The following is a 144,179-nucleotide window of genomic DNA, read 5'->3' as shown; positions in this document are numbered from 1 at the left end:
AAGTCTCGGACGGCACACTGTGCCTCCATAAAATGAAGGTTATAACAGAAAATCTGTCGCGCTCTCTCTGTCTGTCTTTCACTCACACAGACACACCACCACCATCAACTTTGCTAAATTGCTAATGAAAAACATGATCAGGCAGCTGTGATTGAGCAGCATGTAAATCCAACTGTTTTCACGGTTGTTGTGGTCGTGATCATTTTGTGAGGCCACATCGAAAAGGCTCGGATGAGCTTTCCAAAGTTCTACAAGTTGTGCCTCCATCGCTTGTGTCCAGATCACACGCTGCACAGCCGTGCTGCTCCGTCTTTTTCATCGACGTTTACGTGTTTGCGCGCGAGCAGTGTGAGCGCCTGTGGTGACACCCTCACGAGCGATTGATGATCGGGAGCTGGTCGTGAGGTGTTAATCGCTTCTCGTTACCCCACGTATACTACACGATGCACGATGAAGGCCAAAATCGGGCCGATCACCAAATCGGTCGCACGACTCAAAAATCGGCTCAAAATGGGCCAAAAATCGCACAGTGTAAGCCCAGCATTAGAGCAGCAATGTTTGTTCGCTCAGAGAAAGAAAAAAAAGGCTGCAAAAGTACAGGGAGGAATGGGAAAAGGAAAACACCTGGCTGGAAAAGTGCACTATAAAGCGCACTGCACTGTGTGCTGGCGCACTTTTTCCATAGGCATGCTTCTAATGGTGGGCACATGAAGAACACGAGGGGCGTGAAAGCTCGGGGAACCCTTAACCAATTTCTTGTCCACCAGGCATGGCAGAAGCAGATATGGTATGTAAACACTGGTTTGTTGTTTAAACCCTCTGGTTAAGGTTAATATGGACATGTGCGGTGAATATCAGCGCTATGTGGCCAGAAGTGTGATAATATAATTTATTTTGTGTAATAAACAACTGTAAGGATAGATGATTACAACAAATACATGACTAATACATAAAAGTAATACATAGATGAATAATGATGATGAGTTAAGATGCGTAATCATGGGAACAAGCGGGTTTACAAACAGGAGCAGCTGCTTAGCATTAGAAAAGCTGAAATAATACCTCAGCTGAAGCCAATTGTACTAAATGCACTATATGTGCACTGTTACAAGAATATTTTTGTTCTATTGCTTTCTATTAATTTATATAATTTTAAGTTAAGCAGGACAGAGTTCTTTTAAAGAAAGATTTACTTATATTCTCAAAAGTTAAGCATGACAGGCTTCTGTTTAAGAAAGAGACCTGTTTTACTGTGTTAATGTTGTCATTTTGAGCTAGAAATAAATGGCTAAATGATCATTTGTTTCACATATAGTCATATCACAAAGAATATGCATCTGCTTAAATCAAGTTCAAGTCAAATGGTTAAAAAATTATTTCACACACAAAAAAAGAGCTACCACACTGGGAAGGGTGAAGACAACTGGGTTGCCCAGCCCTGGCCACGAGGTGTCCCTTATTTATTTTTCAGGGAGTTGGCAACCCTAGTCACCATCATCATCATCATCATCAATGATTTCACAAGGTACATGCTTTAGTTTCGCCATGATCCTGTGATAAAAAGAAACAATGCAAAGAAAATTCAACTATAATTCATTTTTTATCTACTCCGTTTTTTGCAAAGACTAGTCAGACAGTAAAGAAAAAAACAAACAATTTTACATTGGTAAATGTTGACACTGACTTGTCAAATAGTCCAGTACTCTGAATAATTCAGTGCTATCTACCAGGATAAATAATTAATTCTTATACTTACAAACCTGTCCGTTTTTGTGGGAGAACAAAATGTCATAATATTGAGGCTTGAATTCATTGAGATGAAATGGTAAATGGTAAATGGCCTGTATTTATATAGTGCTTTACTAGTCCCTAAGGACCCCAAAGCGCTTTACATATCCAGTCATCCACCCATTCACACACACATTCCCACACTGGTGATGGCAAGCTACATTGTAGCCACAGCCGCCCTGGGGCGCACTGACAGAGGCGAGGCTGCCGGACACTGGCGCCACCGGGCCCTCTGACCACCACCAGTAGGCAACGGGTGAAGTGTCTTGCCCAAGGACACAACGACCGAGATTGTCCAAGCCGGGGCTCGAACCGGCAACCTTCCAATTACAAGGCGAACTCCCAACTCTTGAGCCACAAGATGAAATGTAGCGAGGGCCACGTGGGCATGAGCTGATAACATACCGAGCACATGGTTTGGCTCTTTGTCTGACCCATCTGGATACGCTACATATGTCACAGTGGGGCAATGCTCCTGTAAATATGAGTATATCCTATTTTTATTTAATTACACAACGGCCAAATCGGCCAGTGTATTCTTAAGCCTTTTGTCATCGTGACCTGAGTCATGATGACGATGTTTCTTTTTTTGTTGATGATTATGAGACCGATTATTGTTATAGTGACAATGCTAAATTACACTGATCACTGCCTTTGCTGCCACAGTGTATGGCTGATAATGATAAAATATTCGGTGCTCTTAGACACAGAAAGAGAGAACGAGAGATGAAAAGATACAGGCTGAGAGGGGAGGCTGACTCACCCGAAGGTAAGGAGGTAAGGGAGATGACAAGTGGACAGCTGGTGACTGGTGTCTGGTGGCTGTCATATTAATGACTACGGAGACTCAGAGATACTGGGACGTTCCACCTGCAGTCTTCGTACAGGGGTGTTTGCAAAGCACGACTGTGCACAAGCCATTTCACTTTGGCAGGCACAGCTACAGTGTAACAGAAAGTTACAAACACAGATAATATTAAAAGGAAGCTGTGACTCGCTGTTAAAGTCCAGGGGAATTCAGCCTCGGGTCCTGTAACAGCTCCTCCTGTGAAAGGATGCTGCTGATGCAACTGTCTGCACCTCACTGCGTATTTTTTTGTATCACAGTCTCCAGTCACACTGAACTGCCAGCTATACTGAGTAATATTCAGTAACTACAGTTTTAAGTAAAGCAAAACTATAGTTAAATATAATTAATTAAGTGCATGTGTACTAAATGCATCTTGAATAAAAATTATTTTATGTTTACCAGATGAATATTTTTTCATGCTGATTTGCCTTAAAGGCTAAATGCCACATGGTGAACTTGTTGGTGCTACTTTAAAGTACAAATAAGTACAGGTAAGGTTAAGCGCCCCCCGCGACCCTGAAAAGGATAAGCGGAAGCGAATGGATGGATAAGGGTTAAAAAAGTACACCCTACTCAATTTAGTCCTTAGTCTTAAAAATGGATAAATAGATCCTCAGATGAGCAAAAACATAGAACATATTCCACGTTGTCATTACTTATTTAACAAAAACTAGGTATGCTGTTTTCCTAAATATGGTTCAGTCGCTTGCAGCTCAAAGTAATTGTTTTCAGTATGACTTGATCAGCCTGTCACACTGTTGTGGAGGAATTGTGTCCCAGTCTTCGTAACATCTGATTTCATTGAGGTTTATAGGCATCTATACATCGCTTCTCTTAAGACACAATAATATTTCAATGAGGTTGAGGTCTGGAATTTAACTGGGCCATTGCAACACTTTGTTATATTTCTTTTTCACCTTTCTCTGTTGTAGATTTGCAACAGGTCCTGTTGCACAAACCAATTTTGACCAAGTTTTAGCTGTGAGACAGATGGCTACACATTTGATTATAGAATACTTAAGCATAGAGATTTCATGACTGCAAGGCTCCCAGGCCCTCTGGCTGCAAAACAAACCCAAATCATCACCCAAAGATTTTCTCCTGGCAACACTTCCAGACAAACCGCACTCACTGTCTTACTTTTACTTGTCATGATCTTTAACATTTAATGTGCTAACTGAGGTCTACTCTGAAGTGTATCTCTTGTATGTATATATATATATATATATATATATATTAGTGCTGTCAATAGATTAAAAAAAATTAACTAACTAATCTCACAATTTTCTGTTATTAATTGCGATTAATCTCAATTACTTTATTAATAGCCTGGCTCCAATTACATTTTTTTATTCTTTATATTTTAAGTAATTATCGTTGTTCACCGAAGTCCAGTGGTCTCCGGTGAGAGCGACATTCCTTACTTGCACAAGCTTGCTGGACTGCTGAGCCCTCTGGTCCCCATACAAAGTGTGCAGTCTCGACACAATGGTTCCTCTCGAGGGCAGATTGTAACACTCATCTCCTGATGCAGCACGAATGACTTCTCTCAGTCCATCATCTTCTACTATGCTAACTGGTCGGCAGTTTTTAGCTATCCAAACAACCAAGGAATTGGTTACCTTTTCTCTCACATTTTTTGTTATTCGTCCACAAGCACCATACTCCTGAAGCGTAGACTGGCGAGGTCCCGTAGAGGTGGATTCAGTTGGGTGTTTTGCTCTCAGGTGATACGCCAGTGATGAACTGCTTCTGTGGTACTTGAATTCAGCGTTGCAAATTGTGCATCTTACTCTCGTTTTGTCCAACAAGCCATCAGGCAACTTCTTAAAGAGAAACTTTCCACCCAAAAGTCCGCCCTCGTCCATGCTTGCGTGTGTTAGCTAGTGTTAGCTAGATAGTAGCATGGTGTCACTTCTTCTTCTTCTTCTAATCATTTCTGTCAGGCCAAATGCCAGCATAGCACACTGTTGCCCCCTCCTCCAGAGGTGCTCATGAATTTAAAGGTCTTAGATTACAGGAAATTAATAAAAAAAACAAAATCAGCGTTAAATTTTTTTAATGCATTAAACATTTCGTGTTGATCTTAACAATTAACGCGATAATTTTGACAGCACTAATATATATATATATATATATATATATATATATATATATATATATATATATATATATATATCCATCTTCATCCGCTTTATCCGGGGCCGGGTCGCGGGGGCAGCAGAGAGGCCCAGACCTCCCTCTCCCCAGCCACCTCCTCCAGCTTATCCGGGGGAATACCAAGGCGTTCCCAGGCCAGCCGAGAGATATAATCTCTCCAGCGTGTCCTGGGTCTGCCCCGGGGCTTCCTCCCGGTGGGACATGCCTGGAACACCTCACCCAGGAGGCGCCCAGGGGGCATCCTTGTCAGATGCCCGAACCACCTCAGCTGGCTCCTTTCGATGTGGAGCAGCAGCTGCTCTACTCTGAGCCCCTCCCGGATGGCCGAACTTCTCACCCTATCTCTAAGGGAGAGGCCAGCCACCCTTCGGAGGAAGCTCATTTCTGCCGCTTGTATCCGCGATCTCGTTCTTTCGGTCACTACCCACAGCTCGTGGCCATAGGTGAGGGTAGGGACGTAGATCGACCAGTAAATTGAGAGCTTCGCTTTTACACTCAGCTCCCTCTTCACCACGACGGACCGGTGCAGCGTCCGCATTACTGCAGCTGCAGCCCCAATCCGTCTGTCAATCTCCGGCTCCCTTCTCCCATCACTCGCGAACAAGACCCCGAGATACTTGAACTCCTCCACTTGGGGCAGGAACTCATCCCCGACCCGGAGTGGGCACTCCACCCTTTTCCGGGTGAGAACCATGGCCTCAGATTTGGAGGTGCTGATCCTCATTCCCGCTGCTTCACACTCGGCTGCGAACCGTTCCAGTGCGAGCTGGAGGCCCTCACCCGATGAAGCCAACAGAACCACATCATCTGCAAAAATCAGAAATGAGATTCTGAGGCCACCAAAGTGAAAGCCCTCCGCCACTTGGCTGCGCCTAGAAATTCTGTCCATAAAAATTATGAACAGAACCGGAGACAAAGGGCAGCCCTGGCGGAGCCCATCACCCACCGGGAACGAGTCCGACTTATTGCCGGCAATGCGAACCAAGCTCCTGCAACGGTTGTATAGGGATCGAATGGCCCGTAGCAATGGGCCAGACACCCCATATTCCCGCAATACCTCCCACAGGACACCCCGAGGGACACGGTCGAATGCCTTCTCCAAGTCCACAAAACACATGTAGACTGGTTGGGCAAACTCCCATGCACCCTCAAGTATCCTGGAGAGGATAAAGAGCTGGTCCAGTGTTCCGCGACCAGGACGAAAACCGCATTGTTCCTCCTGTATCCGAGGTTCGACTAACGGATGAACTCTCCTTTCCAGCACCCTGGCATAGACTTTCCCAGGGAGGCTGAGGAGTGTGATCCCCCTGTAGTTGGAACACACCCTCCGGTCCCCCTTCTTAAAGATGGGGACCACCACCCCGGTCTGCCAGTCCACAGGTACTGCCCCTGATCTCCACGCAACATTGCAGAGGCGTGTCAACCAGGACAGCCCTACAACGTCCAGAGCCTTCAGGAACTCGGGGTGGACCTCATCAACACCAGGGGCTCTGCCACCAAGGAGTTGTTAAACTGCCTCAGTGACCTCGCCCCCGGAAATTGGCGGGTCATTCCCCTCATCCCCAGACTCTGCTTCCTCCTCGGAAGACGTGTCAGTGGGATTAAGGAGGTCCTCGAAGTATTCCTTCCACCGCCTGACAATTTTCTCAGTCGACGTCAGCAGCGCTCCGCCAGCACTATACACAGTGCAGGTAGAGCACCGCTTTCCCCTCCTGAGACGTCTGACGGTTTGCCAGAATCTCTTCGAGGCAGTCCGAAAGTCTTTTTCCATGGCCTCTCCGAACTCCTCCCACACCCGAGTTTTTGCTTCAGCCACTGCCCGAGCCGCATTCCGCTTGGCCTGTCGATACCTGTCGGCTGCCTCCGGAGTCCCACAGGCTAACCAAGCCTGATAGGACTCCTTCTTCAGCCTGGTGGCTCCCTTCACCTCTGGTGTCCACCATTTGGTTTGGGGATTACCACCACGGCAGGCACCAACCACCGGTAACCCTATCCCGGGCAGGGTAAACTGTTCCCTCGGTGTCCTTTTCATAAGGGTCTTATGAATCGCTCCTTGTCTGGTCCCTCACCCAGGGCCAGTTTGCCATGGGAGACCCTACCAGGGGGCAAAAGCCCCCAGACAACATAGCCCCTGGGATCCCTGGGACACACAAACCCCTCCACCACGATAAGGTACATTAAGGTACAAGGAGGGGTATATATATATATATATATATATATATATATGATTTTTTTTTTTTTTTTTTTTGGAGGGGGGGGGGGGGGGTCTCTGAGTATTGCACAGTAGCACACCTGAATGCCTTCAACCAGCTTCTGCTTTTGTTCTTTGCACAGTTGCTGATGATAACTGAAATCCCTTTTCGTAAGCCTGCATAGTCCTGTGATAACTTAGGGCTTCTCTCCACATTTTCATACTTTACTTGAGCGTCACTCTGGATCTGAGGGTGTGTAGCTGCTAGATTTGTGTTAGGATCATAGACAGTGTGTAAAATAGCATGTCTTTTGCAGGTGCTTGTAGATCTTCGATGTTGTGTCCACAGCAGTGAACTATGGATTCTGGACTGAGTAAATGTGCTTTTTATTTGCATATTCTTCTCCCCTTATGGTTGAGAAGTTATCAATAAGTGTCTCACTTGAACTAAAGTCAAGTGGTGGTTGTCTCAGTGTCCATAAAAAGGCAAGCTGAAATATTTATTGTCTATCCATTCATTTGTGCACACATTTGAAGAATATATTTAGCACTGTCAGTTGATGCCAACCATGTGCTTTGATTTTTTTTTTACAGCTCTGCAGGACTATGGTATATTCCAGGGGTCGGCAACCTGCAGCTCCGGAGCCGCTTGCGGCTCTTTAGTCCTTTTAATGCGGCGGTGGTTTGGGAAAATAAATTAGAAGTATTTAGCTGAAGTGTATTTATTTGTGTTTAGTTCTTTTTTTAACTTGTAGTTCTAAATTGGAAGATTATTGTGATTTTGAAATATAAAAATAAAATTATATCTTATTATTTTTTCATCGCTCAAAATAAGCGTCACACTCGCAGAAGCCGGTATACCCGCCGAAACGCCGTGCAATTAATCGAGACTTTCGACCACAGGTAGGCCAATTATGGATCTTCGGATCCACAGTATGTCGGCAGCTCCACTTAGCTGCTGCAGCTGAACTTAAAAACAAACACCGCTCACGCCCCACAGATGACAGCTTACAGTCCCGCGTAAAGATGAAAGCCCCAATTTGCAGACGCTGTGCGCAGAGGTTCGGGACCATAAGTCTTATTGTAAACATATCACGGCAGACCCGACGATGTTTCCATGAACACGCTTTTCAGCATCTCTTTATTGACCACTTTTCACACACGGTTGCTGTACGCACACAGCCGGCTGTAGCTTTTCAGCTCACAGTCTGACAACACAACAGCATAGATAGCACAGACTTTAAGGCGGTGAGGCATGATTGCGGGTGCCGCTCAGGTGCGTCCGACTCCCCTGCAGCGGTGCTGCAGACCACGCCCTGCCACACACATTAACCAGGTAAAATACATATTTAGGCAGAATTTTGCAAATATCTATTTTTTTTTAGCGCCATAGTGCTTTTTTCCAATTATTTTTTAAAAGTCAGGTCAAAGCTCCAAAAGCCCAAAGGCAATATAAGAGTGGCGGCTCACATCAGTTTTTGTTTGCTACTTGGATCATTTTAGTTCAGCTGGGTGCCTTTCCTTTTTTTATATTTCTTTAAGAGTTCAAAATGTGTTAATTACATAAATAAAATGTAATTTTCTCTGTAGCACTTCTTGGATTTCATAAGCAACACACTTTAGTTGCTCTGTGGATTCTTTTAAAAAGCAGTTAAAAACTTTTCTGTTCAAACAAGCCTTTTGTTGATCTACGTATTTTATATTCTTTACATTATTTACATTTGATCTTTTACATTGTGTATAATGTCTATTGATTGCATTGTTTATTTTAATATTTGTGTACAGCACTTTGTGAATGCATGTCTGTGAAAAGCGCTTAATAAGTAAACTTTACTTACTTACTTTAGTTGTTCACACAAAGCATAAAGGTAAAAAAACAAACAAAAAAAACAATATATGCAATGTTTTTTTCATTTTAGATGTCAAAAAGTATTTGCGGCTCACAGTGTTTTCTTTTGCGTGGAAACCGGGTCCAAATGGCTCTTTGGGTGTAAAAGGTTGCAGACCCCTGGTATATTCTATCCTGTCCCTTATATGTAATTTTTTTTTCCAATTTAATAATACACTTTGAATTAAACAAAAATGAAATAAATTCCATCTCTAATTCATATTCAGTCAGTAAGATGTAAGATGTCACTGGTACCACCTAGACTGAGTTTGATTATCTGTTATTCATCATGAATAACTACACACCTTCACATTGCCTTCTGCTAGCTTATTCTGCAGCTGCAGCTAAATGTTCCCTGTCTCAGTGCCTCATATCCAGCCATTTCAATACACATTTCCTGATTCACCATTTTGTCTTCCACAGAATAATATGAATATGCTAACATACGTCCACATAGCAGTGGTTTTGGAGATGATGAATTTAGCAAAATACAAAAACATGCAATCTGCCTCACAAAAGAAAGTAATTACAAGTTTAGTGGCTTGTTGCCTGCGGCCATGTTGGTTATGAGACAATCTGAAAACATACAAAGACATCCACTTCATGGTGCTACAGTTTGTCTCTCCTTATCTTTAATTGGTATGCCAGTGGCCTCGACTTTCTGAAACCCCCTACTGGAGCTTTTACAAGTCTTTCTCGTGTGTGTCCTGTATGACTCAGCCACTCTGTAAAAATGTTTTGAAGTGCCTCTTGTAGGTTCATACTCGAGCCCTGATGAATATCAGTGATGAGGTTTTATTTCTGCATATTTTCTCTTTTAACCTCTTGATGTGCAGATGACTATTACCTCAAAACGTGTAATGTGACTCTTCCAGGGTCCCTTTTGAGTGTCAAATTGTGGTCATGACTAGTACTAAAATGTTGCCCAGGTTCGTCCATATTGCTGCTTTGTGTGCAGTCTGTCTCTCCATTTTTATAGTCTAACAAACAGACATAATAAGGCTTTGCTTTACTCACAGCCTCAGTCCTCAGCTTAGAGTCCTTGATATTACTTATTTATCTTCCTTCGGGGAGAATCATGAGAGCTGGCAGCTGTATACAACAAGGACAAACATATAGAACCCTATAAAGAAGGCTCAAAATTAACTTGAGACAAATTCCATCTGATTTTATGTCAGTGTGGTCTCAAATCTAAAAATAATTTGACTTTTAAAATAAGAAATATTAAACATTTCATATCGAAAAATTCAAGACCATAAATCTTTACCCACTGAAAGCCTACCAGGAGTAAAGCTTGAAGCTCTTTTGTTAACTGAGTGTTTTCTGTCATATTTCAGGCCAAAATATCCATCAGAAGTTAGTGAGGGTGGTTTCTGCCTATGCAGCTACCCTTTGAAAAATCCGAAGTTATTCTAATGGTCAGCAAACCATGTCTTTATTGATATCTAATGAAGTATCAAATCTCATCATTAAGGATACTGGAGAGGTTGTCAAATGTTATCTATATGGGGGAAAGACAAAATTTTGTAATCACAACTTTAAGATAATATAATGCACAAAGAAATGCAAGAAGAGAATGCAAAAAAAATACCATTTGTGCTTCCTGTCCTTTATTGTTTTAAATAAGCTTGCAGACTCCTGCACCTTGTAGCACTCTATGTGGAAATTTTCACCTTTCTGCACTCCTTCCTGGCTGAAGAGCTGTAAAATATCATTACTTCTTCAGGTGAATAAATATCTATTATATTACCAAAACAATTTTAGTGGTGGAAGACTATTTAAAACATTCCTACAGGAAAAGAAAACAACATGAAGACACTAAAATAAAACTATATTATTGTAAAAAGTGTCAAAAGTAAAACTAAATAATTAATGATGATTACAAATTATTCTGCAGAGAAAAATGTTTACCATTAATGTTAAATAAATTAATATTTGTGCTGCATATCCTTTCAGGCAGAGCTCATTTTGAATGCTTTATACTTTTATACAGCATCAAGTTATATAAATCATATCACAGGCTTGTTGTACTGTCCTGTGAGGACACCATATCTCTGAAGATGGCGCCAGCAGTATGCACGGCGACACGTCCGCTAACCCTGCTAACTTTGCTTTGGCTTTGGCTAGCCTTATCCTTCTCCTTTCTATCCCAAAATGCTCTCGCTCTGCGTGTGTATAATCGCCAGTTACTCCTTGAAATCAAAGCTTCATATGACCTCGCTCTTAAACAATCGGTGGTAGGAAATGCTTATGGGCCTCCTCCACCACTCCTAGAGCCCTGTATCCCGGCCTACTTGTGTCAACACACCTTCACAACGTCCTGGAAAAAGCGTCCGAGGAAACGAGGAAAGCGGGCTGGTACACTCATCAAACTCCGAGCTGTTCTCCGCGCTTCTCGCGGAACTACTGGACCAGCAGAGTGCATCTCGAGATGGATCCTGCCTGTTGTCCCTGGAACTTCCACGTCACTTGATCCCCCGTCCTCAGCTGTTTATTTTCCTAAGCGGCCTCGGACCCGTGGATGCGGTGTGGACCACAGAAATCTTCGCACACTTAACCGAGCTGGAGCGTCCGATGCTAGGATCTACACATTCCAAATGGCCTTGCTAAATGTAAGATCATTAGCAAACAAGACGTTTGTATTAAACGACTTCATAAAGTCACAACAGTTGGACTTTCTATTTCTGACGGAAACATGGCTCCAACCCGGTGAGTCTGTAGCGTTTTCGGAACTGGTCCCTCCCAATTTCTCATTCTTCAGCCTCCCTCGGTCCTCTGGCAGGGGGGGAGGCCTAGCCACTGTGTTCAATCCTCGATTTCATTGCCATCAAATATTACAGCATGACTCATTTTCTAGTTTTGAACTCCAGCTGTTTGAGTTACACCTTAATCCTGCTGCGCCTCTGCTGTGTGCCCTTATATATCGCCCTCCCAAGTTTAATAAGGATTTTATCAAAGAGTTTTCTGATTTTATGGCTGGAATCGCTCTTAAATACGACAACTTTTTGATCCTTGGCGATTTTAATATTCATGTCTGTTGTGATTCGAAATTTTTGGTCAAGGACTTTTTAAATATTATTGATTCCTTTAACTTGACCCAGTGGGTTTCTGGTCCCACGCACGAAAAAGGTCACACACTGGACTTGGTGCTTTCCCACGGGTTGGAAGTGTGCATCACGGATATATCCGAATTACGCATTTCCGATCATCTTCCTGTGTTGTTCACTCTAACACTGCGCTGCTCGATGGACAAGTCGAACGCCCCACTGCGCAAAAAGCGAGCGCTTAATGTACTAACAGCACCTGCCTTTTCTGCTGCCTTTATGGACTCTGGAATATTGAACTCCAATTGTAAAAATGTTGAGGACCTTTCGGCTATTCTTCATTCTACTTGCACTTATATCTTGGACTCTATTGCACCATTCAGAACTGTGCGCGCTAAGAATTCATCAGAACCGTGGTTGAACGATTACACCCGCTCCCTCAGACGCGACTACAGACGCGCTGAAAGGAGATGGAAAAAGGACAGATTGTATGTTTCCTTACAGATTTTAAGGACTTGTCTCTCTGCTTATCAAGAAGCTGTAAAAACTGCAAAAACACAATTTGTCTCAAACTTAGTATCAGCAAACGGTCATAGGCCTCAGGTACTTTTTAACATTCTTAATCGCTTTTTTAGTTTATGTGATAATCCTGGAGTTACTTCTTCACCAAGTATGTGTGATGATTTTTTAGCATTTTTCAATAACAAGATCTTATCGATTAGGGCCCTTGTTTCGTTGTCTGTTGTCTCAGTTCAAAGCCCTCCACCTGTGTGTTCAGCTGTCTTAGAGCAGTTTGATCCCGTCTCCCTTAAGGACCTGACCGCGATAGTTAGTGGCCTAAGATCATCACACTGCCCCTCTGATTCTCTTCCCCCGAGTCTGCTCAAAAACACTTTTAATATTGTTGGCCCTTTTATTCTGAAATTGATTAATACGTCCCTTACTACAGGCTGCGTCCCACTATGCTTCAAACAAGCTGTAGTTCAGCCTCTTCTTAAAAAACAAAACCTGGACCCAACTGTTCTGTCTAATTACAGGCCCATCTCAAAGCTTCCTTTTCTATCTAAAGTTTTGGAGAAAGTGGTCTATCTACAGTTGCAGGCACACCTCGATTCTAATATGATCTCAGAAAATTTTCAATCTGGTTTTAAATCATTACATAGCACTGAAACAGCACTTTTAAGGATTTTTAACGATATTCTCTTAACTATGGATTCTGGCAGCCCTGCTGCCCTTTTACTGTTGGACTTGTCAGCAGCTTTTGACACGGTTGACCACGACATCCTGTTATCACGGCTAGAATCGCATGCTGGCCTAAAAGGATCTGCCCTTCAGTGGTTTCGCTCCTACTTGACAGAAAGGTTCTTTTATGTCAATATGGGCCCCCACAACTCCAAATTAGCTCCTCTTAAATACGGCGTTCCTCAAGGCTCTATTTTGGGTCCCGCCCTCTTCGCACTCTATTTGCTGCCATTGGGCTCCATCTTCTCGCGGTACAGCATTTCATTTCATTGCTTTGCGGATGATCTACAGATTTATCTACCTTTAAAATCAGGATCAGATCAACCGCAGCTCTTATTACGCTGCCTTGACGACGTTAAACAGTGGTTATCATTAAATTTTTTACAGCTAAACGAAAACAAAACTGAGGTTGTCATTTTTGGCAATTTCAATCATATCGACAGCACGTTGGGTACCCTCTCCTCGTATTGTAAAACACATGTAAAAAACCTCGGAGTTTACATTGATGGTTCTTTTAAATTGAATAAGCAGGTGAGTGCAGTAGTTCAGTCCTGTTTTTTTCAGCTAAGACAGCTAGCCAGGATAAAGCCATACCTTCCGGCTGACGTCTTCGAGCGTATCATCCACCTTTTTCTTACTTGCAGATTGGACTACTGCAATTCATTGTATTATGGCCTAGATCATGCCACCATCCATCGCCTTCAGATGGTTCAAAATGCTGCTGCTCGCCTGCTGGTACCAAACGGAGAGAGCATATAACCCCAATTTTAGCCTCTTTACACTGGCTCCCTGTCCCCTACAGGATCCAATTTAAACTCTTACTTTTTGTTTTTAAGTCACTCAACGCCCGAGCCCCCCCCCCTACTTGTCAGAGCTCCTCTCTGCCTATGCTCCAGGAAAACCCACGAGATCTAGTTCAAAACTATTGTTGTCCATTCCACAGACTAACCTCAAATCTCGTGGTGATAGATCCTTCTCTGTGGCAGGTCCCAGACTTTGGAATAGTCTCCCCTTTAATATTAGATCTGCTCAAACTCTTGAGCAATTTAAATCTTTACTAAAGACACACTTTTACGCTCTGGCTTTTAACACATTATGACCCAAGCATTTTGGATTTATCTGAATTAGTTAGTATTGTTTTAATTCTTCTATTTTATTGTTTCTATTGTTATTATTGTATTACACTGTAGTTTTTAATTTTATTGTTATTGTTAAGCACTTTGTGCAGCATCGGCTGTTGGAAATGTGCTATATAAATAAATCTGACCTTGACCTTGACCTTGACCTTGAAATAGAAAGTTGTTCATTAACTCAGAAACACAGGCCAAAATCTTGATTTTAAAAAGTCAGACATTAATTAGCAAAATAATCAGCTAAATCCCCTCCGTGAATCACCACCTTATCACGGTGGAGGGATTTATGTGTTTCAGTAATCTCAGGAGCTTTGTTGTTTGGGGCAGTTTACCTCTGGTAGGGCTCCTGAGGCAAATTGGTCCTGGGCGAGCAGTCAGAGCGTAAAAGTTGTTAGATACATTTACCAGTCAGTCTGTGTTCTTACCCTCACCTGTGGTCACAAGCTTTGGGTAGTCACCGAAAGACTGAGGTTGCAGATGCAAGTAATGAAAATTAGTTTCCTTTAAAGGGTAGCTGGGCTCTCCATTAGAGATGAGAGAAGCTTGGTCATTTAAGAGCAACTAAGAGTAGAGACACTGTTTTTCCACATCGAGAGGAGCCAGTTCTGCTGGTTTGCGCGTCTGATTTGGACACCTCACAGGAGAGGTGTTTCGGGCATGTCCTTCAGAGAGGAGACTCTGGGGCAAGCCCAGAACTTGTCAGAGAGATTATATACCTCAGGTGGCTTGGAACGACTCAGTTTCCTCCCAGAAAATGAGCTGGAAGGGCTGAGTCTGGGCTTCTGCGCTCATCTGCTGCTGCCACGGCCCAAATGAGTGGCAGAAAATGGATGGATCGATGGATCAGCTTAAGCATTGTGCCACAAAGTTAACTGTCAATTTCTTCAGAGAGATTCAAAATATTACTGAAAAATGTAAGTGGAGTGCTAGAAAAACAGACAATTAAATGTATTGTATTTATTCAACTGAGTCATTTCTCATAGTTGCTGATTTGAAAGTGCTGTTGAGCCTGCACCTGGTGAGCTTTTCTGTTTTATTAGACCAGTCAGACATGGTCAGAGCTATCATCCCTTCTCCATCATCGTCAGAGTGTTCTTTCCTAATGTGCTAAAGAAGTTCTAAACAAGTTTTCCAAACCCCACCTTCTCTACATTGCACATGTTGGACAAGGTGAAACACATCTGTCACAATGACAAATCACTGGATCTTGTCTGGTTGAGAGCTGGTTCTCTATTAATCAGAAGGTTGGTAGCTTGGCTGCTCAAGTCTGCATGTCAAAGTACACTAGGGTGATGCCTCTGATGCATTCATCAGTGCGTGTGGTCGTTAGGTAAAGCACTTAGGGACAGAATAACAGTTCTATATAAATGTGTGTAAATGAGATGTGTCGTAAATAAACATACTGAGTGCTCAATTAGAGTAGAAAAGTGCTTTATAACTATTATCCATTTGCATACTGTCACTTGAGCAGAACCCATGTATGGACTGGGTATTAGTCCTGAAACTAAATAAAGCAGAGTCTACACATGAATTTAAAAGTGGTCTAACATAATACTCTAACCCTAGTGCCCTGTATAAAAATCCACTATTTGTCACTTTCACATCCAAATGTGAAGCTTTTGCTTCTTTGCCAAGAGAAAGCCATTCTGTTTCTGTCTTTCTGTAAGAAAATATTTTTCCCATTCAACCTTATTGTATATTGCATGTCCGATTTTGCCAAATAGTTATTCAGTCAGTGTTACTAGGCAGGTAATAACAATTACCCTTTTAGATTAGTATCTTCTACCATAGAGGTAGGATTAACTTGTACAGGTTAGCTAAGAAGGTTGCTAACAGCTAAAACTAACTAAGCATTATATATAAAAATGCATCTGGTGCTGTGCAAATTGGAGTTCCTGCTTTCCATAGTATTTCAATACGAAATGGCAATTGGTGGAATTGTCAGCCAGTACTGTATACAATAAATAAAACTGAATCTAACTGAACTGAACTTACCACCAGTCATTTGTTACAAGGTCAAAATAGAGATTAGAGGACGTGGTTTAAGTTAAGGACAGTTGGCCACTCTTTCTGTCTCTCACACACACTTAAGTTTATAAAGTATGCCACAAAGTTATTGAAAATTAAACTGCATGGCTTAATTGTTCTTAATCATTACATCTGTAATATGACATCTACACACACATATACACATCACATGCAAGATAACTCCAGAAAACTGCATGGCAAGAAATTCTCTCCCTATAGAGGAGATAATCTGATTAGATTTTGGATCACCCTGATGCCTGCATTTGCATATTAATGAGAAAAATTTCCTTCAAAACTACCATACTGATGATGGCTCCATAAGACCAAAGTGGGTTAAATGAAGACAAGAGTGGAAAGATAGAAAGACAGATTTGCTCATTTATATCATTTAATTACCATAGTTTGTTTTGGTTAATAATAATAGTAATTATGTTTTCAAGCACCCATGTTTTTCTCACTCCTCAAGCAAGACAGGTAGGGAAAAAGTCAACTGCATAAACTCACACCAGCAGATGTAAACAGATGTGGAAGGCTCCCTCTAAAAGCAGATATTTTGTGTTTGTCTTTAATGGTACAAATGGTTCTTTTCTATGAAAGAAAGCATTTTACGCTGCACATTGGTAAAGGAAATAAAGCGAGGGTGACCAATTTACCAACACACTTAATTGTTTACTTAAAAGCCACATTTGGAAAATATAAGAAAACCACAAACTCAGCTGTCATTTCAGCATTCACAGAATCTTTCTGCATCTTACTCTTTTCTCCATCCCATTAGCATTGTTGGGTATGATAATATAGCAGCTAGCTTATGTAATCATAACAGACAGAGGAGTGGGTTTACAGCCTCCTAATGGCCTCATCACTGTTAATCTCTTGGATAATAATGAGATGAAATGTGGGTACATGCACAAGCTAATGCACTGCACTGAGAAGAAAATAATTAACGCACATAACTTAATACTTAGACTAGTTTGCTAACATGGACTCATGTACTCTATAGTCTATAATTTGGTTGTAGGTGTCATTTTGGTGTTAATACCCACAAAACTGCTGTGGTGGTTTCATTTTGGTATAGCTGTGTATAGAGGTTGAGCAGTTAAAAAGACAATCTGTTATACTAGCACAGCTTTAATTGTAATTTAAGTGAACTTAATTGGTTCTGCTTTTTTCTAACATTTGTAAAGGTTACAGTTACAGTAACGGAAACTCATATTAAACATGGCTAAATTTCCACTAATGGGGTCACAATATGTACAAGTAATACCTGTAAGCCAAATGCCCAAGTTTGAGATTTCTCTAAACACTCGATTTTAAGTGATTTTTGTTTCATCTCTTGTGCCTGGATGATGCCAACTGGAGGTAATTCACTGTGCTGGTGGAGCACTTCGACCCTCCTGTTAATGTTCAATCAGATTTGGAAATATTTATGCTCTACTTATGAGTACTATTCAAGATTTGGAGGATAACCAAAAAATGTTTGTGGAGTAAATTGAACTTAGTCAGTGGGGATTACAAGCAGGTGCACTTCTAATGTTGGTCCCAAACCAAGATAAATAGGAAGGGTTGCATTAAGAAGGGCAATTGGTATAAAATATTTGAATAAACAACTTTGCAGATTATCTTTTCATACTAGATGGGTGGCGGCTGGAGTTAACAATCACAGCCACAGGTATGACTGACCAGCAGGTTATTGGTGGAAACTCTGCTACTGATAACCAGAAACATTTGGCAATGATAAAGATAATTGACAGGGCTATTACATCAATATAAGACAATACTGAGAGGTCCAAACAAGGATGAGCAATGGTGATACTATGCAGTCACAAAGTAACAGCACTAGCTACGTGCTACATTATCTTCCGAATTTCCTGATAGAAGTTGTGTACTTCGGTCAGCATTTTAGCACATTATTTTCCATGCATAAACTTATTGACTAAGACATGCAGTATACTGACAAAATACAGTTTTTGACTAAAAAGATTACATCCATTGTTATGTCCTTTGCAGATAATGAAAGTAGCATTTACCAGACATGATCATGCAGTAATCATTTTTGCTGTAGGTATTTTTTTTTACTGTTTTCCAGTGTCACTCAGCTTTTTTTCCACTAGTACCTACTCAGCTTGACTCAACTTGGTTTCAGTTGTAGGTCACGTAGGTCACTTGACATTACTTGTATGCAAAAGAAACAACGCAACAATAGAAGACATTGAAGCGATGCTATACCTGCCACCTCATCAGTGGACAACACAGGGAAATGGTTTGTCTGCAGCCATTTAACTCATTCCTCGGTTTCAAAAATGGCGGTTTTAATTTTAGTAAAAGAGTCCCTCTCATGTCTCATCGAGTGATGCCACTGACTGGCCAATCAATGGCATGCAGTCTATTGACGTCACATTTTCAGAATGACTCATCCCACGTGGAACCACAGCTGAGCAGGTAAAAAAGTACCTGGTAACAGGTCCTACCAGCTAATGGAAAATGGGTACAAATGGAAACCAATTTACTTCTCTCAAAAAACTATCGGTCTTCTTCCAAAATGTGAAAATTAGTATCACTAAAAGAGTGCAGATGTGTAGCTCAGTCTTGTTCTGGTGAGACGGCTCTGTTTTGTTGTGAAGTGCGCTTGGAGTTGTTTGGTCTCTCCTATGTAGAGTCTAAGCACTCCTCAGTGCGCTCACAGCCTCTGGAATGAGAGGTGAAATGGCTTCACAAACCCAAACCATTTCAAACCCTCAAGAATTCACATGACACATATGTTCTGTTCGAGGTTTAGATTCTGACCTAAGAATGGTCTAGTAATAAAAACCGAGGAAGAGGCTGAGGTATTTATACTGGAAGCCTCAGAATTCGGACATCAGAGTTCCAGAAAAAATGAGGAAAACAGGATTTGTATTGGTCCTTACCAAAGTACAGACATTCAGATTACACAATACAAGACAATTACTTTTTTCAAACACTGCTGCATCACAGTTATGGATAGAGCCATGGTAATGCCCTGCATATGCCCAGGCTCTGTCCATGCCAAAGTGCATTTACTCCATCATAAACAAGCAACAATGGCAGTAGAGATGAAAGGTTTTATAGTTTTACTACTGTTTGCATTCAGCATTGTAATCTTGGATTGTTAACTCTGATTACTATCTGTTACACGGCACTAAGTTGGCAGTTTTAGCAACAGTTAACTTCAATGTTTAACCTAATTGAACCTATTTTAGAACTAGTATTTTAATTTACACAATTTACACAAGAGACAAAAATGTTTATGAGTATGCCAAATTTAATCATTAGCATTAATAACCATTCATTTAAAAATACCTATTAAAAAAACTATGAAAGATTTGTGGACCTGTGACTATTGCTCATGTATAGATATAGACATAAATGCATTACCAAGTCCAGCTCCTCTTAAACAATATGGTGGCTGCTTTGACACATCACTCAAAGGTATAGCAGCGACCAGTGTGCCATCTGTGTGTATATACCTTTGTAACATAAGATAGCTACAAGAAGCTCCACTTAGGGGGGTGGTGCAAAGAACACCAGCTGTTTCAGAATCTGAGAGTGTGCTGCACAGTTCTATAAAGTGCTGTTGTGTTTGTGTGCATGCACATAGTTTGATCATGCAGTTGACCCCACTTTTTCACTTGATGCCGTTTTTGTAGGAGCAACGACTGACATGTGCCATAATGCACCATAATATGCATATTTATGGTGTGTATTGTTCATGTCAGTTTGTATGCAAAGAGAAATATTGCAGTCAGTTGTACACCCCCACTGCTGGAACAATGCGCAGCCTGCATTATTTTTCATATGTTTATGTGAAACTGTTGTATCCAATTAGTGGCAGTGTGGTAATAAGATTTTTTTCTTTAACAACAACAAAATTAAATATTGTTTAAAAAAATAATTTTCAGAGGAAATAACAACAGCTGATTTTCATATTGCAGACAAAATGAGGATCCCTAAAACTGCCATAGCATGCTCACTATGTGGTGGCAGTGCATGTGCAGATGTGCCACATCTGTTAGCTCAGGAATCAGAATAGCAGACACACCACATCACGTCTGGACGCTCTCATACAATGTTTCGCTTTATGGATATCGTAGACATACAGTGCTGCATACAATACACTTACAACTGGAAGTATACACACTCACGAAATGTCTCAAACACACAACAAACTGTCTGTGGATACGAGCATGAGTGCTTTGTCTCGCTTCTGTCATTCTCCCTGACCGACACACAGGCAGAAGTACAGAACACGACATCAACTGATGCACTCTTGACACAGCTACGTGAAAATGCACATGGATAATAATGTGCACATTAACATAACTGGATGGTACACGTTCTGTCTTATGTTCTTTAAAATGCAGCATAGAAAGATGTTGATATCTGTGCCTGAGCCGCAGCACTTCTTTTGCAACAGAATGTCACAGAGATGCAGTGTGACTGAAATTAAGGCTTTAGAAAAACACTTCACATTTTTGAGTGGCATCTAGCAGCGGCATCCTCCTCAAAGAAGGCTACTTAGCTTAACATGCGGCTCATGAAGCTAAAATAGGTTAATGATACAATTTGTTACACAAGCATAGTGGTTAAAATCGGTTTCCGAGCTGCAAGTTACTCCACATGGCGGCATGTAAATGGGGCAGTGAAGAATATGGCTGCAGCGAGCTCAGCCTTGACTGCAGGGCTTCTTTGTGCACCTGTCAATCATACAGCCTGTCGATATGAGCCCCGGCGCCCATTAGCCTTGCCTTATGGTGCCAGTAACTGCAGGAATCTGCTGTATGCACTTATCTTGTGTGTTGAGTACAACACTGATATATATCTGTAGATAGAATGATAGATAGTTATGCTGTAGGCATAACACATATGCCTACAGCATGCCTACAACATGTCTACTAGCTATGTAGACATGTTTCTAAAACAGAAGGAATTTTCTTTGTTTTCCAGTTGTAGTTCACTGATTTGCCGTTCTGTTTTTAATCATATATGCATTGTTTTGCGGATTGTTTTTCTTCTGAGTGTGTCTGTGTGTTCTTCCGTGTTTGCAGTGTATTCATTTCTTTTTGGCCCTCCTTTTGCTTACTTCCAAAAGGGTTAGTTTCTTATGTGGTTTTCTGTGTTTTACTTCCCTCCTTTGTTGTTTTCCCACCCACATTAGTGTCTGTTCCTTGTGTCTCTACACTTCCTAATGTGTGTATTTAATGTGCATTCTCACTCAGTCTTTGTCAAGTTGCTGTCACTGCATCTCCCTCATGTGAATCCACATTATTTCATCTCCTCTGTCCTTTGTCTGTCTCCTTCTTCTTGCCAAAGGAACTATTATCGAGGGTGCATAAGATGTATCCTTTGCTGATGAGTTTGTTGAGTTTTTTATTATCTTCAGAATGCAAAAGAGCACACCGTTGGAATATACAAACTATGGCAGGAGGAGGCCTCTTTAAATGGCTTTTTATTCATAAGCTGGTTTATTTATTTAAGTTAATCAGACTTTGTACTGTTCCGTGATTCTGCATGTGCGAAATGTAACAGTAATAAACCGCTGTTGTGAATGTTGTCAGTTTTACATTATTATGTTTCAGATCACAAAATACAGCTATAGGTGGGCAACAAGCATAAATGTTTATGATGCAGTTTTGTCAAATGTCATGTTTACAATGATGGACCCCCTCATGCCTCTTCTCCATCTGCTCACTTCTCTGTGGGAGGGACTAAGATGCCAGGAAATGAAGGTGAGCTTTCATGGTTCTTGGATGGTTACTGTTCGACGTTGGATTCTTTTATTGAATTGTCATTGGATTTTCCTCTCTCTGTCTATAGTTAAGGCCACAAGTCCAATATTTTTAACAAAACTGCCGGTCTCTGTTGTCTACAACTTGGCTTTTCTTGAGGTAATATACCCAGTGTTGGTCAAGTTACTTGAAAAAAGTAATCAGTAACTAATTACTGATTACTTCCCCCAAAAAGTAATCCTGTTACTTTACTGATTACTTATTTTCAAAAGTAATTAATTACTTAGTTACTCCGTTACTTTTTAAAAACACGATTTACAACCTGAATAGGTGATAAAGCAATAGATTTTTCAGCCCAATTCTACTTTTTCTGCATAATCCATCATACAAAATGTAATCAAATGGAAAAGTCTCTTTTTAAAACTTGTTTTATTAGTTTTAATCTTTTAACTTTATGCATCAAGCAAAAATTTTATTAAATGCAACATTCTCTGACTGGAAGAAATTTGTTTAATATTTAAACCTATCTTCTGCACATTCCAGCACATAAATTTTTTTTTTTGTGTTTGTGTTTACACTCAGTCTTTCAAATAGATGCAAGTAAAACACAGCAGAAAATAAATAAAGTCAAAGACTAGCGGTCCTGTCGCTCTACTTTCACCTGTAAAGCAGGAGCAGGGTAGGCGGAGGTTTACCCTGGTGCAGGTGTGCCGCAGCGGTCAGTTGAAGAATCCGCGAGTTTCTCTGTGAGTTTCCCATTACGTCGTTGCGCACTCGGTACTTGCTTGGAAGTTTAGGGGGGTTTTTCGCTGTAAAAAGAAGTTTTCTTCCCACGCACAACGGACACTAATGTTTTTGTCACTTTTTATGGAATCAAACTCAAAGTAAGGTCAGTACTTCCACGCTTTAAACGCTGCACGCTCATACTCTCTCCCGCACTCGATATATGATCCACTGTTGATCTGCACACAGCTGTTGTCACGAACGTCGCACTCGCTTACGTCACTGTCATGAGACACTCTTGCAAGAAAATCACGGTTTTTGTAACGCAGTAACGCAGCGTTCCTACGGGTAAGTAACGGTAATCTAATTACCGTTTTTGCAATAGTAATCCCTTACTTTACTCGTTACTTGAAAAAAGTAATCGAATTACAGTAACGCGTTACAAGTAACGCATTACTGCCCATCTCTGAATATACCAATACGGCACAATTGTGTACATCACAGAAAAAAAAATTGTTTTAAAAAAGTCTTCAAAGCTACACAGAATTGTAACCCATTTTAACACATATGGTTAGGAAAGTTTCACAATTGCTTGCAGACATTTAGGCACACATGACTTCATAAGCAAACATGATTAGATTGGTGAATGTGAAATTGGAAATACGTTCAATACTGACATTTATTCAAGTTGTTAAGTACTTTTTTATGGGAATGGCAGGAAAGTTTAATGGACCCAAATGCAGGAATGATCTTTAAACAAGCTTTAGTTCTTTGTGGTCCAAAAATCCAAAATCCCAAACATAGCAAAGACTCCTAACACCCAGAATATGGTTGTCCTTATATGAGGTCCTTGTCAAAACTATTTCACAGACTAAACTTAAGTCTGGTGGCAACAGAGCCTTCTCTGTGGCAGGTCCCAGACTCTGGAATAGCCTTCCTCTTAATATTAGATCTGCACAAACACTCGAACATTTTAAATTATTACTAAAGACACATTTTTAAGGTCTGGCTTTAAACACACTGATAGGTTTGTAGCTTGAACCTATTCGCTGGAACGTTGAAGACAATATAATTACACAGCAAGCAAGACACGAAGTAGGCAAAGTTCTTCATGTTTCTCGTGCACGGGAGAGAACCGGACAAACGCCGTTCCTTCGCTTGACCCCAGTTGCTCTCGTCCGCTCCCCCGTAACACTGCTGTTTTATTGAGGTTACATGAATATGCATAGGTTCATTAACATACGACGTCTACATACAAACAAAGAGTACCTTGCCTGTGTGTGTGCGTGGTGGTGGTGGTGGTGGTGGTGGGGGGGGGTCAGAGTGTGACCCCATAAATGACTTCCCTAAACCTGCTGGTCTGGAAGTCCAACAGTTCATCTAAACAAAAGGCACTTAGCCTAAAACAGATATAGATACGTTTATCCTACCATAAAACAATAAAACAAGGTACGACCTCTTCCCATGCTCCCAGGCTGTAGGTGTGCAGAATGCACACCAAGCCTTTGCGGCCTGCTAAAGATCACACATCCTATCACTACACAATTGATTATACACCTCTAAGCATATATGGTTAAATATTTCTAAGCATAAATGACAATCAACAATACAAAACACAAATCTAATTAAGCATGCACTCAGTACCCTAAGAATTATTATGGTAGTTAAACACAGTGATAGTTGTATATCATATTATATCACTTCAAACAGAGGCGACCCAGTAATGCTGCACTAATGAATTAGACTAACTATTCACTTTAGCTAAAGTTATTAAGTTAGCTAAAGAGTTGGGATGCTGTGTAAGACATAAATAAAGCTAAAATACAAAGGTTTGGACACCGTTTTGCATGTTTCCCTACTGTAGGGGTCTCTGCAAGCATACAGAGGGGGTACTCTGAGAGGGTACAAGATGACAACTTTGGAATTCTACTAGAAACAGTCGATCATATTTGTTTGTCAAAGCTGAATCCAGGGCAAACAACGCTAAATTAGCGTTTTTAGCTAACAGCTACAATAAGCATAAAAGTTACCTTACGGCTATCATTTGTTAACATTGACGCTTGTTCTTATACATGTAATACATTTATTACCAACCTGAGAGTTTATCCGCTGGTCATTCGACATGACGAATGACTTCTGAAGTCTTAATTCAGCTCAAGACGCTGTAGATTCCCGTCGGTAACACTTTCGGTCCGCTAGTAAAACGTAGTTCTATTAATCTGCGCTTGAACCGGAACCGGATGTAAGTTCCAAAAAACTGAATTTTGGAACTGAAACTGAATGGTGAGAAGTGAAACTGAAATTATTTGAGAGCTGAATTTTTAAAGGATAAAATGTAGTTTCAAAGAAAATAAATTCATTTTCAAAATTTAAAATGCAATTTGAATTTAGTGATGATCATTTTCAAACCATAAATTCAATTTCAAATTAGACTAATTCAAATTCAGTTTTCAAAAGCATTTATTCAAGTTACAATTCAGATTTAATCTGAGCAATTCAAATTCAAATTTAACTTATTCAAATTCAGTTTCTGATGGCACAGATTTCTGCCCATACTCAAGTAATAAGAGAAATTATGAAGTCTAATATGTATATACAAGGTCTGAATGATGTCAGTTAGTGTGGTGTGGGCTAGGCTCATTTCCCAGTCCATTGTGATTGCATGTGGATGACGATCGATACCTCCTCTCACAGGCATAACTAACTGACTTCATCCATAGCTGAGCATGTGCATCAATCCATAGGTGGCACATAGTTGTGGTGACTGATGTATTTGGGTAAATGAATTGGAATGAGTGTTTTCAAATGGTTGAAGAAAAAAACCCTTCAGTCAAAATGCTGCCTTCATCTTTGCATTCGTCTCTGCTTAAGATGTAAAAGGAGGATGGAGCCGCGGACGCTGGGAGCTTTTTCCTTTTAACCACCATAAAAGTAAACAGCTTTGCTCTAAATAATGTTTGCCTATGTGTTCTCAGCACCATACTGTATCTTACATTCATGGATAATCCCTTTCACTTTCTCGTTCTTAAACAAAAATATATGGTTTTATTGTCTCCTTTTTACATAGTTTGACTATACTTCAGTGTTGTAGTGTTGTCACAGCTTTACGCCTCTGAAAACTATTCATATTTATTATCTTTAAATAATTTATATTAGTAATAATGAGGCATTTGCAATAAATAAGAATTAGATTAGAAAATTTCTTCCAATCCACCCTGGAAGGCTGCTCTTCATTTAGAGAGGAGGTGAACCCTTAGCTGGGCACAGATGTCAAGCCAGCTGTAGAAATACTCCTGCTCAAGACTTTTTATTCAGGCACATGCACACTCTGGTCACCTTCCTTCATGGTTTGGTGGGTATTCATTCAATCAGACCACCTTCCCTCTTCCAAACACACACACATAGTCATTCACACTGTACACATTAGCATGTCTCACCCCAGCAATTAAACCCAGCCTACTGTAACATATAGGCAAAGCTTGGTCATTAACAACTGATTAAAATATGCTTACATGAATTAATACAAGCAGTTACATATCAATGTGAGAATCAGTATTTTAAGGATAAAGCAACACTGAGGACATAATACTATGTTCAAGTGGTCTATGTTCAAAAGAGTGCCTACACAACTGAGATAATTGAGACAACAGGTTGGGTCATTAGAAATATGGTCAAATATATGAGATTAAAATTATATCTAATGGATAAAATTGTCAACTGTCATGTAGTCCAATTTTTATGCCTATTTATAATCACTGTATTCAGTTCTGTCTGAGTAGTCTCGCAAGCAGAATCTGATCAGTGAAGGATAAAGGTATGTGAGAGTTTGGTGAATCATTAAACAATATATGAAACCCTCTTCACAGCTCACATCTTGGACTTTGATGGACAGTGTCTGGTTTTTAAACCTGCTGGAATAAGACCACATATGACATTAAGTCAGGTGCAGCATGAAAAGGAGCAGCTAGGATGGAGGTTGGTTGCAAAGCAGCTTGCAGATGCACAGCAACTGTAGACAGCCCAAAGCAGTTTAATAGCATGTTTCTATACATTTATTCAAGGTGTGACAATTGGATGTGCAAAGGGGTATTAGCTTAGCTAATGTTGGCTTTGGTGAGATCAGCTGTTCTATAGGGATTGAGACTGAGTTACACTTTGTGGTTTGCCACAAGTTAACACTATGGCATTTATCCACCTATCAGTCTGACGTCATTAGCCGTTTCTGGGTCCAAACTCCTCGTCAGGTCCCAAAGTGAAACAAACACTGCAGTATCACTGAGAGTTACAAAGTGTCTAAATTCTTTAATCTTTAATAAAATGATCAGTGTGGCTGCTCTACCAGGTGAGTTTAACATCCAGGCATCCATGAGAAAGGGAATTTGTGAAATTTAACTGATTAATAAGTTCGCAGGGAGTTAGCTTGCTAGTTTCCATTTTAAGATAATATAACAATAATATAACATATTCTGACTGAGGGATTTCTGTAAAAATTAAAATGTACAGCTCTGCTATTATATAAACACATTAGCTCAGTGAAGCTGGAGGATGAACGCTAACTTGATAAAAATTAACATGAGGGTTCTCGATGGTTAGGGACAAATGCGATCGCCAGGATCCTGTAAATGGACCAAACTTCAGACAGGAGAACAAGTGAGATAATGCATCCACAATACGAGGTTAGTCAGTAAAATACTGCTGCATGCTCTGGACTGTAGTTACAGCGTAAGGTTTTAAAAACTGAGCTTTAAAACATGCTGCTGATGAATATTGGTAATAAAAACCGAGAGATCACTGACCAATGATCACTGACTTTTTTTTAAGGGCTTGTTCCGATTAAATACAATAAGACAAAAACTGAACAGCCTTAATAAATGCAGAGTAGTTTGGACCCGGAAGCAGGGTTCATACACATCACTTAAAGATAATAGATAAGGAAATTTCTCCCCAATTCTGCTCCATAAGTAGCATTAAATGCAGGCATAATGTCCAGGCTCAAAATGGTAGCAGGATCTGGCAAATCTGTCATATCAATCACACTGTAACTGCTGAAGAGCAGCATCTTCCTGAACTGACTGTGGTGAAAGTGAGGATGAATGGACAGCAATTTGACCAACTGCAGGAGAGATGACAGCTCACAGCGAGGCAGACAGTCGCTTAGCCACTGAGTCCTAACCTCTGTCTTTTTCTTTGGCTGTCTTTCTACCGCTCTCTTTCTGCTCATCTGTTTGTTCCTTGCATCACCAAATCATGACTGCTCTCCTTGTTCCCGTTTTATCACACATTTGATTCCTATACTTAAAAAATATCTCCTGAAGAGGCATCATTGATTCAGTCTACAACCCTTCGAGGCATCCCTCTCCCATTCCTTTCCTCTATTCATCAGTATCTTTTCCTCTTCCTTTTCATCCCTCCTTTCATTCCCACACTCCCTTCCACTCCCATTCTCCCTCATCCTTCTTTCCTTCCTTCTTTCCTTCCTTCATCTCCTTCTTAAAACCTCAAACTCGCAGAGAGGATGTAGTGAGGCGAGACCTCGGCGTCGATGGGAAAAAAAAGGGAGAGACCATCAGCTCGCAGACGGAGGGATGCAGAAAAGGTATAGGTTGGAAGGTAGTAGTATAGGCCTTCTAAGTCCTCCCTCACCCCTCCCCTCCCTCTGTGCATCCCATCAGCCCCCCCCCCCCCCCCCCCCTTTTCCTGTGCCAGGGTGGTATGACCTGCTGGATTACAAAACAGCCCTCCCATGTGTCTGCCTGTTCTCTGTGCCAGCCGAGAGACAAGCGATACCAAGCTCCTGGAGCACTGATGAGGGCGACAGAGAGGAGGAGAAGAAGAGCGGGAGGAAAAAAGAAGGAGATGAGTAAAGAAGAAAGTGAGTGAGAAAGTGAATAAAGAGTTTCCAAATGGAAAGTAAGAGAGTAAGAGAAAGATGAGAAGAAAGAAGAGGAACGTAGTAGAAAAAGAGGCAGGAAGTATGAAGATATAGCACGGGAAGATAAACACTATAGAAACAAAAAAGAGTGTTCAGGAAGCAGAGGAGGGAGTTTTGAGTGATAGCGAACATACTGTAGATGAAAGCTGTCGGAGGAGTGGGACGCTGAGAAGCGTCAGCATTGTCAGAGCATGTTCAGCCCTCAGGGACAGCCAGGGGTAAGTCACACACTACTCTGCTGCACATGCATGCATTCGATATCCACCGCTCTACACGCACGCACGCACACACACACACACACACTTTCACTCAGGCGTTTACACACTACAGCATCTCAGTGTATGGATATGCTCCCCTTTCGGAAAGGCCTAAAGGCTACATTTCATACCTAGTGGACACTTGACAATCTTTCAACAAAGTCTTAAATGCTGTTCCAGTCAGGTTAAACGGTTTTCCAGTCGGTAGGAACATTCTCCTAATGTGGCCAGCCCTGCAGGTTAGAAGCTTTATCGCGCGTTTAGCGATAAAGCTTCTAACCTGCTTCTAACCTACTTTTCTTTGTCTTTGTTAGGATACTGTAGCATGTTATCACATAATAGGATTGATCAAGAGCGGAGTCATCAGGGGACAATGGTGTAGAGAGAGTGAGGGGAGCTTTGGCTGCATGGAATCAATTTCATATGATGTCTGACAGGCTGTCATGGAATCATTATGCAACCCCCCGACACAAAGAGATGCTTTAAAAAGCTGTGTGTGTGTGTGTTTGGATTGTAGTTGTAGTGCACTTACACATTCCTGTAGCACACAATCAACCTGTCATTTGAGCTCAGTTTCAAAATAAGCAAGACCCAAACCAGGTTACAGAAGCCATTTAGAAATTTTTCTGGATGGGAGAGTAATCATGGGTAGAGTTTTTCATGTGAGAGAGGCTTGCCAGTTCTAAGGAGTTGTTAGGCTGATAGTTAGCAGCACTGGACATCAAATTGATTCCTATGCTAGCAGGCAATGGGTCACTAAACCCAGTGGAACTGAAGGGTAGAGTGGGTTTTATTGTCTGAATGACTCCTTGGATTGAGTTGCTTTAACCCCCTGGGGTGGAGGAATTACAGGAAAGGAGGAGGAGAGGGCTGGTGCTCTCAGTGTCGCTGGGCGCTCCGCAGCAGCAGCCATATTAGCTCAGTTACAGGCCTCGGGAGGACAGCTGGGTGGCAGAGGTCGTCATGGTGAAAGGGGATGGGGGGGGGAGGCGTCATGGTAAGTGGTTGTCATGGAGACTGTGCATGTGCTTATGATGAAGTTGAGTGGGTGGGGACCCTGTGGACGAGGCTCACCTGGTCTAGTGAGATCATTATGATTGTTTTCTACCTGGAGCAGTTTTCTTTTTTCATTATTCACAATGTAAGCATTCACATTGCTACATGGTTTAGTATCTCTGAAAGTCTTAATACTTAATGTTTATTATTTATTCACCAAGAGTAAAAGAAACAGGTGTTAACATGGCAGGACTGGAGAGACAAGGCGGGGTCAGTGGTTTTTTGTCTAAGCTCTGGAAACAAGCTTGCAGCTTGTGTTGATATTGACAGAGTATCAACGCAGCTCTGACACCGTGTGCTTCATTCATTAATCCACAGATAAATTCAGCCTTGCACATGCTCAGAGCTGCACATGCAGAGATGCATTCAGAAAGCTGTTTTAAACAAAAAAGTTTTTTTTAAAAACCCCGCAAGGTCTTTTCATCAAAATGACTGCTCTCCGGGGGTCTAAGTGTTAAACTGAGCTGAGTGTCAATTCTGGTGAAGTAAAATATCTCAAAGATGTTTAAATGATCGTGTTCGTGGGCTTGGGATCTCCTTATTTGCATTGAATGGCACAGAGAGGAGTACACAGAGCTGGGTAGCTCATTACTATGCCAAGATAGGGCAGGTACTGTACATGTGGCACCAGCCCACCCTGCCTCATCCTCCCCCACAGGTTCCGTTTATCTAAGCTGATATCACACGCGCAAAAACATATTTTTTCTCTTATCCTGTTTTCTTTTTCATACTCTATCATAGTACGATCAGTTTACACCCCCATCCCCCCATGTATCTAAAAGCTTCTTTTATGTGTTAATAATTGCCCAAAGCATTGATACTGATAGCTTATGAGTTTGTATATTTGGCCAGCTTTTATGCCATGAAGCCTCTGTGCTCTCACATGCCAGCGAGCACAAGCGAGAGATAATTTGAATATCTGAAATACACGGAGCAGTTGCTGTATGCAGCGGTGTACTGCAAAACCCCTCCACTCTTCTGTGAATCACACAAACACTTATTGGAAAACGTTTGAATATTTCTCATTAATTCCTATTGTTTCCCTGCTTTGTCGTGACAGGTGTTTGGAACCAGAGCGGAGCTCCAAGCTGGTTTAAAAACGTTGCATTTCTATTATAAAATCCAATAAAAAATTAATCCATACTAAGCATTTATATTTAAAAAAATCTGATTAGTTTTGTATGTTTTATTTGATCCGATCTGCACTAATTCATGTATATATCTATCCACTTAGCACTTTTAATTCTTATTCTTATTTTTATATTTTTATGACAGTATGTTTGCACTGAAGCACCGCAGCAATTTCCTAATGTTGTAAACCTGCTCAACATTTGGCGATAAAACCCTTTCTGATTCTGATTCTGATTCTGATTCTGAAATTCAGTCTGCTTGTCTCGCTGACTGTTTGGTCATCCTTGTGCTCTCTTGTCAAGAGGCTGTGAGGCGGCAGCCTCGGTGGCCAGGCCATCTCAGAGAATACAGCGGTGTCATCATACACGGGGAAACTTGTATTTCACTGAGACTGGCCACTGACCCTGCTGCTGTGTGTGTGTGTGTGTTTGTGTGTGTCAGTGAGATGGCCTCTGAAGGAAAAGGAGTGGGTATCCATATACTGTGCTTGAGTGAGGGACCTTGGGTGTGGCATGCACTGACTGAACGCCTTTGTGCCACTCCGATGTGTTTAATCCTCTCGAAATTTGTCTGCATCCTTTTTCTTTTCCTTTAGCTTTGTTAGTTTTATTAAAAGCATTTTCAGAGAATGACATGGAGTGGTGGAAGGGCATGTGTAATAGAACACAGTGTACTATAAAGAGTCATATCTTCCACCGGGATCGCATTGAAGCTGAGAAAATGCAGACCATCAAAGAAGCTCTCACATACTCATACATTATTTTAAAGCGCTGCTTGATTATGGTTGCAATTAAAGGCTGTAATATATTTATAATGTTTTTCAGTCTATCAAAGAAGTTCCTGACATTTAACAGTAAATACAGTAAAGTTTTCTGATGTTAATAAATACTATTCATTTAAAACATTTTTACACATTACATATAAACGCCTGCAGGTGAAATGTCTGTGTGACAAACTTTAACTCTTCATGGCTCCAAAGTCAGATCTCATTGTGTTCACATTAAATCCCAGACAGTAGACAAGTGCTTCTGCACTGCTCTCTACAGGTGAAAACACATTATGATATATATAATATATATATATATATATATATATATATATATATATGATATACTGATGAAATCTCACTGCTCACTGGATTTCACCTGCATGTGATCTTTAACAAAAAGGTAATATATGTATGTTAAGTGAAAGAGTACCTACTAGTTAGTAGAAGGACAATTACAATTATATAGATTTTTCAAATCTATCTTGGTTATAAAAAACGGACAATGGTACACATGGGTCAAGTTTCCTTGAGAACAAACTAACATTTGTATCTGTAGTAGAGCGAGCAATAATTATCATATATAAGCTGCACTAAGTGAACTTTGTGAAAATGGCAACTCCTCTACTCCACTTCATTCCCATTCACATCCTTGTCCATAGTTTTGTTTTGTTTTTGTTTCTTTACCATAAACCCAATTCCTACTAATACGTATTTGTTATTTCAAATGTATATAACAAGCTTGACCTAAAAAGAAATAGTAAGTAACGCTAAAATATACAGAAAATATGGATATGAAATGTAAGCCTTTTTAAAATAGTAAAAATGTTCATTCATTCTTAATGTTTCCATTATTTGCAGAAAATACCTGCAAGAAAAAGTAGTGAAAATTACCAACAGGTAGGTGTAAGTTCTGTACAGTTAACAGAGTAGAAGGCACATCAGACAACGCTTACTTGAGAATGCACGTGTATTCGTGCACGTTGCTGAAATCCTTTGTTCTCCAACACAGAGTCGATAACAAAGACACTTACCCACAAATCCAATTAGAGTTTTTTTTAAATGGGTGTTTCAACACATCTGTACTTGCAGACATGTTGCAAAATTGTCTAAATTTCACTTTCACTGCAGAGTTAATAATTACAAATGTGACTTCATTTGCACCCTTTTATTTTATTTAATTACACTTCATTTGAAAACTTGTTTAACAAAGCTGCTGAGGAAAGTACAAAGGCTTATCAGATAGGAAGTAAATTAATTTCATCTTATAATTAAAAAAAAGAAATCAAGCCAAAGCAAAAATACAATTTACAAACTTCAGCAGGTGTGTTCTGATTTATTTTAAATAAAAGCCATGAAAAAAAAAACCATAATGCACTTTGGTGCTGGATCAACACAGTATGGTGTGTTCATGGGAGAGCAGAGTGTCTTTTCTTGCATGTGTGTGTGTGTTTTTCTAATTAGTAAGACAGATTGTAAATGTTGCTTGGATAAAATCCTGACCCTCACAACCTGTCTTGTTTCCACAGCAGTGCTGCCTGCTACAAATGCAGCCGGTATGCAGATCAGAACAGGAAGCCAGCTCGGCTTTTTGTCACACACAACCACTTTGCTAAAAGGTAGCCGTCTGCTGTTTTTAAGATTTACGTCTATAAGATTTACACCCCATGTCTGCACATTCAAAAAATACAGACGGCTAAGTTGACGACTTGGCTGGACTCAAACGCCTCGGTCAGCAGGATATAAACCACAGTGGCTCGGCTCAGACCAGTACTATCACACCAAACTGCCATATCTTAGAACATTAATTAGCTGTCTATCTTTTTTATAAAGGCCTAGAAAATAGCTGAGCTGTGTTAGCGCTTGGACCACCATTGTTTTAGTAACCCTCATTCTCTGTGAAAACACTCCACTCTGCTTCCTGCTCCTCTCCCTTTAAAATGCCAAAGTTGGCCCAGTGGACTTTAATTCCTTAACGCTTCCTCATTAGCCCTGTGTTAAAACATCAGCAGCTTCCTATCCTTGTAACTATCCTTGTAATGGCACCATTACATCCATCAATAATGCAGTGGGGGTAAGTACAGGTAGCTTTACTGCCCCTCAGGACTAATAGAACGGACATGAGAGCAGTTTCCTCGCCCAAGTGGCCTCGCCAAACAAGGGCTTGTAAGGGTGTGTGTTTGTTTATCCTCACCCATAATGCCTTTAGTGGATAACACACAAATACGCGCTTATGTAGTCACATGTTACACAGTGTGTACGTGCGAGGAAAACACACATCCTACATTGCTGTATCACAGCAGGCTGCAAAAAGGAAATGTGCGCAATGTAGACAAAGTAACTGTGGAAATATACCACATGCTCTCACAAGCATTGTGCATCACACGCATCACATGATCACATGGTGTGTGAGTGGGAGTCTTTGTGTGCTGTAAGCATATAGAGTGGAGAAAGTGTGTGTGTGTGTGTTGGAATTCCTAGAGTAAGGGTAGGGTACAAGAAGATAGATTGTTGATGCTGCGTGTTTCTTTTTTACTAGACACTGTGAGAAAGTGTGTGTGTGTGTGTGTGTGGGAGAGTGCTACTCCTACATGTATCCATCCAGACAGAGCTACGCAGCCGTGTGGGAGGGGTTATGAGAACAATGATGGGTTCTCGTCTCTCCCTCCCTGCACACAGTGTGTATGAGCGCGTGGGAGCACATGCATGATGACTGTGTGTGTGCATGTGTGTGTGTGAGGGTGATGGACTCTCACATGTGGCTGTGGAACTGAAAGGTAAGCCATTTTTCTTTATCTTGGTGGATTCCTTCAGTCTACGGACTTTAAGAATGTTTTGAAATTAATTTTCATATTCTCTCTATACACCTGGAAGATATTTGACTCCTATCTATCACCCTAACATGTCTTAACTGTATGCTCATCTTTCTTTGTTCACGTTGCCTGCCTCTCCACTTTGAGCACTTAGATACTTAGTGTGTCTAAGCGGGATTGAACATATTAAAGAGATTATTGGCTCACAGTAACTCCATCATCCACACCTACCATTTGTCATGTGTCAGTTTCATGTGTGCGTATATTAGCTGTGGGCTGCGACAAACCCTCTGAGACAGTTTACCCTCAGTCCCAATTTCTCCAAACGGTTTACGACAGGGTTCCCCGAGGATACACCTTCCATTTTTCATTGTCTTCCCACGCTTGTCTCGCTCTGTCTGACACACATACACACACACACACACACACACACACAGAAGCACACAAATGCAGTGCATATGTGTGCATCGTACATGGTGGCAGTGGTGGCATTTCCATATCAAAGACTGTCTCCCATCAAAGGAGCTGTAATGGGCGGTAAACTTTCCATAATCATTTGTTGCGGGCTAATATTAGCTCCTGGCTGTGTAGTGGAATGACATCTGAGGCACAGACAGGAAGAGGAAGCATGGCGGGAGGTGGGAGAATTAGAAGGGAGTAGAGGGTGAAAGGTAGAGGGGTCGTGGAGATGAGGCGAGCGTGAATGAGATGAAGGAAAAGGACAGTGGAAAGAAAAGAAACAGAGCACAAAGGCGTCAGGAGGAAGAGGAAAGAGACAGGCAGTGTGGAGTAATTTCACACGCCTGGTTGCTCCCCGCAGACAGCACACCCCCCTCCACTCCAAAATCTCACACACATGCACACACACCCACATACTACATCTCTGCCCCCCACCCCCACTGGCTGGCGGGGTGGGGGTGGGGGGCAGGCATAGCGGCCCTTTGTTTGACATATAGCTGCACACAAAGACATTCAGACCTGAAATAGCAATGGAGAGTACACCCCTCCACACACACAGAGTCAGACACTCTCATCAGGACCACTTCTGATTGGCTCAAACTAAACAACGTGCTGATGCTGGAGGTTGCCTCTATAATCAAACAATGCTTCTGGTTGCATTTCTCTTTCCACACGTCTGCACTCTTCTTCTCTGACATTATAAAATGCACTAATAATGAAGCTGCTTCCAAGAGAAGCTGCAAGAGACCTTTGTCTCCCCTCAGACAAAAGAGGAGCTATTGACTCTACAGAGTACATCAGCTCGCTCTGAGACCATTCCTGTCCTGAGGTGATGCGAGTCGACTGTCACTGGCATCCTCGCAGAGACCCTACATGAATCATTACACTGACTGTACAGTTCTCAGCGATCAATGTTTTTTTTTTCGTCTTCCAGTTTTGTATTCAGAACTGAAGCCAGAGTGTCTGTTGTGGGAAGGATTTTTTTTAAAGGTTTGATGCATATTGATCGTGAGTAAGAGCAGCATTTTGCCTCCATATGGTGCCTGAACGATGGAGGGGCATTCAGTGATAACCCGGCATGAAAGTGATTGTTGCACCAGCGTGCATGTCTGATGAAATCAGCCATAGGTTGTTGCATTGTCGGGGCACGGGAGCAGAAGTGCTGTAGTAAATGAAATGTTAAAGCTTTACTTACACCTGTTAGTGCTACTGTGCCGCGCACAAGGGGGCGGCTGCATACTGCATACAGACTTTATGAAAGATTAACGCCACCATGACAGAGACGCGGCAGCCATCTTTGTTTACTACCAGCTTTTCTTTTTGTGTATTACACTGAAGAAGAAACAAAGGTTCGGTCTCGAGGGTTGTGGTGGGGCTGATTTTGTGGCAGTAAAAGAACATCCTACTTTTTTTCTGTTTTGTAGTTAAGGCTTCTTTCCATATTTCAGGGGGGATCTTTTCAATGAGATGACAAGCTTTCTGCAGGAATCTGTGCTAAATGGATTTCACACCACACTCCTCGCAACAGGGGATTTATGGCGCTGGCGGGCAAGAGAGCAGTATCTGCCACCAGAATGTCAGCACTTTCCAATCCGCCATTTGAACTGCAAAACACTGTGGGAAAACACTGTACAAGATAGTTCACGGCATCAGCCCCCCTTGGAATCCTTTAAAAAAAAAACACCAAAAAACCAAACTTGAAACATAAAACGCAGCTGGAGTTTCTCCACAATAAAACCAGAATAAAACCCACAGAGGACACGAAGTCTGTGGGTATATACAAAGTGTAAGGCATTTCTGTTTCTAAGAAGTCTTTGTGAACGTGAGGAAGCCCAACCCTGCATTTTTTTTTCAATATGGAAGTTATTACCACAGTGCTTAATCCTGCACACTGTGTGCAGCTACTTAGAGAGAGAGAGAGTTAAAGAGAGAGAGAGAGAGAGAGAAAGTGTGTGCATGAAGGGGAGGGGAGAGAGGGGGGAGAAAGAGGTGAGGCTTTAATTCCAGCTGAGGATGGCAGGTATGTTAAAACCAGATAAAACGAGACATTAATTGAGTGACAGAGTTTGCCAGTGGGTTTTATCACAGGATACGTGAGTGTGTGTGTGTGTGTGTGTGTGTGTGTGTGTGTGCAGGCTTGTGAGAAAAAGAGGATTTATGCTTGTGTGGTCTTACTGAGTCTCTCTTTTTTTGGTTTGCTGGTTTTGGGCCATTCCTAGGAGCCCGGTGTGTAGGCAGGAGGTGTGAGAGCGAGGATGGGTGAACCAGGTGCCGCTTCCTTCCTCAGCGTGTGCAGCTGTCTCAAAAGCCTCTTGATCCCAACAGAAACTTGAAATCAGAGAGCTTTGATAGGCCACTCGGAGGGGAGGCTTTAAAAGATGTGAACGTCCTTGCACGTCATTTCTCTTCAGATGCTGTGGTTTGTGTCGAAACCTTCAGATTCTCACACAGTTCGAATCACCTCCAGGAAAGAGCAAAAGTGACCCTTTTCTCATACACGGACATACGTGAGTCCCGAGTTTGTTAATCAGTGCTCAAAATGTTTTTGCCTTGTGTGAGTGCGTCTCCAGCAGCCTCCGTCTGACGCTTTTAGCGGGGCTTTGAGGACACATTTGCTTTCATTTGAGGAGCAGACCGAGGTAATTTTGACTAGACCCTGGAGCCTCTGTGCTCATCTTTTCTATTCCCATCTCTTTTTTAGGCTGCCCTGATTCCATATCCTGGTTTTTTTGTAGAGGAGGTGAGGGACTATTGTAGCACAAAGTACAGCATTCACTCCGATGGTAACAGAGATACATGTGAACATAACGCGCCCCTGAGTGCGCCATATGACGCCTCATTATATTTCACTGACTGATACAGTTCAGGCTTTAAAGGAATTAAAGGCTCGGTTTGCCTAAAATACAAACAACACTGTTAGCAAAGTCAGATAAAAGCAACATTATCTACATGGATGCATTAACCTAACCATGGATTTAAGAGTTGTTGATAATTATAAATGGTTTAAACAGCTTCTTGGTTCTTCTTCTTCTTTTTTTTTTTTTTTTACAAATACTAATATCAGTTTGTGTGATCAGTCAGATGATCTGCATATGCCTTTGAGCTGACAACGAGCAAAATGGGCCTCATTCATGCATTTGTAAGCCGAATTAATTAAAGCGCAATGTATGGAAGCCTAATAGGTGATTATGTATATGAATGTTATTTGCATAATATATCCAATATATCCATTTTGTTAATGCTGGTAATCGATTTTTGTGATTGCAGCCTATTTCCAAACATACACAAGAATAATAGCAAACAGTCACTTTTTAATGTGCTTACAAACAACGATAAACTACATTAATGACTTTTGTTATTTATTGTTATTGTTATAGTTCATTATTATTATTCACCCTGAATGAATAACTCTGTTGCATAGGATTTTGAATGACATAAACAGAATATGCATAAAACACAATAAAGATAAAAAAGAAATAAATCCCTGCATCAGTGGCATCCAGTACAACATGACATGATGTAAGCATGAAAAAGTGAATCGTATTTATCATTTAACATAAGAATTTATATTTTAGTAGCTCCATAATGTAAAGATTATCCACCATACAGTCTTTTCACTTCATAATGTGAAGCTTAAAATTTAAAATTCTATTTAGACGCTTCTTCCTTCCAAGCAACATTTTCAGATTAGTTTGTTGTTAAAAATGAAATATTAATACTTGATAAAATTGTAAATAGTTATGTAATTATTCTATAGCTTTTGCACAGTTATTGTCTTTTTCCACCTCCGTACAGTTCTGAGTAAATTCATTTGCCAAAAAATTGACAAACACATATTAAAGATGAGTTTTACACAGTATAAGTGTATATATAGTAATTACATTTTCTACTGCCATTTTAAGGAAATCATTATTGTGAGTCATTTTGAATGCAATAATCATGCTGTGGAAATTTGATATCATGACAGTCTGCAGCTGCACCCTGTCACAGAAGCAGGTAATCACCTTTCAGATACCTGTTATGAAGAAATCGTGGAAAAATTCAAATTTTTTACACAATATTTTTTATTGTAGGGTCTACCTTACATTATTAAGCACCTTGAGGCGACTGCTGTTGTGATTTTGCGCTGTATAAATAAGGTTGAATTGAATTGAATTGATGATATTTTTTACCATCTTTAATTCCATGTTGTGGTAAATATATTTTAGCCCTTTGTAATCTGCTATGACAGCACAACTTTTGTTATATTAAAAATTATAATAATAATTAATTCAAACAAAAAAAACAACCAGATGAGGTGTATTATTTTGGAACTTTTCAGTGTAATCAAAGTGATGTTTTACCGCTTTTGCAAGACTGGTTTAGAATCTAATGCATACAATAAAATCAACAGAATTGAATAAGAGTACAAAAACATATTTGCAGGGAATTTTGTGATCAAGCTGTTTAATTATTATAGACTCTTAATTAATATGAAGTTATTATATCCTGAGTGCAAAACTGAATCCATCCTTTTGGGGACTGTGTCTTGCTGACACACCCAGCACCACCAATAACTGTCTCATCTCTGAGGAAAAATATTCAGATTCCATTTAGTCTCCTCTCACACTTAAATCAATAACCATCCACTCTGTTACACCCCAACAACCTCTGCCTCCATTGGTCCAAAGACGGCAGTTGCTTTTTCTCTGAGCCAATTGATGCTGATAATCATAGGTATGGAGCTGCAGGCTGTGCGTGTGCATGATTAACGAGACTGCTATCAACACAAAACGGACCTCAGCGCCGCAGCGCTGCTTGGGACAGACATGGTCAACAGGGAGGTGCATGTATATGTACACACAGATGCAAAGCACATGCATCATATGCCTGTGTGCAGTCGCTGACCATGCTTATGTGATTTATTACAGTTAATTAATACAAAGATTCTATATGTGTGAGGAGTCCCAGTCCAGCCTGTTTAACACACACCACTGGCCCTCTATTATTATTCTTAAAGGAAAACAAATTAATTACTCTGACATTTGCTTTCCTCCCACAGGCCGGCCGTCAGCCTTTATTTGGAGAGCAGAAGCTTTTCCACACTACCTGAAATCAGCTGAGAGGTAGGAATTACTGCAAATGAGTCTGTTTACTGCCTGTTTGCTTCAGCCGTGTGAACATGAAGGTCACTTTCATTTGGCTTTGATTGCACTCAGTTGATTGCAATAAATTTATACTTCAAGTTTCTCCTTTTCAGATGTAATAGTTGCAGTGACACCTTGTAACCAAACTCTGTGTGAGAAAAGAAAAAAACAATGCTGTTCCACCCATGTCGGAATTTAATTGCACCTAATCATGGGTCCAAATTGAATAATAATATTTTTATTATATTTTATTTTTATATATATATATATATATATTTTGTATTTTAATTGAATAAAATAAATTACATTTAACAAGTATAGCTCCATAAATCAATGAAAAGCATTTGCTTTTTTGTGGTTTCCACTGGTTACTCTGGTTGGCAGTCAGGTCAAGGTCACACTCTGCATGCCTCCTCTGTATAAAACTGCCTGTTTGTTCAGTCGGGCTGGTTCCACTGCTGATTAGGAGGCCACTGTGGCTGATAGTGTGAGGTGGCAGCAGGACGACTCCTCGTCCTGGAAACTTCCATGATTCAGCTGAAATGCATCAAGGCAGCTATTTTAAAGGCGACTCTAACATTCGGAATTATCCATATTTTTCCAAAGACGATGGTACAAAGGCAGTTATTTTAATTAGAGTCTCTTATTTTTATGCTAAGGTCTTATAAATTGTGTTTTATATATATACAAAAAAGACATAGTGACACAGTAACAAAGGACCATTATTTCCTAACATGTCTATAAAAATGAGTGGGTGCTCATTTATTTTCATATATGGATAAACTGTTTTTCAATTACTCTGTGATAAGAAATGTAATTACTAACTAAATGGGTTTTTGGAGAATTTTTTTCATGAATGAATGAAGCAACATATTCATAAAGTTCATCACAGTCAGTAGGAGGTGGTTGGGGTGTATGATGGCCATACTAAGTGCTGACTAATTTATGTCCAGCAAAGCATCTTTAAAGAATAAAGATAAATAATAACCTTGTATTTTTATTATTTTTATTTTTTAAATAATATTTTCTCACATTAAAACAACTTTTTATCGCATGTTCTATTTGTAATGATTCACAGGCACACATATTATAATCTACTTGCTCCAGTGTTTTTGGAGCAAGTCGGTTTTGCCTTGCTCCAAAAGCATTAAACCAGACATCAACTGCCTTACTGCACGCTGACGTCTTTTACTTTTTAGAATTTTGATATATTCTGCTACTTTCACTTGTGGTGGAGTAGTTTATTACTTGTACCTGCTGGCAGACATAAATCCAGTTAAATTCTCTTCTGTCAACACACACTGATGTCTACAGTGACAAAATATGATGAATAGGCTCTGGTTCTTTACACAGTGTGAGCTACATAATGCAGTGTTGGTCAGTTCTAACATGTATACTACGAAAATGGTTTCTGCCAGCCGGCTGAGCTTCACGTCAAGCGCTCCTCTGGCGTAGCTGTGTGTCCGCTGTGACAGACCACTTTCATAAAGTCTGCCTGTCAGTCCATTCAGCAAATCATGCCCCACTGGAACTACTCTCCTTCCTCTAGCTCTGTTTTCTTTCTCTCTCACACACACAGATCCCTGGGGAGTTTGGCAGACATCCTACTCAGTTAACTAGAGGGATAAAGCAAACTGTCTGCACAGCTCTTGAGGAACGCCATAGCAACCTTTTCTCTCCTCCGAATAATCCCACACTTTCACTCTTATCCCTGAAAGTTCTTCCTTTGCTTGAAAAATCGACACTAAACACACAACAAACTTGCTCATAAAGACCAGGAGATAATGCTCTTGTGTCTGAGAATGTTTTAATTAGTTTTGAGTTCTGGGTTGGATTCAATCAGATAATCCTGCCTCTGCTCGTCTGCACCTGCTTCGTGGCTGTGAGTCACTGTATTCAATTTGCATTTGCACTCTTCGAAGCATGGAACAAATTACATAATTGCTTAAATGCTTGAATGTATTTTTTTTCTTTTCCTTTCTCTTTTTTGTTACACAACTGGCACATCCAGCTCCTTGCACGATTAATCATTTTCATCCCTGACTTCATTTTTCTTCCATCATTTTCACATTAGGATTAATATGACAAAAGCTGTCTCCTTCACCTGGCTCAATCAGCTAAGCTATATTTCAGCCTTATTACAGATCTTATCATTTAATGTGGCCTGGAAATGACTCCAGCCACGGTGCAGCCTAAAGGTAGTTACCTCCCATTTTAAATTGCTCTGCGGGAAGGATTATAAAAGTGACACACATTCTGGGATGCTGGGCCTTAGAGTTCACACTGGAGCTAATTAGGGAAAGCAACAATTTAATCTGTGATTCGCTACCACAGGCTCTTGCAGATGACAACTCAATTTGGTGCTCTGTACACAGAGAGGAGAGAACCAGATGTGAACATTTCTCACATGTGTGTGTGACAAGAGTGCTTGTCTTCCATTCCTTTCTATCCCTCCTAACCTTCCCTCACCCTCCCTTTCTTCACCTCTGTCTCATAGCTTCCTTCCTGTCTCTTTCTGTTCCCGTCTTTCTAATTGTGGATGCCAGCTGCTTCAGAGCCTCTGCTGCTGCTGCTGTGGTGCCACGCCTGCGAAGTGTCCAGCCCAGAGTCCCTCTCTCTTTTCTCCCCCTCTCTGCAGCTTCAACACAATAGCTCCCCCATCATGAAATTATCAGTGGCTCCATGGCCTCTCCTTGCGACACCGTGACACACCACTTTGTTGCATTGTGCCTCTTACTTGCAGGCACAGATGGCGGTATAGTTGGTGTTCTCTGTCAGAGTGCTGACACACGGTTCCTAAAAAGGAAAATAAAAACAGCAGGGAGAGGGATGAGAGTGACAGTAAACACTGGTTAGCGCTGTCCTCTTAAGGCAAAAGGTGGGAGTCCCTCAGGTAGTCCAGCTTCCTCCCACATCCCAAAGACATCCACATTAGGCTAACTGGTGATTCTAAATCAGGATGTGCAGTAAAGTTCTGTACAGCCTACAGACTTTTAAGTGGACGCTAAGACTAGAGCAGTATATAAATACAAAGTCCGGTTCCATTTCCACACCCATAAGATGCTTTAAAATTAATTTCATTAAACAGGATGCAGCAGGGTTTAGATTAAAGGTTGCTGATCCTACCAAAAAGGCACTAATATAGGTGACATGTCAAAACATTAAAGCAGCAAAGCTCAAGAAAAGATAACAACATACCAGATTTTTCCAGTTAAATAAAGCTAATACTGCCGTTTACAGTCAGCTACACCGTAAAAAAAAATCCTAAAAAAACAGTAACAGCTCAGGCGCCAAAATAATACCATAAAATAACAGAAAATAACTTGCATGAAAATATGGTTATTTTCAGTAATGACAATACAGTTTGTTGCCCTAACTTTACATGGAATTTTGCCTTTTTCAATTGCTTTTAAACATTAAATTAGGAACAATTTAATGTGATTAAACAATGAAATTACCTATAAACAAGGTCAATGAATGTGGCAATATGAATAATAATACTTAAATGTACAGAAATATACAGTTAACAGTTGGTTTAAATAATAATGGATTGCATTCATATAGCGCTTTATGAGACCCTCAAAGCGCTTTACAATTCCACTTTATAATTCCTCTCTGGCCATCACCAGTAGATAGCAGGTGAAGTGTCTTGCCCAAGGACACAACGACCTAGAGTGTCCAATCCAGGGCTTGAACCGGCAACCTTCTGATTACAAGGCGAACTGCCAACTCTTGAGCCGCGATCGCCCTAAATAATAATAATAAATATATATGTAAACATTTTAGAACACTATATTTATTTAAGTCCACAGTATGCTTATAATTTGCAGAATTTGGAACTGTTTGCATTTCATCTTATATAATTAATTCTGTTGAAGCATATATATTTCACATCTTATTATCCAGTATAATTCCATTTTTATTTTGTTTCCAGTGTTAAAATAGTAAAATATTCCAGGTCTTTTGCATTATCTTAATCTCTTTGTGCTATGCTGCATAGAAACAGCCCTGTTGCTGAGCTATTTTCCTAACTTAAACCAAAATAGTGTCCTCCTCCAGTGTAGCTCTGTAAATTACACTTGAACTGACAGAACAATCAGTATGATATCCACATCAGTTAAATTAATTTTTTTAGAGATGGTAAATGTACTGCGCAACTACAAAATTTAAAACTCAGATAAGATTGCAGGGGTGGGAGTTAAAAAGCTTGTCTTCATCCCACTCCTTTTCGAGCTAAACTTGTTTTTTTTTGTGTGTGTGTGTAATTGTACATTACAATAACTTTATTATTTGGTTGCTCGAATAAAGACATTCATTCATTCATTCATTAAAAGGCATTAATATAAATATAATGTGGTGTGCAAATTTAAAAACTAAAGATTTGACATGTTTTTGTGAGCTCTCTGGCACAAAATGGAAAAAGACATATTTGTTAGTTGGTTTTGGTTCTTTTCTTGGGATTTGTAGGCACAAAGAAAAAAAATCTCAGAGTTTTCAGAGTGCTGTGCACATGTACCTACATTTGAGCATGTGTGTTCCTGTAGCATCCTCTAAACCACAGAGACTTTGATAGCAGCCCATGCAGAGCAACAGACACAGACCAATGGCTTTCTCTAATGAGCAGACTGTTGTTGGTCTGCCGTGGGGACCCTGCTTCAGGGCTGGCACACATTGCAAGATTTTATGAACTAATTAAGCACTAAAAGTTGCCTTCTTTGACAAGAAAGTCCAGATTTTTATGCAAAGTCAAAGAAAACTACTGGGGGATGGGAAAAACATCGGAAATTTCATTCCTATGTTTCATTTGCATTTGCAGTTCAAGTTTAGACCAGATCTACGAGCACAGAAAGAGACAGTTTGCTGTTGATAGGTGTTAATGAATCTTCCTGAAGCTCTGCCACTGTCCTGATATGACCTGGCGATACTGCCACATTTACTTTGGAGAGAAAATGAAGGGTTAGGTAAGTATTAAAACCAAACAGCTGCTTAAATTTTAGCATGTATAGCTAATTCTGCTCCATAAAACAGCTTTCTTATGTTTAACTGACTGTTTTAAACAAAGCTGACAGGTGGATGCAAACACAAGTTACCCCTCTATGGGGATTCACCTCTTCTAATTCCAGTCACCGCATTAGGTTGTCACGTTTGTCGTGTGAGTGGCAGTTTTGATGGAATTATCAAGAGTGTGTGTTTATGCTTTGTGTAGTCTTTGTGATGCCTTAAGTGCAACATTCAGAGTTTAATTCTTTATGGTTTTAAATGGTCACTTTTTTCTAATTAGTTAAACATAAAGTAATGAAACCTTTCTGACCTTGAAAACTGATTCTGACTCGAGGAAAAACAAATATCAAAAAGTTCAGTTCGTGTTTTTCAGAGCATTTACATTAATGCTCTTTCCAGGTGTTTCCCACATCAATGTTAAGAGCTCCTTTGTGCTGATGATCTGCAGCACTGAAACATAGTTTAAATGAACAGAAAAGACTAGATAAGGATGCTGAAAATGAACCGCCAGGAAACAGACACATCCACTGGGAGAGGCTAAAAAACAATATAAAGTTTTGCTTAATGCCTGGGGTTTTTTTTCCCCAAGAGTCCCTGCAGATACATTTGTGAATAAAAGCTGAATTACCTTCCCCAAATTCTGGAGCATGAATGTTGTAAAATTAGCTGCGATGTCACAAAATCCTGCTTGCAGATCCACGTGTCAAGCTCGGAGTTGAGGTGAGCACAGAGGAATGTTCCCTTCTTCAGCAGATGAAGATGTGGAAACAGCCCTCTGGTGTCAAACTCTACAACATCATAGTGACAAAAACATATTTTTGGTGAGTATCAAAAGGAATTTCCTCTGAGATCAGGCTCTGTCACTACATTTTGAACATGCGGTACCAGTCACTCAGCCCGGGGATTGTTCCAAATTCCTCGATCCTATTAGATGACGCATGTCAGGAAGTCACATTTTGCATTTCCTAAGCTGTAAATGCAGCTCAATCTGTAGATCAGCTACATTTTTCTGTGACTCATGAGAAGACTGCAACTTTAACTGTGCAGCTCCTTTCAAGCAGCAGTGGAGTTCACCTCCACGTTTCCCTCCTCGCTCTGGGAATCTGGAAAGACGTTAGATTGGCAGGTCGGGCTGCTGTCAGTATCTGTCTCCGTCACCTGTCCTGCTCGGCAGCCAGCTGCTCCGCCTGTGATAAGACTGGAGTTTATTCTGAGGCTGAAAATACCGGACTCAGTCTGGCTGCGTGCCGATCGCCTAGCCTCTCTGTCTTCTCACAAACCAGATTACAGATTTCTCACTGTCATTCAGTCGGCCGTGATGAGGGTGAACGAGCTTGTTTGTAAATTCCTTTTGTGTTTTTTTTCTGGTAATTTTTTTGAATTCATAGCTGAGAAACTGTTTTGTTTCTACACTCTCATCCTGTCACTAAAGTTGAATAATGGATTTGATTCACAGTTAAATCTTAAAATAGGAAAACATCTGCTTGAGCAATGAACAGGCCTTTAATGGCGGTACGCTGGAATCAAAAGATTCTGGTTATGCTTTAAACTGACATATTTATAAAAAAGAATGCGACTTAATGAATGACTGGGTTAATGCAGAATTCCTGCTGCTCTCCTCATTTCTCACAAGTGTCAGCTACCTTCAGCTCCTCGTTCTCCTCCTCCTCCTCCTTCTGAAATGAATGATGTTAAATCAATGATGCCAATGTCAGCCACTGCCTGCATGACTGATCTGAATAAAATGGGCAAGGATCCATTAGGAAACAAAAAGCTTGCTTTTATCCAGCAGGCACTCTCTGTTTCTCCTCTCCATCTTCTGTCTTCCCCACACTCTGCTCTGCGTAATGCAGCGTAAGCACAGCTGTCTAAAAGCAGCATGAAGGATAGACGTCTCTTACAGGAGCTGAGGGAAGAAGGAAGGAGGTGGGGAAGGCTTGGACTCTACCTCTTCAAAGACTATCAGAAGTATCACTTGAAGCTCTTTTCTCAACTGAGTGGTACTGGGGTTAGTGAGGGTGCTTTCTGCCTTTGCAGCTAACCTGCAAACTGTTCTGATGGTTGTCAAACCACATCTTAACTAATACATACGAAGGTGTCACAACTCGTTATTAAAGATACACAGTTGTTGTCTCTGTTGTCTTGTGTTTACAGGGGAAAGAGTTAAGCCCAAACCTTTAATAACAACTTTGATGATAACATGAACCTACGCGGTATTTTTAATAACCAAAGCTTAGGACCTGTACAGCACTCGCTGTCTCAAGAGGGCACGCAGCATCCTACGGGACTGCACACACCCAGGACACCGGGTGTTTAAGCTGCTGCCGTCTGGCAGGAGGTTCAGGCTGCTGAGGTCCCGAACAAATAGACTCAAGGACAGCTTTTACAACAGGGCAATAGCCCTGATCAATGTAAATAGCTGACCTGACTGGATACCTCCCTGGACTTTTTAGGGGGAGGTAACAATGTTTAAAACGATAACAATAATATTTATATTTATAACAAGGTGCAATAATAATTAATGTGCAATAATAACAGTGTGCAATACACATACACTTATTCTTCTTTTTTATACTAAGTTAATATACTGTGTTGTGTTGTTTGTTACGTTGTGATGTGTCATATCGTGTCGTGTTGTGTTATATGTAGTGCCGACGTAGGACAGTTTTTCCAATTTCATTGTACTACTGTACTATGTATGACTGTGCAATGACAATAAAGAGTTATCTTATCTTATCTTTAATTGTCCTATTAGACAATGGGAAATCTTTCCCTAAATTTAAGTTCAGTCAGGACCACCCATCTGCCAAAGGCAGGTTGTTATTTCTATTCTGGGACCCCTGCCCCCATCCTTCCATGGAAAGCATAAGGCAGAGAGTGCAGCAGATAGACCCCAGCACACAACAGGACTGTCCTTAATTATTCTGATTAAGTCAGGTGCAGCAGAAAGGGAGGAGCTGGGTTGCAAAGTGGTATGCAAACACCTGCTGTAGCAGTGGACAGACTGAGGGAGCTTAAATAACACAGCCACTAGGAGATTTATTAGTAGGATGTCAGTCAGTAGTATTGCATTGTGGGCTGGCACTGAACTGCCAGCCTTGCAGAAGAGAGGCACCAAGAGGGTTTTGTCCTGTACTCAGTGCAGTCAGTGACCACCTCAGGCAGACAGCTGAGGCTTGATACAGAGAGAGATACACTGTAAAAAAAATTGTAATATAAAAGTATTTTACTGTGTATTTTACAGTTTTGTACTGTTCTTCTAGAATATCATTAAATTCACATAAATAGACTGTGATTTTACATTTCAAATGTAAATTAACGTAAAATCACTGTAAATGTAATAAAACATAATATTCTTGTTTTTTAAATGTATCAGTCTGTACATATGCATATTTAGATTGTTAAAATAGATTCACAAATGTATCATAATTTCATAAATATTTGTCCGTTATTTGAAAGATTGAACTGTTAAATTCAATGCTATGGAAAAATATATAAAATGATTTGTATAAACGTTTTTTACATCAAATAATAATAATAATTATTGCTATTTAGGGCGAGCGTGGTTCAAGAGTTGGGAGTTCGCCGGTTCGAGCTCCGGCTCGGACACTCTCGGTCGTTGTGTCCTTGGGCAAGACACTTCACCTACCACCTACTGGTGATGGCCAGAGGGGAATTATAAAGTGGAATTGTAAAGCGCTTTGAGGGTCTCATAAAGCGCTATATGAATGCAATCCATTATTATTTAAACCAACTGTTAACTGTATATTTCTGTACATTTAAGTATTATTATTCATATTGCCGCATTGTTTATTAGTAATTTCATTGTTTAATCACATTAAATTGTTCCTAATTTAATGTTTAAAAGCACTTGAAAAAGGCAAAATCCCATACAGTTTGTTGCCCTAAATCCCATGTAAAGTTAGGGCAACAAACTGTTTTGTCATTACTGAAAATAACCGTATTTTCATGGGAAAGTTATTTTCTGTTATTTTCTGGTATTATTTTGGCGCATCAGCTGCCGGAATATTACGTTTTTTTAGGATTTTTTTTTTTTTACGGTGTACGTTGCAATAGGCCTAGGCTGCTGGGGCTTCCCATGATGCACTGAGTGTTTCTTCTTCATTCACTACGTGTCTATACACGTGCAGTTAATCATTAGTTATCAGTAGTCTCTGGCTCTTTTACATAACGTGTCTTTGTCCTGTCCTTCCTCCCATCACCCCCAACAGATCGTGGCAGAAGGCAACCCGTCGTGAGCCTTGTTCTGGTGGCGGTTTCTTCCTGTTTAAGGGGAGTTTTTCCTTCCCACCATTTCCAGGGGTTCTAATTGTTTCATCACTAGAGTTATAGCTCAGATATTTAAGGTCTTAACCTGTCTTAACCAGTAAATTACCTTGGCATTGTTGTCATAAACAGACATTTTTTTAAGACTCCAGTGATTAGCAAATTTTACACCAGGTGGAGGCATAGTGTGCTGCCACAAAAGCCATGATAGAAAAGCTTAATAAATAATGTGAAGAAAAAATATTAGATATATAAAACTAAAGCTGTTTAGATATCTTTACTTTGCATATTAGATATGTAAAGTAAAGAAAACTGTTAAAGAAATGTTCCCATTCTAACCATCAAGCCCCCAGCAAAACGTAATAAGACATGAAAGTCAAAATGATTAAGAAGGTCTGAACATTTAATATTCAAGAATTAAATAAAGCAATGATAAACATATGAGAAGGGGAAAAAAACCCAAAAAAGCAAGCTTGCGCCCAGACAAACGCAGAGCAGGAGATGAAGCATAGCTAAATATGTTTTCACCTGCACAAGTGCCAAGGTAGGTCTCCCCTGCATAATTGGTCTTTCCTTCGTCGGGAGCATGCGCTGGGCTCTCCAAATCACGGACAAACAGTATCCCACATTCTTGATTTTTAGTTCACAAACACTTCTTATAATGACTAACTACTCCTGACATTTTGGAGATGTTAGCTCTTTATACAGCAAAGTTACAGTGGGATACAAATAATATCAGGCTGATCCTGCCATGATTTGTTGCCCCTGTCTAAATCACGGACAAACAGGATCCCACAGCTGTTTATGTTTTTAAACCCATTTTGCACAGAGAGGCATTTTTTGAAAAATGTATTGATAGCAATGTTGAATATTATTTACACAGGAAAAAAACAACTACACGTAAAATAATCACATCGTGACGCCTCTGCCTTTCTAAACGGAGGGACAGTAACTGCGTGTATATGTAAGCGTGTAAAACCTGAAGATAATCAGATTAACAGTAACAGTATTTTGTCTCTATCTGCCATTCTGCAATTCATCTCATGTAAAGAATAACGTGGCGCGCAGCGTGCAAACAGACACATACCTTTGACGTTGAGTGATGAACCCTGTATTCCTCGTCCACACATAAAAGGAGTTTTAAAAAATCTCAGTTTTCAGTGATTCGAAACGCCGTTTACGTGTGGACGAAACAGCTGCGTTTTCAGAAATACCCGTGTAGGTGTGGACGTAGCGTAAAAGAGTTAGTAGTTTATTTTCTTACTACCTGTAAGTTATTGCAGATTACTTGTATTTGCTTAATTGTTTACTAAATGTTTGAGGTGTGAAATAAACCGCAATGGAGCAAAACATGGTGTGTGTGGTTGGAGGATGTGTTTGTGCGTGAGTGCATGTGTGTTCTTGTAAAACAAAGGGGGGCCTTGCAAAAAAAGTTTGGGAACCACTGCATTAGAGCAAGTGACCTTTGAGAGGAACCAGAAAAGAGGCTGAGTGGCAGCTCTGTTTGCTGCTCTCTTAATGCATCTGTTGTTTCAATTCTTAGCAGATGTCAAAATATTAGAAGTTCCTAATATTACAACGAAGTATTGGTTTAACACTGGATCATTCACTACAGGGAAACCTCCACCACCCTCACTTTCTGCCTCTGTACACACACTAACAGCATTGGCACTGAAGTCTCTGCAACTGTACACACACTGATGTGTACGGACAAATACATATGAGCCTTTTCTGACAAAGTGCACTGCGATCCACTTTTTCACAAGCTCTGTGCAGTCGTATGTGTGACTCGGTCCAAATGAACTGGTGATGTAAAGGCTGCTGAGAGAGTTGGGTGGTAAAGCTTAAAATCATTCTGGACAGTCAGAGAAGGAAAGAGTTCTGGAGTCATGCACTTGGATGTTTTAAAGGAAAAGGAAAGATCCTGTGAGCTGTGGTAAAATATGAAAGGTTTTCAGACTTGCTGGAACATAAAACAAAACAGAAATCAATGGAAGCTTTTAAAAAAGTCATTGCCCAAAATCTTCAAACTGAAATGCTAGATCTAAACTGCTTTTCCTCCAATAGCGTTTTGTGACTGAACTGTGACTGAGCTTCCCCCTCTATTTCCACACGCACACACACACAGCGTTCTCCGGCTCCTAATCCCTCAGGCTAGTTTTGATTGTTACTTAAATCTTTGTGTTCCTTCCCTCTGAAAAGACAAAAAAATCCCCCCACATTTTCCACTTCTTTTCCTCCTTCCTCACTCAAGTGTTTCTATCCATTATGCGCAGTGACATTCTTTGTCTGAAGGACACTGGCGTTGAGCCAAGAGGCTTCCGCTGGGCTGGCCGAGGCGTTTAATTGAAACCTTAAAAGAACTTTCTTTTGGCACAAAAGCCCTTATGTGTGCTTTGTCACAATTAGATTGACCAGAAAGGCCAGCAGACCTGATAAAAAGGGATTAGAAAAAATGCTGGGATATTATGTTCAGTGTGACATGGCCGCTTGTGGAAGAATTAGTGCAGGCCTGACCCGTCCTGGATTAGTCAGGCAAAAGGACAAACCTGTGATTAATGGAGTGGTCAGAGGCTACACTTACAACCCAGTTTCACAACACCTCCTGCACACCTCCCATGGTATTGTAAACTGTCCCTCTCGACTGCTGTCCAGCACAGCACCTCAGAACAGCAGGGTGCAAATTCATCCTGTGAGGTCGTCCGCTGTGAGGGTGCAGAGTTTGGCCTAAAGGGGGCGACACAGTCAGGTTGCCAGGAAAATCTGTTACGTCAAACAGCCCAGTGTAGTCAGCCCCAGTCAGCAGGGCCCAAACTGGTGGAGTTAGGTGCCCCCACCCCCAGACCAAAATATGATTTATGCCAACATGGGTGGCCCAGGAAAAGATCAGATTTGACCATCCTCAATAAATCACATTGTTCTATTAGAATTACAATATGGATAAATATACAATATAGATGCAGTGCCCAGGTCTACAGTTACCACACACTGATGGTGACCTAGGCTAATATAATACATTATAATACAACAGCATGTTCTATACTTTGTTATTATTTTGCCACATTATTTTATTATGACTTTTTTTTTTACATGCATTACAGTAACAAATTATTACCTTTTAAATATATAACAATTAGAATACAAAAACAGACATTTCTGAACAGCTATAATTATCATAACAAAGTAAACTTGATATTTATTCCTAAACAGAGAAACAAATTTTCTAAACAATGAAACACATAGTATTTGTAAAATTGATATTTGTTTATTTAATGCATGTCCAACACGTAATTAAAGTAATAACCAAAACATTTTTTACAATGACGCTTTGAGCGTGAATTTAAAACTTTGGTACAGTATTTTGTAAAAGTTTATAGTACCAAGAAATGTGGAGGTTTTGATCAGGTCTTAGGTGCCGTAAAGATTTCATTTAGCTCACATCTTGTTATAAATGTTAGTCCGCTCCAGGAATAAAGGCAACCTGTCTGTTAGGACAGCCAGAGGTTTAAATGACAGTATAGGGGGAAACAATGATTTTAAGAATTCACGTTTATGTTAGCACAATAAACTGATACACTTCAGTTAATGTAGCAACAAGACAATCAGAGCACTTTTTAAACAAGAAATTCTCTCAAGTTGACAGATAAAACAAGACACACAGTTTAATTGAGTGAACACCATCATGAGGACAGATACTTCCTTCCACAGTATGAAGCCTCTGGGTCCCTGTCTGTCCCAGAAGGGTTAGATTGGGGTGAAGTGCCTACTTGGGCGAAATATTTTGGGTAACTGCCAAAGTGCCCAAGTGCCGTTTAAGATGGCAAGCATTTGGATTTTTAACAGAGCTCTGTGGGAGAGCTGACTAAAGGCATCCCATTAATAACAGAAATATAAATACTGCACATGACACATCCCAGATCTGACTAGCTGCTGCCATAAATAAGAAGAATCAAGCACACTGTTATAAAAGAGGAACAAAAGAGCCTGGCACAGCATGACAGACTCACCAAACACCCACATTTTAGTGGTCAGGAGTTCAGGTTTTTCCCTTTGATGCCCGAATGGCTGAACTTTGATTAACAGTAATATTTTTATGTTTTGGATTTTGATACCAAAGTATCAGGACACAAATTGGATGGCATTCTTCATATTTCATAGACTGACAAATTCTTTCTAACTCTATTTTGCTCCTGGCTCTTAAACGTCATGACTCTTTAGGACCTGGCCATTGCACAATTGCACAAAGCCTGTACACAATTCTGTTAACAATTCCAACATACAGACATACCAGGAAACTGATTTTCCAAACATGCCCTGTTATACTGAAGCCCTGCATGCAGATCATTTTCCTGTAAACCTACTTTACAGTGACATTACTCTGAGCTTTGGTACACAGCGGGCCGCTTCAAGGTGGATTAAGGCTTGCCGCTGTGAAACCAAAGTTATTCTCAGCTCCATCATGGCCCTAACCTCAATTCCAAAGCACTTTAAAAATAGGCAATAAATAGAGCACTGTTACATCCAAGGACCCTGCTTAGCATTTCACTTTGCAGTCACACACTTTTGGCTAAAGATGTGTTTATGTAGCTGAGTCCTGTGTGATGTTTAAGGCTGTCCTTGGGTCACAACCTGCTTATTCAACTTTAATTCTCAAACACTACATTTGCATTGAAAGCTAATCCTCCAGCATGAAATTAATGTTCCTGTTTCTGCCTCATTATCTCCAGGTTAAGTCGTGGTGTGTGCAAGCTGCCAGCATCAGATCATCGTCCTCAAAGTGTGGGGGCAAGAAGGAAAGATGTTAGGTGCCCCCCGGTGGAGACTGTTTACTGTGTGCAAAGTGCTCTCCGCTCTCCTTTCAGTGTTTGTTAGTTAATCACCATCTGCTGCTGCTGCAGTTAGTTGTATAGCAAGAGTGGAGAGGAAAGGTGAGTATTCTCAGTCAACCAGCTTCTCATGCAAATAAATGGTTTTAATGGCTCCACAGTGTGATGAACAAAAAAGCTTCAAAAATACTGGTTGACAGTTTGACTTGGTCCTGTCACTGAAGATTAGCTTCCATTAGCTACTACAGCACTGATGGGTGGGGAGGGTCAGCTGGTGTTGTGAATCAGGCCGCTGAAGTGTCACGCACGGCTTTTTCACAACACCAGGGTTCCTCCCTACTACTTCCTGCTAGGACACATCCACCACATGTCTCTGCACAATGCTGTACATTAGAATACAGCAAAACACAAAGTGTAAATGTACGAGTTACTAACAAGTTTTTAAGGAATGTCATTTCATTGTTAAACAGTAAATAACTATTAACTTGTGACTTATTACCAATAGTATCGTGTTACCTACCAGCTTTGGAACAGTTTGCTATTATCACTATCATCTACACTGTTGTGTATGTGTATATTTTCTTGCCATGTTACACACAAAACTATTTAGACTATGGATCGTAATCTACTTTACAACTTTTGGACTTTGCAAAAGTCTTGGGCCACCCTACATTTCATTGCAATTCTAACAAGCTTGAAAGTCAACCCTTGCTTTGAGCACATTTATTCTTCAACACAGCATGAACTCTCTTAGACAAGCTTTCTTGTCATTTGTTGAAGTATTCTTCAGGAATACTTTGATAACTTTAGGCTCATTGAATGACATTACAAGCTCTTCTCTGGATGCTGGCTGTCTTTTGTTCTGCACTCATTCTTTCAACATGATCCCACACTTCAGTGAACAGCAGTGTTGGGTAAGTTACTTTAAATTAGTAACTTAGTTACATTACTAGTTACTTCTATTAAAAGTAACTCAGTTACTTCAAGTTACTCGTTACTTTCAGAGTAACTAGTAGAGATGGACCGATCCGATATTACGTATCGGTATCGGTCCGATACTGACCTAAATTACTGGATCGGATATCGGAGAAAAATAAAAAATGTAATCCGATCCATTAAATATCAGGAAAGCACCTCGCAAAACTTGCAACACGCCGTAACTCACCTCAGAACGTTAGCAGTCGGAGCAGTATGCATCACGTGATAGAGCAGCTGTGGCATGCCGGACCTGTCGGTGGTCTGGATAGCATGTGGAGCTTCGCTAGCAACCTGGCATTTCATCTCCGACAAAGTTATCCCCGAGAGAAGTAAAGCAAGTGTGTAAGTCCATCTCTGAATGTTTGTAAAGCATTCCTGCGTTAAGCTTAACAAGCGACTGCCTCTCGCTCTCCGGCTGCTACTTCAATCGTGAAACTGCTTAAATGATCAGCTGATCGGCTTTTCTGTCGCGAGTCCGTCTGTCTTGTTTGCTTTTGGCCCACTTTGCACCAGAAAGAGGAAACCAGCGGCTGAACAACAGCAGAACGTTTAAGCTTGATCAGCTGTTGTTAGAATTTATTTATTTTCTTTCTTATTCTCATTTAAAATGTCTAGCTTTTAATAAATAATTATCTGACACCCAAAGTTTTAATTTGATGTAAAATGAATAGAAGTCAATTACCGTATATAGTAACTATTAAGTCTAATATACCCTAGTAAGCTATAGTACTTTTTCCTTTGGGAAGGTACCATCTGTGCAGTCTGCAATTTTGTTGAAGAAAGATGTTGAATCTATTTAATATTTCTTGAAAAATAATTGATTTCTGTGCATTTTTTTTTTCACACTGCATCAAATTAAGGTTGATTACGTCGATTAATCATCATGAGGTGGAGCGTGAGGGGTGGTTCCCTATTTTTTATTTATTTATTTTTGTTGTTGCTGGGAGTTGGAACCCTATTAGTTAGGTTGCTTAATATTTACGCTAAGTACTCTTTAAAATACCAGAATAGGGAGGATGGTGTAGGTCTAAGTTTATTAGATTGATCAGTATTGCTGAACTATGAAATATTTTTTTTGTATACAGGTATAACAGAATAGCTTTAGTGTAGTTGTTGTTTTAAACTTGAGTATGAACTTGCAGACTTGCAAAATGCAGCAAGATATTTTAAAAAACAGTTTTGTTGATTAAAAAACACTATATCGGATTCATATCGGTATCGGCAGATATCCAAATTTATGATATCGGTATCGGTATCGGACATAAAAAAGTGGTATCGTGCCATCTCTAGTAACTAGTTACTAGGGAAAGTAACTTTGATTTTACTCAGAATTCTCTTGTTAATGTGTTGCTTCCATAAATGGATACCCATCAAGATTGCCAGTCTTCTAGCTTCCTTACTTGCCACAAGTGCACTGTGCCACCTACCAATAGAAAGGAAAAAATAATGTGCACATTTCCACGAGAGAAATCCCACGCCTGATTCTATCCTAGCCTGCTTTTTACATCCAACACAAAAACTGCAGTCGTGGTGCTTTCGATTGTACTCAGAACTTGGAAATTCTGCCTTCTGAATAGGAAGATGTAGGCAACACCAGACTGAAGATGAGCTGCATACAGGGCTGGACTGGGACAAAAAAATCGTCCCGGGCATTTTGACTAGAGACCGGCCCGCTATTATAGGAAAAATCATAAAGCCTTTGAATGAAAATAAACACTGTTGTGACAGTGATGTACACTGTTCTGATGGTATATATGTATCAATCTATCAATTGTTTGTTGTAAGACTCAGATAATTATTTTTTTAAAAGTGAGACATTTTAAATGAGAATAAGAAAGTATTTCCTTGTGCCCCCCTTTCCCTTTTAATGCCCTACATGGACCCCTGGCAACACTTTGCTAGACCCGCCCCTGCACAGTTACCAGCTGTCAGCTACATAGAAAAGGATCCTGGTGTTATTTGTCTCTCAGAAACAGTCCATAACTTCCCTTCAACTCATTCATGTTAACTAAAAGGTAAACCTGTTTCTCCATCACAGCTCTGATGATTCAGTAAGGACATCTCCTAGTTTCATCTTCATGTTTCCCTCTCACCAGATAACCAAACCAATATCATGACCAGCAGCTTTACAGCTGTGGCTCCAGCAAACATCAGCTGATACTAGAAACTAGAGCAGGGCGATATGGCCAAAAATATTTATCACGATATATATTTGAAAATTTGCGATAACGATATAACCGACGATATAATTGATGCGAGACAAAATACAACTCCACAACATTACTAGCGCAAAAAGACAACCTTCCATTTATTTTCACTTAAACAAGAAGCTGGTTTTTATGTACATTAAAGCTTTATAAAAATGTAACAGTGCAAATGCAAATTCCTTGCTGAAAGTTTAACCAAAAGGCATTTCCAGTAGAAATGGGCTGACATATCCTGAGCATAACCATGTATAATATCCACTGAAGTTAAAAAGAGGTGCTTTGCAACATTAAACTGCAGTGTGCAGTACGCATTTTTCGGACCATAAGGTGCACAGGATTATAAGGCACATTAAGCGAAACAAAGCAGTCAGATAAATCAAACTTGATTAAACTCATTCTTCTTGCTTCCTCCACTTCTGTACCATTGATTCATTAATGTTGAATTCTCTGGCAGCTGCTCTATTCCCATGTTGCAGTATATTAATGACTAACCTCGTATTGTGGATGGATTATCTCAGTTGTTCTCCTGACTGAAGTTTGGTCCGTTTACAGCATCCTGCCATGCGATTGCATTTGTCTCTAACCATGAAGAACCTTAACGTTAACTTTTATAAGTGGAAAAGTGTTAGTGTTCGTCCTCCAGCTTCACTGTTTATGTTATGCTAATATAGCTGTGTCGCTAGCGATCACGTAGCACATCATTATATACCAGCTAGCCCAACTTCAGTAACCCTACAAACGTCACTGCTGTTTAGTTTCCTGTCTTCATTTATGTTGGAAGTGATAGCAGAGCTGTACGTTTGATTTTTTTCAGAAATCTCTCAGTCAGAACATGCAATATCATGCTTAGGTAACTAGCAAAACTAGCGAGCTAACTTCCGCTAGCTTCCTGCTAACTTCTAACTCCATTAAATGTAATAACTTTTGTTTTCATGGATGCCTGGAAGTTAAACTTTATAGTTACACCTGGTAAAGCAGCAATGCTGATCGTTTTATTAAAGATGAAAGAATTTAGACAGTTTTTAACGCTCAGTGATGCTGCAGTGTTGTTTGACCTGAAGTATACGGAGTTTAGGACCCAGATTACTCCCAGATTTAAGAGCATCTTAGTCCGACAAATACGACAATAACGACGGCCGCTTGCATGTTCTGCAAAAAAATGTGCTTTGTCGTGTGTCTGACAGACAAACACACCAAATAAGTTCCACATCACTGAAGTTGCACCATTTTTACAAACCAATTCTGGTTCATCTGTTTCACTCAACAATCGGCCATGTGCGTATGAAAACAAAGGCACTGCGCATGCGCGTTTTACTCCCATTCTATTGCGATATTTCATTTTCCTATCGTTGCCTAACATTATACCGGTATTACCGTGAACGGTATAATATGGCCCAGCCCTACTAGAAACTAATATTAAATAAATTCTAACAACAGCTGATCAAGCTTAAAAGTGCTGCTGTTGTTTAGCGCGACATCCGCTGGTTTCCTCTTTCTGGCGCAAAGTGGACGATAAATAAACAAGAGGGAAAAGCCGATCAGCTGATCATTGATCAGTTTCATGATTGAAGTAGAAACAGGAGAGGGAGGGTGAGAGGATGAGAGAAGAAGAGGCAGCTGTGCAGCGCAAAGACAGAATAACTCCAGCTTTGTGTCTTTTTCATTGTAGCTGAAGTCCGGGACAAACTGTTCCTTTTCACCTAAATACGTAACACGTAATAATTTCTCTGAATACGGGACGATTCCGTTTTTTACGGGCGGTTGGCAACTCTAATAATTAACCTTATGAACAAAATAAAGTTCAACATCAGTAACATAGCACCACCCAGCTGTATAGAAACTCCGTCATGCTAGCTAGCACGCAGTACGAAAAAGTCAGCACAACGAAAATAAACTCCACCTAAACTTGGTTCATATCTGACCCAGATAGACTTAAGTAAAAAAAGTAAGTAAAATTTATTTATATAGCACATTTCACAGATAAAAATCACAAAGTGCTTTACAGTAAGATCAGACATACAAGTTAAAATTAATTAAATTAGTTAAAAGCCCGTTTGTATAAAAATGTCTTCAGCTGCTTTTTAAAGGAGTCAGTATAGAGTCTAGACAGCGTAAAGACAACGGCAGAGAGTTCCACAGCCTAGGTGCCAGTGCCTGAAAAGCCCGATCCCCACGTGTTTTAAATCTAGTACGTGGGACCACCAGTAGCCTCTGACCTGAAGACCTAAGTGCTCGGGATGAAGCATGAGGTTTCAACAGGTCAGAGATATACTGGGGAGCTTCACCATGCAGAGCTCTAAAAGTTACAACTAAAATTTTAAAATGAACCCTAAAATTTACAGGCAACCAATGAAGAGAAGCCAAAACTGGAGTAATGTGTGACCTCTTGTTTGTACCAGTTAAAAGTCTTGCCGCTGCATTCTGTACAGACTGAAGGCGATCCAGAGCTGATTTGTTAAGACACGTAAAAAGACCGTTACAATAATCCAAACGAGAAGAGATAAAAGCATGAATAATCATCTCAAGTTCTGCCTTTGACACCAGTAGCCTGAGTTTAGAAATGTTTCTTAGATGATAAAAACAGTTCCGGACAAGTTGTTTAGAGTGTTTCTCAAGAGACATCGAACTGTCAAATATAACACCTAAGTTTCTGAGACTCGACTGAAATGAAGGGTCTAAAAAACTGATATGTTGCCTAATTTCTGAGAGCATGTGATCAGGTGCAATAATCAAAGTTTCTGTTTTATCTGCATTTAACTGAAGGAAATTGTCATTTAACCATTGTTTGATTTCTGACAGACAATTATTTAAACAAGACAATTTATACAACTCAGAAGCTTTGAAAGAACAGTACAACTGAATGTCATCAGCATAGATATGAAGAAAGTTATTGAGAAAGAAATGTTATTGTAACATCTGATAATGTGGCCTAGAGGGAGGATATACAGCAAAAAGAGAATAGGACCTAAAACAGATCCTTGAGGTACCCCAGAAGACAGAACTGATGTTTCCGACAGCACATGATTTATACAGACAGCAAAGGATCTCTCAGATAGATATGACATCAACCATTTTAAAACAACGCCAGTAATCCCAAACAAGTCCTTCAGCCTATTTATCATGATGCTGTGATCAACAGTATCAAAAGCAGAGCTGAGATCCAACATAACCAGAACAGTGTACTCTCCAGAGTCTGCTGCCATCAGAATGTCACTAGACACTTTAAGCAAAGCGGTTTCAGTGGAGTGCAATTTGCGGAAACCAGACTGGAAAATGTCCAGAACATTGTTCTTTTCCAAAAAGTTGTTAAGTTGTTCTGCAGCTGTTTTTTCCAAAATCTTTGACACCAATGGAAGTTTTGATATTGGCCTGTAACTGCTTGGAAGAGATGGATCCAAATTTGGTTTCTTTAATATTGGTTCAACAATAGCTTGTTTAAAATAGCTGGGAACTGAGCCAGTATAAAGAGAAGTATTAATTATTTCCAGAATACAGGGGCCAATAGAATCAAACACACTAATGAAAAATGATGGAGGAAGTACATCAAGGTGGCTTGAAGTCAGTTTCATTCGACCAAGCAGAGCACTGATGTCCTGTAAGGTAACAGGAGTAAAAGAGGACCAGGTATCAGAGGTAAGCAACGTGTCAATGTGATACTGAGAGGATGATGGAGAAATATTAGACCTGACAGCAGCGACCTTATTAACAAAATAGTTTAAAAAGTCATTACAATCAGATTTAGTATAGACTGGTACATGAGGAATATCAGGAGAGACAATGTTTTTAATTGTATCAAACAATACTCTGGTATTTTTCTTTTTTGAAGCTATTAAATTAGCAAAATATTCCATTCTGGCATTTTTTATCATGTTGTTAAGTGAGAAAATTGATTCCTTGAGATGTACCCTATGGACCTCAAGCTTGGAAGCCTTCCATAAACGTTCTAATTTGCGACAATATCTCCTAAAATTTCGAATACTTTCATTTATCCAAGGACAGAAATTTGAAGAATGGACAACATTTAGTTTCAGAGGTGCCACCGTATCTAAAATAGATTTACATTGATTGTTAAAAGACAAAATAAGTGAATCCATATCATTTTGAGCCATGCGAGGGACAAACATGGCAGAAAACCTTCTAGCAGCATCCTGGTTTATAATCCGCCTTTGGATCATCAATTTAGGAGGTGAAGGATCCACGTAAAATGACAAATTAAAGAATATACAACTATGGTCACTCACATGGACATCTTCCACACATACATCATATATATTTAAACCCAGGGAGAAAACAAGATCAAGAGTGTGGCCCTTCGTATGTGTGGGGCCAGAAACATGCTGCTTAAAGTTAAAAGACTCAGTGATAGTGATGAGCTCAGCAGCAGTGTTACAGGAAGCGTCATCAATATGAAGGTTTAAGTCTCCCAATATTACAACCTTCTCCAGTTTAATGATCGATGTCAGAAGGTCGTTAAATTCAGTTAGAAAGACCCCAGCAGGTCCAGGAGGTCGATAGATTAAAATACAATAAAAGGTTTTCAGAGAACCGACCTTCATCATCTGTGACTCAAATGAAGAGAAGAAGTCCGAAGTCACCAGTTTGCATATGAGTCTGTCCTGGTAAACAACAGCAAGTCCTCCACCACGTCCTAAAAGACGCGGAGTTCCAATGACAGAACAGCCAGACGGGCAGATTTCATTCAAGTGGACATAATCCTTATTTTGCTGCCACGTCTCAGTCAGACACATAAAACCTAGAGACTCTTTGATAAAAAGATCATTTAAAATAAATGATTTGTTCGTTATAGAGCGAACGTTAAGCAGGGCGAACCGAATTGATGACGGTTTATCTGCGGAATCTACAGCTGACTGCAGCGGTACTTGAATTAAACACCTGTGCAAACCTGTGGACCTGCCGGGCAGGGCAGCGACTCCAGAGTTGGAAAAAACCTTGATCGATGAGCAGACGTAGCTGTCACCAACAAAACGGGAAATGGGTGACGGACACAGAGTGAGCAAACTGCTTTCGAGCCATGGGGCTCGGGTCCCAGGCGGCAGCGTAACATCCCCAGCAGGAGAGGAACTGGTCGCAGACACCGAGAGTCACCCCACAGCAAAGCAGCTAGCCTCCGGTACCTTCTCCGTTTGCAAACGACAAGTGACGGCAGTGAAAAACTACACTGTCGCCTCCAACGAGCTGTAGCAGCAGCGGCAAAGCCAAACACAGGCGCCATTGCTGTGTGGGTCTCTCCTCTTGCCTCCCTTTTCCTTCATCCACCTGCTGATGTTACTGAATCTGTGGAAGCTCCGCGATAGCCACCACACGAAGTAACGAATAACGAGCCTATCTAAATCCCAGTAACGAGTAACGCGTTCATGGTTTTGGCATAATAACTAGTTACCGTGCTCGTTACCACAATACTAACGTAGTTACTGTAACGCGTTACTTAATAACGCGTTAGTCCCAACACTGGTGAACAGTAGATGGATCACCAGGTGTCAGGTGCGTCTTTGTTGGATTTGTTCCAGTTATTTAAGGGCATGACTTTCAGAATCAGTTTAACTGTTTCAGCCCTGCCACTTATGTTTTTGTGCTCTGCTTGTCCAGTTTCCTCAGATTTTTACAGGACACACCGCATCTCATGTCAAGCTTTCACCACCTCTGGAAATATTATTTTCTGTCTGTCAAATTGTATTTTATTTGGCATTTTTCATAGTTTTAAATAAAGAAACAGGGTGGGAGGTTCTAATAACAATATGTCTGCGTAAAATAGGTTCATTGCTAAGTTGTCTGTTGTGTGTAGACACAACAATGGTTTTTCACTTGTACCTTTTTAGACAAGTGTCTTAAAAACATTCAAAAAATTCAGAAATCCAAAAATTCAGAAAATGATCCAGTGCAATGTCTGAAGAAAAGCTTTGAGAGACTTTCAGAAAGCCTGGAAAACAAAGAAAGAAAGAAAAAAAATTAAAAATAAAAACCAAAAATGGAAGTCTAGCAAATTGAAAGAAAAATATCAGGAAATGAGGGGTGGCTAGAGACTTTTTGTATATATTTTTGTATCTCTTTTTTCTTCTCTAAAATGCTTGTAGGGTTGCTTCATGCAAGACTGTCAGTTTATTCTGAATGTCCTGGTGTAAGTAGTATTGCATAAGAGTGTAAAGAATAAAAGAATGATTTTGAACAAATTCATTTGTTAATTGATCTAAAGTCATTGGGAGTTTCTTTCATTTTCTTCTTTTTTCATTTACTATAATTTCAATTATACTTCAATTTCACATTTAACATTTCTTAGAATAGAGACATGCATGCTCCTCAGCATTTACTTTCATAGCAGTCTTGTATTGTCTTTTCATTTAATTTGTATTGCTACAGTACAGTCATGGCATAAAGAAAGTCAGTTTTAAGAGTTTTCATATCAAGGCACAATAAAAACTCATTTGGTCGTCTATAGACCTCAGTTAACACATTAAATGTTAAAGCTCATGACAGTGCAATTAGAAAAAACTAAACTGACTTGTTAGGAATGGTTTCCAGGATGCTTGTTCTCGCTAAAAATGAAGATCGCAATACAGCTTAGATTTGCAAAGTTACATCTGTTACATCTGCAATTAACAAGATTTCTGGAACACTAATGTTTGGACAGACAAGTGGACGTGGTTGACCATAATGCACAGTGTGGCTACAACCAACCACAACAGTTTTTTTTTTTGTGTGTGTGTGTGTGTTACTGTTCACTGGGATTGGGAACCACTGGACAGTATAAGGCAAGGGTGGGCAATTCCAGGCCCTGCAGGTTTTAGATCTCACCTTGGGTCAACACACCTGAATCACATGATTAGTTTGTTACCAGGCCTCTGGAGAACTTCAGGACATGTTGAGGACCTAATTTAGCCATTTAAATCAGCTGTGTTGGGTCAAGGACACATCTAAAGCCTGCAGGGACACCGGCCCTCGAGGCCTGGAGTTGCCCACCCCTGGTATAAGGGAAAGAAAGAAAGCGAGTGGCCTTCTTTAAGTTTCTTGAAAACATTTCACCTCTCTGTCTGCTTCTTCAGTTCTAAAACCTTTGATTTTAAAGCCCTCCATGGCCTAGCCCCATCTTATCTCTCTGAACTGCTACAGCCTTATATGCCCACCTGCTCTCTGATCAGCTGATCAGCTGTTCCTGAATGTACCCAGGACTGAGTGTAAACTTAGAGGAGATCATGCTTTTGCTGTAGCAGCTCCAAAACTGTGGAATGATCTGCCTGTAGAGATTAGAAAGGCTCTTCTCTGCCTGTTTTTAAATCGCTTCTGAAAACGCATCTCTTCACCTTGGCCTTGGCGCCTTGTGAGATGTTGGTTTTAGTTAATTATTATTTCAACTGTTTAAGTTGATTCCATGCTGTTTTATCTTGTTTTTTAATAAAGGGCTGTTTTAATTTGATATATTATGTGTTTTATTTTTTGCTGTTTTGTTTTATTCTATTGTTCTTAACTTATTTACTGTACAGCCCTTTGGTCCTGTGCTGGGTATTTTATAGCACTTTATAAAAGTTGGATTTGATTGGATTGGATCAGAAACCCAGTGTTGGTGAGTCCCAGGTATTTAATCCCTAGTAGGAGTTGTCCCTTAAGAGGGTCATTGACCCACTATTCACCATGTGCCTCACCACATGCACCAAGGTGTGAAAAAGGGTGTGGGTCATTATCAGCAGAGGCTTTGTGTGAAGAAATTGTGAGACCTTACCTCACCCTATCATATGACCCATTCAGATCACCTGACACAAGATGTGAATGGAAAGGCACCTCAATCCTGATAGCTGGTGTTATTTGTGTCACCTGTGGTTTAATGCTCTGGTGGGCCAGATATGCTGTATATGCACTAGAGATTTAAGACACAAATCCATGTGTCTAATTAATAAAGCCAATCTATTTGACTGGATATTATTGAGTCTATTTTACAGTGAACTACTGACATTAATTTTTTTTAAATTCTAAAACTATAAAGAAAAAAATAGCATAACTGTTTCTTGTGCTAGGAGAAGAACAAACACATTTTAAATGTTACATTTAAGATATAGTCTTAGTCATTAAGCAAATCTGCCGCGATCTTAGTGAACAACGCCAACTGTCAGATGCATGAAGAATTTGCATTTATCTCAACGGGACTCATGGGGAACTTCAGACAATGCCTGGACTGTCAGTCTGCACATCGACTGCTTGGAGCAGAGCATGTGTCTTTGCAGCCACTCTCAATCTAGACCAGGTGCGGGGGAACTCCAGGCCTCAAGGGCCGGTGTCCTGCAGGTTTTAGATGTGTCCTTGATCCAACACAGTTTATTTACAGTTTTTCTCAGTTCCTTTGGTGCTTTTCTCAGATCAGAAAATTCTCAAAACCATTAGTGCAACCTCCACAACATTTATTCATTTGTACACATCATAGTTGCAATTTCTCCTTCCTCTGAACAAGAAAATTCTCAAAACCATTAGTGCAACCTCCACAACATTTATTCATTTGTACACATCATAGTTGCAATTTCTCCTTCCTCTGAACAAATTGCAAATGCTCTTGTACATGTATTAGTTGCTTTCATACAATTCTCTGCCGTTTTATAACATTATCATTTTCTTATGTCATGTCAGTCAAAATGAACTCTACTTTCGGATGCTGAATAGTCGTTCCCAATAAAACTAATAGACTTCATTTCATTGCTGGAGTCATTACATACAAAATTGTTGACTTAGTTATCAAATTCTGCCCAGAAAATTTTATACCTTTTGTTATTATTTTTCCTGGAAATGTCTCCTAAATAGAACAATTTCTCTCAGGTGAACTTCAGCTTTCACTGATGAGGAGGTGTGGAAAGTATTAGTTGTAACCAATGACAAGCCACTCATGGATCAATCATGGATCAATCCCATGAACCCTCAACTGGCAAGCATATATGAACCGAGCAGGACATAGGCTGTATCCCAATTCAGGGTCTACAGCCTTAAAGTACGCAGCCTTAACGATCCTCAAGGGCCGCATACTCAAAGACCGCTAAGGCCGGAAGTGCGAGGCTTGTGAAATGGGACGGTCTAGCCTCCGTTGCGCTGCCCAGGTTGCCCAGCAACCATGATACTAACAGCTGGAAACGTGTCATACAGCTTTGTTTGACAGAAATGAAGGAGAAAATCTTTTGTTCATTTGTTTGTTTGTTTCTACATGAGCTTTGATCATTCTCTGTAAGATTAAGCTCAGCTATTGAACGGCGTATATTTTAAAGTAAAGGCTTTAAAACCAAGTTAGTAAAAACGTCACTAATGTCACATAACTTTGCCAACATGTGGCCAAAAGTAACGTTTTAATGTTCTTCGTCATTAAACATTTGCACATAAATAAGTGACATGATATTTAGTACTTACTTAAAGTTTACTCTTCGGGCGCCCCTCATCCGCCGTTTTTTTTCGGCAAAATTATCCACACCCGCCGCCGCGCTATGCATTCTGGGATATGTTGGGCCACGAAGTCTACACCGCCACAGCCTTAAAATTCAGGGAAATGAAGGACACATTTCAGGGCCGCATTTCGAGCAGCCTTTGAATTGGGACAGCCTTCGGCGCGCTGCTGTGACGTAATCGGCCTTGAAATGCGTACTTTAAGGCTGCAGACCCTGAATTGGGATACAGCCATAGTGTGTACCATTTCTACAATTCTGTGACACAGAAATGGAAGGTCAGCATCGTGGAAGAGGGTTGAGGATGCGGGGGGGACAAAACAGGGGAAGAGGGAAAAGATGCCAAATACAGGCAGATTCCTAATTAAATTAGGGCAACACTTGTTGATCATGTTGTCAATCACGGCCTGGATGAGGCTGGTCGGAGGGTGTTGGAAGAACCACTGTGAATTTAATCATTTAAACATTTCGTAGGGAGAACAGGTATGTATAGTATTGGACAGTAATCCAACATCTCGTAATATCTCATGTTTAGTGTACATTATTGTAATTTTACTGTAATCTGCACCACAACGGATTGAAAGACAACCTCGCAGAGGTAGAAGAGGGCCCTTTTTTACCCCGCAGCAAGATGAAGCCATTTGTGCAATGGTGATTGCAAACAATGCAATAAAGTTGAAAGAAATTCAAAGCGCTGTAATTAATATACTTTGATGATGCGGGTTTCAATCTGGCCAAAGGCAGAAGGCGTGGAAGAAATCGCATTGGACAGAGAGCAACCACTGATGTCCCAAGCCGGTGCGGAGGGAATGTTACAATGTGTGCAGCCATCTCAGACAATGGCATTCTCCCATATTCCCCTTCTTGGCCCATACAATACACAACATCTCCTGACTTTTTTAGACACTCTTTACAGGGACATAGTCCCTGAGAATGAGAGGGGTGGAGGCCAACTCAACAAGTATGTTGTTGTGTGGGATAATGTCAGTTTTCACTACTCACATCTGGTCAGACAGTGGTTTGCAGCACATGACAGAATGCTGGTTCAATATCTCCCTCCCTACTCCCCATTTCTTAATCCGATAGAGGAGTTTTTCTCTGCCTGGAGGTGGAAGTTTTATGACTGGCATTCACATGTGCAAATGGCCCTGCTAGCAGCCATGGATGCAGCATGTGACAACATCACAGCAGAGTCATGGAGAGGGTGGAGCATTTTCTTGAGCATTTTCAGGTAGTGTCAACAAGTTCTGACCTTCTTTTGCATTGGAATACACTGAGAGAATACTGTACACTGTCATAATGAAAACATGACAAGCCATTTGACTATCTTGTTCATAAAGATGGTGTCACGACTTCTCATTTTGATGACACTGGCAGTTTCATTGACATGAATACTTGCTTTTGAGGAATGGATTATCGATTTTGAGCAAGTGACCTGCTTTTGCAGGTTATCCACTAGGTTTTGCAGTTTGCACCAATTGTTTTGAGAAATACACTAAGTGCTGTGCAAATGTTACTAGTGATGTGAGAAACGCACCAAAGCGACTGTAAATGGCGTAATTACCTCCTCAACATGTTTTGGAGATCTCCAGAGGCCTGGTAATGAACTAATCATTTGATTAAGGAATGACATACTATAAGAGTGAATTTTTCAGGAGTGAATAAATGACTAATGGCTAAAGAAACAGTATTTGTATATGTCTCTCGTATTATTAACATTCATAAAATAACATTTTGTATTTCTCATAAAATAAATGACGTATTCGTAATATTGCATTGTCCAGCTTTTACTACATGACACACATACAAACACACTCACAGTGCTGCCCAAGTTTATGTGAACATAAACACTGGCAAAAGAGATGGAAACAGCCAAAAAACCATGAGATAATGCAAAAATAGATAGACTTGAGGTGCAGATCAGTAAATGCGCCACAAGTTTCAAAACCTTATGAAATAAAGATAAAGGCACAGTAAAAATATCAAAACACACTTTTCTATAGCTGGAACGTTTTTGAAGAGGTCATGTGATCATACCATAAAACATCACACACTAGTCCTCTTAATCTGGGACACTTCATTGAGGTATGCGATGAATAACTTGGTTCCTTCAATATAATTGTACCTAGGAGAGAGAGAAAAACTATGGTTGGCAGAGTTAAAGGTCCTGTTTTTTTGGGTTGCAAATTTCCAAGTTTCCTTAACATAAATACAATAAATTCACATACACTATTATTTGCAGCAGTAGATGGCTACATTACACCTTCTTAGAAGTCCCCAAAGCATTGTTCCACTTTTCTGCTGCCAGCAGCTTGTAAGACTTACAAAGCCCTCTGGAAACAGACCAGTATGTCTTTATATCTGCTGCTTAAGTCTCACAGCATCCACCTTATAATCGGAGAAGTCTGCTTTTAACCATCTTTTCTGATTTCTCCAGAATTTGCCCATTTACCCTTGTTGTCTTATGCTGGATTCCAACAAATCTGCCCCTAAAATTTGTCTACTTGGGTCTGCTTAATGTTTCAGTGTTAAAATAATTTCCTGTGTCCAGGTCCTGTATGGTGTCTCTATGGTAGTTAAATAATTTTTCAGTTGTGGATGGTTCTAACAGACTGCAAAGCTTTCTCCCTCAAGCTTTTCTTTTAAATATTGTGTTGAACACTCAGAAAGACTCAGTACAAGCTAATTTCTTTAAACATTCCTGTGAAATGAATAAAACTGCAGGAGTGTACAGACAGTCTAACCTGCTCATTTTCTCATTCTGAGAGTGCAGACCATCATCAAAGCCTCCGATGGGCATCATGATGATACTTTTTCCCGTCACATCTTGGAAGGTCCTGGCAATTGGGATGGTTCCACCCTCACGGATTAGATCAGGGTCCATGTTGAAAACTAAAGGTAGAGCAAAGACAGAATATTTTCTGCTAGTAAAGTGGACATGAACATTAAGTGGGAACTATTCTGGCATGTTTGAATGACTAATTGTGAAAATTGAAAGACTAACTTGTTTTCTTTACATTGTCTCACATTTTTTTTATATTCCTATAATACTAAACAATTAAGGACAGGTGAAAACATACACTGTTTCTTTGGTAACCTTTCAAAACTCCTGCAGGATATAAATGCAACAAAGCACACTACAAAGGAATGAAGCTATAATAATAATAAAAGGATACAAAAGTTAAAAGTTAGCCAATATCTTAAGGCTGTGTCAAAACCACTGAAAATGCATTTCTTGTGTTTCTACTAAACTAAGAGCTCCAGGTTTTGTATTTTACTGGTGTAAAATACTGGTGGCCTTATAGTGCTACCCCTCAGCCCATGGTATCAATTTCTAAATCCTAAGTCACCTAGGTCCTACGTTGTTGCATTCGCAAGATTTTCGAAAACATGACCTCTGACCTTGGCCTTGAGATCAAGGTCACTGGGATTTGATCTCATCGAAGATTTTTAGTACATACACCTATATCATGTCAGTTTCTAACTCCTGTCGCCTAGTTCTCTGTCATACAACAGACGCTACAATACTTTGTGTATATACTAATGCTGTCAGTGTTAGTCTCGTTAAAATGACGTTAAGGTCATAACTGCATTAATGCGGCATATGTCCGTCGGCGACTTAACGCGGCTCGCCCCGTGCGAGGGGCTGCACAGCGCTAACGGATTAACAGGCTAACTGCGCTAACACGTTGACGCCGTGCAGCCCTTGCACGGGGCGATCCGCGTTAACTCATTAACGGAGATTTGCCGTGTTAACGCAGTTATGGCGTTAACATCATTTTAACGAGATTTACGCTGACAGCACTAGTTTATACAATAACTATAACCACCAAGAATCATTTTCAAATATGATGAAAAAGCAGATGACTGCTCCTCCCTGAGACTGGTTCTGGAAGTTTCATCCTATTAAAAAGAGTTCTTCATTCCCACTGTTCCAACCCACTTCTTTGATGTCATCAGTTTTCGTTAATACTCTAGAGTCTTTGCCTTGAGGATACTGTTATGTAAGGGAAACTGAAGACTGCCATCCAAAACACCAATGTGATCATAATCATAACTAAGAAATCGTTGTTATTATTACTACTAATTCCACTAGGTTTAGGATGTACTCCTGTCAAAACAGAGTGGCCTTATGCCAACAAAAGTCATTTATAACTGCTGTGGGACAGGGAAAATCAGTATCAACACAATGTCCCAATTCTTTATCGTTTCATTAAAGTCTATTCAAATGACCGAAAAATGAAAAAAATTGCCTAGTAATGTTAACATATGAAAATGAAGATTATTTGGGTAAAAACTGTCAGTAATTGTCTGGCTTGTAAGAGCCAGTTTTGGTGAAATTTTATTTGCAGTTTATCAAACCCGAGACCCGACATTCTGATAGCAACATCACCGGTGATTAAAGTAAGGTGAACGGTCAATACCTCTCTTAATAGCAACCTTTCCAGCCTCGTAGAGTGGATGGTGAGTGTCAGCCAGCCAAGGTTTGGCTCCTATCACCATTGTGACTTTGAGCTTGTTGGGACTCTTTCTTTTGGCAAACACAGAGTGAAGGTAGTCTGTTACCTGAAGAAGAGCACATCAAGAAAACAGCAGAAGCAGTTTACAAAAAGTAAATGCAACAGAACAGAGCACGTACATACTTTTCATGTATTTTACCTGTTTCTTGACCATAGCAGGGTCCATGTCAGGAACTTGCCTAATTGAAAACTTAGCAGTAACCTTAGCAGGGATGACAGTCTTAGTCCCAGGGTCTGAAAAGGCCCCCTCAATACCGTGGATGGAGACTGTGGGGTAGCGCCACATGTGAGCCAACAAGTCCACCTTTGGGAGAGGGATATAATTCTTTATTTTCACTAATAATTTTACTTATATATTGTTAATGAAAACAACACTCATTTTAAGGAGCTTTATCCTGTAAAGATCTCACGAGATTGTAAGCGTTGATCTCCTATGACCAAGCACTTTCATGGAGAGAAGCAAATAGATGAACTATTTTTTCAGGATCATCCTAGTTCTGGTAATGTTTTACGTAAGAAATAAAGCCATATGAGAGACTTGTTTAAACAGTAGTTAAAAAGGTTCTTCACAGTAGCATTGGAAGCAAGGGTAATGACAATCTAAATTCTGGATTGTACTCACCTGCTCTTAATGATCTTCTGACACCAAGGATGCCTTACATTACCTTATTGCTGTACATGAGTTGGTTGACACCAATCTTATTCTTGTAGTTGTCCATGTCAAACTGGATATCCTGGTACATTTTCCATTCTTCATCAGAGAGGGGAGCTACAGCCTCTCTGATCCCAGGAATCAGGATCTTGCCACTGGGGCTGATCAGTGTGTCTAATGAAGTAATAATAGGATGATGCTATTGTTAATGGAACTAAACTTAGATTTTCCAAAGATAAGACTGGACTGGTTTATTGCAAATACTTATTTGATGCTTTGCTCAAGGACTTCAGTAGGGAAGATTCTTTCAACGCTGTAAGGACTAAAAAAAATCTCTATTATGATTACTGATTACTGTATATGACATTTGAAAATGTAACAAAATTCTCCCACTCCCAAATCAGCGAACACTTTTAACATTTTTCAACCAAATCTTAGATTTTATTTATATTTATATTACATTTATCTTTGACACTGACTTAGGCCTCACAGGGTTAAACACGTACTGATGAGACCCGATCCTCCTGATGCTTGAGTCCCACTGATTATTGCGCATGCCTCTTATGCCTGATCCAAGAGAATGTAGCTTACTGAATGTTTTTATTAAATTTAATGTCAGCTAGAGTTGTCAACAAGGAAGTCTTGCATTGTTGAAAACACACAGGACAAAGATGATAAATATATTGTTAGATGTGACTGGACACCAGCACTGCTTATTGTCACCTGACTTTTGTCAGTTTGACAAAACATGAATTTGCTTGTGAATGTGCTAAATACGATCTAATGAACAAAATTAATGAGTGCATGATAACTGAAATGAAATAAGAGCATTTTCTTACTATTAAAATCCCCATCTTCTTCAATTTAAAATAGCCAACTTAGAGCCAGAGGTTAAAAAATGCATGTTTGTAATTACTAAAGTAAACTTAAACTTCAAACTTCATTGAGATTTAAAGTTGCAGCAGCCCTATGACAGGCCTTGGCTGCAGTAGGCAACCAAGGCCTGTCATAGGGCTACAAAGATTTATCAAACTGTAAATAAAAAACTCTCGTTGCAATTCTTTTGCTCTGATGCTCAAGGACTGAAGTGGGCGCCTGCTCAACGCACTGAGCTAAAACGGCACCCTAAGAAGACAATCTTTCTGGAAATGTGGTCTCATTTCACATTTCTGGCTGGAATAGTGGGATTCCTTATCATAGTGAGTTCAAAATGTTTGAAAGCACCAAGGGTTAACCTTATCACCACTGGGTTCATATAAACCCTGCTGAACAAAATCAATGAAACAGCGACTTGTCAGCAACAGACAGAACGCTTGATTGGCAATCTCTGTTTATCTGAAGGTAGGAAAAAGATTTCTTGTTGCAGAGAGCTCCTCCAGTTTCCATTTGTAGTTATTGCTTCCAGGGAACTGGAAATGCAATGTTGAGAGTACTGGGTATATTTTCTGATAACAATTTAGCTTCTACAATTTCTTTAAGTCTATGTATTGATGCATGCTCAATCATTTAGGTAGGTAAATCCTAAAAAAATGGCTGATTCTGTTAATTTTCAGTGAGGGAAACTTTTTGTCACTCATCCAACTGACTTCTGCAGCTGACTGCAGGTTTCCCCAACCATATAACAGTACATTTGCATGATAACTGAAACTAGTCCACTCAATGAACAATGGGCTGTTAGATCAGTTCCTCGATTATTTAATTTAAGTCTAATTTAATAGAACAGGGCGCTTGGGCGGGGGTGGGGGTGGGGGGGGGTGGGGGGGGGGATAACTGGTATTCTGCTGATGAGCCAAGAGTACTTTTAAAACAACAGTTTCCTTTACAGTAAGTATATACCCTTACTGGCCACTTCATTAGGTAAATCTTGCTAGTTGGACCCACTTTTGCCTCCAGTTTTGCTTTAATTCTTCATGAATTTCCTGAGATTTTGGGCTGTATTGACATGATGGCATTTCACAGTGTTGTGAATCTTCCACATCCCAAAAAGGTGCTCTATTGGATTGTGATTTAGTGAATTTGGAGGCCATTTGAGTAAAATTCAGTTATTATAATGTCCATGACACCAGTATGAGATGATGTGAGCTTATGACATGGTGCATTATGCAGAAGAGTACAGAAAATCGGCATTTAAACTATGCTCCACTGGTACTAAGGGCAGTATCTACTGAAATACTGTAATGCTGATAACAGGCAGGATTAAGAATCATTTAATGTTGTTAATGCCAAATTCAGACACTTCCATCAATGTCACAGAAGAAATTAAGATTCATCAGAACTGGCAACATTTTTCCAATTTTCTTTGGTTGAAGAGTGGCACCCAGTTCTGCTGCTGTAACCCATCTGCTTCAAGGTCTGATGTGTTGGACATTCAGAGAAGTTCTTCATACATTTGACTGAATTATGCGGTTTATGAACAAAGGCTGCTTGCTTACGCGCATTCAAATATGAGACTCACCGAGAATTCCAATGAGGTCGGTCATTGGTTCAATCACAGTCCCTCCATAAACACCAGAATGCAAGTCCTGCTTCGGTCCTTCTACCTGCAAACATGGCAGCACAAATCAAAGACTGGAGGGTGACTCTTTGAATAAAGGATGGATGGATGCTTCTTAATACACCACCTCAGCAAAGAAGTAGCAGTTGCCTCTGGTGCCATAGGTGAGGGCGGGGCGTCTGCTGAGCCAGCCACAGTCTGATATGATGATGTAATCCACTTCTGAGAAGAAGGTGTCTCGCTGGGCCATGATCATGGCATCCAGGCCGTTAGAGCCCGTCTCCTCCATGCCCTCTATGACAAACTTCACATTCACTGGCAGATCCTGGTGAATGGGGGGAACAGCTCCATGATGTTTGGTAGGAAGCAAACAAACAGGCTTTCTGGGCAGAAAATTATTGTTTCCATAAAAACCTAAATTGTCTTTTTGACATTGTGAGTGATTAGCTTTGTTTGAATCAGTCTTCTCAGCGTCCACACCAACGCATTTCTCCTTCTACAGTGCACTCAGCATGTGGCTGAGGCCTTCTGATGTGTGCATATTGCGCCATATTTTTTAACATGACAACAAAGCAGCATGGATGGAACAGACTGCTCTAGTGACTCCACACAACTAGCACTGACATGGAAAGTTAGTCTGCCTTAGACTTGGCTCTGCTGTCTCACTAGCCTGAGGGTACGCACTTTGTTCCCCATATATCTGCTGAGTACTTCACTCAACTTAAAAAAGTCTGCTACAGCAATAGAAGTTATCTCTTGAATCTAGCCTGCCGAAGGCATCTCTCTCTGTTCCCACTCTTTGCATTTTAAATGTTTCCATTCAGCTGGGACATGAAAGCCTATCTAACAATATGGTGAACTCAGTCTCTTACCATACTGAGAGCCTGGTAAGCCTCTACAGCATGGATCCAGGCTAAAACTGGGGCCTTGTTGTCTGATGCTCCTCGTCCATACAGATTGCCTAAAAGTATAAAAATTACAATATCACTGTATTTATTAATGATGTACATAAAACTTTTGCATTCTATTTTTCATCCTATTTTGTAAATGTATCTACATGCATCCATGAAGCCTCATATGAAAAAAGTATCACCTTCCAATTCGTTTTGACTCTTTACATAAAACGCCAAAAGTTGATTCTGTTCATCTGGACATTGCATTTTCAGTGGGAGAAGAGTTTCGTAAGCCATCCAAGTGACTTCTTCAGTCTCAGCTCAAGGTTTCACCAAGAAACTCAACTGCTCATTGTTCACCAGGGTTGCTAGTTTCGGCCATTGTGCAAAAGTACTGTATATAAGGTTGGAGAAAGCTGCAGTCAGTTAAGACTGAAGAAGTCACTTAGATGAGTGACAAAACGTTTTTCCCACTGAAAACGCTACATCTAGATGAACAGTCCCAAAGGTGCCCTACGGGTTGATATACTCTACATAGCTTGGTTGTGATGAGTAGTTATTACCCTCCCGACTCACCTCACCAATCTGAGTCATGGTCTGAGTAACCCTCATCACTCAAGCCACTCATATGTGGACTATACTCAGACCAAGTTCTTTGCACTACTTCAACTTTGCACTCCAATGTGTGTCTTTTCTCTTGTTTTGTGTATATTCCTCTAGTTTGTATATATTTCTCTTAACTGCATATATTTATCCTGTTTGTTATTTATTCCTGCTGTCTTACTATTTGTATGTTATCCCTACACAGTTGGCATGGAGCACCCATAATTTCCTTGTACATGCTTCTCTTATGCTTTTTTGGCTGTACCATTTCATCACATGAGAATATTCTAGCTGTTTAGTGTGTAGAAAGTTGGAAATAGCTTTCTATTAAAATCTGGTATCAGAAATAGACTGGGAAAAAGTTTTTTGGTATGATCAGTGATGGGAATATCGGCATTACTTTTTTTTTTTTTCCGCCTGTCCCGTTTGGCTCTTTTGCCATCAGAATTGTTGTCTAAAGGCAAAGAAAGATGCCCAACGGATTTACTTTACCAAATTGACCATCCCAGCCTTGCCGTAATGGTCCATTTGATTCACCTTTTATTGTTTATTTTATTTTCACTTACTGAATACGGGACAGACTTGACTGGGGGAAAGAAGGGGAGAAAGAAAGAGGGAAAGAGAAACAGCTGAGAAGAGGGACGGGGGAGAAGGGCAAAAAACAAAAACCAACAGAACGGGCAGAAAAAAAGAAAAAAAAATACATATATCGATCACCTGGGTCACCTGCTGAGAAAGAAAAAAGAAAACAAGCAGAAGAGAACAAGAGTAATAGAATAAACAACATCACAATGATATATGGGAATATGACAGTAAATACTAAATATTAAACATTATTGTGCAGCACATAAGATCGACAGAACACAGTGTGCTTTGAGGTAGGAGCCAAAAAGGGTGTAGTTTGTGGGTGTGATCACCCGTGTGTACACCTGTGAGCATGGACATGCTTGTTTTTTTTAAAAGGTTCCTTCATGTAATGATCTGCTAGAGGGTGTGGGGGGGGGGGGGGGGGGGGGGCACAGCCCCGTCCTCCAGGGCATGAAGCAGGTTCTCCAGGAGATCAAAACTCCAGACATCCAGAGGCCCTCAGAACACAAGAGACCAAGGAAGACCAACAGAGGGGCAGCCGCGCCACTGTCCCAGAAAGAGCTGAGGAGAGTCCCAGATGAGGGTTCACTCAGCAGCCACGGAGCAGAAGCCAGGGGGAGTTGCAGTGACGCGCCCGTGAGCTCCGCCGGCAGCCAGCCGTGCCTGAGTGACCGAGCCCCAGGCCGAGAGGCCGGGGGCACCCCACCTCCGAAGTGGCCCGAGCGAGCCCCAGGCTCCAGGCCCCGATAAGCGGCTGCCAAGGAGTGAGCCGGTGTGTACCTGGACGCCCATCCCCGGACACAAAGAACCACCAACGCACCGACACCTGAGGGAGTCCGCCACTGGCAGGGGAAGTTCCCACCCTCATGCTCTCATATGCACTTACTCCACACTCAACCAACGTGGAGACAGACATAAAGAGACGCTGTACACACGATCACACTCCCCAAGTGTACTCTACGAACCGGGTCTAGGTACCCTTGCCCCTGGAGGGGGAACTGCACCCAGACCCAGGTGGTGTTACCCTTTTCCCTGCGGTGGGGGGAGGCAGACCGCCCCGACTCCACAGCAGCAGGGAGGCCCCACACTCCAGACCGCAGTCGGATGGCCAACTCTTCCTCCTAGCCCCCCCGCTCCAGCAGGCCGCAGAGAATGGGGGTGAGAGAAGACTCCAAACCTCCCTCCACCCGCTCATTGTAGTGTTGATGCATGTGTGTTCTAAGGTGCATTTAAAACCCAGGAGGGCATGGAGCTACCTGCCAGAGAGCAGCAGGTAAGCGCATGGTCCCTCCTGCTAGCCCTCAATGTCTACGTGTATTTAAAATTGAGAGGTGGGCAACGACGCCAGGGGTGAGGTGTACACCCTGATGGTAATTTGGATTCCGTGTATCGTGCCCACCCCCAAGATCCTATATGTATGTGTAATGAGAGTGTGAGTAATGTGAATGTCTAAGTTGTGGGATAAAATTGAGGCAGAGGCAGCCAGAAGGGGACGGGGGGGGGGGGGGGGTAGCCTCCTCTGCACCCTGGTGACATACCCCTACTCCAAGGTCCTGCATGTGTGGGTGGTTGTGGTGGAGCGGGAAGGGGGAGGCAGCTGGAGATGGGGAGGGAAGGGAGGGGCAAGTGACCCCTCCCTGGGGCCAGCTCCCCCGCTGACCCCAGTAGTAATATCGGCATTACTAACGGCGTTACTTTTTTCAGTGATGAGCAGTGTGAGAGCAGCTGATAAAGGATTCAGAAAGTTTATTCATGCGGGCCCATATGACAGAGAATATACATGTTCTTTTTGTTTTCATATTATAATTTATATTTAATTGTGTTGTAGTTTGCAGTCTTTTGTGTTGTTTCACTTTAAATTTGTAAAAGGAAAAAGCTGAAAATTTAAATAGTTAAAAGTTGAAATGTGAATAGTTGATTTTTGTATTATATGATTTATTTATTACATTTTATGTGGAGTGAATAAATAAAAGTATATTTACGGTGGCCCCTACAGACAAAGCACATACAAACTTAAAATCACGTACGAACTCTGAAGCACGTACAAACCCTGAAGCACGTACAAACTCCAAAACACGTAAAAACTCCAAAACACATAAAAACACGTACAGACTCCGAAGCACGTACAAACTCCAAAACACGTAAAAACTCAAAGCACATAAAAACTCAAAACACGTACAAAAGACAACAGAAGTGCTCCAGGATGCTGGGCGCAGTGTTGAGCTTTTGTTACGTAGTGGCTACACAAGCCAGCAAGTACCAATGACCGGATTTGGTGTGTGGTAATAACAGGTAAATGAACTTTTTTTTATTTTTTATTATTTGACTATATATGAATGCTTGTGTATAAATACACAAACAATACACATATGCTTTCATGCTTTCAATTGTGTAATTTAAGTGATCTAGGTAGCTCTGTTTTGGAAGTTCAGTTCATGCTAGAAATGTGTTTTGGAGTTTGTACGTGTTTTGTCTCTAGGGGCCACCGCATATATTTATATATAAACATATATAAATAAAACCACTTTTTTTTTACATTAGTAATTCCTTTTGTGCATAATTTTATATTATTGTTAATAATAAATTAAAGCAACAAAACAACCTGAAGAGCCGGTTCAGAGCCGAAAGAACCGGCTCTTTTTAGTGAGCCGAACCGCAAGAGCCGGTTCTCTAAAAAGAGCTGGAAATCCCATCACTAATGACCTGCAGTCTATCTGGGTCAGATATAAACCAAGTTTAGGTGGAGTTTATTTTTGTTATACTGACTTTTTCGTACTGGGTACTAGCTAGCATGATGGAGTTTCTATACAGGTGGGTGGGTGCTATGATGTTACTGATGTTGAACTTTATTTTGTTCATACGGTTAATTATTACCAACAATCCCGTAAAAAACGAAATTGTCTCGTGTTCAGAGAAAATATTATGCGCTTCGTATTGAGGTGAAAAGGAACACAGTTTGTCCCATACTTCAGCCACAATGAAAAAGACACAAAGCTGGAGATATTCTGTTTCTTTACCCTGCAGCTGCCTCTTCTTCTCTCATTCTCTCCCCCTCCCTCTCCTGTTTCTACTTCAATCGTGAAACTGATCAATGATTAGCTGATCGGCTTTTCTGTCGCAAGTCCCGTCTCTCTTGTTTGTGTATCGCCCACTTTGCGCCATAAAGAAGAAACCAGTGGAGGTCGCGTTAAACAACAGCGGCACGTTTAAGCTTGATCAGCTGTTGTTAGAATTTATTTAATATTAATTTCTAGTATCAGCTGATGTTTGCTGGAGCCACAGCTGTAAAGCTGCTGGTCATGATGTCGGTTTGGTTATCTGGTGAGAGGGAAACATGAAGATGAAACCAGGAGAGGTCCTTACTGAATCATCAGAGCTGAACAGGTGATGGATGACATGAATGAGTTGAAGGGAAGTTATGAACTGTTTCTGAGAGATAAATAACACCAGGATCCTTTTTTACGCTCACAGCTGGTAACTGTGCTGGGGTGGGTCTAGCAAAGTTTTGCCAGCGGGGCCACGTTGGACATTAACAGGAAGAGGGGGGCACAAAGAAATACTTTTCTTTCTTATTCTCATTTAAAATATCTAGCTTTTAATAAATAATTATCTGAATCTTACAACAAACGATTGATAAATTGATACATACAGTGAGGCAAAAAAGTATTTAGTCAGCCACCGATTGTGCAAGTTCCCCCACCTAAAATGATGACAGAGTAATTTGCACCAGAGGTACACTTCAACTGTGAGAGACAGAATGTGAAAAAAAAATCCATGAATCCACATGGTAGGATTTGTAAAGAATTTATTCGTAAATTAGGGTGGAAAATAAGTATTTGGTCAATAACAAAAATACAACTCAATACTTTGTAACATAACATTTGTTGGCAATAACAGAGGTCAAACGGTTACTATAGGTCTTTACCAGGTTTGCACACACAGTAGCTGGTATTTTGGCCCATTCCTCCATGCAGATCTTCTCGAGAGCAGTGATGTTTTGGGGCTGTCGCCGAGCAACACGGACTTTCAACTCCCGCCACAGATTTTCTATGGGGTTGAGGTCTGGAGACTGGCTAGGCCACTCCAGGACTTTCAAATGCTTCTTACGGAGCCACTCCTTTGTTGCCCGGGCGGTGTGTTTTGGATCATTGCCATGTTGGAAGACCCAGCCTCGTTTCATCTTCAAAGTTCTCACTGATGGAAGGAGGTTTTGGCTCAAAATCTCACGATACATGGCCCCATTCATTCTGTCCTTAACACGGATCAGTCGTCCTGTCCCCTTGGCAGAAAAACAGCCCCATAGCATGATGTTTCCACCCCCATGCTTCACAGTAGGTATGGTGTTCTTGGGATGCAACTCAGTATTCTTCTTCCTCCAAACACGACGAGTTGAGTTTATACCAAAAAGTTCTACTTTGGTTTCATCTGACCACATGACATTCTCCCAATCCTCTGCTGTATCATCCATGTGCTCTCTGGCAAACTTCAGACGGGCCTGGACATGCACTGGCTTCAGCAGCGGAACACGTCTGGCACTGCGGGATTTGATTCCCTGCCGTTGTAGTGTGTTACTGATGGTGACCTTTGTTACTTTGGTCCCAGCTCTCTGCAGGTCATTCACCAGGTCCCCCCATGTGGTTCTGGGATCTTTGCTCACCGTTCTCTTGATCATTTTGACCCCACGGGATGAGATCTTGCGTGGAGCCCCAGATCGAGGGAGATTATCAGTGGTCTTGTATGTCTTCCATTTTCTGATGATTGCTCCCACAGTTGATTTTTTCACACCAAGCTGCTTGCCTATTGTAGATTCACTCTTCCCAGTCTGGTGCAGGTCTACAATACTTTTCCTGGTGTCCTTCGAAAGCTCTTTGGTCTTGGCCATGGCGGAGTTTGGAGTCTGACTGTTTGAGGCTGTGGACAGGTGTCTTTTATACAGATGATGAGTTCAAACAGGTGGCATTCATACAGGTAACGAGTGGGGGACAGAAAAGCTTCTTACAGAAGACGTTACAGGTCTGTGAGAGCCAGAGGTTTTCCTTGTTTGAGGTGACCAAATACTTATTTTCCACCCTAATTTACGAATAAATTCTTTACAAATCCTACCATGTGAATTCATGGATTTTTTTTTCACATTCTGTCTCTCACAGCTGAAGTGTACCTCTGGTGCAAATTACTGACCTCTGTCATCATTTTAAGTGGGGGAACTTGCACAATCAGTGGCTGACTAAATACTTTTTTGCCCCACTGTATATACCATCAAGACAGTGTACATCACTGTCACAACAGCATTTGTTTTCATTCAAAGGCTTCATGATTTTTTCTATAATCAAAATGCCCGGGCCGCTGTAAGCAGCTGCGCGCGCTCCCGCGGACGGCAATCATGATCACTTTCTGGCACAACACCTGGAGTTAATGGGGATGTCACTACCTGATCCGTACTGGAAACCTGATCGGTACCACGCATGTGCGAAAGGTGTCTACTTCCGGTCATGATAAACAATATATACGCCGTGTGTTTTTTTCTGAATAGTTTCGTCACGTTTATCATCAGTACAGTGGAAATACATTTCACATAAATAATTTAGTGCTGAAACGAGAATTAAAATGTTTAAAAATGACATTTTGTTTATCTTTGTAAAACAAATGTGTTTATTGTGGATGTGATATTGTCAATGGATTTAAGCAGCATTTTGTTCATGCTTTGTCAAAGTTGTGTTGAGAGATTAATACAGTCTCTAGCTCAGGAAACTGTGGCCATGTACTGTAAATTGGACTGAAGCATATGGACATTTCTTTGCAGTTAGTGTGGTGATACCTGAAGCTCTTGTGAAGAATAAACCTTCCTGTTATGAAACCGACATCAGCTCCCTTTTTCTATTCTTTATCACAGCACCACACATTGTTGAACAGGAAACCAGTTGCCCCTCTGGTCATCATCTTAGGAAGGCAACAAGTCCAGCATTTGTACTTCACCAAAGGTTTACTGTCACGGTTCTGGGCCAGTTTGACCCAGTATTTTGAGTTGTTATGTTTTGGTGTGTTTTTGCATAATGGATTGTTTTCTTATTCTCTTGTAGTGATGATGATGATGATTATTAGAGTTCCATGTTTCTGTTTATTCGTGTTTAAGGATTTGTTGTCTCATGTATTGTTTGAGTTCCATGTGTTATATTCTGTCTGCCTCTCAGTCTGTGTCCTTGTTTAGTGGTTTCTTGTTTCCTGTTTTATTGTGAAGGTCTGTGACTCAGGTGAATGTGTTCAGTTTTACTGTGTATGCCCTTAGTGTCGCGTCGTACCCTCAGATTATGCCTGTGTGTTTTTGGTCTTTGCATTCCGTGTTCACTTCATGTTTTGTTTTCATGCCAGCAATAAAGCTGAGGTTTTGAGTTGCATTCTGTTTTCGAGTGCTGCATTTGGATCCTCATATCCACCTGCCCGCACACAGAGCCCTGACATTTACCCAGACATGTTCCTCTTTTTTAGAATCAAATGAAATTTGTGAGTTTGGATAGCATTCCTTTGTATTTTTAATTAGCTTAAAGGCTCTTACCATTGATCTCAGTCAGGTTGTATGGATCTGTTGCCCAGCCGTCTTCCAGTTTTGCTGGCTGGACATCCACGTGGCCGTAGATGCACACTGTGTGTTTGCTGGAGTCATTACCAAACTGAGCCGTCACCACTTTAGGCAACTCTAATGTCTGGCCATCAGGAAGCTGCACATACAGTCGAGATCAGCACACAATTTCTTTTCCATCAATCTATCAATCCTTCTGATTTTAAAGTGTGTTCAAAACGCTTGCAATAGTATTCAGCTGGTCTATGTCTCTCTCACATATCAATGCAATTTCTTTTATAGTCTTGCACTGTGTGTAAGACTATAAAAGGGATACTCCTCCAGGAGGCCAGAAGATCTGCTTTTCTGGAGGCATTATAGTACAGTAACAGTTCACACTGGGTGGCACCTAATTAATGGTTAATGGTGAAAAGCTAGGCCCTCTAGTATGGCCTCTTTCTCGCTCTCTCTCTCTCTCTCTCACACACACACACACACACACACACACACACAGTGTGTTTAATGAGTGTGGAAAGCGGCTTTGTTGTGGCCCAGTCAGTAATAAGAAGGCAAAGCTAGTCCTGAGCCCTCTCCTGCTTTTTTTGAAGTTTGCCAATGAGCTGACCTCTGTGAGAAATCCACCACATTTACCAGCCAATTACACTGACAATTAGATACAAAGCTCCAATATCAACAAGCACTTCTAAAGAGCAGGGAGGGGTAATATTGCAAAGATAGGTGGTTCTTTCACTGACTTCTTGTTCTCCGATATCCACCAGCTGTACAGTCCCCCCCATCAACTGGAGTTTCTGAGCCACAGTCTCCATCATACGGTGCAGCTCTGGTCTCTTTTGGACATTGCTGGAGTCGCTTTCGATTGCAACCCAGTCCCTCAGCATCTGAAACACACAACCAAGATCCAAAACATTGTCACTGGACTTGATCTAATCCACCTGCCACTGAGTTTTATGTTATTTAATACTCCTGCCCTCAACTAGTGTCCAGTTCGCAAAATGTGCACTTGATTCTAAAGACATATTTTATTTGCAACACTGACATTCAGAAATAGTCAGTTGCTATATTGCCACTTTTTGACTTTGGCCACCAACACTCATTCATAAGACATTACATATTACATTTCCCCCTGTGGAAAATCACTGCGTTCAATATGTAAAAAAACACACAAAAAGTGTGAAATACTGTTGATGATTTATTCAAGTCTCCTGCAATGTCTTGGAATAAGCTGAATGTGAGAGTTGGCTAATTTCTTCTTCAAACTTGCTTTGTGCCTCAGCGGATGTATTCGTGGATACTAATGGATAGTAAAATTTTTAAAAGTTGTGACTATTCATGATATTTGGAGATTACCTAGGGCTGCTCGATTATGGCAAAAATGATAATCACGATTTTCACTGATATTGAGATCTCGATTATTTGACGATATTTATTTAACAATAACAATGTATTGAATAATGACTTTAAAGATTGTCAAAAAATAATATAAAATAGTGTGCAAATACTGATAACAGTGCAAATGTTTGCAATATAAAAAATAAATGAAAGTTTACACACTATGTCTACTTGATCCACGTCTGACTCCGCGAACCCATAATGTTTCCACACCACTGAAGTTTTTTTTACCTCTCTTTTCAACCAACGGCAGTCACTCTCCTCTCCAAATAACTTCTGCTTAGCTTTCCGAGCTTCCCTCGGGTCCTCTTAATCAGCGGTCCCCAATCCCCGGGCCTCGGACCGGTACGTGAGTCGTTTGGTACCGGGCCGCGAGAGTTGAGGCTCAGGTGTGAAATGTATAGTTTTCAGGGTTTTTATCGGTTTTCAGCGTTATTTTGTTATCGTTTTTATCGTTTACTCGGTTTTCCTTGGTCTTTTCACGTGTGTTATGAATAAATTTTCTTTTTTTCGGTACCAGTACAAGTTTTATTTTGTTGTTGTATTCAGCTCAGTCATTTTTAATGATCGTTGAAAGCCCAGATCGTAATCGAGATTAAAATTCGATTAATTGAGCAGCCCTAACTCTACCCCATTTTTTTTCTAACTCCTGAGCCTTTATTTGATGTTTTTGTTTTAAATTTTGTCAAAATTTTGACAAAAATACATTTTAATGTCTCTTTAGTTGGAATAACTGCTTTCATATTCAAGTAGTCAGAGTATTATTATTTTTCTCAACAACAGCTGATATTGTACAGGTAAAAGTTGTGGTTGTTACTTCAGAGTCAACACCTCACCTTACTGTCTTTCCGTGTTGATGCCGAGTAAAGAAAGTGATCCAGAATCATTACAGTGTACTTTTGACCTCAGCCCCGACAATCTTCAAGGAGTCACACTTATATCACATGCAGATTCTTTTGTAGTTTGTGATTATATACAGCACGCTTAGCCTTACTTTTATTTCTTATTTGGTGTCTTATTCTAATGGCCTATCTATTGGTATTAAATTATATTCTTTCTTCTTGTCTAATAATGGTCTAGAGTGAAATATGGAACTATAAGTATGCTCTATTGAGATCAATGGGAGAATTTTGTAACAACATAGATTGCTTTCCACGATTGTTATTATTAGTTACGCTAATTATTACATTTGATTGGAGACTGTGTACATGCAGTTTGTAAGTCCTAGTCTCCACAGAAATTAAGTTAGTTGAAATAATCCATGTAGCTGCCAAATATGCAGCTACATGCATTATATATATATATATATATATATATATATATATATATATATATATATATACATACACACACATACACTAGAGGGTCAGTTCAGCCGATTGGTGGTGTTTTTGTTGTTGTTGTTGTTTTAAATAAAAATAATTACATTTTGGTTTGAAGATAATATTGATACATTTATGCATTTGCATGAACTGGGGATGGAGGCCATTTTTGGCCAAGGTCTTTAAGGTTGTCAAACTGTATGACACACTGACAGACAGAAGCCACACTGCAAGACCAACAAATGGACTGTGACAGGCACACACATACACCATTCTCCTCATAAAAACACTTAGCTGATCTAACTGAATCCCTCTCTGAGCTTACCGCTGCTAGCGGAATGAGTGTGATTGTTTTACACTTGAGTTTGCTGAGTATCTCGGCAAGCTGATTGTTATACAGTACTTTTATTTTTTACTGATTATTGCAGTATATAGGCTGCAATAATCATTTAATTTCAGTCTGTGTATTTTTGTAGATACCATACGAAATGACAATAAACCTTGACGACTTGACAGAATAATTTAATAAAACCAAAACTCATATATTTTGAATCTGTGTAGGGTTTAGGATTAGGGCTGGCACTAGGGTCATTATTGATGATGATTGAGATTTTGTTTGACTCACAAGCTCAGATATTAAAGTAAATTGTCTAAACCCAATACACCTAACGGCATAGATTACAACAGTTCTAGCATTCAGAGTTCAGTGCTGCTAGAGTAAGGAGCAGATATTTGTACCTCCACATATTCGTCCTGGTGGCTGTCAACATACTGCGCTAGCTCCGTGTACTGGAAAGCATGGGCAGCAGAAATGAGCAGCAGGATGGAAGGCAGGACTTGAGGGTTCATCTGTTACAAGAGTCAGAAACAAAATCAGCAAAACCACACACACAAAAAGATTATTACTTTATTACACTAGATGTGTGTACTCCGAAAGCTCCCACAGCCAAAACACAACAGATTAAAACTTTCCTATTTTAAATTTTTGTCACATTTTTGTTAATCTCCCCATCAGTTTAGAATATAAGCTGAATGGGAGGACTGTATCCTGAAATCATGCATGTTTTAATTTAGTTTGATATAAAATTCACCTACAAGCATTCTGAAAGTTACTGTCCGCTAACTTGTGTCTTACCTTTTCTCTGCTGGAAATGTGTAAGATAGTTTCCTCAGGCTCGCAGACTGTGGTCCTGTGCTGTTGACTTGATTTTTATACAGAGCCCCAGGGTCAAGCAGTGAAACATTTCTTGACATAAAGCCAGGACAGCTGACAAAGTGATTTTTTTTTTCTGCTGAAAAGTGCAGGAATTAAACTCTGATCTATTGATTTGACTCCAAGTATGTGTACCTGTGGGCGAAGAGTGGACCTTAGGAATGCAGGGTCAGCGGGAACAAAGGAGCATGTGAAAGTCCAGTTGTTTGTGTTTTGGAATCTCCAAGCAAACCCAGCTGTGAGGACAAAAGCAGAGCTCAGCAAAGCTTTTGTTGTTCCATATTAGCCTGGTGTCCCACTGTGGTTAACTTAATGTCAGCCATTTCTACCTGACATTATTAACCTAAGCTGGGATTGTCTGAACATATTTAATCCCGTCACCACCTCCTGTTCATTGGATAAATTGTCCTCGCTCACAACATCCTGTTTCTCTTTGTGTGCCTCAGTGTGAGACAGGAAAAGAGACTCAGGAGTTGTTACACTGAAATAAAAATGTACGGGGGGGTGTTTAAGAAAGCCAAAGACAGCTGCCAACTTCTTAGTTCTTACTTTGTTTACTTATATTCATTAATGCTCTTATGGTCTTTCTTATTTTCCACAATGAGCTGATACAGTCATGTCAAAAAGAAGTTTTTTTTAATGTAGCCCTAAACTAAGCAGACTCCTACTGCTTGCATAGGAATTAAGAGGGTATGTAGAAGCTGCTGCTATGCACTTGGTTTAACTGCTCATCGAAGAAAGTTTTGGCAGTTTGCTGATGTGGAGCACTCAGTAAACACTATACCAACAAGGAAAGACATTACCAGTGACCTTAGATTAGTAATTTTTCCCATCATTGTGGAAAAGGTCATATCGAAAAAATGTGAACTATCTAATTCTACACTGAGAAATTCAATTCACTTTTAAATTCAAGATAGATTACTCACAAGTGAAAAGGATTCAAGACAGAGAAAAACGATCAGAGAAAAAGCAAAAAACCCAGGACCTACATCTCTTAATTATATTTTATGGTTTATTCAATGGGTTACCAGGAGAAAGCCTGTTCTCTTTAAAAAGAATATGACACATTAACACAGCTTGTTGGGCTTGTTTTGCCCCCACAGGATCTGTACAGCCATTCTGTCAACCAACTCCTTTGTATACCACAGTAATGTAGAGTCAAATGTAACACCATCTGTTTCACAGACTAAAACTGTGTCATACATCAGGAAAACAACCCAAGCACATCAATAAATCTACAACAGAATGACTGAAAACGAAAAGAATCAATGTGTTACAGTAGCCCAGTCAAACCTCAACCTGACTGAAATGCTGTGTCAGGAGAGAGCCGAATTAAATGCCAGCAAACCTCAACTGATCTGAACTGAAGCAACATCATAAAGATGAGTGGGCCAAACTTCACCCACAATAATGTGAGAAACAATAAGTAAGTTAAATCAAATTTATGTTTGATCTACGATCACTAAATTGTCAATACTCTTGTCAATACTCTCTCTCCTAAGAGACATGAAAGAAGTCTCCTTGTCTGACAAATTTGGAAGGAAAAGGAAGGTTAGAGATTGGCCTATAATTACCTAAGACAGTCAAGTGATGTGTTTTTAAGTATGTTTAACTCCTGCCAGCTTGAAGATTGACTGTCTGCTTTCCGTTTGAGATCAGACAAAATTGGGTGTGCTCAGGGTGGTATGCTCTAAGCTCACTATAAAATGCATAAAGAGAACTAATAATTTTTTAAATAACCCCTCAGATATCTAAACTCAGTTATTTACATTTTGTATTAATCACAACATAGCGTAAAGCATGCATAGCTTTTTTAGTAAGTACCTGTTCTGCTATCGTGGCTTTTCATAAAACACTGAGCATGTCTAAATGTCTGTGAAGATTCTCCAGGTCATCGTAGTCTAAGGAGCTTGGAAAGAAAAGCGTCTGGACTTCTTTAAGTTGCTTGAAGATGTTTCACCTCTCATCTGAGAAGCTTCTTCAGTTCTAAGAGTCAAATGGTGGAGAGTCCCAGATTTAGGACACGCTGGTGATCCTCTACCTAATCACATGAGCCAAGGTGCGAAAGTGGGTGTGGGTCACAATCAGCCAGGGTTTCGGGTGAGCTCATTGTGAAACCTGGCCCCACCCTATCATGTGATTTCCTGAGGTCAGATGACCCAGGATGTGAGTGGGCCTTAAGGCGTCTGGGAAGGGATCTCAAAACTGGATTATAGATGGCAGACAGTTGGTGTCATAAACCACCGCCTCTGTTCAAAGATGGTCGCTCACAGTGGACATAGATGGCTTCTTTCACTCCTCTTTCAAACCATCTGTCCTCTCTGTCCAAATTGTGAACATTGGCATCCTCGAAAGAGTGACCTTTGTCCTTTAGATCCAGATGGACAGCTGAGTCTTGTCCCGTGGAGGTGGCTCTTCTATGTTGTGCCATGCGCTTGTGAAGTGGCTGTTTGGTCTCTCCGATGTAGAGGTCTGGGCATTCCTCGCTGCACTGTACAGCATACGCCACATTGTTAAGTCTGTGTTTTGGCGTTTTGTCTTTCGGGTGAACCAGTTTCTGTCTGAGCGTGTTGCTGGGTCTGAAATACACTGGGATGTCATGCTTGGAGAGAACCCTCCTGAGTTTCTCTGATACACCGGCTACATAGGGGATGACAATGTTGTTGCGTCTGTCTTTCTTATCCTCCCTCGCTGGTGTCTGATCTTCTTTTCTGTGCCTCTTTGCTGACTTTATAAACGCCCAATTAGGATAGCCGCATGTTTTAAGTGCTTCCTTTATATGTGTGTGTTCCTTCTTTTTCCCTTCAGGCTCAGAGGGAACATGTTCTGCCCGGTGGTGTAGGGTCCTAATTAAAATGGCCTGTATTTATATAGTGCTTTACTAGTCCCTAAGGACCCCAAAGCGCTTTACATATCCAGTCATCCACCCATTCACACACACATTCACACACTGGTGATGGCAAGCTACATTGTAGCCACAGCCACCCTGGGGCGCACTGACAGAGGCGAGGCTGCCGGACACTGGCGCCACCGGGCCCTCTGACCACCACCAGTAGGCAACGGGTGAAGTGTCTTGCCCAAGGACACAACGACCGAGACTGTCCGAGCCGGGGCTCGAACCGGCAACCTTCCGATTACAAGGCGAACTCCCAACTCTTGAGCCACAATCGCCCCTAATTACTCCAAGTTTGAGTTCCAGAGGGTGATGGGAGTCAAAGAGGAGGTACTGGTCCATGTGTGTGGGCTTCCGGTAAACTTCAATGTTGAGGTTGCCATTCTCTTCGATGTGCACAGCGCAGTCCAGGAAAGGCAAACAGTCATCCTTTGTGTCTTCCCTGGTGAACTTGATGTTTTTATCCACAGCGTTAATGTGCGCAGTGAAGGATTCCACTTCTTGTGTTTTGATTTTGACCCAGGTGTCGTCTACATATCTGTACCAGTGGCTGGTTACTCTTCCTTTGAAAGAGCCAAGAGCCTTCCTTTCCACTTCCTCCATGTAAAGGTTGGCTACAATAGGTGACACGGGGAGCCCATGGCGCAGCCTTGTTTTTGTCTGTAGAAACCCTTGTTGTATTTGAAATATGTAGTGGTGAGGCAGAGGGTAACAGTGTGCAAATCTGATCGGGTGTGAAGTTGGTCCTGTCCTCCAAGGAGCTGTCTTCTTGTTGTCGTTTTCTGACAGTCTCCACGGCCTCCGTGGTGGGTATGCAAGTGAAGAGGGAGACTACATCAAAGGACACCATGGTTTCATCTGGGTCCAGGGTAAGTTTCTAGACCTTGTCGATGAAGTCGGTGGAGTTCTTGATGTGATGTGGGGTGTTCCCCATAAGAGGTGCTAGGATGGTAGCAAGGTGTTTCGAGATTTTGTAAGTGGCTGAGTTTATGCCACCTACAATGGGTCTGAGTGGGACACCTTCTTTGTGGATCTTAGGAAGTCCGTAAATGCAGGGTATGGCATCCCCTGGGTAAAGGCGGTGATATGTAAGGCGGTCAATGATTTTGTCCCTTTCAAGGTCTTGAAGGCAAGCTATAACTTTCTTTTTGTAGCTGGTTGTGGGGTCTCGCTTTAAGGCTTCGTAGGTATTGTTGTCACTGAGGAGAGTAGTAATCTTTGTGTGGTAATCTGTTGTGTTTAGGACCACGGTGCACCTTCCCTTTGTCCCTCTTGTCTCCCACTGGGTGTCCTAAATCTGGGACTCTCCACCATTTGACCATTAGAACTGAAGAAGCTTCTCGGATGAGAGGTGAAACGTGTTCAAGCAACTTAAAGAAGTCCAGACGCTTTTCTTCTTTCCAAACTCCTTAGACTACGATGACCCGGATGACTGAGAACCTTCACAGACATATTTATTTATTTATAAAGTGCCTTTTAAGACACCCAAGGACACTTAACAATAGAACAAAAATACATAATAGAACAATGGCAAAAGAAGTAATATAGGTGCTCTTTTTTTGCCTGCTAAACAAGAGCACCTATATTACTACTGACAAAATGAAGAACAATGTAAAGGGTTCACGGTAAGTATGCAGATAATAAAATCGCACAGCTCTATCTCTCAGTGCGTTTCTCTATTTTCTGCCTTATTTACTTGCTTATTAGACACCAGTCTAGCGTTGTATACAGCGCTGTCGGCCGCTGTATACCGCTTTTTTTTCCTCCCCCCAAAAAATTACATCTGGCAAAGCCTAATTTCTGCTATTCAATACCAAAAGAAAATCACAATTTATGCAAAATTTTGCAAAACCTTTTAGCTATGTCTCTAATAAAACCTCTCTTACTTTGTGAAAAAAAGAAAAGTTTTTTTTCCCACTTTCTGCTATATAATTCTATTTTTTATGACTACAGTTAAAAAAAAACCAAACTAAAACAACAAAATGGACAGTCTGGGCAACGAGCTACCAGAACTTCTTGTGTAATTTTACACATTTATTTCTTACAATTTAAATTCCAAAGAGTTGTGCTTGACAGATTCTTTTCTTTGTCACAGCAGCTTTTTCTTTAACATGTAGTGTCATGTAATTAATATATCCTTAGTGCTTATTTTGTTTATTATATTGTTTTATGTACTTTAATAATGAAGGTTTGTAAAGCAAGGCCGCTTTTGACTCATAAACTAAGTGCTCAGCCAGACTGAAAAACAGGAAGTTCCTTGTACCTTGTACCTTACATGGTACAAGGAACTTGGGTGAAAGTGGTATGTTGTATTGATTGCTTTGAGTACTCCGGGAGAGCAGAAAAGCGCTATATAAGAATCATTTACCATGGTAACCCTCAATGTAAAGCACCACCAGCAGACTATTGTTGTTATTTGGTGCTATGTAAATGAAAATGAATTGGATGGCCTCTGGATAATCTTTAGTTTTCCCCATTATAATATAAAATGTGGTGGAGCTTAGGGTTGCATATTTCAACAATCTTAATTTAATTTTAATTTTAAGCACTAATAACTGGATATTTCATTGAGCTGAGCAGCAGGCCTTTTTTTCACATTTGTTTCCATTTTTCCATTCCATTGAAGTGCAGTACTCAGCTCAATAAGATTGTTTGAATTTGATTTTATTTCATTAATATCCATGTTTTATATTCTCTCTATCCCAACCTACCTCAAATTGCTGAATGGTAAATGGTAAATGGCCTGTATTTGTATAGCACTTTACTAGTCCCTAAGGACCCCAAAGCGCTTTACACATTCAGCCATTCACCCATTCACACACTGCTGAACTGACGCAAAGAATTATATCTTTAAAATTGCTATGATAATAATAATAATAATGATAATAATTTAAAAAATATTACTATTATTATTAGTAGTAGTATTGTTGTTATTCATAAAGTCAGAAATATTTCTGTTGTCAACAGTTTTACTGTATGTATTATTGTCACTAATACCGTACAGTATTACTGTCACAATTATACATAGGATGTGACCTCACATTGTAAACTAATTTCAGCAAGTAACCTGTTAATGATGAAAACACATTTTATTCATTGCCATTACACATTTACAGAATTTTCTGTTTCAGAAATCTGAACATCATAAATAAACATGTATTTTCGTTTTTAAACAACACAGACAGCAGACTCGGGGTTGTAATGATTCAGAATCTAAGCTTTTTACTTAAACGTGTTATGGCATCTGTTACACTGGGCTATTTAAAAGGGCCAGTTGCCAGTTCATCCAAACAAACAAAACTAATAATTTTCATAAGAAATTCTGGAAGGAGACTATTGCTCCATTACTGCTTAAAACTGTTAACAAAGTATGCCAATTTAGCAATTAAAAGTTATTACATACAACACTGTTTTTCTTACCCCTTAAAAAAGTGTTTTATAATATAAATGGGAAGCTATAAAATTAATACTATTGCCATAATAAATCAAAATAGCCTTTACAATTCTAATGCAACATCTTATTCTCTCTTATGGCGGCTTAATAAAAGTTGTGCGTGTGTATTATATAAACTACAAAATGGAGTAGATAATATATGTCAACACTGCAAGGTTGCAGGACATCTTACTGCAATGTTTTACTGTACAGAATCAGAAAATGCAAAAATAAAGAATAATTCTTAAGGAATAAAATAAATAATGATGTATAAGAATGTGATATTGTGCCTTTGATATCTGCTGAAGGGCGAAGTGGTTGAAAGCAAAGTGTTAGGTAGGTCTGAGTAGATCTGTTTTTTCAAGGACTTATTTCACATATATACACATATCACTTACATTTCCAGTGTTTGCTGTATTCTCACATAACTTGGTACTGAATACTATATCGGCCTGGATTTTTTGAATGTGTGCCACTTTAGCGCCACAACATTTCAAAAAGATATTGGAGATGACAGTACTTTTCAGTTTTTTTAAATTCAGAACTCTGCAAGTGTATGATTTAAAAAACAAACAAACAAGCAAATCTCTAGCCTCATGTAGTGAACCAAAAACAAACAAAACTGGTGGAAAGTTTGTTATGTTCCAAAACGCCACTGGATTTTAACAAGACTCCTAAAAAGTCAATGACGAAGACTCAATAATAAAATTAACTGTAAATACTAGACTTGATAATTTTGTTATTGAGGAAAATATTTCAGTATTGCATATTGGTGAGGGAAAAAAAAAACTATGTGAATTATTCATTATTTATTTTTCTGATGGATTAAAGTGGACAAAGGCTAATTTACACCATGGAGCCCTGCTCTCAAAAACTGATATGGATTTAACACTCCTTGTAGCTGGATTTAAGATACTTGTGCTTGTTTTAAACATGTTTAGCACCATCTTGTGATACAGAATGCTACATCACCGAGTTGGTTGGTTTGTTTGACTTCCGTTTATTTCAGCAAACTAGTAACTCAGTGGAATATGAGGAGGCTAAAACTAAAATTTCATTTAAAGGGTTCACTTTTGTGCTGCCTACTCTGTAGGGTGGCTATAGCTCAGGAGGTAGAGCATCTACTGATCGGAAGGTCGGTGGTTTGATCCCAGTCTGCATGCCAAATATGCAATGTGGCGTGTTGTATAGAGCGCTTTGAGTATTCCGGGAGAGTAGAAAAGGGTTAGGGTTAGTTTTAGTGTCCTTATTTTCACCTGAGTTGGTTGGTTCAGTGCAAGTCTGTTAACAGCAACCAACAAACCAACGAGGTGACATGTTCTGTACTGACACAAGATGGCACTAAACATTTTCTAAAAAACTTTTAAGTGTTTGTGTAGCTGGATTTATCTATATCAGTTTTTGAGAGCAGGCCTTCATGGTGTAAATTACCCTTACTAAGAAATATTATTAAGAACTATTATTCTTCTTTGACCATTTATTAGGAGAACAGCACACAAGCTCATTTTACTTGCAAACCTGTGTCAATACAGAAATACAATTCTTCCTATATGAACAAAAGTAATGGGTTACCTATACATGAAGCTTCTGACAGCTCTGGTATGCAGTTCTGGTATAAATAATAAATTAACTCTGTAGTTATTGAATCAACAGAGCGTTAGCGACTTTTATGTACAACATGCTTCAGAACTCCGTTGTAACTTTACACGGTCTTTCACTTCCTGGATGAGTTGCTGTTTCGCTTTGCGATAAAACTGCTTACAGTTGATCACTTCATATCTATGACAAATAAAATTTAACAAAATGACTCGTTGCAATCTTTAAATCTTATTATAGTACCATACTCAGTCAATGAGCTCTTTAGAATGACCAATTCTTTTACAGATCTTTTAAAGGCAGACTTCATGGCTAGGTGAATGTTTATTAACACCTGCAGGAACAAGACTGAACACACATGAATTTACATGAAGGCCCAACATTTTTGTCCATACAGTGCATCGAACTAAAGTTTTTGGTATTATAACTGCTCTGGTCCTGTATGTTGAATATGCATTGAACTCACATTGACTTGTTCCTTTTATTCTCTAATACACCATTCCTGGCCATGCCTGTGTGAAACGACTGCTGTAGGATTGCTAGTAAATGAGTGCAGCGGCACTTTGACGGTACGTTAACTCACTCCACTCTGGATGAAAGAAGAGTATGTATTTTCTAAGGACCTCTAGCTGCACTTGCAGGACTTGACCTTCATATTTGAGAGCTGTTCTATTTTGGGGGTCTTGCCGATGTAGTACAGGATAGTGAGAGGCTCCAGGTCTTGGGAGACACAGCAGGGGGATGCCGATGCTGCAGGGTTGATGGTGTTATACAGACCTAACACCTGGAATATACATATTAGAACCATATCATAAAATAAAATATGATTTACAGTGCAGTGCGACTGCATTCATGTTTACGTTTACTGTGTAGCCTTTCAAACTTCCTCATTCAGTACCTTGGAATGCTGGGTGTCTGCACTCCACAGATATGGACAGGCCCCTGCACAAAAGTTGGCCTCATAGCCTTTGGGCTCATGGATCCACCTCCAGCCCAGGTCCCTCTTAAAATCAATGTAGAGCGATCGTAAGCAGCAGTTATCCTGAACATTTCTGTAAAGACATAAAGTGGAAAAGTGAATAACAGAGCTGTGGGAATCCTCTCGTCACTAGTGTGTGCAGTCTATAAAAAGTCACAGATGGAGAGATGAAGATAGGTGAAGATGCGCTCAGATTAGATTCTTTACTTATTGTGGGCAACCACTGAACCAGAAAAGATAAATATACATAGTTAAACAGATCAGCCAACAAGTTGTCCAGGGTGTTGCCTTTCACTTCTGCTTTCAGCCTGTTTTGAAAGCAGTTTGCAATACCAGTTAGTGGTCAACTTGTTGACACTCTCTGCATGCTGCCAAGCATCAGTGCCTTAGTATGTATGCCCCATTGGCTGTCCAGAGAGAGGGACTGTGGGAACTGAACCAATGCACAGTTTTTCATTTTAATTCACCAGGAAAGGGTACATCAAGCGTAGTTCACGAAGAAAAGGAAAGCTATATCCAGAATCTTGTTTTATTTGTTTGTTTGTTTGTTTGTTTGTTTGTTTTCAAATTGTCAGCATTCTGTTGGAAAAAACTTTGGAAAGCTGTGCTCTTCCTGGCTTCTTCGTTTAACAAAATTGTTCCAGTTTCTTCAGTTGGACTTGAACTGGTACAGACTTTTTTTCTTACAACACTGTTGCTACTTTTTCCCCTTCACCTGGAGGTAAAGATGTTTCCTTATTGAAAATAGGGACTGCATGGCATTATGAAGTATTGCACAGTGGTAAGAAAAATATAGCTTGCGTAGGGGTCATCACTCAAAAGTAACAATGAAACTCATTTGTTACACTATAGTTACATTAATGCATTGTCACATAATTACCAGTTAACAATATAAACCTGAGCACAATCCAACACATCAACACAAAACCCTATCCTAATGAGGATACACATAATATTTTTCCTTTTACACTTATGAACTCAAAGCAAAGATGAAAACAAGCACAAAGAGACTGAAACCAATCACCACGGTGATTCTACTTTAGAAACATGAACATGATCAGTGCCTTTTGTTACTTGTTGAAGTTTAGGCTGTGGTTGATGGGCTGTGGGTTAAAACACGCACTCACCTTTAACATCACTATGGGCTCTAGCCAAGAAGTCAGAGTGTTAACAGTTATTCTATATCTTTGTACCTAATGACAACCAATTCTGTGCAGTGCCTAGTGCTATTAGTGTTGCTTGGCCCCTTTTTACTTGATGACTCATTTCTGAAAATCTCCACAACAGATAGGGACATTGTTATTGCTTTGCATTTGGCAATTTGGTTTTCAGACAAGTACTTGGAGCAGTAGGCAGCATCAAGAGCTCTCTTGGATCGATGGTTCTTATGTTGGGACTGGGACTCCAGGCGGTATGAAGGTAGCAACATGAGGAGAAGATGTGGACCCCGAACACTGTGCTGCCACTTCCTAAAAACCTTTAGGTCACGACCACGGATTAGGTTGTCGTCGATACCTGAAAACATAAGAGATTAATAAGCAGCACTGCAAGGGCTGGTAATGACAGAAAAGTTCATTACAAAAAAAACATTATCAAAGTATTCAGAGTAAAATTATCAGCATAGCTCCAGTGCTTATAGAAAGGTGAAATTTCTGTTAAAGGGAGAGGGGGTCAGACAGAAATAATGACTGCATGTACTCTACTTAACACAGAACACAAAACCTGCATAGATTTGCAATGCCTTGACACAGTGAAAATGGCTAAATAGCACAAAAGAAAATGACAACACCTATTAATTAATGTGTGTGAATAAAAAGATTTTGAATCTGTTATTGAATGTACGCACAGATGTAATTGATCTCACGTCAGCAGGCAGCTTGTTCCAAAGAACAGGACAACAGTAACTGAAATAACCCTCAGCAGACTGAGATCGGATTCTGGGATCATTTAAAAAATCTAAACCTGATGATGTGAGAGGTCTGACTGGGTTGTAGATGGTGATTAATTCTAAGCTGTACTGGGGGGCCAAACCACAACAGCTTTCTAGTGTGAACTATTATTATAGGGTCTACCTTACAATAGGGCTGCCACGATTTGTCGACTAGTCACGATTACGTCGACTATCAAAATCGTCGACGACTGATTTAATAGTCGACGCGTCGTTTGAAGCTTTGTAAGATCACAAAAGACGCAGGAATAAGTGGCAGGATTTAAGAGTGTAATAACGGACTGAAACAGAAGATGGCAGCATTGCATGTACAAGGATGTCAGCTACCGTTAAACCCCGAAGAAGAAGAAGAAGAAGCAGCTGTGTCCCAGAATTCATAGCGCGGCCCAGCGCAGTTTCCAACAATGGCGGCAGCTAGTTAGTTTTAACTTTACTCTTATTATTCTTTCTGGGTCACAAAATAAACCTTTAACATATTTTCAGGCGAGAATGTAGCTGTGTAAACCTCAAATATCTGCTCAGTTTATCAAGACACCACATATTTTCAAAAGCGCTCTGACGTTTTCGGAGACATCTGTTACCCACTAGCTCGTTAGCGAGCCGGGGGCTAGGCTCACTAGCGCCGTGAGAACACCGGACTCCCCGCAAATCGTTTTCAAACCCACCGCCGTCTTTCACTCCTCAGGTTAAATATATATGAGTCACTTAGATAACTTAAAATGTTATTGTTTGGCTTTTTTTTTTTTTTTTGTATTTTATTTGTTCCTGAGTAAATCAGTTTGTCTGAGATTAAAGTTATAGTTTTTACACAGCTGAATAAACGTCAAGCAGACAACTGATTATCAGAAGTGTGAGATGCTCCAGAATATACTCCAGTGTCCTGTTATATTTTAGATAGCAAGGAGTTTATTAAACTTCACCGAAACAATCTGCAAATTTCATTAAAATTTAATAAACTATCATCTTGTCTTTATTTTTAGTTAGCACAGACCTTAAACACTTAAAGCTGTAAGCTAATGATAGTTATATAAGAGCAGATGCTGCTGGTGCAATAAGCTGTAGTTTTACGTCCAATGGATGATGATCTGATTAGTTGACTAATCGCAAAAATAATCGGTGACTAGTCGACTATCAAAATAATCGTTTGTGGCAGCCCTACCTTACAACATAAAAGTGCCTTGAGGCAACATTTTTCAAATAACCTGCAAATCGTGCCTCCAGCTCCTCACTCTTATTAGGAATGATGTAGTTATTTGATGGTACAAAAGTGCAGCATGGGCAGTGCAGGCTGATCTTGAATCCACTGTTTCGGTCTATGGAAAAACAAAAGTAATGAGAAGTTATTTAACACAAAGCATAAACAATTGGGAAAAGGCAATACTGATGGGACAGAATGTACTCACCTCTGTGGTTTAGCCATTCACTAACTGCCTCTGTAACATCAAAGGATAACCACTCCCCCTCTGTTTGTGTTCGTATTACCTTGCTGTCAATATACCGCTGTGTTGGGGATGTCACATCTTTATATCCTAAAATCTGTTGACAAATTAAAGGAATGTGAAGTCAAAGTTCTGATTAATTAAATGTTGAATGTTCAATAGTACTAATTTACACTGTAGATAAAAAGATGGATAAAATACCTGTATTAATACTAAAACTGTGCCAAAATTTAAATAAAATTATTTTGTAGCCTTGTAGTCATGGCCAACAATTTACAAAAAATATTAGTAAATGGTTTCTAAAATTACCTATAAAGGTCTTTTTAGACCTATGTATATCTATAAAGGTTTGCAGATGGCATCTGTGGGGCTAAGGGTTGTTAGAATTAGACACCCTCAAGACATAAATAGTTAAAATTAAAGCTGCAAGCAGCGTTAAGTGGGCCCTCGCACCCTGGCACATCGAGCCATGTCCAACACCTACACCCATCATGTCCGATCTGATGTAGCATTGATGGAATTCATGCGTAGAACCACCAGCTAAAATTTCATCTCGTTCAATGATGAGTATAGTCGTCCCACTAGGTGGTGCTCTAACCATTACTGACGAATGGCATATCAAATATTTCCGAGCTTGACTCTCGACTCATGCCTATGAAGTTTGGGAGAGGTTGGACATTGTGTTTCTTAGTGACAGCAGATTACTGCTTTTTGGCAAGTGATTGAAACTCCCCATGCCGTTGTGACCACCCGTTTCCTTGAACGTAAAAAGCTTTGCAATTTAACATCACAAAGCTCTTTAGATTCCCTGCACTGGAGATCAAGTCAATCTGATGAAATCCCTGGGAGGAGTTCGTCAAAGTACGAGACCTGAAAAGAAGGGAAAATGTCGCCAAAATTACACATTAATGTTAAAATGGCTGACTTCCTGTTGGATTTGGGATATTACTCCAAGATACTTTTTTGTAAATCTTGATATCCTTCCATAAGCTTCCCAGGTTTCAGACTCGTAGATGAAACAGAGCAGAGGTTGATGTTTTAAAATTTTATAGAGGGCACTGTGGAGCCATTTTGCAATATTCCATGGAAATGATCACATAACAAGAAAGCCTTCACGACATTAGAGGTGTGGGCAAAATTTCAAGACTTTTTAAACTTTCTAAGCCCCTCAAAAGCTACTTCATCTTTCACGGTGAACCGCCATGCCACCAGGGTGCGCCGTTCAGTTTAAACTCACAATTTTCTCACTGAAGCATCATGAGGGACGGATGTTAATATTCACCGCTTTTGAGGTGGCCATCATGAACCTGTGAAAATCAGTATATCAAAGTGAAAGACATGACATTTCCTGTTCCCACTAGGTATTGCTCTGCGTATTCCTGACAATGGGCATATCAAACCTTCGCACTTTTAGTGCTCGGGCCCTAATTAAAAGTTATGGTTTAAAAACATTATGTCAACCTGAATTATCACTTCATTTTATGTCAGATAAAACTATCCATTTTGATGTCATGTTAATATAATTTCTACACAGGTTTTCAGCCATTATTTTGAGTCCTGAATGCATGTAATTATTAAACAAATTTGATTTACTGTTTAGCAATTTTGATTCATTTGTAATTATTAATACAGGATAAATAAGCAGCCAAGGCCTATAGCAACATAATTAAGAGAGGATTCAAGGTAACCTGATCCAGTGCTAACTATATCCTTGAAAAAAGGAAGGTTTTAAATCTAATCTTGAAAAAAACAGAGGGTGTCTGTCTCCAAAATCCAAGGTGGGAGCTGGTTCCACCTTACAGAGGACTGAAAGTTGAAGGCTCTGCCTCCTATTCAATTTTTAATTATCCCAGAAACCACAAGTAAGCCAGCAGTCTGACAGTAAAGTGCTCTGTTGAGTATAATTCACTCTCTGAAATGACTAGATAAGGTATTATGAATTCCTAAAGATGAAATGGGCCCTGATTATTCAAAAACTTGAACGTGAAGAGAAGGATTTTAAACTCAATTCTGGATTTAACGGGCAGCCACTGAAGAGAACACACTACAGTGGTCCCTCGCTATAACGCATTTCAACTTTTGCAGCTTTGTTATTTCACAGATTTTTTTGTGCAATTTTGCATGCTTTTTTTTCTTTTCTTTTTTTTTCACAGCACATTGTGTTCTGTGTCCTGATCAGTGTTGGTCAAGTTACTTGAAAAAAGTAATCAGTAACTAATTACTGATTACTTCCCCAAAAAGTAATCCCGTTACTTTACTGATTACTTATTTTCAAAAGTAATTAATTACCTAGTTACTCAGTTATTTTTTAAAAACACGATTTACAACCTGAATAGGTAATAAAGCAATACATCTTTCAGCCCAATTCTACTTTTTCTGCATAATCCATCATATGAAATGTAATCAAATGGAAAAGTCTCTTTTTAAAGCTTGGTTTTATTAGTTTTAATTTTTTAACTTTATGCATCAAGCAAAAATTTAATTATATGCAACATTCTCTGACAGGAAGAAATTTGTTTAACATTTAGACCTATTTTCTGCACATTCCAGCACATAAAATAAAAAAATTTTGGGGTTTACACTCAGTCTTTCAAATAAATTCAAGTGAAACACAGCAGAAAATAAATAAAATCAAAGACTCAGCGGTCCTGTTGCTCTATTTTCACCTGTATAGCAGGCAGATGTTTGCCCCACACAGTAAACAGCGGACGCTAATGTTTTTCTTTTTACGGAATCAGACTCAAAGTAAGGTCAGTACTTCCATGCTTTAAACGCTCATACTCTCTTCCGCACTCATATATATTATCCATTGTTCATCTGCACACAGCTGTTGCCACGAACGTTGCACTCGCTTACGTTGTCATGAGACACTCTCGCAAAAAAAAAATCACGGTTTTAGTTATGGGAAAGTAACAGTAATCTAATTACCATTTTTGTAATCCCTTACTTTACTCGTTACTTGAAAGAAGTAATCAGATTACAGTAACATGTTACTTGTATTGCGTTACTGCCCAACTCTGGTCCTGATTGGCTGTAGACCATTGTCAGTTAATCTCGTGCTGTGTCTCCTGTACAGTACAGAATGGGTTCAGTTTGTCAAATTTACATAAATCTTCGATCGCTAACAGTGTGACTCTGAAGTGCTGTACTGTATGTTTGTAAGTTTTCTCCCCAACGAACACAACAATGTCAACAAAACGCTTTGCACCGTCAACGGCACCTGCGGGTGCCTTTGGTTTCATTCTTTAATACTGGACTTATTTTTCTATGAAGGTTTGAACTTTGAGAGTGTTTAAGCAAGAGAGAAAAGTGTGAAAATGTTCGTGCCTGTCTGAGAAAAGTGTAGAAAGTGTGTAGTGAGGGGTTTACAGCCTTAAAACATCTATAATAATTGTAAAAAATAAAGCTGGCTGCTTCGGTCCGCAGTAAGGTCCCCTTTACTAAAGGGGATAAGAGAGGGGCTCTTTTATCAGCCAGCCTTAATTAACAGTTTTACAGTCCTCACCATAGGTCCATGATTATATACGCTGTTTAAAGTGTTCCTGCAGAAAAATTGAAAGTCTATAGAGAAATTAATTTACATATATTCCTATTATACTTGGCTGCATTCACAGCATTGTAAGATGGTGAATGTTGATGTACCCTTAGGGCCACTCCTCGATACATGTAATAATAAGTTGTTATTCAGCATTATTAGTGGCATCATTACTCCTGCTACACTTACTGCTCCTATATTGTCAAATAAGGAGTGTCAGTGTTTTCTTTCCTTTTTTGTTGACAAGGTCAAAAATGTAAGAAATAATCTCTTCCTCAGCATCTGTGTTGATGGTTCCCACACCAGTCAGCCTGTTATCTTGGTCTAGTGAAGCTTATTGGTACAATGAAAGACTCTTCTTGCTCCCTGGATGTTTCACCTACAGTACATCTTTGTTCAAAAATGTCTTGCAGTGGATTTGTTCCAGTTTGCTCAATATTCTAAATGTGTCCTGGCCTGTGGTAAGTTATCTACTTATTTCAATGCTGTCATCCACCCACTTTTGAAAAAAGACAACTTGGATCCTTCTCTCATTGGCAGTTATAGACCCAGCTCCAAGCTTCCATTTACTGCTAAGGTATTAGAGAAGGTTGCGGTCAACCATTGAACTGCTGCTCTGACTACTTTTAGTCAGGTTTTCTTAGGTCACATTCAACTGAAACAGCACTTCTAAAAGTATGAAATTACATTTTGATGCAGAGTGACAAGAGTAACTGTTCTATGTTGCTCATGTTGGACCTTACGTCAGCTTTTGATACAGTTGACCATCATATTCTGCTTAACAGGCTGAGGTGCTTGATTGGGGTATCAGGAACTGCCTTGGAGTGGTTCTCTTCATACCTATATGACAGATCCCTTTCTGTAGCTACTTTTAAAGTACAGATCTCCCCTTTATCCAGTCCATTTTGGTATAACCCAAGGTTCTGTTTGGGGGCCTCTGTTGTTCTTATTATATTTGCTCCCCCTTGGGCATGTTTTATCAACCTTTAAGGATATCCCTTGCAGATGATATTCAATTATAGATAGATTATAGATCAGTGGACAATAAGTAGACAATACAACACTAACCCTAAGTTTTATTTGAATTTAGAAGCAGAAAATTAGAGGATATGAGGGTCTCTAAGTCTTTAAGCCAGAGGTGTCAAACTCATTTTGGTTTGGGCATCTTTCTTTGCCTTTAGACAATAATTCTGATGGCAAAAGAACCAAACAGGACAGGCGGAAAACAAACAAACAAAAAAAAACAACTAATTTTGGTTCAGGGGCCACATAGAGCCGGAGCAGTACAATTATAACATAATTACCTATAAATAATAATAAGTCCATGTTTTTTTTCCTGCAAAGAAGTAGTACATTAAAGAACCTCCATGTTTAATCAAATATCCTTTTACAAAACATATGAAAACAAATAACAACCTCTGATTTCTTAAAGTAAGTGTTTGCACAAGTACAAACATAACTATAAGACAAAAACATTGGGAAATGGAAAATGTAGTATTGTACTTTAAAATTCATGGCATTGCATGAACAATAGGAGTCCACCAAACCAAACTCTTTCGCAGTGAAGCTGTTGACTTACATTAAATTTAATATTTTTTAACTACAGCAAAAATTCATTTTCACAGAACTGTTTTCTTTAAGTGTAATATGTGTCTGAAGCAACATTTTAAAGGAGTTAGTCATTTCTGGGCTATTTTATTTTTGCTTCTGAAACTTGGCATCTTTTAGTTTGCACATGTGCATCAATATCAGGTGTCATGTCTTGACTAGCAGTCAATCTTAGGCTTGAGTGCAATTTTGTTTTATTGATGTTCATTACTGAGAAAACTTCTTCACAAAGGTGGTTGTCCCAAACATGCACAACATTTTTGCAGCCAGGGCTGTTAATTTTGGGTACCCTGGCAAAAGATATTGATAAAATGTGTCCAAACCTATTGAGGCAAACTTGTCCTTTAAATTACATTGCAAATCAACCGTTGGATTTCGACAGGCACATCAGAAGTTTTGAGTGTGAAGGGTAAGCAAAAAACTGCAAATTCTGTCTCGAGTTCATCAAAAATTTGAAACAGTTTCTTAAACTCACACAGCAATCCTGCAATCTTGTCTTTATCCTGTTTAATGTCACCATTAATGCCTGTTGCACATACCTTTCTTAGGCAAGGGAATTGTGCAGGGTCACCACTTGACAGCTGTGTCTCCCACAAGTCAGCTTCAATTTGAATGCACGTATGCTGTCATAAAACTGTGTGACAACTTTTTTGCAGCCTTGGAACATTTTGTTCAGAATATTCAAGTGCTCTGTAATATCCACCAGAAATGCAAGATCCTACAGCTGTTGGCTAATGTTGGCAAATGCTTGTCTCTTCTCAGGACACGAGTTCTGCAGCTTTGGTCATGCATCTTTTAACAAACTCACCGTCGGAATACGGCTTTGATGTTAATGCTATTTCATTAACAATTACATAGGTGGCTTTTACTGCTGCTTCACTGACCTCTCGGCTCCGGGTAATAATTGACCCCCCAGCAATTCATTTTTCCTCTCTCCTCAGTTGTCCTCGCAAGATGTTGTATTTTCTACCATGATGAGTCTTATAGTGAATATATTATATAAATATTATATTCCTTAGGCACAGACACACTTGTTGATTACACTCAAAGCACACAGGTCTGTATGAATAAATAGGAAGCATGTATTTCTCTTGGAAAACCCTACACCCCATTATCCACTTTTCTCCTTTTTGACAAAAACATTTTGGCTAATGAGGGTGTCAAGGTGAGTAGGGAATAAGGTAGCCTACACCAAATTTGCAGAAGTCGTGTTGCTACCATCTGCTGTTCACAGTGGCAGACTTGCTGCTTCTTTTACTCTAATTGTGTGGATGCCTCAAAGACATCCACACTATTGAGTTCCTGTTTCTCTTTATACTTTGTTAAGTGTGCCTATGCCAAGAGGCACACTTACACTGGTGGGCCAGGTTCGAATCCTGCTCAGGGCAACATTTTCTTTTCACCACTTTTCAGCAAAAATTTCTCTGTCTTTACCCTTTCAGTAAAATTTTTTGCTTTTCACCACTTTTCAGCAAAAATTTTCTGCTTCTTCACCTGTTTTCAGCAGAATTCTCAGTTTCTTCACTGCCATACAACTTTTTGCAACTTTTTCAGCTTTTTTCAGCAGACATCTTCAGCGTTAAGGCATCCACACAGCATTTTCGCAGGAAATGCAAATTTTTCTAGTTCTTACTATTATTCTCCATCTTCCGCCTAAATTTCGCCGCGTAACTCGCCCCACAGTTTTGAGACAAGGTTCACATATGTTATATCATTTTGTGCGGCTGGATCTGGACTAGTATCCTATGACTTTTGGTGTTTATGACTTTTATAGTTTTTTAAATATTTCGATTTTAGTGCAAATTTGACCCATTTCTAGGCCCAATGGGAAAGATTCAACTTTTGGCCCCATAGAAACAGATTTCAAACTTCATTTGTGGTGTGCTGGCTCTCTCTAGTGGTATGTCAGGAGTAGTACGGCCTGTCTACCCTTATTTGGATTACCGTAGTGATGACAATATCAACGGCGCGCACGGCATCGCTGCTTTCAGGAGCCATTGGCATTTTTAAGGTTGCGCGAACCATTGAATAGTTACGGTAAGCGAAAGGGAGTATGCTTGGTGGAAAACTCCATATCCCACAATTCATAGCACGCCTCTACCGAGTGAAAAAATGGCGGCTGCCACCTCGTTTTTATATTCCTCTTATTCGTGTTTCTAGGTCACAAAATAAACATTTAAGATATTTTCAGGCGAGAATGTAATTTTGTAAACTTCAAATATCTGCTCGTTTTATCAAGACTTCCCATATTAGCAACAGTTCTCTCACAATGTTGCTACTAGCCGGCTAGCGCCGCTTCGCTCGAAAGCACCCAGGCTTGGCTTTCAGTGAGGCGGCTTACACTCATTTCACCCCCCGATCGCTCACAAATAGTCTGTGTCTACGTATATATGGGCCGATGATTCCTTTATTCATTTTAGTAATGGTATAAACAGTGAAAGGTGGTTGTCCAGATGCTGGTCGATGTGGAAAAATTAACTGAGTTGCTTGGTGGTGGCTAACGCGGAGCTACAAGAGAGGGCAGCTAGCCACTGGTGTATGACAGAAAGGGCATGCGGGGAAAGACACATGCGAGGCGGCAAGGCGGCCGCCGATTGACCGGTGGTGGCTAACACAGAGCTCAATCGTGGATAAGGGAAACCGAAGGCAGGAGAAGCAGGCGGCTGCTGGTCGGCGCGTCAGGTTAACTGAATTTCAGGTAAGAACTTATGAACTGCACTCTATTTGGGTCAGATATAAACCGAGTTTAGGTGTAGTTTATTTTCGTTGTGCTGACTTTTTACAATCACTTACTGCTAGCTAGCATGACGGAGTTTCTATACAGCTGTGTGCGCGCTAAGTTACTGATGTTGAACTTTATGACAGCCTCCCCTGTCATTCTCTCGCCTGTTGAAACTTCAATCATGAAACTGATCAATGATCGGCTTTTCTCTCGTTTGTTTATTGCGCTAAACAACAGCAGCACGTTTAAGCTTGATCAGCTGTTGTTAGAATTCATTTGATTTTAATTTCTAGTATCAGCTGATGTTTGCTGGAGCCACAGCTGTAAAAAAGGGCTGGTCGAAACCAGGAGATGTCCTTACTGAATCATCAGAGCTGAACAGGTGATGGAGAAACAGGTTTACCTTTTAGGTGACATGAATGAGTTGAAGGGAAGTTATAAACTGTTTCTGAGAGACAAATAACACCAGGATCCTTTTCTAAGTAGCTGACAGCTGGTAACTGTGAAGGGGCGGATCTAGCAAAGCCTTTGCCAGGGGACCAGGTAGGGCATTAACAGGGAAAGGGGGACACAAAGATATACTTTTCTTTCTTGCTCTCATATAAAATATTTACCTTTTATTAAATAGTTATCTGAATCTTACAACCAATAATACACAAGATTGGCTGTAGACCATTGTTAATCATTCAGAACACTGTGTAAAAATAACAAAAAATAAAAAGTAAATGCAAAAGTGCATAAATATTTATTTTACGTGTTTGATGTGTGTGGCAGGGCGTGGTCTGCAGTGCCGCTGCAGGGGAGGTGGACCCACAGGCGTAAAGTCTGTGCTCTCTCGGTTGTTTTTGGCAGGAGGCCCGGGTTCAAATCCCGCTTTTGGCAACAATACTTTCAGTTCATAGTTGAACTTTTTTAACTCTTTTCAACACAGATTTTAGCTTCTTCACCCATTTTCAGCACAAATTCCAGTTTTTTCAGCTGTTTTCAGCAAAAACCTCTTTTCAGTAGAAATTATGCTGATTCACCTCTTTTTCAGCAGACATCTTCAGCGTTGAGGCATCCACACAGCATTTTCGCAGGGTATACAAATTTTTCTAGTTAAAACATTGCGCTCCTCCCCTTTGACTAACACAGTGCTCCCCTCTCTTCTGACTAACATCCGTGTGGACGATTTAGGAATGGCATTTTGTTACAAATTCTGAGTTCCTGTCTTTTATGATTTTTTGTTTTTATATTTCAAAATTCATCCAGCAGGCTGGTTTTGGCCCACATGCTGTACGTTTGACACCCCTGCATCAGGCTGTACATGTGTGTAATTTGGCAGCATGAATATATATGGTGGGCATCATCTGCATAGCAGTGAAAATGCTATGTTTTTGATACTGCCTAACTGAAGCACCTATAATGTAAACAGAATTAGTGCAAACACAGAACCTTGTGGAACTCCATAATTAACCTTAGTGTATGAAGAAACCACTGCAGAACATTACTGTTAAATCCTACAGCATGCTCTAATTGTTATAATAAAATTGTCATGGATCGCTGTGTGGCAAGCAGGAGGAGGACCCAAATGCAAAACTCACAGACACGGGGATGAACTCGAGAAACACAGCTTTAATGCTGGCACGGCAGAACACAGGAAATACAAAACTAAACTGGGGAAAAGTAAACTAACACTCGCAGGTAGACACAGGAAGATCCACACAACATGAGGGAGAACGCGACGCCGAACAGAGGGAGACGCAGACAGAAATACACAGAGGGTTAACGAGGAAAGTGGGAACACACGGGGAACACAGCTGACACAGATAACCATAACGAGACAGGGCGGGGTGAACATAACACTGACGGGAGACAGGCAGAGTCAAACAGGAAGTACAGAGGTTCAGACAGGAGGAGAGAGCACGGGGAAAACACAGACATAACGGGCTGGGGAAAACATGGAATAAAACACGAAAGGGGACAAGGGCTCATGAATACATAGAGGGGCACACAGGGGGTGAGAGTCACAAAGGGAAAGCACACAGGGAACAACATAACAGGGTAACTCAGGAAACAGAACCTAAACAGGGAACTGAATACAAAAATACAAGAGAACTAAGAATACTGGGCCAACACGGCCCAGGACCATGACAAAAATATTATGGTCAGCGGTATCAAATGCTGCACTAAGGTCTTGTAGGACAAGCACAAAGATGAGTCCACTGTTAGAAGTCATATGAACATCTCTTTGTAAATTTCATTAAAGGTGTTTCTGTACTTTCATGAGCTCTGAAACTCTTTAAATAAACCCTCCTTCTGCAGATCATCAGGCATCTGTTTTACAACTACTCATTTAAGAATTGTTTAGATAAAAGGAAGGTTGGAGATTGGCCTGGTACTGTATATTGGTGGTTTAATTACTACCAGCTTAAATGCCTTTGGTACATAGCCCATTAATTGAGTTATGTTGACCATATTTAAGATTGAAGCATAAATTAAGTCGCCCTCAGGATTACAGGCCTGCATTCAATACCGTCAGGCCGACCCTCTTGGGTGATAAGCTGACAGTGATGCAGCTGGATGCCCCTTGTGTCCTGGATTGTTTGAATACCTGACAGTAAGGCCAAAATATGTGCATGTTCAACACAAGGGACCATCCACTCCCCTTTTCTCTTCATCCTCTACACCATAAGACTTCAGCAGCTGCACAGTGACCTGCCATCTTCAGGAGTTTTCTGCAGACTCTGCAGTTGGATGTTGGATGCATCAGTGAAGGTGATAAGACAGAGTAATTGGCTCTGGTTTACTCTGTAAATGGTGAATGGAATGGTTCTTATGTAGCGCTTTTCTACTCTGAGCACTCAAAGCACTTTATACAACTCGTTTGTTCACTCAATTACACCCATTCACACAAGCACTTTTCTAAGGTTTTAGTGCTAAGGGAGACCCCTTCCCTCCATTGATATTTGCCTTAGTAATAGAGCCCCCTTGCTGAAAGCATATGTAAAGATCCAATTACAACGTTTTTGGTTATAATATTGACACAACTACTAATAAAATCTCACTCTACATGGATAATGTGTTATTATACATCACCCAGCCAGAAAAGACTATTCCTGCTGTATTTGTCAAAATTAAGTTATTTGGGTCCTTCTCTGGATATAGGATGAATCTGAATAAAAGTAAACTAATCCCTATACATGTGAGTAACCCATCTTGGCTACAAAACCTCCCATCCAGCATGGTATAGACAGAGTTTATGAGAAGCTCACTTATCTGGGTACTCAGCTGTTCCTCTCTATTAAAACCTAACTTCTCTCCTTTAATATCTGAGCTTCAGTCAAGTATACAGTTCTGGAACATGCTCCCTATATTACTCATTGGTAGAGTTTATGCTATAAAGATGATAATTTTGCCCAAGTGGTTGTACTTATTATAAAATCTCCCCATGTTCCTTCCTAAATCATTTTTTAAAAACCTGAATTCACTCATCTTACCTTTTTCGTGGAGCAATAAAACACATAGAATTTGCTAGGAAACATCTTTTCAAGTCTAAAATAGAGTGAGGGTTAGTGCTTCCAAATTTCCTGTTCTATTACTGGGCTTCGCATATAAAATTCATGACATTCTGCTTAGCTGACAACAGCAGTCCCCTCACGTGGTTGCAGCTGGAGCTTCTCAGCCTTATTGTATAGGAGCTTTACTGCTGTCTTCCCTGCCCATTGATAAGTCGATGTATGACGGCTACTAAACTATACTTTAATTTGAAGTCTTTATCTTCTATCACACCCACTGTAGGCAATCCATCTTTTCTAGAAAATACATTTAGACTTTGGAAACAGGTGCACAATCAGTTTTGCACAATCAGTAATCTGTACTGGGAGGGTATCTTTGCCTCTTTCAATCAGTTACAAGGGATACACAAGTTACCAGGGAGAGACATTTTCAGATACCTGCAGATACTGTAAGAGACAATGTCAGGAAATGCGTACAGGGTTTTGAGTGTCTATAAGCCACAGTTTAGTTTTTTGCTCTGGTCTCCTGTTAAGACTTGAGTGAGAAACTTTACAGACTAACAATACAAAAAGTAAACAGAGAAAAAATACTTGGCAAAGTTTTCATGATGTGATTTTTTTTACAAACTTTTAAAGATTATATAATTTGCTCTTGACTGTTAATATACACCTTATACGAGACAACAGTAAATGTGAAAGAAGCTAAAAAGAAATTGGTCTTCCACTAATTTAGAAAAATGTTACCTAGCATGGATGTCTTTATGATAAAAAACCTATATATTATTATTATTATCATTATTATTATTATTATTCATGATTAATAAACATTTCCATTCTTTCATCTAGTACAACAACAAGAGGCAACCGTAAGATCTATGACAGTAGATAAATGCTATATATGACCGAATCTATTTACCACCTTTGTCCTATTGACTCCCTCACTAAACTAGCTTTAACTGTCACTTGATCGAAATCATCAACATTTATTTAGCATGTCTAAAACAATTCAATATTTACAGTATTTTCCGCACTAAGGCGGACTTAAAATCCTTTAATTTTCTTAAAAATCCACAGTGCGCCTTATATTGCGGTGCGCCTTATGTATGAATTCTGGTTGTGCTTACGGACGTCGAACCAATTTTATGTGGTACACGGCGCAAAAATCTGTCAAAAATGCTTTAGTATGACTTTGGTAAGCCATGAAGCCGCACCGCTTGATGGATTGTTGAGGCATTACAGCTACTGTAGTCAGGAGCCTTGAGTAATCTGGGTTCAAAACTCTGTCCGCTCTAGGTCCCAAAGTCACTGCGGCATCACTGAGAGTTAAAAACTGTCTAAATTCTTTCATCTTTAAATGGTAAATGGCCTGCATTTGTATAGCGCTTTTCTAGTCCCTAAGGACCCCAAAGCGCTACACACTACATTCAGTCATTCACACACTGGTGATGGCAAGCTACATTGTAGCCACAGCTACCCTGGGGCGCACTGACAGAGGCGAGGCTGCCGGACACTGGCGCCACCGGGCCCTCTGACCACCACCAGTAGGCAAACATGGGGTTAGTATCTTGCCCAAGGATATTTGGCATGCAGTCAGGAGGCAGCCTGGGATCGAACCACCGACCTTCTGATTAGTGGCTGACCTGCTCTGCAACCTGAGCTACAGCCACCCCATCTTTAATAGAATGATCAGTGTTGCTGCTTTACCAGGTGTAAGAATTAAGTTAAACATCCAGGCATCCATGACAACAGAATTGATTAAATTTAATAGAGTTAGAAGTTAGCAGGAAGTTAGCTCGCTAGTTTCGACCTAAACATGATATACCATGTTCTGACAGAAAGATTTCTGAAAAAATTAAAACCTACAGCTCTGCTATTGCTTCCGACAGAAAACTTAACAGCAGTGACTTTTGTAGGGTTGGACTAGCTGGTATATAATGCTACGTGATCACTAGCGACACATCATAACGAACACAGTGAAGCTTCAAGATGAATGCTAACTTTTTTCCACTTGATAAAAGTTAATGGGGGGGTTCCAGAAGGTTAGGGACAAATGCAATCACATGGCAGGATGCTTTAAACGGACCAAACTTCAGTCAGGAGAAAACTGAGATAATCCATTCACAACACAACGTTAGTCATTAATATACTGTAACAACATGGGAATAGAGCAGCTGTGAGAGAATTCAACATTAATGAATCAATGGTACAGAAGTGGAGGAAGCAAGAAGAATAAGTTGAGTAAAGTTTGGCTTACCTGACTGTTTTGTTTCGTTTAATGCGCCTTATAATCTGGTGCACCTTATGTATGAAAACAGACCCGTTTATCGACAGTGCGCCTTATAATTCGGTGCGCCTTATGGTCCGAAAAATACGGTAGTAGGGTCATATAGCAGGCTGCACACCACAGGCTTTTAGACCTTCTGTAATCAAGTATTTTCACTGAACAAAAATGTGAACGCAACACTTTTGTTTTTGCTCCAATTTTTCATGAGCAGAACTTAAAGATCTGAAACATTTTCTACATACACAAAGGACCCATTACTATCAAATATTGTGCACAAATCTGTCTAAATCTGTGTTAGTGAGAACTTCTCGTTTGCCCAGATAATCCATCCCACCTTACAGGTGTGGCATGTCAAGGTGCTGATTAGGTAGCATGAATATTGCACAGGTGCGCCTTAGGTCACTCTGATATATGCAGTTTGATAACACAGCACAATGCTACAGATGTCGCAAAACCAGTCAGTATCTGGTGTGGCCACCATTTCTCTCACAATGGTGCCTCACACAGTAAGGAAAATGGTGTGCAGTGGGCATAGAGTTGATCAGGTTGTTGATTGTGGGCTGTGGAATGTTGGTGAACTCCTCTTCAATACTTGTACAAAGTTGCTGAATATTGGCAGGAACTGGAACATGCTGTCATATATGCTGAGCTGAGCGTCCCAAACAGTCTGGGGAGTATGCTGGCCATGAAAGAACTGGGATGTTTTCAGCTTCCAAGGAATTGTGTACAGATCCTTGCAATATGGGGCTGTGCATTATCATGCTGTAACATGAGGTTATGATCATGGATAAATGGCACAACAATGGTCCTCAGGATCTCAATAAGGTATCTCTGTGCATTCAAAATGCCAACAATAAAATGCACTTGTGTTCATTGTCCATAACCCCACCGCCATCATGGGCCACTCAATCCACAACGTTGACGTGATCATGCTGGATGTGGAGGTCCTGGGCTGGTGTGGTCTGCGATTGTGAGGCCGGTTGGATATACTGCCAAATTCTCTGAAACGCCTTTGAAGATGGCTTATGGCAGAGAAATGAACATTCATTTCACAAACAACAGTTCTGGTAGACATTCCTGCAGTCAGCATGCCAATTGCACACTCCCTCAAAAGCTGCGACATCTGTAGCATTGTGCTGTGTGATCAAACTGCATATTTCAGAGTGGCCTTTGATTTGCGGCAGTCTAAGGCACACCTGTGCCATATTCATGCTTTCTAATCAGCACCTTGACATGCCACATCTGTGAGGTGGGATGGATTATTTCAGCAAACGAGAAGTTCTCACTTACACGGATTTAGACAGATTTCTGAACAATATTTGATAGTAATGGGTCCTTTGTGTATGTCGAAAATGTTTCAGATCTTTAAGTTCAGCTCATGAAAAATTGCAGCAAAAACAGAAGTTGCGTTTATATTTTTGTTGAGTGTAATTGAGTGCTTTAGACCTACAACCAACATTCCTTTTACTGATAAAGTCCTTTAAAATCCCTGTGTCTGTGAAAGGAATCAATTGTTTGAAAAGTTTCAGTTAGCACAAAAACGGATGTCCAGTCAGTTACTAACAATCTCCTAATGGCGCCAGACAATGGACTGTCTCTATGCATGTCCTGCTGGATCATTGTTGCTTTTGACACCAGTAATCGCAAAATTGAATTGCACTGGAACAACTGAGAATAAAAACTATACTACAGTGATTTGAGTCATATTTATTGGATTAATTAATTTTTAAAATTTAAATGATGAGCCTTCCACACACAAAAGTTAGTTATACAATTCCACAGGGCTCCCATTCTGATAATCTCATTATACTAATCATTAAGAATCTTCAAAGTTTATGAAAAAGAACCTACAAAAATCAGAATATATTTTTTTGCAATGTAAAAAATCTTTGCATTTTAAAATTATATTAAGCAATCCTTCCTAGTCTTTATAAAACACAAAGCAACTCATATTTAGGAAATATGGCATAATGAATGTTACTCCAGACAAAAGTGTTTGTACCTGATAGAGCTCAATTCGTTGCTCAGACACTCGGGCCCCAGGGTTTTGAAGACGGAAGATCCTGAGCTCTGCCTTCACCAAGTTGGAGGCATTCTTCTCCATAGAGGACACATCAAAAGTCAGCCGCCGGAAGTAAGGGCTGAAGAGTGTAGGAGAAATAACATCTGCAAAAAAATGTAAAGGAATTGTGTGAATAAGGATTGGATACTTAATGACTGCTAATGGAACGCTTGCTTTGGACTGAGGCAGTCAATTCCAACTACTAAAATGAAACTACAATTAAGGAAAGACATCACAGCCTGAGAGGGTTGTGGGACTGAAGTTCAATGGTCCAATCCCCTACTAGTCAAGCCTGCTTGAGGAGTTCTTCAGCAAGACATTACAAAATTGTCACCACCAATTAGTGTTAGTTTGCATCTGATAAAGTGTTGTAAGGGGTGCTTTCAGTGGTTACCAGACAAGAAAAGTGCTGTATGAATGTTAGTGCATGTACCATTTACAACTGCGCCCACAAATTACACATACTTTGTCATTATCTTCTAAACACAAGCAGAAAGGGAGGGGCAGCAGTCTTCCATTGTATTAATCAAAGACACAGCCAAGGCATACCAGTGGCCAAGGGAATAGTGGGTGCTATGGCAGGTTCCTTTGCTCTTACTAACAAGAGCTATCACCTTGTCCACCCCTAATCTTTCAAGATTAATGGATTAGGCAGGATAACTTGGTGGGACAATGCTTAGTGGTGGGCTCACAACAGATAGGGACATGTAGTGTCTGTGCTGCACTCAGTGGTGATGCTAGGTTGATGCTGACTTCGGGGTGGGTCTTCCCTCTAGACTGGTTAGAGAAAATCGGCCACAGATTTTTTTTCTCCCACTTGTGGCACTAGGGGTAGCAGTAGGCTAGGCCAGATGGCTCCCTGGCCTAAATGCTTGATTTAGACTTCTCAGGAAATCTACATCCAAACTTAGATGGTAACCAGAATCGCCTTTTAATCCCTATACTGCAACGTTACATTCCAATTGTTGTGGTATGCATCAAACTGACATGTAGTTACATTTCTCAAGAGTTGCACACCAGGCTACGTAGAAGCTTGTGGCGAAGGGTTAAAATGGGACTCCCAGTTATGGCTTAAGTTATGACGTAGATCTGATGCAGAAATATAATTCACACGTAAATGAAGTGAGGCTGGTTATTGCAGCTGTGGCCAGTTGCTTAATTATGCCTCCCCCTGTCTTTGAGAACAATAGTATAGTAAGCAAATAACCAGCTGAAAATGCAAAGGGAAATACAAAAAGAACTAAAAAGACATGGTGTTGCACCAAGCTGAACACCCCTGTGTTGTGTCAAGTTTCCTCAAATCAGGTGAACCAACACAAAGCCTACTACAGTCATTACAGTGTGTGGCTATTGATAAAGATGTTGACAAGGGCAGCTTCATTAAAACATTTAATTTATTAATAAAGTCAACTGACTTCTCTCAAATATAAATAAACCCATTCATTATTTTAATTACACCTTTCTGGCATACAGAAAATAAACATTTAATAGTACTTCTTCAAATCTTCTTTGCTCCTACCATTTTTTTAAATGTTAGTATTTATATGTGGACTATGTTACTTTTTGAGAAATGTTATTACAATTGATATCAAAAGTGCTGTAACCACATCTAAGAAAGTCATGAACCTATTGTTTACTTGCATTTCATGTACCATTACAGTAGAGGACACCTACCTACAATTCCCACACAAGTCAGCTATCTTGTTGACAGTGCTGCAGCCTCACTGTGTATGACACTCAATACTGTTGGTCCCTTTGAAAAAACAAGCATTGAATCAGAGAAGACCAGATTCTTGGTACAACTCAGAAGAGAATAGAATAGAATAGAGAATAGAAAAACAGTAAAGAGTAGCTGAAAAGCATGGACAGATATATTTTGTGGCTGGGCTTTTTCCATAAGGAGTGTCCCTTTCATGGCACAAAATTTGGGGGGAAGAGTATTTAAATCACATAAATATGATTTATGAAGATTAGTGTTAAATGTACTATTTTTCTGTTTAGTGTTAAACCTACAAAAGTTTTGGTTCCAAGAGTATATGGGGCTTGTGACATTTGAGGTGTTTTATTTATTGGGAATGAGAGTGGGAAATGTTTTCAGAACTAGTGCATAATAGTCCCAGGCAGATGGTGCAATGCTTTGAACATAGTCCAAAAATTCGACCCTGCCCTGTAACTCTTCACTGAGTCCTCACCTTGCATGTTTAAGTCCCTTTCTGTTCCTCTATAGTAATACTCATATTTTACTGAAACCAACCTTAACTGAGATGTTGCAGTTTTTTGTCACATTTCTACACAGAGATCAGTACAAAATTAAAACATATTTCCTCAGCAGAACAATTTTCATGTGGTTTCTTTCTTTTGGTTACTACCTTATTCACAAGCTACTCAGTGTGGAACTACCACACTGGGTAGCTCCACATTTGATATTGCAGAGAGCACGCCCAAACACGCAGATCGTCCCAAGCAGCCAGGAAATCAGATTTTTTCAGACATATCTTAAATTGAACATCATATTGACAACCAGGTTGGGTCATGGTTGGATGTCCAAATTGTGGGCTTAGTTTAGAAAACTTATGTCCAGAATTGGTCATGGAGCAACGGGCCCAATATAGAAATGATCCACGTATCTATCTGACACATCCCATGTTTAGTGGGAACGACCTTGATGACCTCTAATTTTCTGTTTCTGAATTCAGATAAAACTGAGATTATTGTATTAAACTTAGGCATAAAAGATCTCTTAGGAGTATGGCATCTAACCAGATGCTTACTTTGGTTGGCATTATAACCTCCAGTAACAATGAGGAATCTTGAAATTGTTTTTTTTCCTACAATGCGCATATTAAACAAATGCCTAGGAACACTTTCTTCCATTTTTGCAATATCTCTAAAATTAGAAACATCCTGTCTCAGGGATGCTGAAAAACTAGTTTATACATTTATTATTTCTAGGCTGGACTACTGTAATTCATTATTATGAGGCTGCCACAAAAATATCCTGAAAAGGCTTTGGTTCATCCAAAATGTAGCAGCAAGAATACTGACAGACTAGACAGACTGACAGACTAGAGAAAGCATATTTCTCCTATCCTGGCTTTTCTTCATTAGCTCCCTGTTAAATCCAGAATTAGTTTAAAATCCTTCTCCTTGCATACAAGGTCTTGAATAATCAGGACCCATCATATCTTATATTAATCTATTGAAAGTTGGTGCTACTAATTCCTAGAGGTGTTCCAACTCTTGGCTTTATAAAGTGAATTTCCTGATTTAAATCGATTTTAGTTTGAATAATGCTATATTGATTCATTAATTCTAAAAACTAGTGCTGTCAATAGATTTGAAAAAATAAAAAAATAAAAACTAATTAATCTCACAATTTTCTGTAATTAATCACAATTACTTGATCAAGAGCATGGTTGCAGTTACATTTTTTTTAACTTTATATTTAAGCTTGTAACTGACATTTATGCAATATAAGGAAGTAAATGCAGAATAAACACAAAGAATGTATGCTTAAATTCAAAGAGAATTTGAATAGTTTTCTTTAATCTTTTAGCACAGGTTCTCTCCTGTGAAATACAACTTTAAAAAAAAAAAAAGTACACACAAATATATAATATATATTAGTGCTGTCAAACAGTTAAAATGTTTAATCAGATTCATCACAGGGTTACTGTGGATTAATTTTGATTAATCACGATTAAATATCATTCATTTTTATTCTATATTAATCACATTTCATTTTGCATGAGCAAACAGACTGGAGAAAAAAGGGAAAATATATGCACTTAACATGTTTATTGAACATCTTGAACATTCATGTTAACAAAAAACTCTGACAGAGAGAGTGGATAAATGTTTACACTCTTGGGGAGGCACTTCAATGTCCTTGAAACGAGGAACCAAAGATATACTCTGGCTGCAACATTTTGGATTAAATGTTTTTAAGACATCCTTATAATAGTGACATACAATAGTCCAGGCCAGAAGTAATAAACGCATGAACTAGGTTTTCCACTGGTTCTTATATAGCTCTTTTCTATTCTACTTGAGCGCTCAAAGTACTTTATACTTATCTCATTCACACAAGGACTCTTTTCCATGCTTAAGTGCTTTAACATTCAAACTCCAATAGACGTATCAGAGAGAAACTTCATGTTAGTATCTCGCCCATGATTTGACATACAGATTGTAAAGTCAAAAGACACGTCGTAGTCTCACTCCAAGCGCTTTATTCTTTATGCCATCATACACCACGTACACAAAACAACAACTCCTCGCGGGCAACAGTACTCTCGCGATATAACAGAAAATAACAAGTTAACAATCTCCCTCTTTCTTTTTTAAAATAAAAATATAAACACCTCTTTAAAACATTTGCATAAATATATATGTAAACAAAAAAATTGTCAACATTGTTGAACATTCAGAAAACATTTCAATGTACTTTACTTAAAGCATACTATCACTGCACAAAATAAACAATAGTGCATTTTAATGCAAAGAAAACTTAGTAAACAAAGGATCACAGTATCCAGAGTCCTTCGTCTAGTGCTTTTAGGAGGGTTAAAGGTGAAACTCCCTTTTTTGTCAGACAATCAGCAAGTTGGGATTTGGAATCTGACCAACAGTCTGATTTCCTTGGCTTGTATGAGCTCTTTTTGCTGCTCATTTCTAGCCTCTGTCTCTTCTCTGTAACCTGCTTAGTGGACTTGAGTGCATCAAACAAGGAATGATTGTCAGTCACACAGATCAACAGAAGAGCATTCAGACTAGTGTTATCAGTTGTAAGCTCAGAAAAAAGTGTTGCCTGGAAGACTGCACTGTCTATTCCATCTGACATGGCAAGAGTTTCTCCTGCCAGTGTACTTCTGACCACACGCCTGATTTTTTTAGACTGTCAAAAGAGAGGACAAAACTTTCCTCCTTTACCCATAAGGGCAATTAATGCCCCTGCTTGAGTACCGCCATCAGGAAGGTTGCCAAATGATGCGACACTGAAAACAACCAATGCCAAATCCTCACTGTTACCCAAGTGCTGAAACTTAAGAGTCACTTTCTCTGCCTTAAGTTTACGGATAACTTTGTTCACATCATGAATGGACTGCACAGTTGCATCTTTAATATTAGATGCCAGGCTGTATATGTCAAACATAACATCTGGCCTCGTTTGTTTGGCAACCCACAAAATCTGTCCTATTTTTGACCTGAATTGCTCCCGTTCTGTTTCACTTAAGGAAGCATCCCCCTGTACAGCCCATGCTGCTTGTAACTGAACCGGTTGTAGGTTGTCAATGTAAAGTTGTTGATGCACCTCTATTACATCATTAACTGTACAAATGTCCATACCAACATAAGAAAAGCTGTCATATAGCCCGTCGGGCTATATGATAACCCAACGGGCGGGGCTGAGACAGATTTTGGTCGCCCGACCGGAGATATCGCTAGCTCCGGGACGTCGGGCTAGCGATTTTGCGAGCCCTGTAGCAAGAAATTAAAGTGTGCAGCAAAAACACTAAAAGGAAAAAGGGTTTGGTATTGTATAGCAACAAGTTACTAGAAGGCAGTATACACACACATCACAGCATGGCAGACAAATATTGGCTCAATAAATTAGGCCATACTTGAGACACAGCCAAAAACAAAGCTCCAACTCCCATGTAGCATGAGAAATGCTCCGCAGCCCAGGCTCAGCCTGAGCATCAAACATCTTCCCCCCCATTTCCCCAGCACTTCTGCAAAAACCATCATCTTACACCAGACTGGTGCCATTGCTGTAAACAATGCATTGTTGGAGGAAAATGTAGTATTCTTAACTCTCTCACTCAATCTCCCCTTTTCTCTCCCTTCTGTTTTGCAATGCTGGCCACCGTGGCTGAGCAGTTCAAATAGCAATAGCATTCACGTCCTGCATGCTAGACCATGACTTAACAAAAATGTAGTACAAAAAAGTATGTGGAGCACACTGCTAGTAATTCCTTACATTTCCATTATGCCTACTAGCCAATTTGTATTACTTGTAGAAAGTTGCTTGTTTTACCAAATATTACAATTCACTTTGTGGTCTGTCAGTATTGGATACTGTAGGGAAAGCAAAACTACAAAGTTGATAGAATTTAGAAAATACATGTGGGTTAGTATTTAAGAAAAATAGCCAAAAGGTGTTGGGTCACAACATCATGGCATAATGGCAAACCTTGGCATTGATTCTCCTAGTATCTGTAACTCTACTCTAGGGATCAAAAAGTATTATTTTAGAAAATAAGATAAGATAACCTTTATTAGTCCCACACGTGGGAAATTTGTTTTATGAGTTTACTCTTGCTTTACTAGATTGTGGGGCTTGCCACCGCTCTTGTGGGACAACCAATTAAAAAATATAAGATGAAACACAGTTTTTGTTTTTAAGGATATGAGGACATGAACCTTTTTCAGCTTCTGAAATGGAACAAGCCAGAAAAAGTTTCCTCTTCATCTTTGTATAACGGTGCATGTGTGTGCATGACCCATAACTATCGTAAAACGCTACGACCGGAAGTAGACACCTTTCGCACATGCGGGGTACCGATCGGGTTTCTGGTACGAATCGGGTAGTGACAGCGCTCAACACCAATGACTGTATAAAAGATGGACGACGCGACAGCTCCCAAAAATGAAGCCAAAACATCTCTATCGCCCCCTGGTGTCTGGCTGCAGTATAGGTCATAAACCCCGTCTCCTCCATGTTAGCGATGGGATTGGGGTCAGACTAAAATTAATTAATTCTCCTCAGAAATTTTTTTTCCAAAGATTCTTTCTTTTGTTTTCAATAGTTCTCATCACGCTGATTTATGTCCAAGGGGTCTCCTCTCACATAAGTTTGATTCTAATTCCTACCGCGGTGATGTTAAATTGGGGTGAAACGTCATCATAACAGCTTTGACTGGCAGCTGCAGTCACGGAGAAACTTGCGTATCTCTGTTCGGGAATAGCAGATAGAGCGTAGGCTCTGAGAGGAGGACCAGCATTTACATTACGAAAACATGACCGACTGTTTTAAACTGACAGCCTGAGGTGTTCTTCAGTAAACTGGACTACCCGACAGAAGGACCCGAGGCCCCGCTGCACTTTTTCGGTAAGTTAAACGTGTTTGTAAGCTAATCCGTAACTACCGTCCTTAGCAAGACCTCACTAGCTAAAATGAGCACTGAGGTTCGTTTAGCTAATCTGTGCAGGTGAATGAATTTACCCTGACTAAAGAAATCAAGAGAAACTTTTATTACAAGTATTATACTGTAAAAGCAACAGGCTGCACTCTGCTTCAGCTCCTGTGCAGAGCTGAATATTAAATATGTGCAAACAACAGTAGATTTTCAGTCTCTTGCCACATCTGTAAAGACAGTAACATTTTTTTAAAAGCTTGTACTTCAGTAACTCCTCATTAATCAGGAACTATGGATTAAAGTACTGTAGTGTACTGTAATACTGAAAAGAATGTAAGAGAAGAACTTCAGATCCTGAGTGTGTGAGGACAGAAGGATCAGCTTTATTTCAATTTTGAGGGATAAAATTTAGATTTGAGTTTGATGATTCTGTTCTCTTTGTGATTACAGGAGCTGCCCTCACATTCAGACCTCAGCACCACCCAGTGACAGCAGACAGATCATCCAACATGTTCACATGTTAACTGCAAAATTAACTGATGAAAACAGTACAAAGGTTAAAGTACCATACAGGGAGTGCAGAATTATTAGGCAAGTTGTATTTTTGAGGAATAATTTTATTATTGAACAACAACCATGTTCTCAATGAACCCAAAAAACTCATTAATATCAAAGCTGAATGTTTTTGGAAGTAGTTTTTAGTTTTAGCTATTTTAGGGGGATATCTGTGTGTGCAGGTGACTATTACTGTGCATAATTATTAGGCAACTTAAAAAAACCCAAATATATACCCATTTCAATTATTTATTTTTACCAGTGAAACCAATATAACATCTCCACATTCACAAATATACATTTCTGACATTCAAAAACAAAACAAAAATCAGCGACCAATATAGCCACCTTTCTTTGCAAGGACACTCAAAAGCCTGCCATCCATGGATTCTGTCAGTGTTTTGATCGGTTCACCATCAACATTGCGTGCAGCAGCAACCACAGCCTCCCAGACACTGTTCAGAGAGGTGTACTGTTTTCCCTCCTTGTAAATCTCACATTTGATGATGGACCACAGGTTCTCAATGGGGTCCAGATCAGGTGAACAAGGTGGCCATGTCATTAGTTTTTCTTCTTTTATACCCTTTCTTGCCAGCCACGCTGTGGAGTACTTGGACACGTGTGATGGAGCATTGTCCTGCATGAAAATCATGTTTTTTCTTGAAGGATGCAGACTTGTTCCTATACCACTGCTTGAAGAAGGTGTCTTCCAGAAACTGGCAGTAGGACTGGGAGTTGAGCTTGACTCCATCCCCAACCCGAAAAGGCCCCACAAACTCATCTTTGATGATACCAGCCCAAACCAGTACTCCACCTCCACCTTGCTGGCGTCTGAGTCGGACTGGAGCTCTCTGCCCTTTACCAATCCAGCCACGGGCCCATCCATCTGGCCCATCAAGACTCACTCTCATTTCATCAGTCCATAAAACCTTAGAAAAACCAGTCTTGAGATATTTCTTGGCCCAGTCTTGACGTTTCAGCTTGTGTGTCTTGTTCAGTGGTGGTCGTCTTTCAGCCTTTCTTACCTTGCCCATGTCTCTGAGTATTGCACACCTTGTGCTTTTGGGCACTCCAGTGATGTTGCAGCTCTGAAATATGGCCAAACTGGTGGCAAGTGGCATCTTAGCAGCTGCACGCTTGACTTTTCTCAGTTCATGGGCAGTTATTTTGCGCCTTGGTTTTTCCACACGCTTCTTGCGACCCTGTTGACTATTTTGAATGAAACGCTTGATTGTTCGATGATCACGCTTCAGAAGCTTTGCAATTTTGAGACTGCTGCATCCCTCTGCAAGATATCTCACTATTTTTGACTTTTCTGAGCCTGTCAAGTCCTTCTTTTGACCCATTTTGCCAAAGGAAAGGACGTTGCCTAATAATTATGCACACCTGATATAGGGTGTTGATGTCATTAGACCACACCCCTTCTCATTACAGAGATGCACATCACCTAATATGCTTAATTGGTAGTAGGCTTTCGAGCCTATACAGCTTGGAGTAAGACAACATGCATGAAGAGGATGATGTGGACAAAATACTCATTTGCCTAATAATTCTGCACTCCCTTGTATGTGCTGTAGTGAAAACTGCAGCTGCAGTTGCAGAGTTATTCATACCAGAGTAACCAGAGAGGATCATATATTTTTAAATATATAACTTTCTACAGGACTGAATATAATATCTTTATGTAAAAGTCCGGAGCCTCTGGGGAGTATTTACAACATTACACAAACCAAAGGTCTCCATCACAGTGTTCATGAAATGCTGGGTTTATCCATCTCCCAGGGCAGGCCTACGGAGGAGTGCTGAAGATTTCCCTGTGAGGGAGCTGCTGGTGAAGATCATGAGTCCTGCTTGATCAATGCGATGAGCTTCAGTGTTCCTGGTGTTTCTTAAATGAAGCCTCTCTCAGTGGGTTAACAGAACTTCTGGCACAGGACAGCTGTCATGAAAAAAAGGGAAGAAGTTTCTCCAAACCTCTGGACCCAGGAAACCCAGCTTGGTCCTGATGGTCTCCCTCACTAGTTTCTCTCCAGGGTGAATGTAGCTGTTGATATGGACTCTATTATTAAATGAAATGAACAAATTAGACTACACTACTGAAACGTTCTGCTGATGTTTTTAAAGTTTCCATGTTACCAGGATGTAGACGGCTCTGAAGATTTAAACCGTTTTAGATCCATTACACTAACAGTCTTATGTTAATATCTCAAAGGACAGCATTACATTTTTGATATTAACAGTAACTCTGGGCCTCGGGAGAGTGTGCAGCTGAGCTTATCGCTGTCTAAAAATGGATTAATAAAAAAAACATAAGAAGTGCTGAATCCTTCAATAATACAGACTATTAGAGTAACAGGTGTGTAGCATCCTAACTAGCTAGCAACAAGCCTCCAACACAGTGCGTATGCTAGCGGCTAATCTAGCAAAAATTAATAACAGGGTGATTTTAGAACTATAAGATGAAAAGCTGTGTGTCTTTTTTTTTTTTATATAACAGTGACATGGTTGTATTTACCTTAATTAAACGAGTCGTCAGTCGCGGTAAACCAGCAAAAAAACTCGAGCCGCCGGGCTACGTAAAAAGTGTAGGGGGGCGTGTTTGCGGTCACGTCCAGCGGGTGTGTGGGCGGGAGCGTTACACAGTCACTCCACCTCAAGTCACTACTGCGCAGACTCTGGCTCCAAATTTGCAAGATGGCAGCCTCCACAAGCGGGATATTTTGGCTTCATTTTTGCACTATGGGAGGAGGCGGTGTCGCGTCGTCCGTCTTTTATACAGTCATTGCTCAACACAGACAGCATCGTCAGAAGAAAAGTTGCTAAAATAAATAAAAAATTTTGTATTGTTCAATACATATGCGTACCGAACCGAAAGCACTGTATCGAAAGGTTCAATATCGATACGAGTATTGTTGCACCCCTAGTAAATGGTGGAGTGATCTAGAGCAGAGTCATGGACATTACTTTTAATTTCTATTTTTATTTGGTTCTGGGCAATCAACATTATCCAGAACCAACAGTTTCTCTATTACTATCAATAACTCGCCGGTCTCCGTTTCTTCTTCTGTGAAGTTTGGGTGTCATCCTCAACAGTACTCTATCTTTTAATTCACACATTAATAATGTCACTCGGTTTGCATATTTTGAATTGCGCAACATTAATTGTCTCCGTCCTTTTCTTACTCCACGTGCCACTGCCATTCTTGTTCACAGCCGTGTTACTTCTTGGATTGATTACTGCAATTCACTTCTTGTTGGTCTTACTCAAAAATCCATGCACAAGCTCCAACGTGTCCAGAACTCTGCTGCCCGTATTATCACCAGGACCCCTTCTAATTACCACATCACCGCTGTCCCACAGCTCATTGTCTCCCGGTCAAATATCGCATCAATTTTAAAATACTTTTGTATACATTTATGGCTATTCATCGTTTCTCTCCTCCATATCTCTCTGATTTGGTTCAGATCACCATTCCATCTCGGGGTCTTAGATCTTCTTCTTCTCTCGCACTCTCTCTTTCCCTTTTCCCTGTCTTGCCACCATGGAGAGCAGGGCTTTCAGCTGCTCTGCTCCTCGACTCTGGAATTCCCTACCTCCTGACATAAGAAATATCACTTCCTTCTCTCTTTTTAAGTCTAGACTCAAAACTCACTTGTTCAAAATAGCTTATCCCACATAACCTCACCACTCTGCTATTTTAAATTTGTTTTATATTTTATGCTCTTATGATTGTGTAAACTGCTTGCTTTTATGCTTGTTTTTATTATTCTGCTGTATACAGTGTCTTTGTGTGTTCTGAAAGGCGCTTTCAAATAAAATGTATTATCATTATTATTATTATTATTATTATTATTATTATTATTATTATTATTATTACTACTACTACATAAGGCCATAAGCATGATGGTAAAGTGAAAACAGCATCCAGGGCAGAAACAACTGCATTATGCTGCTAATACAACCTCGGCTTATGCAAACAAAATGAACAGACAGCATGCTAATGCTAAGCTAGCCAAGAACTCAGAGAACCCAAAGATTTGTGACATTTGGCATGTTTGGTGTGTATGGTTAGTGTGCTGTGTAGTTGCTCTTTCTGTTTGTCAAACAATGAGGCCTACACCTACACCATCCTCCCTATTCTGGTATTTTAAAGAGTACTTAGCATAAATATTAAGCAACCTAACTAATAGGGTTCCAACTCCCAGCAACAACAAAAATAAATAAATAAAAAATAGGGAACCACCCCTCACGCTCCACCTCATGATGCTTAATCGACGTAATCAACCTTAATTTGATGCAGTGTGAAAAAAAATGCACAGAAATCAATTATTTTTCAAGAAATATTAAATAGATTCAACATCTTTCTTCAACAAAATTGCAGACTGCACAGATGGTACCTTCCCAAAGGAAAAAGTACTATAGCTTACTAGGGTATATATATTAGACTTAATAGTTACTATATACAGTAATTGACTTCTATTCATTTTACATCAAATTAAAACTTTGGGTGTCAGATAATTATTTATTAAAAGCTAGACATTTTAAATGAGAATAAGAAAGAAAAGTATGTCTTTGTGCCCCCTTTTCCCTGTTAATGCCCTATCGGCCCCCCTGGCTAAACTTTGCTAGATCCGCCCCTGCACAGTTACCAGCGTCAGCTACGTAGAAAAAGATCCTGGAGTAGAAAGTAATATTAAATACATTCTAACAATAGCTGATCAAGCTTAAACGTGCTGCTGTTGTTCAGCCGCTGGTTTCCTCTTTCTGGTGCAAAGTGGGCCAAAAGCAAACTAGAGACACTGACTCGCGACAGAAAAGCCGATCAGCTGATCGTTAACCAGTTTCATGATTGAAGTAGCAGCAGGAGAGTCAGTCGCTTGTTAAGCTTAACGCAGGAATGCTTTACAAACATTCAGAGATGGACTTACACACTTGCTTTACTTCTCTTGGGATAACTTTGTCGGAGATGAAATGCCGGGTTGCTAGCGAAGCTCCAAATGCTATCCAGACCACCGACAGGTCCCGCATGCCACAGCCGCTCTATCACGTGATGCATACTGCTCCGACGTGCTAACGTTCTGAGGTGAGTTACGGCGTGTTGCAAGTTTTGTGAGGTGCTTTCGTGATATTTAATGGATCGGATTACATTTTTTTTATTTTTCTCCGATATCCGATCCAGTAATTTAGGTCAGTATCGGACCGATACCGATACGTAATATCGGATCGGTCCATCTCTAGTACACATAAAATGGGTTTAAAGAAATTATGTACAGGTAGAACGCAGCAGCAAGCACAACAAAATTTTTGGGCCATTCGTGTCCAGCAAGTGGGGACAGTAGCAGATGCTGTTTCTTACATAAAAGGGTTTTAACAATCCCACCACTGAAGGTGACAGTGCTATCCACAGCACTACTGTGTTACTCCATTTGTACAATTAAACTTGAACGCATAAATGTTATTTTTTTTCAACTAGTCATTAGCACTGACAATTTATATTTATGGGAAAATCTCCTGGGAAGTTGTTACCTTGATAATCCTGTCAATAATAAGTTTAACATACAAAGTATGTTTTTGTTACCCTACTTGACTAAATCATTCGTGTGTGTGACTGAATATAAACTGTAGTGGTCAGAGTAATGCGGGTAACATTCCACCTGGATGGTAAATGCCAAATTAATAAGTTAACAGACTAATCAATTATCACTAATCTATCATGAAATCCTGAGAGAATCTGGTCATATATTTAGTTAATTATTTGTCTCAAATTACAGTTTTAGCCCTAAGATAAAGGAAGGAGGAAGGAAAATAAACTTGCATGTGCAATATGTACATCAGGAAGCAAAACATATCAAGTTCAATTAGCGACATGATGAAGCGAACAAGAAGTCCAGTAATTTGCTTGTTTTTGTGCCACAAGTTCAAGCTCACAAATGTATTGTGGCCAGCTGACTTGGTATCATGTTACTCGGGCAAACAATAAAGCTCACACTTGACGCTGTCGTTCGAGTGAGAGACTAAACTTGTGTCAAGCCAGCCTCCAATTCGAGACTTGCCGTCAAGCCAGCCTCCAGTTTGTTTTACGTTCCCTGTGTATTCAAAGTATTACGGGAATGGATGTGGAAACCGGATTTCAAAATAAAAGCCAACTTCGAGTGAATTAACAGATATGTTAAGAACATAATAACATATAATTTAGGCTTTTTTTTTCTTTTTTTTTTTTAACAAACTCTAATGTTAGATCTATATGACACAGCCTTGTACCCCAATTGTGCCCTGTCACTATCAAGGCCATCTTATTTTGGATTTCAAAGTAAAAGCCCTGTGAATCTTCATTTTTGAACTACTCTTTCAATGACTTAATAATGCTCTTAAAAGCAAAAGTCGTATTTCCAAATACTATTTGAACTTTATATCAACACTTTCCAACCACAGTCTTTTTCACAGTGATACCATATCAATATCAAGTCAGTCTGATTTTGCCTTTCATAGTAATGTCCCTTTGAAATTGCTGATATTTGACTTAATCTTTTAACGATTCAAAATGATCTAAAATGCAAAATTCGTGTTTCCACAGGGTAATTCCACCTTAGATCAACAGTATACAGCCCCACAGTGATACCATATCAATATCAAGTCATTCTGATTATGCCTTCCAAAATAAAAGACTTTTTAAATTGTCCATAATTGACCTACCTTTCAGTGATTTCAAAATGCTCTAAAATGGAAATTTCCTGTTTCCACAAGTTAATTCCACTCCAGATCAACAGTATACAACCTCACGATGTTACCATATCAATATCAAGACATTCTGATTTTGCTTTAAAAAATAAAAGCATTTTCAAACTGCCCATATCTGACTTGATCCTGGAACAATTTCAAAATGCTCTAAAATGGAAAATTCCTGTTTCCACAGGGTAATTCCACTCCAGATCAACAGTATACAGCCCCACAGTGATACCATATCAATTTCGAGTAATTCTGATTATGCCTTCCAAAATAATGGCCTGTTGAAAATGCCCATAATTTACCTAACTTTCAGTGATTTCAGAATGCTCTAAAAAGGAAGATTTCAGTTTCCACAGGGTAATTCCACTTTAGATCAACAGTATACAACCTCACGATGTTACCATGTCAATTTCAAGTCAGTCTGATTTTGCTTTTCAAAATAAAAGCTTTTTCAATTTGCCCATATATGACTTACTCTTGGAGCGAATTCAAAATGCTCTAAGATGGAAAATTGCTGTTTCCACAGCATAATTCCACTTTAGATCAATAGTATCCAACCCCACAGTGATACCATATCAATATCAAATCAGTCTGATGTTGCCTTCCAAAATAAAAGACTTTTCAAATTGCCGATATACGACCTACTCTTTTAACGATTTCAAAATGCTCTTAAATGAAAAATTCATGTTTCAACAGGACAATTCCACTTTAGTTCAACAGTATACAACCCCACAGAGATACGATGTTAAGATCAAGTCACTCTGATTTTGCCTTCCAAAATAAAAGTATTTTTTATTGCCTGTAGACGACCTACTCTTTTAACGATTAGATCAACAGTATCCAACCCGACAGTAAAACCATGTAAATTTCATGGTGGTCTGATTTCGCCTTTCAAATTAATGGCCCGTCGAATTTGTCCATATGTGATATACTCTTTCAATTATTTCAAAATGTTTTAAAAATGAAAATTGCTGTTTCAACACATATTGGGTTTTCATTTTGAAAAGCAAAATCAGACTCAATTGATTATAACAGAATTGAATCATAAAGATGATGTAAAAGGAAGCTGAAAAAGCTTTTATTTTGAAAAACAAAATCAGACTGACTTGAAATTGACATGGTAACATCGTGAGGTTGTATACTGTTGATCTAAAGTGGAATTACCCTGTGGAAACTGAAATCTTCCTTTTTAGAGCATTCTGAAATCACTGAAAGTTAGGTAAATTATGGGCATTTTCAACAGGCCATTATTTTGGAAGGCATAATCAGAATTACTTGAAATTGATATGGTAACATCGTGAGGTTGTATACTGTTGACCTAAAGTGAAATTATCCTGTGGAAACAGCAATTTTCACTTTTAGAGCATTTTGAAATCTTTAAAAGAGTAGGTCGTATCTTGGCAATTTGAAAAGTCTTTTATTTTGGAAGGCATAATCAGAATGACTTGATATTGATATGGTATCACTGTGGGGTTGTATACTGTTGATCTGGAGTGGAATTACCCTGTGGAAACAGGAATTTTCCATTTTAGAGCATTTTGAAATCACTGAAAGGTAGGTCAATTGTGGACAATTTGAAAAGGCTTTTACTTTGGAAGGCATAATGAGAATGACTTGATATTGATATGTTATCACTGTGGGGCTGTATACTGTTGATCTGGAGTGGAATTACCCTGTGGAAACAGGAATTTTCCATTTTAGAGCATTTTGAAATCACTGAAAGGTAGGTCAATTGTGGACAATTTGAAAAGGCTTTTACTTTGGAAGGCATAATGAGAATGACTTGATATTGATATGTTATCACTGTGGGGCTGTATACTGTTGATCTGGAGTGGAATTACCCTGTGGAAACAGGAATTTTCCATTTTAGAGCATTTTGAAATCACTGAAAGGTAGGTCAATTGTGGACAATTTGAAAAGGCTTTTACTTTGGAAGGCATAATCAGAATGACTTGATATTGATATGTTATCACTGTGGGGCTGTATACTGTTGATCTAAAGTGGAATTACCCTGTGGAAACAGGAATTTTCCATTTTAGAGCATTTTGAAATTGTTCCAGGATCAAGTCAGAAATGGGCAGTTTGAAAATGCTTTTATTTTTGAAAGCAAAATCAGAATGACTTGATATTGATATGGTAACATCGTGAGGTTGTATACTGTTGACCTAAAGTGAAATTATCCTGTGGAAACAGCAAAATTCTGTTTAAGAACATTTTGAAATCGTTAAAAAAGTAGGTCGTATATGCTCAATTTGAAAGGGCATTTATTTTGGAAGGCATAATCAGAATGACTTGATATTGATATGGTATCACTGTGGGGCTGTATACTGTTGATCTGGAGTGGAATTACCCTATGGAAACAGGAAATTTCCATTTTAGAGCATTTTGAAATCACTGAAAGGTAGGTCAATTGTGGACAATTTAAAAAGTCTTTTATTTTGGAAGGCATAATCAGAATGACTTGATATTGATATGGTATCACTGTGGGGCTGTATACTGTTGATCTGGAGTGGAATTACCCTATGGAAACAGGAAATTTCCATTTTAGAGCATTTTGAAATCACTGAAAGGTAGGTCAATTGTGGACAATTTAAAAAGTCTTTTATTTTGGAAGGCATAATCAGAATGACTTGATATTAATATGGTATCACTGTGGGGCTGTATACTGTTGATCTGGAGTGGACTTACCCTGTGGAAACAGGAATTTTCCATTTTAGAGCATTTTGAATCGTTAAAAGATTAAGTCAAATATCAGCAATTTCAAAGGGCCTTTACTATGAAAGGCAAAATCAGACTGACTTGATATTGATATGGTATCACTGTGAAAAAGACTGTGGTTGGAAAGTGTTGATATAAAGTTCAAATAGTATTTGGAAATACGACTTTTGCTTTTAAGAGCATTATTAAGTCATTGAAAGAGTAGTTCAAAAATGAAGATTCACAGGGCTTTTACTTTGAAATCCAAAATAAGATGGCCTTGATAGTGACAGGGCACAATTAGGGTACAAGGCTGTGTCATATAGATCTAACATTAGAGTTTGTAAAAAAAAAAAGCCTAAATTATATGTTATTATGTTCTTAACATATCTGTTAATTCACTCGAAGTTGGCTTTTATTTCGAAATCCGGTTTCCACATCCATTCCCGTAATACTTTGAATACACAGGGAACGTAAAACAAACTGGAGGCTGGCTTGACTGCAAGTCTCGAATTGGAGGCTGGCTTGACACCAGTGAGACTAAGTGTGTAATGGTAAAGTTACAAGGCAACACACAGCCTCGTGAAGAGTAGAAGCGACCGATATATAAAAAGTGTAGCTTATTTTTAATATTAGCACTACCTGGTTTTCCTTACACTCTCCCAGCACAGCGTGATGGAGAGGATTTTCCAAAAGAATCACAAACACGCGTAGCAGCGTTATTCGAAGTTGTGCCTTTTGGCCTGAAATGGCATCAGTGCGGGCACACAGACTTACTCTCTGACGGGTAGAAGCGCTGCATGTCGATCTTATGCACCTCTTTGGCGTAGTACTCCTCCTCGCTCCGCTGCCGTTCGCAAGTCGCCGCCCGTTCGTTCGCTTTTTCTTGCAGTAAGTCCCGGGTGCTGTTATAGATAGAGACGATGTCCCGGGACACCTCCTCGGGTTCGGGGAAGTCCTCTGGGGGGGCTGCGAGTTTCAGCTTACTCAGGATCTGCCCTCGGATGGCTTCGATGCGTTTTTTCTTGAATTGATCCATGTCCAGCGTACTGCACGTAGACAGACTGAAAGCCACGGTGGCTATATCCAAAGTAAGGAAAAGGCACACGAGATACACGTTCATTTTCTCCACCAGCGTATTCAAATATCACAATAAATAATCAGGAAACAAAATCAAGAGCACTTTGCCTTTGAATATCGCCAAACAGATATATTCCTTTATCAACGATCAAAGTGGAGCATTTACGAGTAAGCTGGTACCGAAAAATTATTTGAATCTCGAACAGTTCGTTTTAACCAATTTTAGCAGTGTACCGGAAAATCCATTCAACTGCCTCAGTCCAAAAAGGAATCCGTTACTGTGGGACAGCGAGGGTCTGCTCCCGGCTTGTTTAATCGTTTAAGGGGGTGAGGAGTAAATCTGGTACTGAATGTGTCCAGATCGCCAACCAAACGGATCTGCAATAGCCCACACGGATTTAAAAAAAAAAAAAAAAAAAAAGAGACGAAGGGGAGCCTAAAACTGAAGCGCTATCTTCAGCGAGCCTGAGTATCCGAACGCTCTTCTCATCGCTCTCCTGGAATCCAAACAGTCACTCTGTCACACTTCAGCGCTTTGATGGTCCAGACAGATAAATGGGTTTACACTAGCATCAAAACTCGAACGTGCTCTTAGCAGCGCCACAAACTTAAGCTGCCGCCTCGAAGTCGAATCAAAAATAGCTCCAGTCTTGTTCTCACAACGCTAAAGTCTTCCTGCAAAAGCAGAGCACTTCAAAAAAGAGAGAAAGAAAACAATAAACCAACAGCAAAAAAAACTCGGAGGTTGTTCTTGGTACGACTGCAGAGCGTCTCCCTTCAGCTCATCCAGCTGGAGGAAGGATCGTTTCTTATTTACAAATGCTAAATTGTTAGTAGTGGCTGTTTACTGGACCATTTTAAGGGACTGGTCGTACAGCGTGCTACCCCTTCTACCAGCTTTGAACCACAGTTATCGTCCTCACTTTTCAGAGCAGGATATGCTTTCAATTCCAGGTCAACAGACGATTTGTAGTAAACAGGAGTGTTCGTTTTGCACAGTGGGACAGCGCGGCAACAGTACTCTAATACGCTGGCTCATCACAGGTCATGAATGCGGGGTCTTATACCCGGGGTTCTGTCCTTTCTAATATGGCCTGGGCATGTGTACATGGGTCCACGATCTGTTACAATAGACAAATTGATTTTTTTTAAATTATTATTTTTAACCAGAATTTGACTCTTAAACTTTAGATATTGAAACCATACATTTTCAAAAACACATATTATCTTAATAAAATTGCATAATGAGATTAGTGGTTTTTATTTCCAAAATCAAAAGCAGAAATGGGGTTGCCAAATGACAGGAAAAAAATAAGAGCTGCATAACTTAAGAAAAACATCATGGAAAATTGATTGGTTCTTATATAGTAATTTTCTATTCTACCTGAGCACTCAAACCCTTTGTACAGCATTCACCCATCTGTGCAAGATTTTTTTTTCTTCTATGCTTATTGTTATTAATATTTCTATTTGACTTTCTATTTAAATGTTATAAGGTATAATACTCCCACACTCCAATGGATGCATTGGTAAGCAACGTGGGGTTAGTATATTTAACATGCAAACTAGAGCAGCCAGGGATTGAAACAAAATGACCTGTGTAAGGACAAGAAAGACACTGTGGACAAAACAGGAGCCATAAGCCCAGGCCTAAGTCTCCGTGATATGTTGGAGATTAAAACAGACCTCACCCCCATGCAACTTTGTACCACGCTGAGGGGACACTACAAGGAGGATAGCTCTACTGACCTCTATCATCGGCTGCTAAATATCACTCAAGGAAGTAATGAGTCCCCACAGAACTTTCTATTTAGGGCAACAGAGCTGAAAGAAAGACTCCTAACATCATCAAGGGAGCCAGGGACAGATGAACAATACAGTGTCGAACTGATTCAGAAAAAGTTTCTGCGAGCCGTTGGCACAGGTCTGATCAGTGACAATGTGAAATACCAGATCAATCCCCACCTGGATGATCCAGCAGTCACTGACGATGTGCTGATTGCAAAGACAAATGAAGCGGGCCAGCCTTGAGTGGGAGAGGCAACAAAAATTCAGAAAGACTACCCGAGAAATGAAAGTAAGAGAGATAAAAGCAGAGGCACAGTCAGTGCAAGAGGCAGCAGTTGGTGCAGTGGGTGGGCAAGACCAGCCATTCTCCACCTCGACAAAAGGTAAAGCTGCTAAAGCACCAGCAACAGTGACTCGGAAGGAAACTGAGCTGTTTGAAATCATCAATCAACTAAAAGGGGAAATAGATGAAATAAAAGGAGTTATTTGTGAGTCGCACCGACCTTCTCCCTCACACCGCCCAAGTCTCAAATGTGGCTGCAGGGATTGTCAGGACAGCAATAGAGGAGAAAACTGCGGCCACTGCTTCAAATGTGGACAAAGTGGGCATTTGTCAAGGGGATGCTGCACCCGGAGAAAACTTCCAGACAGGGAAGATCAAATTGGTATGTCAGCTAGCACGGTGAACCCACGCTACTTTTCAGCTACTAAACCAAGGTGAGCAACAACAAGATGTTCACAAACTCTTGACAGACAGTATAAAACATTTGGAGACAAAAGTAGCAGCTGTCACACAAGATAAGAGGAATGAAGCGGTCTCTATCAGCCTCCTCTCCCCAAGACAAAGAGCCCAGCTCCTCAATCTTATTGGGAGGAAGCACATGATCACCTGCCTGCTTGAGGGAGTAAAAAGCACAGCATTGTGGGACACAGGATCACAGGTCTGTCTCATAAATGAAAAATGGAGACAACAGAACATCCCACACCTCAAAGTTAGGAGTTTAACTGAAATCATTGGGCCTGGTATATTAGATGGGAGGGCAGTAAATCAGACACAAATCCCATTTTCTGGGTGGGTTGAAATCAAATTCAGGTTGCCCACAGAAGAGGCTGCGCAGTTAGAGCTTCTCATGCCAGCTCAGGAAGATGGGGTGGCGGAGGAGGCAATAATTGGCTTCAATGTGATTGAACACATGCTAGAGAGGGGAATAGAGTCACCTCGTGCTGTAACAGAAGCTGTTAGCACAGCATTCTCCATTGACTGTAAGAAAGCTGAGGTCTTTATAAAGGTGATGAAGAGTGGAGACGATGAGGTGAGGGCAGAGTGAAAACTGGGAGTGAATTAATGAGCATCCCACCTGGTCAGACAAGAGTTGTCAAGTGTAGTGTGAGAGCAGGCCCACTCCCAGCAGGTCAGGATGTCCTGTTCGAGCCCAGTCCCTACTCCCAGATGCCAGAGGGATTGGAGGTGCAAGAGAGAGTTGCCAGGGCTGGACTGGGACAAAAAATCGGCCCGGGTATTTTGACTAGAGATCGCCCCCCCCCAGGTATTATAGGAAAAGCCATAAAGCCTTTGAATGAAAACAGAGGCTGTTGTGACAGTGATGTACACTTGTTTTGTTGGTATATATATGATTCCTATACATTTTACGTCAGATTAAAACTTTGGTTGTAAGCTTCAGATAATTATTTAATAAAAGCGAGACATTTTAAAGGAGAATAAGAACGTATATCTTTGTGCCCCCTTTTCCCAGTTAATGCCCTACCTGGCCCCCTGGCAAAACTTTGCTAGACCCACCCCTGCACAGTTACCAGCTGTCAGTGTGGATTTTTTCCCCATATTTCTAACATATCAATTAATTTTGTTGTGATTTATTATCAGCCAGACCCATATTTGCTTTAAATGACAAATTTATTTAAGACAGAGTGATTTATGTAAGTCTGGGATGGTACGTGTTAACAGCCGCTCATAGATCCTACCTGCAGGATCTTCTTTTCGTTGATATTGCTGTTATGACTGATGAAGCCGAGCTGGTGAGTTTCTGTGTTAACTAAATAACGTGTTAAAGATACAAATATGACTATTACCAAACTGTACTGTCATTAATAGTGTTGCAGAGGTGTGGACTCGAGTCACATGACTTGGACTCGAGTCAGACTCGAGTCATTAATTTTATGACTTTAGACTTGACTTGAAAAAATGTTCTAAGACTTGTGACTTGACTTGGACTTTTACACCAATGACTTGGGACGTGAATTGGACTTGAACCGGTTTACTTGAAAATACTTGATATTTTACCCCAAATATAAAATTTAACATGCATATTATATAGAGATTGAAAATGTGACGTCATTCACGGGTAGAACCGCAAAGGATTCTGGGAACTCGTGGCAAGCGGTACTAGCGCACGCAGGCTTTCAATTAAAATCAGTTATACAGCGATAAAAAGAAACACAAAAATGTCAAGAAGCCGTTGTATTATTAACTGCAATAGCCGGTCGCATGACAGCCACGGGAAGCCGACGGGTAAAGAGATCGGTTGTTATCGGATTACGTCGTTGAAGAGAAATTGTTCAAGCCATGTTTCCGAAGTAACAAAGACGCGACGGATGGCCTGGATTGCAGCCATTCAAAGATCAAATATAACGTCCCAGAACACTCCAGCTCACAGGTTAGTCTGCTCCAAGCATTTACACGAAGGTCAGTGTTTTTTAGTAGTTAATACGTCATTTTCATAACATAATTAGTGATATAGGTTACAAGCAAGTCTGGCGCTGAACAGAAATTGTCGCGCTATGCTCCTTTATTTATTGTGCATAAATAGTGAATTGTCCTGACACAATATTGCGTTTCGCTTCTGTTATTATGGTACATTGACAAAAACATATACTTTTATTCACAGGATAAAACAGGTTTTTTGTATCACTAATTGCCCAGTACGATTACAGCATACAATATTGTTGTCACTGCTACATTTCTGTGATGGGTACCAGAAATTATTTCCACTACTAATTAATTACCGTTGAGCTCAAAGGTCCTATTAATAAACGGTTAAGGAATGTGTATTTATGACGACAATTTGTGAGACTGGTAAACTTATGATACGTACGATGGTCTTTCGTTCTACATGGTGCATTTCAAGGTCCTGTACCCATCCGTCGGTAAACTGTACCTGGGCTTGTTGCAGTGACCTGAAGTTACTAAACTTCATGAGTGTATGCGCTCACTCCAAGAACCGTATGATTATAAATATGCATATAAATATGCTAAGATGAGATAGCTGACTTCATCTAACTAGCAAATGTTGTCCAGGCTACGTTGGTGATACAGTTTTTTTTAATGTGTATGATATTTTTGTCATGCGATTTTAAAGCTGGTCCTACAACCGCATCCAAGAATAACATGCAGCTTATCTCAGAACTGTCGGTGAAAATTATTCTTGGAGCTAGGTTTAATTGAGCTGCATTTTAAAGAGGTGCAATTTCACAATTTGTGTATATTTTCTAAGTTCACTATTTTGTCATGTGTTGAGAAAAACACAGATTTTAAAATTACATGGTCTAATATTTACATTTAGCATATAACTGCAACATTATTTTTTCGTTTTTTTTTTTTTTAAAGACTCGAAAGGACTTGAAATTCAAAGTTTCAGACTTGTGACTTGACTCGGACTTTTACACCAGTGACTTGAGACTCGACTCTGACTTGCCTGACATTACTTGAGACTTGACTTGAGACTTGAGGATAAAGACTTGAGACTTACTTGAGACTTGCAAAACAATGACTTGGTCCCACCTCTGTAGTGTTGCTTTGTTAATGTTTTATTTTGTGTCTTTCAGTTGATTACCTGGCTTCTGTACTGGTGTTAGCTTATGCTTGTGCAGTAAAGCTTATAAAAGGCAGCAATCAGCCTGAGTACGACACAGTTTCATCAGTTAAAACACACCCTTACGGTGGGAGTTTACTATCTTAAAGGTAGTTAGCTTAGTAAAAACTGTACAGTCAGCATAAAAAAGGAACCTGGTGTTGTTTGTCTCTCAGAAACAGTTCATAACGTCCCTTCAACTCATTCATGTCACCTAAAAGGTAAACCAGTTTGTCCATCACCTGTTCAACTCTTATGATTCAGTAAGGACATCTCCTGGTTTCATGTTTCCCTCTCACCACCTATCCAAACCGATATCATGACCAGCAGCTTAACAGCTGTGGCTCCAGCAAACATCAGCTGATACTTGAAATTAATATTAAATAAATTCTAACAACAGCTGATCAAGCTTAAACGTGCAGCTGTTGTTTGTGGTTTCCTCTTTCTGGTGCAAAGTGGGCGATAAACAAACAAGAGAGAAAAGCTGATCAGCTGATCATTGATCAGTTTCATGATCATGTTCATTGAAGTAGAAACAGCAGAGGGAGGGGAAAGAATGAGCAAAGAAGAGGCAGCTGACAGCGTAAAGACAGAATAACTCCAGCTTTGTGTCTTTTTCCATCCTACCTGAAGTACGGGACAAACTGCTCCTTTTCAGCTCAATATGAAACACGTAATATTTTCTCTGAATGCGGGACGATTCCATCTTTTTACGGGACGGTTGGCAACTCTACTAACTAACCTTATGAATAACATAAAGTTCACTATCAGTAACATCATAGCACCCACCCAGCTAGGGTTGCCAACTCCCTGAAAAATAAATAAGGGACACCTCGTGGCCAGGGCCGGGCGACCCAGTTGTCTTCACCCTTCCCAGTGTGGTGAATTTTCTAGCTCTTTTTTTGTGTGTGAAATTATTTTTTTAACCATTTGACTTGAATTTGATTTAAGTAGATGTGTATTCTTTGTGATATGAACACATGTGAAACAAATGATCATTTAGCCATTTATTTTTAGCTCAAAATGACAACATTAACACAATAAAACAGGTCTCCTTCTTAAACAGAATGTCATGCTTAACTTTTGAGAATATAAGTAAATCTTTCTTTAAAAGAACTCTGTCCTGCTTAACTTAAAATAATAGAAAACAATAGAAAGAAAAACATTCTTGTAACAGTGCACATTTAGTGCATTTAGTACAATTGGCTTCAGTTGAGGTATTATTTCAGCTTTTCTAATGCTAATCAGCTGCTCCTGTTTGTAAACCCGCTTGTTCCCATGATTACGCATCTTAACTCATCATCATTATTCATATATGTATTACTTTTATGTATTAGTCATCTATTTGTTGTAATCATCTATCCTTGCAGTTATTTATTACACAAAATAAATTATATTATCACACTTCTGGCCACATAGCGCTGATATTCACTGCACATGCCCATATTAACTTTTTCCAGCCAGGTGTTTTCCTTTTCCCATTCTTCCCTTTCTCTGAGGGGAACAAACATTGCTGCTCTAATGCTGGGCTTACACTGTGCAGTTTTAGGCCCATTTTGAGCCGATTTTTGAGTGATCGGACCGATTTTGGCCTTCATCGTGCATCGTGTAGTATACGTGGGGTAACGAGAAGTGATTAACACCTCACGACCAGCTCCCGATCATCAATCGCTCGTGAGGGTCTCACCACAGCCGCTCACACTGCTCGCGCGCAAACACGTAAACGTTGGTGTAAAAGATGGAGCAGCACGGCTGTGCAGCGTGTGATCTGGACACAAGCGATGGAGGCACACAACCGTGAAAATAGTTGGATTTACATTGCTGCTCAGTCACAGCTGCCCGATCAATGTTTTTCATTAGCAATTTAGCAAAGTTGATGGTGGTGGTGTGTGTGTCTGTGTGAGTGTAAGACGGAGAGAGAGAGCGCGACAGATTTTCTGTTATAACCATCATTTTATGGAGGCACAGTGTGAGCACTCAGGTTGCATCAGAGCATCGGGCGGTATAGTGTGAGACCCTGCATCGTGACCTACCAACTTCTAACCCCTGCGAGTCAATTGTGCAGTTTGAGCAGGAGCTGAATAACGTGACTGAAAAAATCGCACAGTGTTTGCCCAGCTTTAGGTTTACTGTCGTCCGAGACTTGCACCGCAGTGTCGGCGTTTGTTTCCCTGTTGGCCATGCTTCTTGTTGTGGTCATCTGTTGTCTTCCGGTATTTTCTCCGTAAGCGACCTTTCCTCGACCAATGAGATGAGCGGTAATCTGAATTGTCATACTCGTAAGTGTGCTGTCAGCTCATTGGTCACAAAGCAGGAGAGGGGCTGGGAATTATGTTTTCAAACAAAGCGTTAATTCCATTAAAAGTTATAGACTACGTTTGATTCTCACTGTATTACGGGACAAAGTGCGTCCCTTATTAGCTCAATACGGGACGTGTACTTTTGTTTCGAAATACGGGACGATTCCGTATTTTAAGGGACGGTTGGCAACCCTACACCCAGCTGTATAGAAACTCCGTCATGCTAGCTAGTACCAGTACGAGTTATTGTAACTGACGGTAAAAAGTCAGCACAACGAAAATAAACTCCACCTAAACTTGGTTTATATCTGACCCAGATAGACTGCAGGTCATACAGTGGGGCAAAAAAGTATTTAGTCCGCCACTGATTGTGCAAGTTCCCCCACCTAAAATGATGACAGAGGTCAGTAATTTGCACCAGAGGTACACTTCAACTATGAGAGACAGAATGTGAAAAAAAAAATCCATGAATCCACATGGTAGGATTTGTAAAGAATTTATTCGTAAATTAGGGTGGAAAATAAGTATTTGGTCAATAACAAAAATACAACTCAATACTTTGTAACATAACCTTTGTTGGCAATAACAGAGGTCAAACGTTTACTATAGGTCTTTACCAGGTTTGCACATACAGTAGCTGGTATTTTGGCCCATTCCTCCATGCAGATCTTCTCGAGAGCAGTGATGTTTTGGGGCCGTCGCCGAGCAACACGGACTTTCAACTCCCGCCACAGATTTTCTATGGGGTTGAGGTCTGGAGACTGGCTAGGCCACTCCAGGACTTTCAAATGCTTCTTACGGAGCCACTCCTTTGTTGCCCGGGCGGTGTGTTTTGGATCATTGTCATGTTGGAAGACCCAGCCTTGTTTCAACTTCAAAGTTCTCACTGATGGAAGGAGGTTTTGGCTCAAAATCTCACGATACATGGCCCCATTCATTCTGTCCTTAACATGGATCAGTCGTCCTGTCCCCTTGGCAGAAAAACAGCCCCATAGCATGATGTTTCCACCCCCATGCTTCACAGTAGGTATGGTGTTCTTGGGATGCAACTCAGTATTCTTCTTCCTCCAAACACGATGAGTTGGGTTTATACCAAAAAGTTCTACTTTGGTTTCATCTGACCTCATGACATTCTCCCAATCCTCTGCTGTATCATCCATGTGCTCTCTGGCAAACTTCAGACGGGCCTGGACATGCACTGGCTTCAGCAGCGGAACACGTCTGGCACTGCGGGATTTGATTCCCTGCCGTTGTAGTGTGTTACTGATGGTGACCTTTGTTACTTTGGTCCCAGCTCTCTGCAGGTCATACACCAGGTCCCCCTGTGTGGTTCTGGGATCTTTGCTCACCGTTCTCATGATCATTTTGACCCCACGGGATGAGATCTTGCGTGGAGCCCCAGATCGTGGGAGATTATCAGTGGTCTTGTATGTCTTCCATTTTCTGATGATCGCTCCCACAGTTGATTTTTTCACACCAAGCTGCTTGCCTATTGTAGATTCACTCTTCCCAGTCTGGTGCAGGTCTACAATACTTTTCCTGGTGTCCTTCGAAAGCTCTTTGGTCTTGGCCATGGCGGAGTTTGGAGTCTGACTGTTTGAGGCTGTGGACAGGTGTCTTTTATACAGATGATGAGTTCAAACAGGTGGCATTCATACAGGTAACGAGTGGGGGACAGAAAAGCTTCTTACAGAAGACGTTACAGGTCTGTGAGAGCCAGAGATTTTCCTTGTTTGAGGTGACCAAATACTTATTTTCCACCCTAATTTACGAATAAATTCTTTACAAATCCTACCATGTGGATTCATGGATTTTTTTTTCACATTCTGTCTCTCACAGTTGGAGTGTACCTCTGGTGCAAATTACTGACCTCTGTCATCATTTTAGGTGGGGGAACTTGCACAATCGGTGGCTGACTAAATACTTTTTTGCCCCACTGTAACTTCTTACCTGAGGGTTAGGGACCTGACACTCGGACCGGCGGCCGTCTCGGGTCTCTCCTTCTCCTGTCTCCCCTTTCTCTCATCCACCTGCTGTCCTCCACCACTTGCTAATGTTACTGAATCTGTGGAAGCTCCGCGATAGCCACCACCAAACAATTGAGTTATTTTTACACACCGGCCAGCATCTGGCCAATCCACCACCTTTCATTGTTTATACCTTTACCAAAAATTTTTTTAAAATCATTGGCCCATGGACAGTCCAGCTATGAGTGTTGTCCATTAACAGCAAGGCAGCTGGACCTGTATTAGTCTCCCAGTCACTAGTACCATAGCTTATGATATAATACTGTCTCCAAGAACTGTTTTGGGACAAACTCAGAGGGTCCGAACTATTTACCCAGCTAACACAGTGGCAGTGGAAATAGAACAGTTGGAAACAACAAGACCTACTGTAGAAGCAACAGCTGCACCTCCAGCTAGCCAAAGTGGGGAACAGGAAAACAGAACAAGAAGCAACAGTGAAGGTGTATGGGACCCCCCAGTTCCCCTTGACCATCTCTCTCCGGCACAGCAGCGGAAGATCAGACAGCTATTAAGAGGGGAGAGTAATGCCTTTCCTCGTGATGAACAGGATGTTGGCAATATACCCTCACTGCAGCTTAAGATCCGCCTCAGTGACCCCACACGTGTTCGCCGAACATATACATAAGTGCCTAAGCCACTTCATATTGAAGTAAAGGATTATCTGGAAGACTTGCTTAATAGAGGGTAGATAAAGAAAT

General features: G+C 40.2%; 2 protein-coding genes and 1 long non-coding RNA gene across 3 annotated transcripts; 1 reads left to right on the top strand and 2 right to left on the bottom strand.

Annotated features, from left to right (window-relative positions):
- The first annotated feature begins 28,565 nt into the window (after nucleotides 1–28,565).
- LOC146697995 (uncharacterized) lies at nucleotides 28,566–54,707 on the top strand. The gene is made up of 3 exons (XR_014922971.1): nucleotides 28,566–28,941; nucleotides 40,247–40,310; nucleotides 54,347–54,707. It is a non-coding gene; the product is annotated as an uncharacterized LOC146697995 (long non-coding RNA).
- Nucleotides 54,708–66,105: 11,398 nt separating this feature from the next.
- Nucleotides 66,106–87,814, bottom strand: cndp1 (carnosine dipeptidase 1). Its single transcript, XM_085472917.1, has 12 exons — nucleotides 87,226–87,814; nucleotides 86,829–86,939; nucleotides 84,114–84,257; nucleotides 83,356–83,518; nucleotides 75,594–75,682; nucleotides 74,849–75,046; nucleotides 74,683–74,767; nucleotides 72,241–72,401; nucleotides 71,715–71,879; nucleotides 71,480–71,621; nucleotides 69,800–69,947; nucleotides 66,106–69,180 (listed from the first exon to the last, which is right to left on the bottom strand). The coding sequence occupies exons 2-12, from the start codon at nucleotides 86,937–86,939 to the stop codon at nucleotides 69,102–69,104; spliced, it is 1,485 nt and encodes a 494-aa protein (XP_085329043.1). The 5' UTR covers nucleotides 87,226–87,814; the 3' UTR covers nucleotides 66,106–69,101.
- A 5,452-nt stretch (nucleotides 87,815–93,266) lies between these two features.
- Nucleotides 93,267–134,413, bottom strand: tgfb2 (transforming growth factor, beta 2). Its single transcript, XM_085472915.1, has 7 exons — nucleotides 133,198–134,413; nucleotides 115,240–115,403; nucleotides 99,556–99,688; nucleotides 99,355–99,465; nucleotides 97,545–97,719; nucleotides 96,124–96,277; nucleotides 93,267–96,009 (listed from the first exon to the last, which is right to left on the bottom strand). Exons 1-7 carry the CDS (start codon nucleotides 133,541–133,543, stop codon nucleotides 95,851–95,853), a joined length of 1,242 nt encoding a protein of 413 aa, XP_085329041.1. The 5' UTR covers nucleotides 133,544–134,413; the 3' UTR covers nucleotides 93,267–95,850.
- Between the last annotated feature and the right edge of the window lie 9,766 nt (nucleotides 134,414–144,179).

Source organism: Copadichromis virginalis, linkage group LG11 (genome assembly GCF_057382275.1).
Source record: "Copadichromis virginalis isolate Kocher_CV1m ecotype Utaka linkage group LG11, C_Virginalis_male_GT1.1, whole genome shotgun sequence".
Lineage (NCBI taxonomy): Eukaryota > Metazoa > Chordata > Actinopteri > Cichliformes > Cichlidae > Copadichromis > Copadichromis virginalis.
The sequence above is the reverse complement of the archived record's forward strand: the minus strand, read 5'-3'. Positions and strand labels throughout refer to the sequence as shown.

Excerpts from the sequence above, each read along its gene's own strand:
- tgfb2 (XM_085472915.1), bottom strand. The coding sequence starts at position 133,543 with ATGAACGTGTATCTCGTGTGCCTTTTCCTTACTTTGGATATAGCCACC. Across the intron at positions 97,720-99,354 it reads GCTGGAGGCACGATTTGCAG|GTATCGACGACAACCTAATC; the intron begins GTTATTTGAAAA and ends TTATGTTTTCAG. Across the intron at positions 96,010-96,123 it reads CAGACACCCAGCATTCCAAG|GTGTTAGGTCTGTATAACAC; the intron begins GTACTGAATGAG and ends TGTATATTCCAG.
- cndp1 (XM_085472917.1), bottom strand. The coding sequence starts at position 86,939 with ATGAACCCTCAAGTCCTGCCTTCCATCCTGCTGCTCATTTCTGCTGCC. Across the intron at positions 75,683-83,355 it reads CAACCTGACTGAGATCAATG|GCAATCTGTATGGACGAGGA; the intron begins GTAAGAGCCTTT and ends TTATACTTTTAG. Across the intron at positions 69,948-71,479 it reads AAAGGTTGCTATTAAGAGAG|TTTTCAACATGGACCCTGAT; the intron begins GTATTGACCGTT and ends CTCTACCTTTAG.